Genomic DNA, 144,179 nt, shown 5'->3' on the forward strand with positions numbered 1-144,179 from the left:
ACACACCACATCCCCAGGGCAGGACCCCCCATTTACGCCAGTGCACGGCGGCTGGAACCCAGTAAACTTGCCTCAGCCAAGGCGGAGTTTCACACAATGGAACGCCTCGGCATCATCCAATGTTCAAGTAGCCCTTGGTCCTTGCCTTTGCACATAGTCCCTAATCCGGGCGGAGGTTGGAGACAGTGCGGCGATTACAGGTGCCTCAATGAGGCTACCACACCATACAGATACCCAATCCCCCACATTCAGGACTTCTCGTCTCACCTAGCGGGGAATTGTTTCTTCTCAAAAGTGGACCTCGTGCGCGGTTATCATCAGGTGCCGGTGAATCCTCAAGACATCCACCAAACCGCCATCATAATGCCCTTCGGCCTTTTTGAATTTCTCCGTATGCCATTTGGCCTCAAAAATGCGGCGCAAGCATTCCAACGCCTTATGGATTCCGTCCTGCGAGACCTAACATTCGTCTTCGTTTACTTGGATGACATCCTCATTGCCAGCACCAGTCACTCAGAGCACGTCTCTCATGTACAGTCCCTGTTCTCCAATCTTAGCCAACATGGCCTCATTATCAACCCGGCCAAATGCCAGTTCGGTTTGCACACTATCGACTTACTGGGCCACAGAATCACCTCAGAAGGTGCCGTTCCTCTGAGCTCAAAAGTGGAAGCCGTCGCATCTTTTCCCCTGCCGCACACCGTGAAGTCCCTCCAGGAGTACCTCGGAATGGTTAACTTTTATCACAGATTCGTTCCCAAGGCGGCCTTGCTGATGCAACCATTATATGAAGCTACCAGAGGAAAGTGGGCAAGGACCCAATAGAGTGAACACCCCTGATGCACAAAGCCTTTGGCGACACCAAGAACACCCTGGCTACAGCAACCATGTTGGCCCACCCACTCCCAGGTACAACCATTGCCCTCACCACTGACGCCTCCAACTACGCCATCGGGGCTGTACAAGAACAGTGGGTCAACGGGGCTTGGCAACCACTGGCTTTCTTCAGCTGACAGTTGAGAAAGAACGAACGGCAGTATAGTACTTTCGACAGGGAACTGTTGGCTCTTTCCCTCGCTATACGCCATATCCGTTTCCTCCTGGAAGGAAGGCCATTTATGGCCTTTGCTGATCACAAACCGCTTACCTTCGGGATGGCTAAAACAGCGGAACCATGGTCGGCGCGGCAACAATGCCATCTCACGTACATCTCGGAATTTACGACTGACATCCGGCAGGTCTCCAGAAAGGATAATCTGGTGGCGGACTGCCTCTCCCGCGCCCAATGCCACGCAGTACACCTGGGTGTCGACTACGTCAGATTGGCCAAAGATCAACAGACGGGTCCTGAAGTGCAAGCATACCGCACTACACCTTCAAGCTTGCAGGTGGTGGACGTTCAGTTTCAGTCCACCGGGGCTACTCTCCTGTGTGACATTTCCATGGGCGTTCCACGTCCAATAGTCCCAGGCGTATGGTGCAAGAAAATTTTCGACACTATTCACAGGTTGTCCCATCCTGGCATGAGAGCATCCTAGCGGCTCATGGCGAGAAAATTCGTCTGGAAGGGCATTCATCTTGACGTCTGTGACTGGACGAATTCCTGCATGACTTGCCTGAATGCCAAGATACACCATCATGTCAAGGCGCCTCTCTCCACTTTCCCAGTTCTGGAGCGCCGTTTCGACCATGTGCATGTGGACCTTGTCGGCCCTCTACCTTCCTCCCGAGGCCACACTCATCTTCTCACCATAATTGATCGTGCTACTAGGTGGCCAGAGGCGATTCCTTTGGTTGCAACCACAGCAGCGGATATCTCCCGGGCTTTCATTTCAACATGGATCACATGGTTTGGGGTACCGGCTGATATCTCATCCGACAGGGGACCTCAGTTCACCTCCGAACTTTAAAATGCCGTTGCTCAAAGTTTAGGTACCAAGCTTCATCATACAACCGCATATCATCCGCAGCCAAACGGCCTCTGTGAGAGGTTTCACAGGTCTCGCAAAGCAGCACTGCACGCCAGCCTTACTGGGCCTGGTTGGACAGGTAGACTTCCGTGGGTGTTATTCGGCCTCTCGCGCAGCGCCAAAGGATGACCTGCTGTCCTCGTCGGCGGAGCTGGTTTTCGGCCAGCCACTCAGGGTTCAAGGTGATTTCCTGCCTCCCGACACTGAACCTTGGTTTCCGGAGCAGCAGCTCGCCAGCCATCAGGAGACAGCCAGGAACTTCGTCCCAGTGCCTACTTCACACCACGACCGGCAGCATTCCCATGTACCAGATGATCTCAAGACTGCGGAGTACTTGTTCATTCGACATGATGCACCCCAAAGCCCACTCAAGCCGCCTTACACAGGTCCTTTTCCTGTAATCTCTCCAGGCGAGAAGTCTTTCATTATCGACATCAGCAGTAAACATGATCACATCTCTATAGACCGGTTGAAACCTGCTCATTTGAACCTCAGCGCGCCAATTGTCATGGCACAGCCGCCCCGTCGTGGTCGCCCTCCTTCAGCTGCGGCTATGCCACTACCACAGTCGGTCTCCGAAGTAACCTGCTCCACTACACCATGTCGGCTGTGATCGTCTTCTTCTCCTCCTTCGGCACCGTAATCTCCGCTGCGCACATTGGCTGATTCGTCTTCTATTGTCCCGCATCCACCATCAGAGTACTGCAGTCATTTGGACAGGCTCGTCAGACCTCCTGCTCATCTTACCTTCGCCGTTAAAAGCAATTCCGGGGGGGGTGCATGTGGCGGTGCCAGAATAAGACTATGGACAATTGTATATAATTCCTTTTTACAGCTTTGTTGGATAGTCTAACGATGTGCCTTTAAATGTATCTGTTACTGCACTCAGGCTTCTCTCCTGTACTCTGCGTGATGACGTCACGTCCTCCATCACGTGACGCCTCAATGGCGGGAACAACGTGATGACGTAATGTCGTCAGAGCCTGGAATCTTCTGGCAGTTGGGAGAGGCTTCCAAGCAGAGCAGACCTATTTGTGCTTTATCCTATAGTTGTTCACCAGCTTCGTTTGTTCATTAAAATTTATTGTTTTGATTCACTGAGTCAAAGTCAATCTTTTGGTTAGGAACAGCGGTTCCTGCAATCTATTGCTAAAACATACTGGCTGCTGTATATTGGTGTCTTGTCCAAGAAATCTGAGGGATCATTTAAGATTTACAGATTGGCTCCCTTCAGCTGGGACTAGACAAAACGGCCATTATTGTTTAATAGATCGGACCTCGAAAGTAACTTCCTGATCAGCTGCTGCTCTTGAGGAGGGATTAACCCCTCATGGGGAGTGCCGTGAATTGCGCGCCAATAGTTATTGATGATAGAGGTCTGTTAAGATAATCGCAAAACGGCTAGTAAGAGTTTCATTAATGCATATAAGAGTAAATTAGATAGAGGTGCCTGTGAGGAGGAAGTACAGGTTTTATTGACGGAATGTTTAACCAAAGCAGACCGAGCGCCATTTGAAGAAGTGATCAACTTTATTCAGGAACGTGTGAAGCTAAAACAATGAAAAGTGAAAAGGCGACTAGGCTACTCGGCTATGCAGTATTTTACTGTGCTCAAAGAGCTGATGAGTAATATAAGAAACAAAGTAAAGAGATAGAAGAGCTAAGAGCACAACACAACGAGGTAATAGAAAAACGTAGTCGGGAAGTAAAGGACTTAAAAAAGCAGCAAGAGCTGGACGTGGAACACATAAAAGGAAAGCATGTTTAGGAATTGGGAGATTTGAAAAAGCGAATTACTGACTTAGAGTGCCAGACCTCGGAAACTGCGGAGTCCTGCAGCAAGAGAGCGAGTGCAGGGTCCAGGCAGGAAGTGCTATGGGGAGCCAGACCTCTCAAGCTGCAGGAGTTCTGCAGCAACAGAGCGAGTGCACGGTCCAGGCAGGAAGCGCTATGGGGAGCCAGACCTCTGAAACTGCGGGAGTTCTGCAGCAAAAGAGCGAGTGCACGGTCCAGGCAGGAAGCGCTATGGGGAGCCAGACCTCTGAAACTGCGGGAGTTCTGCAGCAACAGAGCGAGTGCACGGTCCAGGCAGGAAGCGCTATGGGGAGCCAGACCTCTCAAGCTGCGAGAGTTCTGCAGCAACAGAGCGAGTGCACGGTCCAGGCAGGAAGCGCTATGGGGAGCCAGACCTCTGAAACTGCGGGAGTTCTGCAGCAACAGAGCGAGTGCACGGTCCAGGCAGGAAGCGCTATGGGGAGCCAGACCTCTGAAACTGCGGGAGTTCTGCAGCAAAAGAGCGAGTGCACGGTCCAGGCAGGAAGCGCTATGGGGAGCCAGACCTCTGAAACTGCGGGAGTTCTGCAGCAACAGAGCGAGTGCACGGTCCAGGCAGGAAGCGCTATGGGGAGCCAGACCTCTCAAGCTGCAGGAGTTCTGCAGCAACAGAGCGAGTGCAGGGTCCAGGCAGGAAGCGCTATGGGGAGCCAGACCTCTCAAGCTGCAGGAGTTCTGCAGCAACAGAGCGAGTGCACGGCCCAGGCAGGAAGCGCTATGGGGAGCCAGACCGCTCAAGCTGCGGGAGTTCTGCAGCACCAGAGCGACTGCACGGTCCAGGCAGGAAGCGCTATGGGGAGCCAGACCTCTCAAGCTGCAGGAGTTCTGTAGCAACAGAGCGAGTGCACGGTGCAGGCAGGAAGCGCTATGGTGAGCCAGACCTCTGAAGCTGCGGGAGTTCTGCAGCAACAGAGCGAGTGCACGGTCCAGGCAGGAAGCGCTTTGGGGAGCCAGACCGCTGATAGCTGTGGGAGTTCTGCAGCAAAAGAGCGAGTGCGCGGTCCAGGCAGGAAGTGCTATGGGGAGCCAGACCTCTGAAACTACGGGAGTTCTGCAGCAACAGAGCATGTGTGTGGTCAAGGCAGGAAGCGCTATGGGGAGCCAGACCTCTGAAACTGCGGGAGTTCTGCAGCAAAAGAGCGAGTGTGTGGTCAAGGCAGGAAGTGCTATGGGGAGCCAGACCTCTGAAACTGCGGGAGTTCTGCAGCAACAGAGCATGTGTGTGGTCAAGGCAGGAAGCGCTATGGGGAGCCAGACCTCTGAAACTGCGGGAGTTCTGCAGCAAAAGAGCGAGTGCACGGTCCAGGCAGGAAGCGCTATGGGGAGCCAGACCTCTGAAACTGCGGGAGTTCTGCAGCAAAAGAGCGAGTGCACGGTCCAGGCAGGAAGCGCTATGGGGAGCCAGACCTCTCAGGCTGCGGGAGTTCTGCAGCAACAGAGCATGTGTGTGGTCAAGGCAGGAAGCGCTATGGGGAGCCAGACCTCTGAAACTGCGGGAGTTCTGCAGCAACAGAGCATGTGTTTGGTCAAGGCAGGAAGCGCTATGGGGAGCCAGACCTCTGAAACTGCGGGAGTTCTGCAGCAACAGAGCATGTGTTTGGTCAAGGCAGGAAGCGCTATGCGTTAACCAGAAGAAACCAAACAGGCGTTGCAATCTTCTGAGATAGAGAGCGAGAATTTTACGTGCAATTTATATGATGCCAGATGTGCCTTGAGGGAAGCTCCCCAGCGCTCTTATAGAGAGACGGATCACACTCAGTGTAGGTTTAAGATATACGAACTAGAGGGAAAGCTGGGAAAACGGGAGGCTGTTGTGGCTGCTGTTACTGCCAGATCGTATGATTCACCACTGGGATCAGCGGAGGGAGGAGTGGTGATAAACTGGGAGGTACTGGAAGAAAAAGACATATCATCACGGTGGACAAGATGGTTGCAGAGACCCCGGGGTTGTCCGCCAGCTACGAGGAGAGGCATTCGGCCCCTATGCGCGTCATAGTTAGAACCCAGAACGATGATGACAAGGGGAGGAAACCACCTCCCAGAAGCGCGCCGTTCCCCTCAATGCTGCCGAAGTATATGCTTGTGATAATGAGTTCGGCCCCATAACACGATCCGAGTGCCCCATCGATATTAAAGTTCGATCGAATGCATGGAACGGGGACACAGCAAGTTAGAGGACTTCGATTTGAAACGCGTCATCCTCGCTGCCACCAACTCCAAGATATGGTAAAATCTTCCATTCCTGGTTTATAATATCCCCTAAACCTCGGAAGTAGTCATGGAGTCCATTCAGGAACATTTAGGCATTAACAGCATTGATATGGATAGGAACTGTTATCAAACGACACAGCCACCAGTAGAATCGCCCTCTGTATACAGTGACAGGATCTAGACGGTTTATGGTGGAACCCAAGGGGTTGCCCCTGACTCCAATGACGAAGGGAAGGACCAGGAACCATTCAATAAACATTACTTGAATGGTTTGAAAAGCTCACTGAGGCGCGCTCTAGGACACATGGTCTCGCCTGAGAATGGTGGTCTGAGCTACTCCAGACCACCAATCTGGCATGGACTTTTGCAACGGAGCAGTGCAGACCAACAAAACATGTTAGTGTGGTAGAAGGGCCAGTTATGGCCACTGCACCCCGCTACACACGTCGATTCGAAGGAAATTCTTACAACTGTGGGAAACCTGGACACTATTCTACATTTGTAAGAAGCCTCGAAAACAGGGTCAACGGTACTCTCTCTTTCAAGGAAATCTACCCCCACCACTCGCGATAATATCCGCTGATCCCTTGGAGACCAAAGTAGATCAACTGGCCAGAGAAATTAGTAAACTAACAGCCACACTGAGCATTCACATTATTAAAAGAGCTAATCCGTTGGCAGCCGGCTCGGATCCGGCTGGACAACTACCACAGGGATCCCAGGCAATGGCGCAATGAAGGGGACAGGCCACCTGTTTGTTCCGACATGATGTTAACGGGCGATCGGAAATTTCGGTTGTTCTATCGGGGGGCCGAAAACAAATCATGCTTATTGACACTGGTTCATCTGTTTCCATCATCCATACCCCACACCATGACCGGCATATTGCAGTGGGCAAGGGTTGCTTGATGTTACAAGGCTTTGGTGGGAGGTCAACCTCTGCTTTTAAGGGAGAAATGTTAACTTTGTGCACAAACAGGATTGATTTGACTGTTCATGACATCGTCATGATGACACGGAAGGAGCATATTGGAAAGTGATGTTTTGGAATGTTACGGGACAATTATTGATTACAACCAGTGGTGTATTTGGATTCAGACAGGAGGTAGTGAATTGGTCAAAATATCGGATGCCCACTCCGTATTTGCGATTAAGAGGACTTGCCTGTACGAGGCATCAGGTCACCCAGATAAGCGAGTCAAATTATTAATTCAAATGCACTCACCTGCATTCGCCACTATTGAGCATGACTGCGGTTGAATGGAGGGTAAGGAGATGATTAACGGACCGGCCCATTTCTTTGTTAAACAGTACCCAATTCCCAAACAATTTCATCCCTATATTCGCGATGTCATCGAATCCCTCTTAAAAAAGGGCATTCTGGGAACTGGCACTTTCACGACCAATTCAACAGCTTGGAAGACAGACAACAGCTGGAGGCTCACTATTGATTACCAAAGTCTTAACAAGGTTATGCCCAAGAGCGCCACTATCATTAAGGATGTGCCGACCTAATTATCAAAACTCCCAAAAGACTCTAAATAATACTCCACCCTAGACATTGCAAATGGCTTTTGGATTATTCCGTCAGAACAGAGGATCAGTATCAACTTGCCTTCACCTTTGAGGACCAGAGTTACACGTGGACGTGCCTATCGCAATGCTTCCACAACGCCCCGATCATCTTCTATACCAGAATCGTACGGCTCCTGAAAGCTTCTTCTAAGCCCCAGTGCCTGCTTCAGTGTGTTGAACACTTATGACTGGCGACTAGTACAATCGAGGAGCACCTTGAACTGTTAGATGAATTTCTAACACTGTTAAGCAGGGCAGGCTTGAAAATTAACCCTCAAAAAGCTCAGCTTCTGCAGCAACAGGTCCCCTATTTGGGAGTGACGATCCCTCCGTGGGGTAAGAACTTTTACATAAAAAGGGAGAGGGTAGCTAAAGTAAACGTTGGCCCATTAGAGGATGAGACTGGGGAATTAATATTGGGGAATTGGGAAATGGCAGAGATTCTGAACAAATATTTTGTATCTCGCTTCACGGCAGAAGAAACTAACAACATCCAAATACTGGATAATCAAGGGGCCAAAGGGAGGGGGGACTAAAGAAAAGAACTATCACTAAGGAAATAGTACTTGGTAAAATAATGGGACTAAAAGGTGACAAGTCCACTGGACCAGATGGGCTGCATCCCAGGGTCTTAAAAGAAGTGGCTGCAGAGATAGTGTATACATTGGTTGCAATATAGCAACATTCCCTGGATTCTGAAACGTTCCAGAGGTTTGGAAAGCCGCAAATGTAAAACCCCTATTTTAGAAAGGAGGGTGACAGAAAGCAGTAAACTATTGACCAGTTAGCCTAACATCTGTCGTTGGGAAAATGCTGGATTCTTTCATTGAGAAAGCAGTAGCAGGGCATTTGGAAAGGCAAAATGCAGTCAAGCAGAGTCAGCATTGTTTTATTAAAGGGAAATCATGTTTACCACATTTGCTGGCGTTCTTTGAGGAGGTAACGAGCAGGGTGGACAAAGGGTGAGCCAGTGGATGTGGTGTATTTGGATTTCCAGAAGGCATTCGATAAGATGCCACATAAAAGGTTATTGCATAAGATAAGAGCTAACGACATAGGTAGGAAGGGGGATGAGGTCCTGCATCAAGAATTTAGGGAGCTAGGTAACAGATTAAAGAGCAGGACCTCAAAGGTTGTAATCTCTGGATTACTCCCAGAGCCACGTGCTAGTGAGTATAGGAATGGGAGGATAGAGCAGATGAATGCGTGGCTAAAGAGTTGGTGTAGGGGGGAGGGTTTTACTTTCCTGGATCACTGGGCCTGCTTCTGGGAAAGGTGGGACTTGTACAAGTCGGACGGGTTGCACCTGAACCAGAGCGGCACAAATATCCTTGCGGGGAGGTTTGCTAGCACTGTTGGGGGGGGGGGGGTTTAAACTAACTTGGCAGGGGGATGGGATACAGAGGGGAGCTGAAATAGGGGGTGATGTGCTGCCAATTATAGAGAAAAAAACAAGTCAGCTTGGTAGACAGGGCAAATATATAAGGGCAAGGCTGGATGGCACCTATTTTAATGCAAGGAGTCTTGCAAGTAAGGTGGATGAACTGAAGGTGTTGATAAACATATGGGAGTATGATATTGTTGCTATCACGGAGTCATGGTTGAGGGAGGGGCAAGACTGGCAGCTCAATATTCCGGGGTACAGAATCTTCAGGCGAGACAGAGGGGGAGGTATAAAAGGAGGGGATGTCACAATATTAATTAAGGAGTCAATTACTGCAGTAAGGAGGGATGATATATTAGCAGGTTCCTCTAATGAGGCCATATGGGTGGAGCTTAAAAACAAAAAGGGGGCAAGCACTTTGCTGGGAGTGTACTATAGGCCTCCAAACAGTCAGGGGGAGATAGAGGAACAGATATGTAGGCAAATCTCAGAGGAATGTGCAAATAATAGGCTAATAATAATGGGGGATTTCAACTTCCCCAATATTAACTGGGATAGTCAGAGTGTGAAAGGCTCAGAGGGTGTAGAATTCTTAAAGTGCATCCAGGAGAGCTTTTTGAGCCAGCATGTAGAAAGTCCTACAAGAGAGGGGGTGGTACTGGACCTAATTCTAGGGAATGTGGCCGGCCAAGTGGAAAAAGTGCTAGTAGGTGAGCACTTTGGTGACAGTGACCATAATATGGTAAGATTTAGGGTGGTCATGGAAAAGGACAGGGATGGGCTGGAAATAAAGGTTCTAAATTGGGGGAAGGCCGATTTTAATAGGATAAGGCAGGATCTGGCCAAAATGGACTGGGATCAGCTACTTGTAGGAAAATCCGCATCAGAGCAATGGGAGGCTTTCAGAAGGGAGATTGGGATCATACAATGGCAACATGTTCCCGTAAAGGTCAAGGGTAGTTCCAAAAACCACAGGGAACCTTGGATGTCAGGGGATATACGAGAATGGATTAGGAAAAAAAGGAGGGCTTTTGGCAGATACAAAAGGCTAAAGACGGAGGAAGCCCTGGAGGAGTACAAAAAGTGCAGGGGGATACTTAAAAAAGAAATTAGGAGATCAAGGAGGGGCCATGAAATAACACTGGCGAGCAAAATAAAGGAAAATCCTAAGATGTTTTATAAGTATATTAAGGGTAAGAGGATAACTAGGGAAAAAATAGGGCCCATTAGGGACAAAAGTGGCAATCTGTGTGTGGAGCCGGAAGATGTAGGAGGGGTTCTAAATGAATTTTTTGCATCTGTTTTCACTATGGAGAAGGACGATGTAGACATAGAAATAGGGCGGGGGGACTGTGATATGCTCGAACATATTCACATCGAGAGGGAGGAGGTATTGGCGGTTTTAGCTGGCCTAAAAATGGATAAATCCCCAGGCCCGGATGAAATGTATCCCAGGCTGCTGTGTGAGGCAAAGGAAGAGATTGCGGGGGCTCTAACACATATATTCAGGACCTCTCTGGCCACAGGGGATGTGCCAGAGGACTGGAGAACCGCTAATGTAGTACCATTATTCAAGAAGGGAAGTAGGGAAAAAACGGGGAACTACAGGGCAGTGAGCCTAACATCAGTGGTAGGAAAATTATTGGAAAAAATTCTGAGGGACAAAATTTGTCTCCACTTGGAGAGGCAAGGATTAATCAGGGATAGTCAACATGGCTTTGTCAAGGGAAGATCATGTCTGACTAATTTGATTGAATTTTTTCAGGGGGTGACTAGGTGTGTGGATGAGGGTAACGCAGTGGATGTGGTATATATGGATTTCAGTAAGGCCTTCGATAAAGTCCCGCACAGGAGACTGGTCAAGAAGGTAAGAGCCCATGGAATCCAGGGTGCCTTGGCAGATTGGATACAAAACTGGCTTAGTGACAGAAGGCAGAGGGTGATGGTCGAAGGTTGTTTTTGTGACTGGAAGCCTGTGGCCAGTGGGGTACCACAGGGATCGGTGCTGGGTCCCTTGCTGTTTGTGGTCTACATTAATGACTTGGATATGAATGTAAAAGGTATGATCAGTAAGTTTGCGGATGATACAAAAATTGATAGGGTGGTAAATAGCGAGGAGGGTAGCCTCAGTCTGCAGAACGATATAGATGGGTTGGTCAGATGGGCGGAACAGTGGCAAATGGAATTTAACCCGGAAAAGTGCGAGGTGATGCACTTTGGGGGGACTAACAAGGCAAGGGAATACACAATGAATGGTAAGACCCTAGGCAAGACGGAGTGTCAGAGGGATCTGGGTGTGCAAGTACACAGATCCCTGAAGGCGGCGGAACAGGTGGATAAGGTGGTAAAAAAGGCATATGGGATACTTGCCTTCATTAGCCGAGGCATTGAATATAAGAGCAAGGAGGTTATGATGGAACTGTATAAAACATTGGTTAGGCCACAGCTGGAATACTGTGTGCAGTTCTGGTCGCCACACTACAGGAAGGATGTGATCGCGTTGGAGAGGGTGCACCAGGATGTTACCGGGGCTGGAGTGCTTCAGCTGTGAAGAGAGACTGGGCAGATTGGGTTTGTTTTCCTTGGAGCAGAGGAGGCTGAGGGGGGACATGATTGAGGTGTACAAAATTATGAGGGGCATAGATAGGATGGATGCTGAGGAGCTTTTTCCCTTAGTAGAGGGGTCAATAACTAGGGGGCATAGATTCAAGGTAAAGGGCGGGAGGTTTAGAGGGGATTTGAGGAAGAACTTTTTCACCCAGAGGGTGGTTGGAGTCTGGAACTCACTGCCTGAAAGGGTTGTGGAGGCAGGAACCCTCACAACATTTAAGAAGCATTTGGATGAGCACTTGAAATGCCATAGCATACAAGGCTACAGACCAAATGCTGGAATCACAGAATCACACAGAATCTACAGTGCAGATAGAGGCCATTTCGGCCCATTGAGCCTGCCACCGACACATATCCCACCCTACCCCCGTAACCCCACGTATTTAATCCCCTAACACTAAGGGTCAATTTATCATAGCCAAATCAACCTAACCTGCACATCTTTGGACTGTGGGAGGAAACCGGAGCACCCAGAGGAAACCCACACAGACACAGGGAGAATGTGCAAACTCCACACAGACAGTCGCCCGAGGCCAGATTTGAACCCGGGTCCCTGGCGCTGTGAGGCAACAGCACTAACCACTATGCCACCGCGCATATGGGATTAGATCAGACAGGGCTTGATGGCCGGCGCGGACACGATGGGCCGAAGGGCCTCTATCCGTGCTGTATAACTCTATGACTCTATGACTCTATTAGCATGGATAGAGAATTGGCTAACTAACAGAAAACAGAGAGTCGGGATAAATGGGTCATTTTCTGGTTGGCAAACGTTAACTAGTGGTGTTCCACAGGGATCGGTGCTGGGGCCTCAACTCCTTACAATCTACATTAATGACTTAGATGAAGGGACTGCGTGTAATGTAGCTAATGTTGTGGATGATACAACGATGGGTGGGAAAGCAGGTTGTGCAGAGGATGCACATAACCTGCAAAGGGATATCGACAGGCTAAGTGAAAGGGCAAACATTTGGCAGAGGGAGTATAATTTGGGAAAGTGCGAGGTTATAAACTTTGGCAGGAAAAATAAACAAGCCAATTAATCTTTAAATGGAGAGAGATTACAAAATGCTACAGTTCTGAGGGACCTGGGGTTCCCTGTGCATGAAACACAAAATGTTAGCCTGCAGTTACAGCAAGTAATCAAAAAGGCAAAAACATTGCTGGCCTTTATTTCAAAGGGGTTGGAGTATAAAAGCAGGAAAGTCCTGCTACAACTTTGCAGGTAATTTGTGGGACTACACCTTGAGGACTATACTTGCATTGGAGGAAGTTCAGAGACCATTCACTAGATTAATTCCTGAGATGAGGGGTTTGACCGATGAGGAAATGTTGAGCAGGCTGGGCCTATACTCATTGGAATTTAGAAAAATGAGCGGTGATCGTATTGAAACATATTAGATACTGAGGGAGCTCGACAACATAGATACAGAGAGGATGTTTCCCTTCGTGGAGAGATCTAGAACTCGGGGTCACCGTTTCACAATAAAGGATCGCCCTTTTAGAACTTAGATGAGGAGGAATTTCTTCTCTCAGAGTGTCGTAAATCTGTGGACTTCTCTGCCCCAGAGAGCTGCAGAGGCTGGGTCATTAGGTACATTTAAGGTGGAGTTAGACAGATTTTTGCAAGACAAGGGAGTGAAGAGTTATGGGGAGCGGGCAGGGAAGTGACTTTGAGCCCAAGATCAGCCATGATCTTATTGAATGGCGGAGCAGGCTCGAGGTGTCAAGAAGCCTATCCTGCTCCTATTTCTTATGTTCTTGTGTCTCAGTCCCGTCGAGCACAAGATAAAGGTCATTCAAACAGTCCCGTTTCCTATATCCAGGACAGTGCTCCGATTGTTTTTGGGTCTAGTTGGATACCAGCATCGTTTTATTCCTGGATTTGCAGAACATTCAAAATCACTCTATGAACTGTTTAATGAAAAGAGGGTCAAATTTAGTCCCTATGGGGGCCAGATCACACCGCTGCAGTTGAGACATTGAAATTGCCTGTTTGATATCACCCGACCCGACACAGCCATTCCATATCCAGATCGCATCCACCGACTGTGGTCTGATATCAAGAACGACTGGACCGGTTACAACCGATCGCATATGCCTCACGGGATTTGCAGGGGGCAGAACGGAAGTTTTCAGCGTGTGAGCGCCACCTACTGGCGACGTTCTGGTCCAGTCAACACTTTACCGACATTACGGGTTTGCAGAGGATCATCTTGCATTCCCCTCACACCCCATTGAATCTCCCTATCAAACCAAGCAATTATTTGATCTCATCCCAAAGCATCAGTAAATGGACTTTAGAACTAATACAGTGGGACATTGACATAGACTCCATACAGACGACTCTTTTACCACTGATGCTTGCGTACGAGGGACACACTCACAAGTGTCCACTGCCATTAATAGACTTTCAGTACCAACCTGTTTTGCGATCACCAATATAAGGAGCCTCTGAAGTATACGTGGATGGCTCCTCCTACCACATTCAGTGCTCACCTCATACCGGATGTGCTGTGGTCCTACCTGAGAAGACTCTCAAGTTTAAAAGTAACAAACAGTCAAGCCAATATGCAGATTTTGGCCCTTTTCATCGCCGATCAAGACACTTCTGGCTACCCGACAAACATTTGGTCTGACAGTGCCTATGCCATCAAAGCCATGCTTTCCCTTCCCCTCTACCAAAAGAATTCCTACTTCTCGTCAGATGGTAAAGCCCTAACTCATGGGCCATGTTTACGTCTCATATGGCAGGCCCTAAAGGCACGACAAAAGCCTTGCCACATTGGTAAGGTTACTCCCCACAAGAGAGACCAGCCTGCTCACGCCCTGAGAAATAATGCGGCAGATGTAGCTGTTAAAAAAGCAGCCCTGACCAGCTATCCTCTCCCTCTATAACTTGATAAGGTAATCCCAGTTGCTGCAGTTAGCAAAGCTCTCAATTTGGCTTCGCTTCAAACAGAGTGATGTGCTATCGATTCTAATAAAAGGCCGAGTAGAGTTCAGAACAACAGGCTTTTATTAACTACTGAATGCAACTACAAACAGATCAGGACTATGCCTCTAGTGGACGACCGAATGGCAGAGAGCTGCCGTGCAGCCGTCCTTATACCAGGTAGCCAAGGGCGGAGTCAGCTGAGGCATAGTCAGGTATAACAGTGAAACAAGAGTGAACGACAACAACAACAACAACAATAGTGAACACAGTGAACGACAGTGGTTTACCACACAGAGTATATCCCGTATCAGATGAACAAGTTAAACCCTTACCAGCACTCACCGCATGTGCCCCCAAGACTCTTCTTACTACAAAGGTTTCACAACCATTCCTTATGTATCAAAATGCCCCAGAAAAGTACCCGATTGTCTGTATTCCCCCACACCTGGCAAAAGAGCTCTTGTTCCTATTACACTCCCACCCTGTAGGAGGTCATTACTCGGCAGAAGTCACTTTTACAAAGATTGCCTCTACAGCTTGGTGGCCTAATATGAAGGAAACTGTAAATTTATATGTTTCCCGATGCATACCTTGTTTACAGCAGAACACCTTCACTTGCTGCAACCCTGCCCTCCTTCGAAGTCAGCCAGGCCCTGATGGGCCCTGGACTCATGTTCAATTGATTTTATTGGTTCTCTCCCACCTTCGCAGGTCAGTTATAAATATGCCCTCATTGTTATCGACCAGTTCACTAAATGGATTGAGGCTTTCCCGCCGCCCCCCCCCGCCAATCCAACACTGCGCTTACTGCGGCCAGATTGTTATTGAGTGAGATGTTCTGTAGCGGGCGACTGCCACTTCAAGATGATAGTGATCAGGGCACCCAATTCACTGGTGAAGTGTTTTTCTAAATTACACGATATTATGGCAATTAAACATAAGCTACATATAGCTCATCATTCCCAATCAGTTGGGATAGTGGAAAGCGGGAATTGTACACTGAAATCCATGTTGGGAAAATTATGTACAGACCACCCCACACAATGGGTCAATATGCTACCCATGTCTTTAAAGTCAATTTGGTCCACGCCACTTAGGACCAAGTGGATATCACCTTACCAGGCAATGACCGGGAGGCTGATGAGGACTCCAGGTCATCTAACTTTGACTGGCACCACTCCACTCATGAAAAAATCATGTAACCACTTCTGGTTTGAGCGCACACTGGAGTATATTGATGAAGTTAACCGACACATAGCAAAGAATTTAGGGAAATCTAAAAACCAATTCAAGAAATACATTGACCAGAAGGTTCGACCTTTTGAATATCAGATAGGTGATAAAGTCATGGTACTAAATTATGGGGGAAAGGAAAATGCATTTGACCCCAAATGCAAGGGATACTACTCGATAGTGTATACATTGAATCCAGCCATGTATCTGATTTAGTACCCTAAAGGGAGAGTGGTAAATGCAAAATTAAATAAATGGTCCCATATCAATCAGTTAAAGACTGTGAAATAATAAATACTGCACTCTTTGTTCCTCCAGGTGGCCACACTGGCAGGACTCAGATGCATAGTGGGACTTCAGATGCGCAGTTGGTATCGAACAGACTTCAAATTATAGCATCAACCAGAAAGGAGTCAAGATGCCAACAAACGATACGCCATCGTTAGAATGGGCTTCAGGAGACGGATGCGATATGACTGTGTACTCTAATTATTGTTAAACCGATAATACGACCAATGGGACTCCGTGTTTAGGGGCCAGGGAGGGCGAAGCGATTAAAACAGAGTGTCTCTTTACTAACGACCATGTTCAAGTAACCCCAAAATTCCAAATAGGAAAAGGAAATTTTGTAGATCTAGGGTTCGGACTCGACGAGGTGGATGAGATTACTCCAAAAAGTGTGGGGATCCCATATCTGTGACAGAGTTTGAATACACTGAATTGGCCCAAAATAGGTAAAAGCCATAGTGGAATGATAGGATGTTTCAATGTGGAGCACAAAGAGAGACCCAGGCAAGGACAAGCACTACAGAAGGGAATCAGAGGAACAACAGAGGAGATGAGGTTACAAAGGAAAAGCGACAAACATAAAAATAAGTGATGCCCATTAATAATAAAAGGACCATCAATCAGATTGGTTGTCACCGTACCTATATACAGTTGTGTAGTGATGCTCGGTGCAAAATTATCCCAGTAATCTTAAATTTTACAGGTATTCCCTTTCCTGGAAAATTATCTCCTACAGGACACCATGGATATTATGACCACTTGGTGCGGAAAATGGAAAAGGATTTTTTAGATAAGAACCATGCTCAAGACAGATGGCGTTCGAGGGATGTAAAACAGACTTTTGCAATGGTCAACATTTCAGGTCATAATATTAGCCACTTGAGAAAAATAGATGCCTGGGGAAATGGCTAGGGATAGGAGCCACCGCAGGAACCGCTGCCTCGAACAGGGTAGATATAGAAACTATGTGGGAACATGACGAGGTAATGAGGAGACAGGTGAAAGGCCTTCTATCAAACATGAATAAGGGAGATTCAGACACCAAACAGGAAGTGGAGTATATGCTGATAACCACACGAGATGAAACATAAATATACCGACAAATTCAGCACCATTTTAACAAGAGGGATTAGTAAAACAGAACAAGACATCTCAAGTGCTATGGTATGTTTAATTTATGGGAGTTACATGATGGACCATGTGACGGCACGGTTAAGTGAAATAGAACGTAACCGAGTCCCCTCATTTATCAAAGATATCATGATTAGGACGTGGCTCCATTATGATAAGGACTATAATGTAAAGGAGGCAAGAAAACAGGGATTAGCATATTTAGTGAGAGGAAAAGGGGATTATGACAGTCAGCCAATCGTTCCTGTCGTACTGTGGCTGCCGCAGGTGCACACAATGTGTCCTTGGGTAGTATTTACGGTGGAATCGACAGGGATGCTGGAAGAAAGGTTCCATAAGTCTTTTGCATCACCGCCCCCCCCACCCTGATTAATAATACCTGGGACAGTCCAAATATGGGGTGTTGCACCGAATATAGTGGGGTTTACATGTGCAGGTGCGATGTGAGGAAAACAAGTCGGCCAGCCTGTGGGTTCACAGCAGACTCAGACTCACCCCTCTGTAGTATGAATGAGCAGAGGTCAGGACACCAAGTCTGTGGGTTCATGCTAGACTGAGACTCACCCCTCTGTAGTATGAATGAGCAGAGGTCAGGACACCAAGTCTGTGGGTTCACACTAGACTGAGACTCACCCCTCTGTAGTATGAATGAGCAGAGATGGGGATTAGACCAGGTAAATTATGTTTATCTACAAATGGGCAACTATTGCGTCACCACTCGTGCTAAATCATACCGACATGGGCAGGATGAAAGTCCAATAGACTAACCTACCTTTTGCTTTAACCCCACACAAACGGTGTGAATAGGCAGCCAAACCCACCGACCTGTAATAATTCACAATATTACCGAACTGAGAGTGAACTTTTCAATGCAAGCAGAAGCCCTGAGAGCAGTGGTTATCTTTGGACATCCAATTCCACCCCTATCCTTAAATCGTAAAGCCATTATAGAGAGAACTTCAACTTCACAAAGACACTTAGTCCAGATGCAACAAAGCAATGATAGAACCCAGAGTGTGATTATAGACCTTGGGAGTAGCAGTTGGTGGTAAACCACATATAAGGTGGGACAACACCCACTGTACAGAATGATTTATATGGCAGTCTTACCTATCCAAATGATATTAAAGTTTATTGTATTGATTATGATATGTTATCTGTGTATGATAACCCATAGTTTCTAGGCGTGCAATGACTATTCATAACTTAGACTTACAGAAATGCTTGGCAGAAAGTAGATTGAGGTAGTCGAGGAATCAATGTTTAAAACATTTCATCCTCGAGGCAGGCCGATATTTACTGATATTTAGTAGATGAGAATCATTTATGTATAACTTCAAGTGGAGCCATTGACCAATTAATATTACCCATAATTACACCTGAGTAACTAAAAAGTTAAGACTTGTTCAGAATGCAGCTGGGAGGAGAGCCAAAAGCAATTTTGACTAAGCTTTGATAAGAAGCAGCTATAGATTGCGAGCGAAGGTCAGCTCATTAAATTACTAAGAAAACCATGTTATAATGCTGAATAGAAGTTAGAATTCGCTTAACAAAACTATTTACAACAATATTTAAAGGATAATTGGTGTAAATTCCAATAAAATCAGAGAGATCATGGATGTTAAGGTATTTATCTGGTAGATTAAAGTGAGATAGTCTGGATAACTCGAGACAAGTGAGACAGCAGAATGATATGGGCCCTTGGTATAAAGGCCTTGTACCAGAGAGGCAATGAAATGAAAGCATAAAGTAAATTCCAATGGGGTGAAAAGCTATAAACAAGATAACACGACAGCAGAACAGGGTTAATGGATATATACTGGAAAAGGAGAGGCCAGGTTACTATCCTTAACCTGAGTGACAATGGTATTTTGACCATTAGAAACAATTGAAAAAGGTAATTTTGTTAAAGACCATATATGGACAATGGCCAAAGGAACTGTTGATAAGGAATGGGTTAAAACCTCAATACTCAAAGAACAAGTTCACACAGACATTTGCTGTGAAGAAAAGGAACAGACTTACGACGATGTTGCCTGTGTACAAAGGACACCAGAGGCTAAAGGCTGCGAGCTATTCGTTTTGCTATCGCCTAATGTTAAGTATTAATTACGCTGTAACCTTAATAAATCTAATCTATTGCTCAAACATACCTGCTGCTGCCTTTTTGTGTATTGTCCAAGAACTCTGAGTGGTCACTTGACTGACTCACAACGACTTCACCCTTGCGAATATGTAAATTAATTTGCCACAGTTTTGCCCATTCACTGAATCTATTAGTATCTGTTCAAATGACTTGCTTCCATCTAAATGTCTTATAATGCCGCCTATCTTTTTTGTCATCGTCAAACTTGGATGTGTGGCTCTCAATCCCATCAAGTAAGTCGTTAATAAAATCGGTGAATAGTTGAAGCCCCAAAAGTAATCCCCCAGAGACACCACTCGTCATATCCTGCCAATTAATGAACCTGATCATCATCCGTAAATTAGTCTCCTGTCGTCCAAACAATTTCCTAACCAGGTCAATAATTTGCCTTCACTTACATGCGTTTCAACTTTAGCCAAAAGTCCCTTATGCGGAACTTTATCAAATGTCTTTTGCTCCATATCTACTGGCTAATAATGATTTGTGAACTGGGACTCATAAACCTCATTGCTCCTCAACAGTTAATAGCTTCCCATTATTTAGAAAATACTCAGAACTTTCTTACTTTGTTCCAAAGTGGGCGGCGTCACACTTGCGCACAGTGAACTGGATTTGCCTTTGCTTTGCCGGCTTACTTCGGCTGTCTCTGTCCCTTTGGTTAGCTCCATTTCCCAACTGCACTACGAGCGGACCATCTAACATAGTGCGATCTTCAAAATACGATCTACAGCGATCTATTGCTCTATCCAAGTCAATCATAAATACGGTGAAAAGTTGAAGATCTAATGCAGATATCTGGGGGACGGCACTTGTCATATCTGACGCCGCTGCCAAAGAGCATGTCGTTTGTGGGTGGGTTAATATTTCTGAAGTGATGGCGGTCTGAAGCAGTCTGTCTGGATTTGTGGGAGAAATGCGCTGTACAGGCTGGATTATGGACAAGAAAATTGAATTCGTAGGAGGTGCAATGATGCACTGCAGCCAATGAAAGTATTTCTGTGAGGTTTAGTTCGCAAGAGCCCGGATAGTTCAGTCGATAGAGCATGCAGACTTTTAATATGAGGGGGCCAGGGTTCAAGTCCCTGTTCGAGCGCTGCTTTTAAATCGCGATAGTCATCTCTACATTCGCGCTTTGATTCTTTAACAAACAGAATAACAACAGGAGTAGGCCTTGAGCCTTTCTGCCATTCAATTAAATCTGTGATCGATATCAGTTTGCACCCCTTCTCTCCAGATCCCTTAATACCTCTGGTTAACAAACATCTCTCAATATCAAGTTTAAAATTGACAATTGACCCAGCTTTAATTGCTGTTTGCGGAAGTGTGTTGCACATTTCTGCCACACAAACTCTCTCTCCTGAAAGGCTTGGATCTAATGTTGAGGCTATGTCCCCTATTCCTAGACGGGTCAATCATCAGAAATACCTTCTCGCTATCGACACTATCAGTTCAACTTAATATCGTGAAGACTTCAATCAAATCCCCACTTAAGCTTCTAAATTCCAGGGAATATAACCCGAGTTTGTGCAATATTCCACTGTAATTTGTCCCTTGGACTCTATGTATCCTTCTGGTAAATCGACACTTCACTTTTTAATCCTACTACCTTCCTAAGCTGTTTTGCCCAGAACTGAACACAGTGCCGCAGGTGTGGACAAACCAGTGCTTTGTATAGCTGTGGCATAATTTCTCCCTCTTGTATTGTAATCCTACAGATATAAGTGTCATTTTCAATTAGCCTTTTTGAATCTTTTCTGTACCTGTCCATGACCATTTAATGAGATATGTACAGGGACACTTACGTCTATTTGGATCTCAACTCTTTCCAGCTTAACATTATAAGGAGTGTATTCTAAATGCCCCTATTTAGATCGGTAGTGGATCACGTCAAACTTGCTAATATTTAAATCAATTTGCCAAAAATTTGCCCATTCACTTAATCTATGAATATCTGGTCAAATGAATTGCTTCCATCTAAACTGCTTATAATGCCGCCTATCCTTTTTGGCATCATCAAACTTGGATGTGTGGCTCTCAATCCCATCAAGTAAGTCGTTAATAAAATCGGTGAATAGTTGAAGCCCCAAAAGTGATCCCTCAGAGACACCACTCGTCATATCCTGCCAATTAATGTACCTGATCAGCATCCGTAAACTTAGTCTCCTGTCGTGCAACCAATTTCCTAACCAGGTCAATAATTTACCTTCACTGTCATGCGTTTCAACTTTAGCCTAAAGTCCCTTATGCAGAACATTATCGAGTGTCTTTTGCTCCATATCTACTGGCTAATAATGATTTGTAAACTGGGACTCATAAACCTCTTTGCTCCTCAACAGTTAATAACTTCACATTATTTAGAAAATACTCAGAACTATCTTACTTTGTTCCAAAGTGGATGGTGTCACACTTGTGCACAGTGAACTGGATTTGCCTTTGTTTTGCCGGCTTACTGTGTCTGTCTCTGTCCATTTGGTTAGCTGCAATTCGCAACTGCTCTACGAGCGGACCGTCTAACATAGTGCGATCTTCAAAACACGATCTACAGCGATCTATTGCTCCATCCAAGTCAATCATAAATACGGTGTAAAGTTGAAGATCTAATAGAGATATCTGGGGGGCGGCACTTGTAACATCTGACGCCGCTGCCAAAGAGCATGCCGTTTGTGGGTGGGATAATAATTCTGTAGTGATGGCGGTCTGAAGCAGTCTGTCTGGATTTGTGGGAGAAATGCGCTGTACAGGCTGGATTATGGACAAGAAAATTGAATTTGTAGGAGGTGCAATGATGCACTGCTGCCAACGAAAGTACTTCTGTGAGGTTTGGTTCACAAAAGCCCGGATAGCTCAGTCGGTAGAGCATCAGACTTTTAATCTGAGGGTTTAGAGTTCAAGTTCCTGTTTGGGCGGTGCTTTTAAATCACGATACTCATCTCTACATTCGTGCTTTGATCCTTTAACAAAGAGAATAACAACAGGAGTAGGCTCGAGCCTTTCTGCCATTCAATTAAATCTGTGTTCGATATCAGTTTGCACCTCTTCTCTCCAGATCCCTTAATACCTTTGGTTAACAAACATCTCTCAATATCAAGTTTAAAATTGACAATTGACCCAGCTTTAATTGCTGTTTGCGGACGTGTGTTACACATTTCTGCCACACAAACTCTCTCCTGAAAGGCTTGGATCTAATGTTGAGGCTATGTCCCCTATTCCTAGACGGGTCAATCATCAGAAATAGCTTCTCGCTATCGACACTATCAGTTCCAATTAATATCGTGAATACTTCAATCAAATCCCCACTTAAGCTTCTAAATTCCAGGTAATATAACCCGAGTTGGTGCAATATCCCACTGTAATTTGTCCCTTGGACTCTATGTATCCTTCTGGTAAATTGACACTTCACTTTTTAATCCTAATACTACCTTCCTAAGCTGTGATGCCCAGAACTGAACACAGTGCCGCAGGTTTGGTCTAACCAGTGCTTTGTATAGCTGTGGCATAATTCTCCCTCTTATATTGTAACCCTACTGATAAAAGTATCATTTTCAATTAGCCTTTTTGAATCTTTTCTGTACCTGTCCATGACCATTTAATGATATATGTATAGGGACACTTACGTCTATTTGGATCTCAACTTTTTCCAGCTTAACATTATAAGGAGTGTGTTCTAAATGCCCCTATTTAGATCGGTAGTGGATCACGTCAAACTTGCTAATATTTAAATCAATTTTCCAAAAATTTGTCCATTCACTTAATCTATGAATATCTGGTCAAATGACTTGCTTCCATCTAAACTGCTTATAATGCGGCCTATCCTTTTTGTCATCGTCAAACTTGGATGTGTGGCTCTCAATCCCATCAAGTTAGTCGTTAATATAATCGGTGAATAGTTGAAGCCCCAAAAGTGATCCCTCAGAGACACCACTCGTCATATCCTGCCAATTAATGTACCTGATCATATTCCGTAAACTTAGTCTCCTGTTGTGCAACCAATTTCCTAACCAGTTCAATAATTTGCCTTCACTTACATGCGTTTCAACTGTAGCCAAAAGTCCCTTATGCGGAACATTATCGAATGTCTTTTGCTCCATGTCTACTGGCTAATAATGATTTGTGAACTGGGGCTCATAAACCTCTTTGCTCCTCAACAGTTAATAGCTTCACATTATTTAGAAAATGCTCAGAACTATCTTACTTGTTCCAAAGTGGATGGTGTCACACTTGCGTACAGTGAACTGGATTTGCCTTTGTTTTGCCGGCTTACTGTGTCTGTCTCTGTCCATTTGGTTAGCTCCATTTCCCAACTGCACTACGAGCGGACCGTCTAACATAGTGCGATCTTCAAAACACGATATACAGCGATCTATTGCTCCATCCAAGTCAATCATAAATACGGTGAAAAGTTGAAGATCTAATACAGATATCTGGGGGATGGCACTGGTCACATCTGATGCCGCTGCTAAAGAGCATGTCGTTTGTGGGTGGGATAATAATTCTGTAGTGATGGCGGTCTGAAGCAGTCTGTCTGGATTTGTGGGAGAAATGCGCTCTACAGGCTGGATTATGAAAAAGAAAATTGAATTTGTAGGAGGTGCATTGATGCACTGCAGCCAATGAAAGTACTTCTGTGAGCTTTGGTTAGCAAAAGCCTGGGTAGCTCAGTCGATAGAGCATCAGACTTTTAATTTGAGGGTCCAGGGTTCAAGTCCCTGTTCTAGCGTTGCTTTTAAATCGCGATACTCATCTCTACATTCGCGCTTTGATCTTTTAACAAAGAGAATAACAACAGGAGTAGGCTCGAGCCTTTCTGCCATTCAATTAAATCTGTGATCGATATCAGTTTGCATCCCTTCTCTCCAGATTCCTTAATACCTTTGGTTAACAAACATCTCTCTATATCAAGTTTAAATTTGACAATTGACCCAGCTTTTATTGCTGTTTGCGGAAGTGTGTTACACATTTCTGCCACACAAACTCTCTCCTGAAAGGCTTGGATCTAATGTTGAGTCTATGTCCCCTATTCCTAGACGGGTCAATCATCAGAAATAGCTTCTCGCTATCAACACTATCAGTTCCACTTAATATCGTGAATACTTCAATCAAATTACCACTTAAGCTTCTAAATTCCAGGGAATATAACCCGAGTTTGTGCAATATCCCACTGTAATTTGTCCCTTGGACTCTATGTATCCTTCTGGTAAATCGACACTTCACTTTTTAATCCTTATACTACCTTCCTAAGCTGTGATGCCCAGAACTGAACACAGTGCCGCAGGTGTGGTCTAACCAGTGCTTTGTATAGCTGTGGCATAATTTCTCCCTCTTATATTGTAATCCTACTGTTAAAAGTATCATTTTCAATTAGCCTTTTTGAATCTTTTCTGTACCTGTCCATGACAATTTAATGATAAATGTACAGGGACACTTACGTCTATTTGGATCTCAACTGTTTCAGCTTAACATTATAAGGAGTGTATTCTAAATGCCCCTATTTAGATCGGCAGTGGTAAACGTCAAACTTGCTAATATTTAAATCAATTTGCCAAAAATTTGCCCATTCACTTAATCTATGAATATCTGGTGAAATGACTTGCTTCCATCTAAACTGCTTATAATGCCGCCTAACTTTTTTGTCATCATCAAACTTGGATGTGTGGCTCTCAATCCCATCAAGTTAGTCGTTAATAAAATCGGTGAATAGTTGAAGCCCCAAAAGTGATCCCTCAGAGACACCACTCGTCATATCCTGCCAATTAATGTACCTGATCATCATCCGTAAACTTAGTCTCCTGTCGTCCAAACAATTTCCTAACCAGGTCAATAATTTGCCTTCACTTACATGCGTTTCAACTGTAGCCAAAAGTCCCTTATGCGGAACATTATCGAATGTCTTTTGCTCCATGTCTACTAGCTAATAACGATTTGTGAACTGGGACTCATAAACCTCTTTGCTCCTCAACAGTTAATAGCTTCACATTATTTAGGAAATACTCAGAACTATCTTACTTTGTTCCAAAGTGGGCGGTGTCACACTTGCGTACAGTGAACTGGATTTGCCTTTGTTTTGCCGGTTTACTTCGGCTGTCTCTGTCCCTTTGGTTAGCTCCTTTTCCCAACTGCACTACGAGCGGACCGTCTAACATAGTGCGATCTTCAAAACACGATATACAGCGATCTATTGCTCCATCCAAGTCAATCATAAATACGGTGAAAAGTTGAAGATCTAATACAGATATCTGGGGGACGGCACTGGTCACATCTGATGCCGCTGCTAAAGAGCATGTCGTTTGTGGGTGGGATAATAATTCTGTAGTGATGGCGGTCTGAAGCAGTCTGTCTGGATTTATGGGAGAAATGCGCTGTACAGGCTGGATTATGAAAAAGAAAATTGAATTTGTAGGCGGTGCAATGATGCACTGCAGCCAATGAAAGTACTTCTGTGAGCTTTGGTTCGCAAGAGCCCGGATAGCTAAGTTGGTAGAGCATCAGACTTTTACTTTGCCGGTCTAGGGTTCAAGTCCCTGTTCAGGCGCTGCTTTTAAATCACGATACTTATCTCTACATTCGCGCTTTGATCCTTTAACAAGGAGAATAACAACAGGAGTAGGACTCGAGCCTTTCTGCCAATCAATTAAATCTGTGATCGATATCAGTTTGCACGCCTTCTCTCCAGATTCCTTAATACCTTTGGTTAACAAACATCTCGCAATATCAAGTTTAAAATTTACAAATGACCCAGCTTTAATTGCTGTTTGCAGAAGTGTGTTACACATTTCTGCCACACAAACTCTCTCCTGAAAGGCTTGGATCTAATGTTGAGGATATGGCCCCTGCTCCCAGATGGGTCAATCATCAGAAATAGCTTCTCGCTATCGGCACTATCAGTTCCACTTAATATCGTGAATACTTCAATCAAATCACCACTTAAGTCTCTAAATTCCAGGGAATATAACCCGAGTTTGTGCAATGTCCCATTTTTGTTTGTCCCTTGAACTCTATGTATCCTTGTGGTAAATCAACACTTAACTTTTTCAGCATAATACTATTTGGATCTCAACTCTTTCCAGCTTTACATTATATAGTGTATTCTAAACGCCACCTTTTAGATCCGAAGTGGATGACCCCATACTTGCTAATATTTAAATCAATTTGCCACAGCTTTGTCTGGATTTGTGAGAGAAATGCGTCGTAGTAGCAGGATTATGGACATGAAAATTGAATTTCCAGATTGTGAAATGATGCACTGCAGCCAATGAAAGTCTTTTTCTGGGCTTTGGCCAAACAGATCGCGGATGCCTCTGTCGGTAAAGTATTCAACTTTTAATCTGACGGTCCAGGGCTCAAGTCCCTGTTAATGCAGTGCTTTTAAATTGCGAAACTGATCTCTACATGCGTGCGCTTATCCTTCAAAAATAAGTATAACAACAGCAGTAGGCCAGTTAGCCCCTTGAGCCTTTCTGCCATTCTGTGACCGAACTCTGTTTGCATTCCTTTGCTCCATAGAAACGTAGGAGCAGGTGTAGGCCATTGGGCCCTTCGATCCTGCTCCACCATCAATATGATAATGGCTGATCCTCTCTCTCAGTACTATATTACCACTCCCTCCCCATACCCCTTGGTGCCTTTTGTGTCTAGAAATCTATCTATCTCCTCCTTAATTATATTCAGTGACCTGGCCTGCAAAGCCTTCTATGGTAGAGAATTCCACAGATTCACCACCCTCTGAATTAAGTAATTTTCCTCATCTCAGTCCTAAATATTCTGCCCCGTATCCTGAGACTGTGACACCTCTTTCTAGAACCCTGAGCCAGCGGAAACACCCTCTCTGCATCCAGTCTGTCTACCACTGCCAGAATTGTATACGTTTCAATGAGATCCCATCTCATTCTTCTAAACCCTATTGCATAAAGACCTAGTCGACCCAATCTCTACTCATACGACTGTCCAGCCATTCGAGGAATCCATCTGGTGAACGTTCGCTGCACTCCCTCTCTGGGAAGTACATCCTTTCTTAGGTAAGTTGAACAAAATTGCACACAGTACTCCAGGTGTGGTCTCACCAACGCCCTGTTCAACTATATTAAGACATCCTTGCTCCTGTACTCAAAAGCTTTTGCAATGTAGGCCAACATACCTTTTGCCTTCCTTGCTGCTTGTGGCACCTGCATGTTTTGCTTTCAGTGACCGGTGTACAAGGACAGCCAAGTCCATTTGTAGAACAAAATTTCAAGTCTATCACCATTTAAATAATATTATGCCTTTCTGTTTTTCCTACCGAAGTGGATAACTTCACAATAATACACGTTATACTGCATCTGCTATGTATTTGATCACTCACTCAACTTGTCTAAGTCGCCTGGAAGCCTCTTTGCATCCTTCTCACAAATCACAACCCCACCGATTTCCATGTTGTCAGCAAACTTGGAAATATACATTTGGTTTCCTCAACAAATCATTTATATATGTTGTGAATAGCTGGGGCCAAACACTGATCCCTTTGATACCACACTAGTCTCCGCCTGCCACCCTGAAAAAGAACCATTTATCCCTACTCTCCGTTTCCTGTCTGTTAACCAATTTTCAATCAATGCCATTATATTACCCCCAATACCATGTGCTTTAATTTTGCATACTAACCTCTAACGTGGGAATTTTTCAAAAGCCTTCTGAAAATCTAAATACAGCACATCCACTGGTTCTCCCTCATCTATTCTACGAGTTACATCCTCAAAAAACTCCAATAGGTTTGTCAAACACGATTTCCCTGTCATAAATCCATGCTGGCTTTGTCTAATCACGCTAAGATTTTCTATGTGTCCTGTTATCACATCCTTTATAATAGACACTAGCATGTTTTCTACTACTGATATGAGGCTATCAGGTCTGTAGCTCCCTGTTTCCTCTCTCCCTCCTTTTTTAAATGGTTGGGTTACAATTGCCACACTGCAAAGTGCAGGAACTGTTCCATAATCTATAGAATTTTGGAAGATGACAACCAATGCATCCACTATTTCCATGGCTACCTCTTTTACTACGCTGGGATGCAGATTATCAGGCCCTGGGGATTTACCGGCTTTCAGTCCCATTCATTTCTCCAGCACTAGTTTTTTACTAATACTAATTTCCTTTAATTCCTCCTTCTCACAAGACCCTTGGTTCCCTAGCATTTCTGGGAATTTATTTGTGTCCTTTTCTGTGAAGACAGAACCAAAGTATTTGTTTAATTGCTCAGTCATTTCCTTGCTCCCCAATATAAATTCTCCCGTTTCTGACTGTAAGGTACCTACGTTTGTCTTCACTAATCTTTTTCTTTTTACATACTTGTAGAAGATTTTACAATCCGCTTTTATGTTCCTTGCAGGTTTACTCTTTTTATACCATCTGCCAACTCAGTTCCCTCGCACTTAAGCTATCTATATCCCTTTGCAGATTCTTTTTGTTCTCCTCACAGCTTACTGTCCCCGCTAGCATTGCATCATCAGCAAACTTCCATACATTACTCTCAGCCCCTTCATCTAGTTCATTAATATAGATTGCAAATGACTGTGGTCCCAACACTGATCCTTGTGGCACCCCACTAGTTACAGCCTGTCAACCTGAAACAGATCCTTTTATCCCTACTCTATTTTCTCTCCGTTATCCATACCTCTATCCATGCTACTGCATTACCCTCAATCCTATGAGCACTAATCTTGTGCAATAGACTTTTATGTGGCACCTTAACTCGTGACTTTTTGAAATCCAACTAAACTACATCCACTGGTTCCCCTTTATCTACCATACTACTTACATCCTCAAAAACTATAATAAATTTGTCAAACACGATTTCCCTTTCAAAAAACCATGTTGACTCTGCCTAATTTTGTTATGATTTTCGACGTGCCTCCTACTACTGCCTTCACAATCAATTCCAGCATTTTTCCGATGACTGATATCATGCTAACTGGGCAGTAGTTCTCTGTTTTCTCTCTCCCTCCATTCTTGAATAGCGGTGTTACATTTGCAACCTTCTAATCTGCTGGGAGAATTCTAGAATCTAGGGAATTTTGGAAGATCAAAACCAGAGCATCAACTATCTCTTCAGCCACCTCTTTTAGAACCCTAGGATGTAGGATGGCATGTCCAGGGGATTTGTCAGATTTGAGTCCCATTAGTTTCTCTAGTACCTTTTCTCTACTTATATTAATTACATTAAGTTCCTCATCCTCATTTGACCCTTGGTTCCCCACCACATTTGGTATGCTTTTTGTGACTTCTACTGTGAAGACAGATACAAGATATTTCATTAACGTTTCCGCCATTGCCTTATTCCTGATAATAATGTATCCCATCTCAGCCTCTAAGGGACCAACGTTTACTTTAGCTACTCTTTTCCTTTTTACATACTTGTAGAAGCTCTTACAATCTGCTTTTATATTTCTTGTAGTTTTCTCTTAAGTTCTATTTTTCCCCCTTTTATCAATTTTTGGTCAACATTTGCTGGTTTCTGAAACTCTCCTAATCCTCAGGCTTACTATTACTCTTTGCAACATTATAAGCTTCATCGTTCAATCTAATGCTATCCTTAACTTCTTTAGTTAGCCAAGGTTGGATCACTTTTCCCGAGGAGTTTTAGTTTCTCAACGGAATGTATTATTGTTGAGAATTATGAAATATTTCTTTAAATGCTAGCCACTGCTTATCTAATGCCATATCCTTTAATCTATTGTTCCAATCTACCTCAGCCACCTCGCCCCTCAAACCTATGTAATAGGTTTTATTTACGTTTAAGACTCTAGTTTCGGACTTAGCTAAATCACTCTTAAAATGTATGTGAAATTCTATCATATTATGATCACTCTGCCCCAGAAGATCCTTGTCTATGAATTTGCAAATTAAACCCATCTCATTACACAGTAGAGGATATACAATAGCCTGTTCCCTGTTTGTTTCCATGAAATATTGTATTTGGAAACTGTGTTGAACGCATTCCATGAACTCGTCATCCAGACTACCTTTGCCAATTTGATTTGTCCAGTCTATATGAAGATTGAAGTCCCCCAAGATTATTGCATTATCTTTCTTGTAAGCTATTACAATTTTTGATTAATATTCTGTCCAACGGCACAGCTACTGTAAGGGGGCCTATATACTCCTCCTACCTGTGTTTCTGCCACTTGTTTATCGTTATTCTCACCCATACTGATTCTACTTCCTAACCTGCCGAGCAGAGATGCTTTCTCACAACTGTCCTTTTGTCATCCTTTATTATCAGGGCTACTCCGCCTGCCTTTCCATTCTGCCTGTCTTTTTGAAACGTCAAGTCCCCTAGGACCTATAGTTCCAACCTTGGCCAACTTGCTACCATGAATCTGTAATGGTTATTAGATCAAACCATTTATCTCTATTTGTGCCATGAGGTCGTCGTTCTTGTTACAAATGCTTCATGCATTTAGATAATGTGCCATTTTTTTGCATTTTTTTTACCATTATTCCATGCTTTGACCTAATTCTCTGCTGCACTGCTACCGATAAGGTCTCTGTCCATTCTTATCACACTATGCTTATTGTTTACCATTATCACTACACTGCTCTATTGCCTTGACCTTTCTCTTTAGATTTCTAAATTTATCCTCACCTGACCTCTGCCCTCTTTTTAATTAACTCAAACTAATATCTAACCCAGCTCCTTCCTTCCTTCGTTCATTACTTCTTTCGTTCCTTCAAAACATCTCCCTTCCTTCCTTCCTTCCTTCCTTCCTTCCTTCCTTCCTTCCTTCCTTCCATCCTTCCTTCCTTCCCTCCTTCCTTCCTTCCTTCCTTCCTTCCTTCCTTCCTTCTTTCCTTCCTTCCTTCCTTCCTACCTTCCTTCCTATCTACCTTCCTTCCCTCCTTCCTTCCTTCACTCCTTTCTTCCTTCCTTCCTTCCTTCCTTCTTTCCCTCCTTCCTTCCTACCTTCCATATTATCTACCTTTCTTCCCTCCTTCCTTCCTTCCTTCCTACCTTCCTTCCTTCCTTTCTTCCTTCCTACCTTCCTTCCTTCCTTCCTACCTTCCTTCCTTCCTTCCTTCCTTTCTTCCTACCTACATACATTCCTTCCCTCCTTCCTTGGATGTGTCTTTCAAAGGTACATGTGTAAATAGCCGCTCGTAAGCCCATTGACTTATGATGGACAGAGCTGATCCTGTATCTTGCTCCATTTTAACTGGGGACCCCGCTATCGTGAGGGTAACCCAAATGGTCTGGTAATCTTCTTTGGCAATTACATTATGTAATTTGAGACAGCTTAGTCTCTTGTTTCCGGAGTCGCTATTGCTCTTCTGGTCTTCGGAGCTACTGTCCATCATCATTTGTACCTTTCTGTACTTTTCCTTATTGATTTTTTTTCTGTCAGTGGATTTTTTGTTTCCCGATCGGCATACATGTGCAATGTGTCCCATCTTTCCACATTGCCTGCATGCTTTGTCCTTGAACCAGCAGTCTCTCTGGTCATGGGTGGATCTGCCGCAGCGATAACATTTCTCGAAACCCTGTGTCATTTCATGGGTGCCGAAGTCCTATGGCTTTTGCTGTATCTCTGCAGCTCCTCTTGCTGCTGCTTCGTATGATACAGCCACACTGAAAGCCTTGTCCAGTGTTAAATCTTTCTCAGAAAGTAGCCTTTTCTGTGTTCCTTCACTTAGGAGACCGCAGACGAATTTGTCTCGAAGAGAATCTGCCAGTCCTGCCCCGAATTGACAGTGCTTTGACAGTTTTCTTAATTCGGTGAGGTAATCAGCGTTACTTTCATTCTTGTGCTGATTCCTCCTGAAGAATTTGAATTGTTCCGCTATCAGCAGCAGTGTTGGGTTTAAGTGCTCCTGTAGGGTATCAACAATCTCTTTAAAATTCTTGTCCATTGGTTTGGCTGGAGTGATTAAGTTTTGTAACAGCCTGTATGTCCTTGCGCCCATTAGATTTAGAAGTACCGATGCCTTTTTATCATCCTCTATTTCATTCGCTGTGCAATATACCTCCACTCTTTCCACATATGTGGTCCAATCCTCTACATTACTATCGAAAGCAGTAATATTGCCAGTCTTAGGCACCCTGAAAAAAAAAATGGCGCCTACCGCGCTTTCCTTTCTTCCATGCCGAGAAAAAATGTCACCTCCCGCGCTTTCCCGCCACTGCCGCTGCTGACAACACTGTTCTCCACAGTTTTTATTTATACAGATATTTTTAATAGTTGGAGACTCGTTCCCGCCGGACTCTCTGGGACTTTTCCCTCCCTCTGCTTGGTCCAAACGCCGACCTGCTTTGCAGCGCTGGCTGTCTCCTGAGTGCTCCACCCTCCGTCTCTGTTTGCCTCCGCCTTCGCTGCTCAGCCCCGCTGCAGAGCCAGCCGATCTAGCCCCAGCCCGCCACCCAGGAAGGATTATTGCAGTACCTGCCACCAGCCTGGCTAGCTGGTGAAACCCGAGTTTTTTCTTTTTTTTTTTCTTCGACCTTCGTCTGAGGAATCGATCTCCTTGAGGTGCTGCCGAATTTCAGGTAAGTCCGTTTCCAATTCGTCGCAACTGTTGTATCCATTTGTTAATGGAGACACGGAATGCAGGAGCTGGTTTAACACTGAATCACTGAAATCAAGGATTCACTGTAACACTCAATGAATGAACGATTGATTGAATCTCTGAATCACTGACAACAAGGATTCACTGAAGCACTGGATGAATGAAAAATTGGTTGAAGCTCTGAATCACTGAAAACAAGGATTAACTGATACGCTCGATGAATGAAAATTTCATTGTGTCGCTGAATCACTGAAAACAAGGATTCACTGAAATGCTCAATGAATGAACGATTCATTGAATCTCTGAATCACTGCAAACAAGGATTTACTGAAACATTCGATGAATAAAAGATTCATTGTTTCTCTGAAACACTGGAATCAGGTATTCAGTGAAATATTCGATGAATGAAAATTTAATTGAATCTCTGAATCACTGAATACAAGGATTCACTGAAACACCCGATGAATGAAAGATTCATTGAATTTCTGAATCACTGAAAACAAGAATTCACTGAAACACTCGATGAATGAACAAAGCATTGAATCTCAGATTCACTGAAAAGAAAGATTCAGAGAACGACTCGATGAATGAACGATTCATTCAAAGTCTAATGCACTGAAAACAAGGTTTCACTGAAATACTCGATGAATGAAAGATTCATTGCACATCTGAATCACTGAAAGCAAGTATTCACTGAAACACTCGATGAATGAAGACTTCAATGTACCTCTGAATCACTGAAAACAAGGTTTTACTGAAACACTCGCTGAATGCAAGTTTCATTGAATCTCTGAATCACTAAAAATAGGTATCCACTGAAACACTCGGTGAATGAACAATTGATTGAATCTCTGAATGCCTGAAAACAATTATTCACTGAAACACTCGATGAATGCAAGATTCATTGAATCTCTGAATCACTAAAAATAGGTATCCACTGAAACACTCGGTGAATGAACAATTGATTGAATCTCTGAATGCCTGAAAACAATTATTCACTGAAACACTCGATGAATGCAAGATTCATTGAATATCTGAATTACTGAAAGCAAGGATTCACTGTAACACTCGATGAATGAACAATTCATTGAATCACTGAATCACTGAAAACAAGAATTCACTGAAACACTCCATGAATGCAAGATTCATTGTATCTCTGAATCAATGAAAACAAGGATTCACTGAAACACTTGATGAAAGAACATTTGATTTAATCTCTGAATCACTGAAAACATGGTTTCACTGAAACACTCGATGAATGAACATTTCACTTAATCTCCGAATCACTGAAAACAAGGTGTCACTGAAACACTCGATGAATGAAAGTTTCATTGAATCTCTAAATCACTGAAAACAGGTATTCAGTGAAACAATCGATGAATGAACAATTCATTGATTTTCTGCATCACTGAAAACAAGGATTCACTGAGGCACTGGATGAATGAAAGAATAATTGCATCTCTGCATCACTGTAAACAAGGATTCACTGAAAGGCTCGATCGATGAAAGATTAATTGAATCTCTGCATCACTGAAAACATGGATTCACTGAAAGGCTCGATCGATGAAAGATTAATTGAATCTCTGAATCACTGAAAACAGGATTCACAGTAACACTTGATCAATGAACGATTCATTGAATCTCAGATACACTGAAATAAAGGATTCACTGAAACAAGCGATGAATGAACATTTCATTGAATCGTCAGTGAAACAATCGATGAAAGAACAATTTATTGATTCTCTGTATCAGTGAAAACAAGGACTCACTGAGATATTCGATGAATGATCAATACATTGAATCTCTGTATCAGTTAAAACAAGGCTTCACTGAAACACTGGAAGAATGAAAGAATCATTGAATCTCTGCATCACTGAAAACAAGGATTCACTGAAAGACTCGATCAATGAAAGAATAATTGAATCTCTGAATCACTGAAAACAGGGTTCACTGAAACACTTGATCAATGAACGATTCATTGAATCTCAGATACAGCGAAATAAAGGATTCACTGAAACAAGCGATGAATGAACATTTCATTGACTCTTCAGTGAAACAATCGATGAAAGAACAATTTATTGATTCTCTGTATCACTGAAAACAAGGATTCACTGAGACATTCGATGAATGAACAATACATTGAATCTCTGTATCAGTGAAAACAAGAATTCACTGAAACACTCGATGAATGAAAGAATAATTGAATCTCTGCATCACTGGAAACAAGGATTCACTGAAACACTCGATCAATGAAAGATTAATTGAATCTCTGAATCACTGAAAACAAGGATTCACAGAAACACTCGATGAACGAAAGATTCCTTGAATCTCTGAATCACTGAAGACAAGGCTTCACTGAAACACTCGAAGAATGCAAGGTTCATTGCATCTCTGAATCACAAAAACAGGTATTCACTGAAACACTCGATGAATGAACAATTCATTGAATCTCTGAATGACTGAAAACAATGATTCAAAGAAACACTCGATGAATGAAAGGTTCATTGAATATCTGAATCACTGAAAACAAGGATTCACTGAAACACTCGATGAATGAAAGATTCACTGAATATCTGAATCACTGAAAACAAGGATTCACTGAAAAGCTCGATGAATGAAGGATGCATTGAACCTGTGAAGCACTGAAAGAAAAATTCACTGAAACACTCGATGAATGAACAATGCATTGAGTCTCTGAATCACTGAAATCAAGGATTCACTGAAAGACGCGATGATTGAAAGTTTCATTGTATTGCTGAATCTTTGAAAACAAGGATTCACTGAAACACTCGATGAATGAAGAATTCAATGAATCTCTGTATCACTGAAAACAAGGTTTTACTGAAACACTCTGTGAATGAAAGCTTCATTGTATTTCTGAATCACTGAAAACAAGGATTCACTGAAGCACTCAATGAATGAACGATTAATTGAATCTCTGAATCACTGAAACCAAGTACTCACTGAAACACTCGATGAATGAACAATTCATTGAATCTCTGATTCACTGAAAACAAGGATTCAATGAAACACTCGATGAATGCAAGATTCATTGAATCTCTGAATGAATTAAAACAATGATTCACTGAAACATTCGATGAATGAAAGTTTCATTGATGTTCTGAGTCTGATAACAAGGATTCCCTGAAACACTCGATGAATGAAAGATTCTTTAAATCTCTGAATCACTGCAGACCAGGTAAAGATGACAGATTTCCTTGAGTAAAATAAATTAGTGAACCAGCTTGGTTATTAACGACAACTCGATAGTTTCATGGTCACCATTACTGATACTAGCTTTTTATTCAAGATTTATTTAATTAACTGTATTTAGATTCCCCAGCTGCCGTGGTGGCATTTGAACTCCCGTCTCTCGATCATTAATCCATGCCTCTGGTTTACTAGTCCAATGATATTATGACAATGCTTCCCTATACATCTGGGAATGGAGGAGGCCATTCAGCCTCTCCAGTTTGTTACATTAGTAACAAGTGGAGGCCATTCAGCCCTTTGAGCCTCTTACACAGGAACAAGAGGAGGCCATTCAGCTCCTCGAGTCTGCATTAGCAACAGCAGGAGCCCATTCATCCCGTCGAGCATATTACACAGGAACAGGAAAAGGCCATTCAGTCCGTTGAGCATGTTATATTGGGAAAACTAATGGACAGGAAGCAACAAATAATGTTTATATCTTACACGGCTAGCCCTTAAGTCAAGGGGTTGGAGTATAAATGGAGGAAAATTATACTAAAGCTGTGTATATTTCGGTTTAGGCCGCATCTGGATACTGCATTAATTCCTGGGCTCTGCACCTCAGCAGGGATATACTGGCCTCGGAGAGGGTACAGCACAGATTCACCAGAATGATACCTGGGCTGAAAGGGTTAAATTATGAGGACAGGTTGCACAGACTGGGCTTGTATTCCCTCAAAGATAGAAGATTAAGTTGCAATATAATTGAGGTGTTTGAGATGATTAAAAGATTTGATATGGTAGATAGAGAGAAACTATTTCCTCTGGTGGGGGGAGTCCAGAACAAGGGGGCATAACCTTGAAATTAGAGTCGGGTCGTTCAGGGATGATGCCAGGAAACACTTCTTCACACAAAGCGTAGTGGAAATCTGGAACTCTCTCTCACAAAATGCTGTTGAAGCTGGGGGTCAATTGAAAATTTCAGGCCTGAGATTTATCGATTTTTTCTGGGTAAGCGTATTAAGGGATACGGGAACAAGGTGGGTAGTTGGAGTTAAGGTACAGATCAGCCATGATCTAATTTAATGGTGGAGCAGGCTCGTGGGGCTGAATGGCCTCCTCCTGTTCTCATGTTCTTAAGAGCTCTTTGTCGCCTCGCTCTTGTTTGCATATGTTGCTCAATGTGCACCTGTGACCTTTCAGAAATCTTATCTGTGCCATTATATGAATAGTCCATTGTTTACTGTCTGTGAGCATCAAACAACAACAACATGTTTTTATATAGAGCCTTTAATGCAGTAAAACGTCACAAGGCGATTCACAGGTGGAAACAACATGGACACCGAGCTATATAAGGAAATATCAGGGCAGGTGAACAAAGGGTTGGTCAAAGTGATAGATTTTAATGAGCGTCTTATAGGTGGAGAGAGAGTTAGCGAGGCAGAAAGGTTTAGGCAGGGAATTCCGGTGCTTAGGGCCCAGGCAACAGAAGGCATGGCCACCAATGGTGGAGCGATTATAATCAGGGATGCTCAGGAAGCCAGAATTAGAGGAGTGCAGATATCTCAGGGTGTTGTGGGGCTGAAGGAGATTACAGTGATTGGGAGGGCCGAGGCCATGGAGGGTTTTGGGAAAAAGGATAGAAAATTTTGAAATCGAGGCATTGCTTAACTGGGAACTAATGTAGGTCAGCAAGCACAGGTTTGCTGGGTATTCAGGACATGGTGCGATTAAAGACACGGGAAGCCGAGTTTTGGATGAACTCAAGTTTATGGAGTTTAAAACATGGTACACCAGCCAGGAGTGGGGGAACCCGTGGATGTGGTGTATTTGGATTTTCAGAAGGCATTCGATAAGGTGCCACGCAAGAGGTTATTAAACAAAGTTAGTGCTCATGGGATTGCGGTTAATATACTAGCATGGATTGAGGATTGGTTAACGGACAGAAAACAGAGTGTAGGAATAAACGGGTCATTTTCGGTTTGGCAGGCTGTAACTAGAGGCGTACCACAATGATCAGTGATTAGGACTCAGCTATTCACAATCTACATCAATGATTTGAATGAGGGGACCATATCCAAGATTGCAGATGATACAAAACTGGGTGGGAACGTAAATTGTGATGAGGATGCAAGGAGGCTTCACGGGGATATGGACAAGCAAAGTGAGTGAGCACAAACATAGCAAATGGAATATAACGTGGAGAAATGTGAAGTTACCAACTTTGATGGGAAAAATAGAAGAGCAGAGCAGTTGTTAAATGGTGAGAGATTGGGAAATGTTATTGTTCAGAGGGACCTGGGTGTCCTTGTACATGAATCACTGAAAGTTAAGTAGCAGGTACAGCAAGCAATTAGAGAAGTGATATTTCGGCCTTTGTTACAAGAGGATTTGAGTATAAGATTAAAGACGACTTACTGCAATTATATAGGGCCCTGGTGAGACCAAACCTGCAGTCAGAATCGGGGGAATTTATAATGGGGAACAAAGAAATGGCAGACCAACTAAATACATATTTTGGTTCTGTCTTCACAAAGGAGGACACAAATAACCTCCCAGAGATGTTGGGGAACATAGGGTCTGATGAAAGGGTGGAACTGAAAGAAATCAGTATTTGTAGGGAAATGGTGTTAGGAAATTTGATGGGACTGAAGGCCGATAAATCCCCAGGGCCTGATAATCTACATCCCAGGGTACTTAAGGAAGTGGCCCTAGAAATAGTAGATGCATTGCTGGTCATCTTCCAGAACTCGATAGACTCTGGAACGGTACCCATGGATTGGCGGGTAGCTAATGTTACCCCACTATTCAAAAAAGGTGGTAGAGAAAAGGCGGGGAAATATAGACCGGTAAGCTTGACATCGGTAGTGGGGAAAATGCTAGAGTCCATTATAAAAGATGTAATAGCAGAGCACTTGGAAAGCAGTGACTGGATCGGACAAAGTCAACATGGATTTACAAAAGGTAAATCATGCTTGACTAATCTACTGGAATTTTTTGAGGATGTAGCTGGTAAAATAGATAAGGGAGAACCAGTGGATGTGGTGTATTTGGACTTTCAGAAGGCTTTCGATAAGGTCCCGCATAAGAGATTAGCGTGCAAAATTAAGGCACATGGGATTGGGGGCAAGGTATTGACTTGGATAGAGAACTGGTTGGCAGTCAGAAAGCAAAGAGTTGGAAGAAACGGGTCATTTTCTGAGTGGCAGGCAGTGACTAGTGGGGTACCGCAAGGATCGGTCCTAGGTCCCCAGCTGTTCACAATATATATTAATGATCTGGACGAGGGAATTGGATGTATTATCTCCAAATTTGCAGACGACACAAAGCTGGGGGGGAGGATATGCTGTGAGGAGGATGTCATGAAACTCCAGCACGATTTGGACAGGTTGGGTGATTGGGCAGAAACATGGCAAATGCACTATAATGTGGATAAATGTGAGGTTATCCACTTTGGAGGCAAAAACAGGAAGGCTGATTATTGTTTGAATGGTAATAGATTGGGAGAAGGGGAAGTGCAAAGAGACCTGGGTGTTCTTGTACACCAGTCGCTGAAGGTAAGCATGCAGGTGCAGCAGGCGGTTAAGAAGGCAAATGGTATGTTGGCCTTTGTAGCAAGAAGGTTTGAGTACAAGAACAAGGATGTCTTGCTGCAGTTGTACAGGGCCTTGGTGAGACCACACCTTGAGTATTGTGTGCAGTTTTGGTCGCCTTACCTGAGGAAGGACGTTCTTGCCATGGAAGGAGTGCAGCGAAGATTCACCAGGCTGATACCTGGGATGGCAGGAATGTCGTATGAGGAGAGATTGTGTCGATTGGGCTTATACTCACTGGAGTTTAGAAGATTGAGAGGGGATCTCATCGAAACCTATAAAATTCTGTCAGGCCTGGACAGACTAGATGCAGGAAGGAAGTTTCTGATGGCCGGGGAGTCCAGAACCAGGGGTCATAGTCTAAGGATAAGGGGTAATCCATTTAGGACTGAAATGAGGAGGAATTTCTTCACCCAGAGAGTGGTGAACCTGTGGAATTCTCTGCCACAGAGGGCGGTGGAGGCCAGTTCATTAAGTATATTCAAGAAAGAGTTGGATATATTTCTTAAGGCTAAAGGGATCAAGGGATATGGGGAGAAGGCAGGGAACGGGTACTGAATTTGGATGATCAGCCATGATCTCATTGAATGGTGCAGCAGGCTCGAAGGGCCGAATGGCCTACTCCTGCTCCTATCTTCTATGTATCTATGTATTGTGTACAGTTTTGGTCTCCTTACCTATGAAGGATATTCTTGCCATAGAGGGAATGCAACAAATATTCACCAGACTGATTCCTGGGATGGAGGATTATCCTATGAGGAGAGATTTAGTAGACTAGGACTATATTAATTAAAGCTTAGAAGAATGAGATGTGATTTCATTGAAACACACATTATTCTTACAGGGCTTGACAGGTGGTTCCACAGGCTACGGTGACCAGGGGTCACAGTATTAGAATAAGGGGTCGACCATTTAGGGCTGAAATGAGGAGAACTTTCTTCACTCAGAGGGTGGTGAATTTTTGGAATTCGGGCTGTGGAGGCTTAGTCGTTGAGTATATTCAGCATAGAGATTGATAGATGTTTGGATATTAAGGGAATCAAGTGATATGGGATAGTGCAGGAAAATGGAGATGAGGCAGAAGTTCAGCCATGATCTGATTGAATGGCGGAGCAGAGTCGAAGGGCCAAATGGCCGACTCCTGCTCCTATTTCTTATGTTCTTATGAGTGCATTGGAATAGTCAGGTCTAGAGGTAACAAGGGCATGGATGAGCTTTTAGCAGTAGATGAGCTGAAGCAGGGGCAGAATTAGGCGATGTTACAAAGGTGGAAATATACGGTTTTAATGATGGAGTCATAGAGTCATCGAGTCACAATGGCACAGATGGAGGCCATTCAGCACATCGCGTTCTTGCCGGCTCTCTGTAGAGCAATCCATTGAGTCCCATTCCACCGCTCTATCCCCGTAGACTTGCAAGTTTATTTCGCTGAATTGACTATCCAGTTGCTCCTTGAAAACAATGAGTGTCTCCACTTCCAACACTTCTGTCGGCAGCGAGTTCCAGGTCCTCTAAATCGCTGCATAAAACGGTTTTTCCTCACATCCCCAAAACCTTAAATCTGTGTCTGCCAGTCCTTGTACTATCAGCTAGTGGGAACAGCCTTTCACCGACTAGCCTATCCAAACCCGGCATAATCTTGTACACTTCTATCAAAACAACCCTCAACCTCCTTTGTTCTCATGAAAACAATTCAACTTTTCCATCATATCCTTGCTGCAAAGCGCCCCCATCCCCGGAACCATTCTGTTAAATCTCCACTATATCCTCCCAATGACGTTCGCATCCTTCCTAAGGTGTGCTAACCAGAACTGGATGCAATACTCCAGTTGTGGCCTAACCAGAGCTTTATAAAATTCAGCATAACTTCTCTACTTTTATACTCAATGACTCTATTTATGAAGCCCAAGATCCCATATGCTTTGCTAACCACTCTCTCAAAATGCCCTGCCACCTTCAGGGACATATGCTCTTTAACTCCCAGGTCCATCTGTCCCTGTACTCTCTTTAAAAGTGTGCCATTAAAAGTATATTGCTTCTCCCTATTTCCTTCTGCCAAAATGCATCACTTCAAAATTCTCTTTATTAAATTCCATCTGCCACTTTTCTGCCCATTCTGCTAGCATTTCGATGCCCTGCTGCAGTCGATTGGTTTCATCATCACTGTTTGCCATGTCCCCAAGATTGGTGTCATCGGCAAATTTAGAGATTCACTCGCTATTCCAATATCCAGGTCATTTATATATATCAAGGAGAAAGCAATGGCCCCAGAACTGACCGTTGGGGAACACCACTGTCTGCCATTCCCCAGTCTGAAAAACAGCCACATACCAAACACTCGGTTTTCCAGCCTTAAGCAAATTCCTTATCCAAGCTGCCACTGAACCATCTATTCCATGAGCCTCAAACTTGTTAATCATCGTAGAATCATAGAATTTTCCAGCATGGAATGAGGCCATTTCATCCCATCATGTCCACGCCGGCCAACAAAGACCTGTCCAGTCTAATCCCACTTCCCAGCTCTGGGTCCATAGCCCTGCAGGTTAGGGCATTCCAAGTGCACATCCAAGTACTTTTTAAATGTGGTTAAGGTTCCTGCCTCTACTCACCCTTTCAGGCAGTGAGTTCGATTCCCTCACAACCCTTTGGGTGAAGAAATTTCCCCTCAAATCGCCTCTAAACCTTCCACCAATTACTTTAAATTTGAGCCCCCTGGTTTTTGACCTCACTACTAAGGGAAATATGTCCTTTCTATCCACTTTATCTAGGCCACTCATAATTTTAAACACCTCAATATGTTCTCCCCTCAGCCTCCTCTGTTCCAAGGAAAACAAACCCAGCCTATCAAGTCTTTCCTCATAGCTAAGATTATCTGCTCCCGGCAACATCCTTGTAAATCTCCTTTGTACCCTCTCTAGTGCAATCACATCTTTCCTGTAATGTGGTGAACAGAACTGCACGCAGTACTCTAGCTGATGCCTGATTAGTGTTTCATACAGTTGAAGCATAACCCCCCCTGCTCTTGTATTCTATGCCACGGCTAATAAAGTCATGCATTCCGTATGCCTTCTTAACCACCTTATCTACCTGGCCTGCTACCTTCAGGGATCTGTGGACATGCACTCCAAGGTCCCTTTGTTCCTCTACACTACTCAGTGTCCTACCATTTAATGTGTATTCCCTTTCCCTGATAGACCTCCCAAAATGCATTACCTCACACTTCTCTGGATTGAATTCCATTTGCCACAGTCCTGCCCACGTGACCAATTTATTGATATCTTCCTGCAGTCTACAGCTTCCTTCTTCAGTCTCAACCGCACAGCCGATTTTATTATCAACAGCAAACTTCTTAATCATACCCCATATATTCAAATCTAGATCATTGATTTATACCACAAAAGGCAAGGAACCTACTACTGAGCCCTGCAGAGCCCCACTGGAAACAGCTTTCCAGTCACAAAAATAACCATCAATCATTACCCTTTGCTTCCTGCCTCCGAGCCAGTTTTGAAACCAACATGATACTTTGCACAGGATCCCATGGGCTTTCAACTTCGTGATCAGTCTGCAATGTGGAAATCATCAAAAGCCTTACTAATGTCCATATACACTATATCAAATGCACTACCCTCCTTGTTACCTCCTCAAAAAATGTAATCAAGTTTGTCAGACATGACCTTCCCTTAAGAAATCCGTGCTGAATATCCTTGATTAATCCGTGTCTTTCTAAATGAAGATTTATCCTGTCCTTCGGAATTCCTTCCTATAATTTTCCCACCACCGAGGTTAAGCTGACTGGCCTGTAATTACTCGGTCTATCATTTTCTCACTTTTTAAACAAGGGTACCACATTAGCAGTCCTCCAGTCCTCCGGCACCACTCCTGAAGCCGGAGAGGATTGAAAAATGATGGTCAGGGCCTTTGCTATTTCCTCTTTTGTTTCGCTTAACAGCCTGGGATACATTTCATCCGGGCCTGGGGATGTATCCACTTTTAAAGCTGCTAAACCTTTAATACTTCCTCTCTCACTATGTTTATTTCATCTAATATTTCTCACTCCACCGCCCCCCCAATAGCAATGCCTGCTTCACCCCTCTCCTTTGTGAAGGCAGACGCAAAGTATTTATTAAGAACCCGACCGACGTCTCCCACCTCCACTCACACATTACCCTCATCAACTCTAATAGGCCCTACACTTTCTTTAGTTATCCTCTTAATCTTAACATATTCATAAAACATCTTTGGGTTTTCCTTTATTTTACTTGCCATCAATTTTACATGCTCTCTCTTTGCTTTCCTAATATCCTTTTTAATTGATGCCCTGCACTTTCTGTACTCCTCTAAAGATTCTGGAGTATTTAGCCCTCGGTATCTATCATACGCCTCCCTTTTTTTCTTTCTCCTACACTTTATGTCTCTAGACATCAGGGGGCTCTAGATTTGTTAGTGCCACCATTATTCTTTAAGGGCACATATATGGTGTGAACCCTCCGGATCTCCTCCTTGAATGCCTTCCACTGCTCTGACACTGATTTACCTTCGAGTAGCTGCTTCCAGACTACTATGGTTAAATCCCCTCTGAGCCTAGACGAATTTGCTTTTCCCCAATTTAGAATTTTTATTCCTGGTCTATTCTTGTCCTTTTCTACAACTGCCTTAAATCTAACAGAATTATGGTCACTAGCACCAAAATGCTCCCACATTGATACCTGTCCAGCTTCAGTCCATTTCCAAAACTCACTGGACTCAGCAAAGGTCCCGGCAGATTGGAAAACTGCTAATGTAACACCATTATTTAAAAAGGGTAGTAGGCAGAAGGCTGGAAACTATAGACCTGTTAGCCTAACATCCGTGGTTGGTAAAATGTTAGAGTCCATTATTAAGGAGACAGTAACGGGACATTTGGATAAACATAATTTAATAGGGCAAACTCAGCATGGTTTCATGAAGGGGAAGTCATGTTTAACAAATTTGCTTGAGTTTTTTGAGGAAGTAACATACAGGGTGGATAAAGGGGAACCAGTGGACGTAGTGTATTTAGACTTCCAAAAGGCATTTGACAAGGTGCCACACAAAAGATTATTGCTCAAGATAAAAAATCACGGGATTGGGGGTAATATTCTGGCATGGGTGGAGGATTGGCTCTCTAACAGAAAGCAGAGAGTTGGGATAAATGGTTCGTTCTCAGATTGGCAACCAGTAACTAGTGGTGTTCCGCAGGGGTCAGTGCTGGGTCCCCAACTCTTTACAATCTACATTAACGATTTGGAGGAGGGGACCGAGTGTAACATATCAACGTTTGCAGATGATACAAAGATGGGACGGAAAGTAGTGAGTGAGGAGGACATAAAAAACCTGCAAAGGGACATACACAGGCTAAGTAAGTGGGCAGAGATTTGGCAGATGGAATACAATACTGGAAAGTGTGAGGTTATGCACTTTGGCAGGAAAAATCATAGAGCAAGTTATTATCTTAATGGCAAGAAACTGGAAAGTACTGTAGTACAAAGGGATCTGGGGGTCCTGGTGCACGAAACTCAAAAAGTTAGTATGCAGGTGCAGCAAGTGATCAAGAAGGCCAATGGAATGTTGGCTTTTATTGCTAGGGGGTTGGAATATAAAAACAGGGAGGTATTGCTGCAGTTGTACAAGGTATTGGTGAGGCCGCACCTGGAATACTGCATACAGTTTTGGTGTCCATACTTAAGAAAAGACATACTTGCTCTCGAGTCAGTACAAAGAAGGTTCACTCGGTTAATCCCGGGGATGAGGGGGTGGTCATATGAGGAGAGGTTGAGTAGATTGGGACTCTACTCATTGGAGTTCAGAAGAATGAGAGGCGATCTTATTGAAACATATAAGATTGTGAAGGGGCTTGATCGGGTGGATGCGGTGAGGATGTTCCCAATGATGGGTGAAACTAGAACTAGGGGGCATAATCTTAAAATAAGGGGCTGCTCATTCAAAACTGAGATGAGGAGAAACTTCTTCACTCAGAGGGTGGTAGGTTTGTGGAATTTGCTGCCCCAGAAAGCTGTGGAAGCTACATCATTAAATAAATTTAAAACAGAAATAGATAGTTTCCTAGAAGTAAAGGGAATAAAGGGTTACGGGGAGCGGGCAGGAAATTGGACATGAGTCTGGGTTCGGAATGGTCATGGCCCTGTGGGTAGTGGAGCGGGCCCAGGGGCCGTGTAGCCTTGTTCTGCTCCTACTGTGTTCTAATTCTGTTAGATTTCAGGAGATGGTTTTATTCCTGTTCCTGGCTGGGGTGGAGATCGCCTTTACAGAAGGTAAGTACTGTAGAAAATATAGGGACAGAGTGATCTCCTGGAAGAATTTCGATCGCCTAGATGGGTCGGAGAGGAATTTCCCAGATTTTTTTCTCCCAAATTGGCCATTGGGTCTTTATCTGGTTTTTCGCCTCTCCCGGGAGATCACATGGGTTCGGGTGGATGCAGAGTGATAGAAGATTTGAGGTTAGGATCAGATCAGCCATGATCTTATTGAATGGTGGAGCAGGCTCGAGGGGCCGATTGGCCTACTCCTGCTCCTATTTCTTATGTTCTTATGTTCTTATTCCCTAAAACGAAGTCCAGAACCGCGTCCTCCCTTGTTGGGCTTGCTACATACTGGCTAAAAACGTTCTTCTGGATGCATATTAGGAACTTCGCACCTTCTATACCATTCACAATAATTTTATCCCAGTTATTATTGGGGTAGTTGAAATCCCCTATTATTGCCCTATATTTTTTCTACTTCTCAGAAATTTTCCACATATTAATTCTTTTATCTCCCTCTCACTGTTAAGGGGGTCTGTAGTACACTCTCAGCAGTGTGATCGCCCCTTTTTTGTTCTTCAATTCGACCCAAATGGCCTCGTTTGATGATGCCTCCAACATAACATCCCTCCTCATGGATGTAATAGTTTATTTAATCAATATAATCTGAAAATGTTGAGCTGACATACCTGCCCCTCTTTCAGCCGCGTCTCTGTAATAGCTATAATATCATAGTCCCAAATATCTACATGTGCCCTCAGCTCATCTGCCTTGTTCGCTATACTCCTTGCATTGATGTATATACCATTATTATTATTACAGGCAAACCTCCTTGTTGACTACTACCTAGTCCTTGATTCCTCTGTCCTTCCAATTAATTTTCTACGTTTTTGTTTTCCAATTCCAGTTTTTCTTCCCTCCCTACTGACTCTATACTTAGGTTCCCATCCCCCTGCCAAGCTTGTTTAAACACTCTCCAACAGATCTAACAAAGCCTCCCGCGAGAATATTGGTCCTGTTCCCGGTGAGGTTCAAACAATCTGGCTTGTAAAGGTCCCACCTCCCCCAGAAACGGTTCTAGTTCCCCAGGAATCTAAAGCCCTCCGTCCGACACCATCTCTCCAGCCACACATTCATAAGAACATAAGAAATAGGAGCAGGAGTAGGCCAATCGGCCCCTCGAGCCTGCTCCACCATTCAATAAGATCATGGCTGATCTGATCCTAACCTCAAATCTTCTATCACTCTGCATCCACCCGAACCCATGTGATCTCCCGGGAGAGGCGAAAAACCAGATAAAGACCCAATGGTCGATTTGGGAGAAAAAAATCTGGGAAATTCCTCTCCGACCCATCTAGGCGATCGAAATTCTTCCAGGAGATCACTCTGTCCCTATATTTTCTACAGTACTTACCTTCTGTAAAGGCACTCTCCACCCCAGCCAGGAACAGGAATAAAACCATCTCCTGAAATCTAACAGAATTAGAACGCAGTAGGAGCAGAACCAGGCTTCACAGCCCCTGGGCCCACTCCACTAACCACAGGGCCATGACCATTCCGAACCTAGACTCATGTCCATTTTCCTGCCCACTCCCCGTAACCCTTAATTCCCTTTACTTCTGCTCGATCTTCCTATTTCTGAACTCACTAGCACGTGACACTGGTAGTATTCCAGAGATTATTACCTTTGAGCTCCTGCTTTTTAACCACTTTCCTAGCTCCCTAAACTCTAACTGCAGGACGGGCTTCAATTCCACTCTCTACTTATCACAGACCCCGTGGAGAAAGCAGTTCAGTCCCAATGTGTCTGTATCACAGAACCCAGGTGAGAGCAGACTGGCCCAGATGTTGGAAAGCCTCCAGTTTTTTTCATCATTTCATGCATTTTACGATTAGAGTAAATGGATATTTCACCATATTCTTCAACTCCTCTCTGAACTTAGACTGAGTCACAGCATAAATACAGGTGTTTGTGCAGCAACTCAGCAGTTGGAGCATGAATCCGATTTCTACAACAAAAAAAGACGGATAAAAAGAGCTGAGCCCCAACAACGACATTCGTTTACCTATTAAACAAACTGTAAATATTGACCATAACAGGATGAAATTCCCCGAGATAACAAAGAGTAAAATGATGGATTTCCTGCGGCTCTCCATCTCTGGGTCTCTGGGACTCTCCCCACTGCTGTGATCCCGGAGTCTCCTGCGGGCTCTGCTGGCCACTAAAATGTGTCTGACGGTTAAAGCATTGAGCAGCAGAATCAGAACAAATGGGACACACGGGGTTAGAATATAGTGAAGGAGTTCGATTGCTCCCCATAACTGTGAAAGTGTAACTCTAATATCTGTACCACAAAACGCGGGGAAATTGACAAGAGCATACACATCCATCTGTATAAAATACCAGGTGATGTCCTTTAAACCGCTCAGCACAGCCACTGTTTCCAGAACCACAGCCGCAGTTTTCTCGGTGCAATATTTAGTTTTCAGCTTCTGACAACAAATGGCCACAAATCGATCAAAGGTGAAAGTGACGGTGAACCAGACAGAACAGTCTGTGGCTGCGAACAGCAGGACAGCGTGGATATTACAGATGCGGATGGACTCCAGGAAAAGGAACTGTTCCCGATAAACAATTGGAATGTGTCTCAGTATCAGGTCCAATGTAATGACCAGTAGATCCGCCGTTGCCATGGCCACCAGGTAGCAAGTGACACATTTGGAGAGACCGCACGCTCCCCTAGACAGGATCACAATTGTCACTAAGTTAACTGTGAGGAAGGGAAAAAACAGGCAAATTATACATCTGGCTGTGAGCAAAAGCAGCAGTTTGACGGAAATGTGTGTGAAATCTGCAAATCATTAGCGAAATTCAATGAAACAGTCTAATTCTATCACCTCTAATACATTGCAGAATCAATAAGTGAAATGCGAATAAATACAACATGAAAGTAACAGATATTTAATCAATGAGAGATGAACTGAAAGATCTACCTTTAGCACAGCAGACAAAAGCACCACTCGAGGTACCAGGGACACAAAGGACCAGAACCTCTCAGGATTTCGCTTCTGTGCCCCTGTGTTTGGGAGTGGGAAATCCAGCTTGGATTCCTGCTCCTGGTTAGAATATTCATTATATTCAGAAATGAAAATGAATGCAACGGCAAAATACAGAAACTACAAGCTTAACATGCAATAGTAGCAGGCAATTGTATTCCAAATGCTCTAATGTACCATGTAAATACTAAGGTAATATCCAAGTGCACTGCAGTTATAAAGATAACTGGTGCATAAGAAGTGTTTGGAAGATTGTGCTTTCTGCATTCTTGCTGAAACACTTAAATTGTAGCTCATCTAAGGGAAGATTTTCCAAATAATATTACAAATAACATCAGAAAGTAGGGTCCCTGAATTAAAATAATTAGTTATCTTTGACCAGGTAATGTCCCACTAAATGCGTTCATTATCATCGAAATCAGGTGACTTATCCAACAGGCAAAGTGCCGCTGAATACTTTTGTAAAGTGTCTAAAAGCAAATGGAAGATTATCCTTGTAACTTTTCAGCAGTTGGTTTCCAACTTGTGCATAGAATATTAGATGGGAAAATATTAATGAATTTTCTTATCCTCAGTACTTCAGTTGCAATCAGCTGGGAAAGTTTATCCAGAAGTAGAGCAGGAGGCAATAGAGAATCACTCTTGGTTTCACTGAGTGACCTACTGTAGTGTGCCTGACGGGCATGGGATCCCATTATAAATTCAAAACAAAGATGGGAAATAAAAGTATTGAAATCTGACTGAATGAACTTTTTGTGAGAATGTAAATTATCCTGTAATCATTTTCTAACCGGCAGAAGCAATGACATTTATGCAGACCTGGAGATGGTGGAAAAAGAGACACTGACTTGAACTGAATGATTAGCGGCTATTTCAGAAATTGAAGGATGTGTTTGTAATCTCCCAGAATTATTGCTGTGACTCTGTGTCAGGAACCACAACGCTCAGAAGGTGAAAAGTCTGCTAATCCATTAAAACAATCGTCTGATCGGTTACAAATGTTCAGTGTGGAGAGCAGCATGAAATTCGTTAAAGTATCTCGTCCAATATATTTTCTTGAGTTAATGTAGAACACTAACATTTTGTTAACACCGTATCTCGTTCAGAATCATTAGCCAAAAGCAGCAGGGAAAGGATGGGGAATGAAAATGAGACAAAGGCAGTTAAACAAGATTTACAGAACTAATAGCTGGAAACAGAGACATACCAGCAGCTGCAACAGTAACGAGGAGGTTCCAGTAATTTTAAACAACAAACCATGCATAACAAAGTTGCATCAACTTGAAAAATAGATTATATTAATAACTCAATATCCCACCATAAAGAGCAAGAAAAATATTACAGATTAACATAGTTTATAGAATTACTAACTGGTCATAGATACTTACTAGGAACTCCAATGAGAGCGAGGCTGGGATAATACATCTTTTGTATATCCTGAAATATAAGTTTTATCCGTATAGCTTCAAAAACATTTTCAAAAGAGATAATCAATACCATGCCTTCCCTTCTGTGAGTGGCTGCTGGTATTTCTGCTGGAGGCAACACGCTGAATGTGTGATGTGACACAGTGAAGGGAGCTCCTTAAATAAAGCAGAGAGAAATCCCCGAGCGACATCATTGTAACTGAGAATAATTAGTCAGTGAACAAACAGACACATTAAACCATTGTCACCACAACACTTTAGTGAAAAACAATCTAGCTCACCTTAATGTACACAGCTTTAAATTAAAACTGAACAAATGTGCAATATTTCACCAGGCCGTAAAATACCGAGGACAGAACAGGCAGAACGGAGTTTGTCTTCCTGCATTGAACTAAAAGTCAGAGCAAATGACGAGAAAGTGAAAGATAAACGGAAGGAATAAAAGAAGAACAAAATGGATTGACTTCACGTTGTTGAGAGGAGAAGTGAAGATGGATATTAGTGATGGAAGGTGCCATCGACAGTACTATCAAGCTGCACTTACTGACCAATAACCTGCTCACTGATGCCCAGTTTGGGTTCCGCCAAGATCACTTGGCTCCTGACCTCATTACAGCCTTGGTCCAAACATGGACACAGGAGCTGAATTCCAGATGTGAGGTGAGAGGGACTGCCCTTGACATCAAGGCAGCATTTGACCGAGCGTGGCATCAAGGAGCCCCAGTAAAACTGAAGTCAATGGGAATCAGGGGGAAATTCTCCACTGGCTGGAGCCAGATCTAGCACTAAGGAAGATGGTTATGGTGGTTGAAGGCCAATCATCACAGCCCCAGGACATCGCTGCAGGATTTCCTCAGGACAGTGTCCTAGGCCCAACCATCTTCAGCTGCTTCATCAATGACTTTCCCGCCAAAATAAGGTCAAAAATGGTGATGTTCCATGATGACTGCACAGTGTTCAGTGCCATTCACAACTACTCAGATAATGAAACAGACCATGTCCGCATGCAACAACACCTGGACAGCGTTGAAGCTTGGGCTGATAATTGGCAGGTAATATTTGCACCACAGGTGTGCCAGGCAATGACTATCTCCAACAAGCGAGAGTCTAACCACCACCCCTTGACATTCAAGGGGAGTACCATCGCTGAATCCCCCACCATCAACATCATGGGGGTCAAAATTGATGAGAAAATAACTGGGCCAGCCGCATAAATACTATGGGTACAAAAGCATTTCAGAGGCTAGGTATTCTGTGGCGAGTGTCCCACCTCCTGAATCCCCAAAGCCTTTCCACCATCTACAAGGCACAAGTCAGGAGTGTGATGGATTACGCTCCAATTGCCTGGATGAGTGCAGCTCCAACAACACTCAAGAAGTTGGACACCATCCAGGACAAAACAGCCCGCTTGATTGGCACCCTACCCACCACATTAAACATTCACTCGCTCCACAACCGGTGTACCGTGGCTGCAGTGTGTACTACTACAAGATGCACTGCAGCAACTCGCCAAGGCTTCTTCGGCAGCACCTCCCAAACCCGCAACCTCTTCCACCTAGAATAACAAGGGCAGCAGGCGTGTGGGAACACTACCACCTCCAAACTTCCCTCCAAGTCACACACCATCCTGATTTAGAATTATCTCACCTATCCTTCATCTTTGCTTGGTCAAAATCCTGTTACTCCCTCCCTAACAGCACTGTGTGAGCATCTTCCAAAGATTGACTGCAGCGGTTCAAGAAGGCGGCTCACCACCACCTTCTCAAGGGCAATTAGGGATGGGCAATAAATTAAGAAAAAAACATGATGTCTTATCTGTCCAAATATACCTTTGGGGTAGGATATTTGGGATGCATAGAAAGATGTCTTTGTACCAGAGTGCTGAACAGCTTAATGGCGCTAGATCTCAGAAGCTACTCTTTGTGATCTTTGTATGGTTACAAGTTGTAAGACGTTAGAATTCACCCAGGTCTTTTAAGAACATAAGAACATAAGGACATAAGAAATAGGAGCAGGAGTAGGTCATTTGGCCCTTTGAGCCTGCTCCGCCATTCAGTTAGTTAATGGCTGACCTTCTGCCTCAATTGCATTCACCGGCCTTATCGCCATATCCCTTGATGCCCTTACTAGTCAGAAATCTATCGGCTTCTGTTTTGAATATATCCAATGACTGAGCCTCCACTGCCCTCTCAGGTAGAGAATTCCAAAGATTCTCCACCTCTGTGTGATGAAATTTCTTCTCATCTCAGTCCTGAATGCCCAACCCTTTATCCTGAGGCTGTGCTCCCAGGTTCTAGACACCCGAGCCAAGGAAAACATTCTCCCAGCATCCACCCTATCAAGCCCTGTAATAATTTTGTATGCTTCAATGAGATCTCCTCTCATTTTTCTGAATTCAAGAGAACACAGGCCTAGTTTACTCAATCTCTTCTCATACGACAGTCCCGCTGCTCTCCCAGGAATCAATCTCGTGAACCTTCGTTGCATTCCCTCTATGGCAATTATATCCTTCCTTTGGTAAAGAGAACACAATTGTACACAGTACCCCAGGTGTGGTCTCAGCAAGGCCCTATATAATTGGTGTAAGACTTCTTTACACCTGTACTCAAATCCTCTTGTAATGAAGGCTATCATACCATTTGACTTCCTAATGGCTTGCTGCACCTTCACATTCACTTTCAGAGATTCATTTACAAGGACACCCAGGTCGCTTTGATCATCTGCATTCCCCAATCTTTCAACATATAGGAAATACTCTGCCTTTCTGTTTGTTCTACTGAAGTGGATAACTTCACATTTATCCACATTATAAGCCATCTGCCATGTTCTCGCCCGCTCACTGAGTCTGTCGCGATCCCCTTGAAGCCTTTTCACATACATATTGCAACTGACACTGCCACCTAGCTTTGTGTCATCAGCAAATTTGGAAATTTACTCCCCTCATCCAAATCATTGGTATAGATTGTGAATAGCTGGGGCCAAAGCACCGATCCTTGCGTGCCCCACGAGTCAAAGCCTGCCATCCTGAAAAAGACCCGTTTATCCCGACACTTTGTTTTCTGTCTGTTAACCAATTCTCAATCCATGCTAGTATATTACCCCCAATTCCATGTGCCCTAATTTTGTTCACCAACATCTTATGTGGGACCTTATCGAAGGGCTTCTGAAAATCTAAATACACCACATCTAATGATTCCCCTTTGTCTACTCCACTAGTTACATCCTCAAAGATCTCCAATAGGTTTTTCAAACAGGACTTCCCTTTCTTAAATCCATGTTGACTCTGCCCAATCTTACTATTAGTTTCTAAGTGCCCAGTTATTGCATTCTTTATAATAGATTCCAGCATTTTCCCAACTACTGATGTGAGGCTAACAGATCTGTAGTTCACCGTTTCCTCTCTCACTCCCTTCTTAAATAGTGGGGTTACATTTGCTATCCTCCAATCTGCAGGTACCATTCCAGAATCTATAGAATTCTGGAAGTTGACAACCAATGCGTTCAATATCCCAATGGCCACCTCTTTCAAAACCCTAGGATAAACGTCATCCGGTCCTTGAGATTTATCGACATTTAGTCCCATTAATTTTGCTAGTAATGTTTTTTTAATAATAATAATTTCTTTAAGTTCCTCATTCTCGCCAGACCCTTTATTTTCTCCTTATTTCTGGGAGCTTTTTTGGGTCTTCCTCCATGAAGACAGAAACAATGTATTTATTTAATTTCACTGCCATTTCCTCATTCCCCATTATAAATTCTCCCATCTCTGACTGTAAAGGGCCTACATTTACCTTCGCCAGTCTTTACCTTTTAACATACCTATAGAAGTTTTTACAATCCGTTTTTATATTTTTCGCTATTTTTGCTGTTATTCCATTTTCCCTTACTTTATCAATTTCTTGGTCTCCCTTTGCTGATTTCTAAAAAGATCCCAATCCTCAGGCTGACCGCTTTTTCTGCCAACTTGATAAGCTTCCTCCTTTGACTTAATACAAGCTTTAATTTCTTTTGTTAGCCATGGTTGGATCACTTTTCCTTTCGGGTTCTTATGCCCTAGAGGTATATATGTTTGCAACAAATTATGCATTATTTCCTTGAATGTTAGCCATTGTATGTCCACCTTCATACATTTTAGTGTAGTCTACCAATCTACCATGGCCAAATTGTCTCTCATACCCTTGTAGATACCTCTGTTTAGATTGAAGACCTTAGTTTCAGATTGGACTACATCACTGTCAAAATAGTATAAAATTCAATCATATTATGGTCATTGTCGCTAAATGACCCTTTACCACAAGATTATTGATTAGCCCTTTCTCACTACACAGTACCAGATCCAGAATAGCCTGTTCCCTGGTTGGTTCCTCCACATACTGATCCAGGAAACCATCTCACATGCATTCCAAGAATTCATCCTCCACACCATTAGTGGTAATCTGATTTGCCCAGTCAATATTTAGATTAAATTCCCCCATGATTACTGCATTGCCCTTGTTAAATGGACTTCTAATCTATTTATTGATACTGTGCCCTACATTACCACTACTGTTTGGTGGCATATACACAACTCCCACCAACGTTTGCTGTTTCTTAGCTCCACCCAAACTGATTCCAGTTCTACAGCACCATCTGCCAGGCCAAGATCTTTTATCTCTACCGTACCGATCTCATCCCTTATTAACAGCGCTACACCACCTCCTTTTCCTTCTTGTCTGGCCTTCCTAAATGTTGATTACCCTGGAACATTCAGTTCCCAGCTTTGGTTGCCCTGCTTGAATCGCATGTTAACATGGCAGATTTGGGTCAACAGATATAAACCAATCACCAATTGAATAATGATCAAAACGTGGGAAATAATCCTTATCGAAGGATGAACCTCGATATTCATACCGATATCCCACCAGGACGAATCTTCCCGACCTTAAGGATTGCTTTACGTAGTTCATGGTTTTCCTGTACCAAGGTATAAAAGTACTTTTGGGACTGACTAACACTTCTCATTAACTCCAGCAAATGTTCCGGCAGAGGTGGAATGTCATATCCGAACTGAGTCATGTACCTGTTGTAGTTGATCCCTTACCTCTGCTTTTACATCAACATCTGCTTACCTATGCAAATAAATACTTAACAAAACCCCAAGTCTCACAGGTTGAATTGCGGTAAAGCAAAAAGTTCCTGCCACAATAGGACAAGTCAAGACTGTACTGGTACTCCCGGTGCATTGCAGTGACACAATATTCACCCTTCCCTCGATAAGCAGATTGTACGGGGAAATGCTGTCCCGCCATCAATTTCAAGGTGCCGCTCCATGCTATGCCATGCCAATCAAACCCGCACACAGTGGCTGCATGTTCCACCACATCATAGTTAGTAATAAGTTTGAAAGGCAGAAGAAACAGAGGCTAAAAAAATAGACAACAAAGGGGTTTGGCAGTGTTTAATAATACATTCTTCAATGCAAGGAGTCTAGTGAATAAGGCAGATGAGCTGAGGGCACAGATAGACAAGTGGAAGTATGACATTATAGCTGGTAATGAAACATGACATAAAGAAGGGCAGGAATGGCATCTCAAAATCCATAATTACTTGGATCTCAGACGAAATAGAGAAGTGCATAAAAAGGGTGTCACAATATTGGTTAAAGTATCAATTACAGCTGTGAGTAGGAATGATATGTTAGACGGATCAACAAATGACACCATATAGGTTGAACTGAGGAACATTAAAAGGGGCAATTACACTGCTGGAAGTGTACTATAGACCCCACATAGTCAGAGGGAGATAGAAGAGCAAATATGTAGGCAAATTCTGAGAAGTGCAAAAACAAGAGGGCAGTAATAGGACAGGGATTAAAGTACCCAAACATTAACAGTGATAGAATCAGTGTAAAATGTATAGAGGGCGCAAAATTCTTAAAACACATTCAGGGGATGCTTTTTTAGCCAGAACGTAACAAGCCCAACAAGAGAGGGGGCGGTTCCAGATTTAGTCATAGGGATTGAAGCTGGGCAGTTAGAAGGGGTAGCAGTGGGAGAGCATCTTTGTGGTAGTAATCATAATTCAATTAGTTTTAGTTTAGTTATGGAAATCGATAGACCAGGAGTAAAATCTCTCACTTGGGGAAAGGCCAATTTAAAAATGTTACTGAGATGTGATTTAGCAAAAGTAGACTGGAAACAGCTACTTGAAGGTAAATCATTTTCAAAGCAGTGGGAGGCATTCCAGGAGACAGTGATGGCCGCGACCAATTTTGTTCCCCCAGAGAAAAAGTGCGGGACTCTCAAATCTAGCGCCCCCTTGCTGTCTACTGTCATAGAGGGTAGACTAAAGCAAAAAAGGAAAGCTTATGTCAGATGCCGGGAGCTAAATGATGCAGAAAGCTTAGACTACAGAAAGTGCAGGGGTGAAATTAAAAAGGAAATTAGGAAAGCAAAGAGAGGGCATGAAAATATTGGCAAGTAAATTTCAGGAAAACCCGAAGATATTTTATAAATACATTACAGAGAGAACAGGGACTATTAGCGACCGAAAAGGTAAACTGTGTGTGGAAGTAGAAGACGTGCGTATAGTTCTTACTGAATAATTTGCATCTGTCTTCACAAAAGAGAAGAACGATGCAGATATTATTGTTAACGAAGAGGGTTGTGAATTATTACATCAGATAGACATAGTGAGAGAGGAAATATTAAGGCGTTTACCATCTTTGAAAGTAGATAAATCGCCATGCGCTAATGACATTTATCCCAAACTGTTAAGCAAAGCAAGGGAGGAAGTAGCAAAGGCTCTGACCATTATTTTCCAATCCTGTCTGGCTACAGGTGTGTTGGCAGAGGAGCACCAATGCTCTTCCGTTGACTTAGACGGGACAAAGCGAGAAACTCAGTAAATACATGTCAGTCAGCCTGTCGGTTTCCATATCGGTACCAACGACATAGCCAGAAAGAGGGATGAGGTCCTGCAGGCAGAGTTTAGGGAGCTAGGAGATTAAAAAGCAGGGTCTCAAAGGTAGTAATCTCCAGATTGCTACCAGTGCCACATGCTGGTGAGTACAGGAATAGTAGGATAGAACAGATGAATGTGTGGCTGGAGAGATGGTGCAGGAGGGAGGGCTTTACATTCATGAGGCATTGGGACCATTTCTAGGGAAGGTGGGACCTGTACAAGCCGGATGGGTTACACCTCAATGGAGCTGAGACCAATATTCTCACGGAGAGGTTTGTTAGGGCTGTTGGTGTGAGTTTCAACTAGCTTTGCAGAGGGATGGACACCAGCATATAGGAGTAGAAAAGAGGAATAATGTGCATAAAAGAGTGAGCGTGTTCGATAGTACTGGAGAAGATAGAACTAGAGGAGGTACTAGTACCTTATTAGATAGGAGCAGACAAAGAAAGACAACAAAAAATTCAAAAATGTGTTTAGAATGCATGTACGTATACGGACAAACTGTGCTGAATAAGGTTGGTGAGCTACAAGCAAAATTAGCCATTTGGCAATATGATGTGGCAATTACAGAAACGTGGCTTCAAAACGGGGAGGAGTGGGTACATAATATTCAAGGGTACAAGGTGGTCAGGAAAGATAGGGAAGGAAAAAAGGGAGGTGGAGTGGCAGTGCTGATTATGGAAGACATTGTAGTGTTGGAAAGGGTGGATGTTCTTGAGGGGACAAGGAGAAAATCCATTAGGTTAGAGTTGAAGAGCTAAAAGGGTATGATCACAACATTCGGGGTATTCTATAGGCCTCCAAATAGTGAGAGGGAGGTAGAGGAGCAAATCTGCAGGGAAATCGCAGAGATATGCAAGAGCTATAGATTGGTGATATTGGAGAACTTTAGTTACCCAGATATCGATTGGGATAATGCTACGGTAAAGGGAAAAGAGGGGGATGAATTTCTGAAATGTATTCAGGAGAATTTCTTTGAACAGTGTGTTCTTGGCACAACTAGGAAGGAGGAATTGCTGGATCTGGTGCTGGGGAATTGGGTGGGCAAACGTCAACCAAGTGTCTGTGTGAGGAGACTTTGGTAAGAGTGATCATCATAACATAAGATTTAGATTAGCAATGGAGAGGAGCAAGGAAAAATCTAGAGTGGAACTTCTAAACGTGAATAGGGCTAACTTCAATGGGATGTGAAAGGATATAGCCAGAGTAAAATGGAACCAAAGACTGACAGGAAAATCTGTAACGGAATAATGGGTGATCGTTAAGGAGGAGATGTTCCAAGTACAGGCTATGTACATTCCAACATCAGGGAAGGGTAAGGGAACCAAAGCAAGGGCTCCTTGGATGACGAGGGAGATTGAGAAGATGATGAAACATAAAAAGATGGTGTATGATGAATGACAGGTGAATTCATCAAATGAGAGCCAGACCAAATACAATAAGTTGACACGGGAAGTGAAGATGAAAATAAGTTTGGCAAAGAGAGAATATGAGAGCGGGATCCCAAAGATCTTCTACGGGCATGTAAACAGTAAGTTGGTAGTAAGAGGAGGGGTTGGGCCTATTAGGGACAAAGAAGATGATATATGCTTAGAGACACAGGGTAAGGCTAATATGCTCAATGAGTACTTTGTATCGCTGTTTACTGAAGAGGTGGATGCTGACAAAATATCGGTAGAAGTGGAAAAGTTAGAAGCAATGGAAGGGGTGAAAATTGATAGACAGAATGTACTACAAAGACTGGGTAATGCGTAGCGTGGATAAGTCGCCTGGTCCAGATCGCTTGCATCACAGGTGGCTAAGGGAATTTGGGGAGGAGACAGTGGAAGGGCTTGCCATTATTTTCCAATCTTCCCTAGATGCAGGGAAGGTGCCTCAGTATTGGAATGTGGCAAATGTGACATCATTGTTCAAGGAAGGGTGTAAGGACAATCCTACTAACTACTGGCTGGTCAGATTAACATTAGTGATGGATAAAGTTTTAGAAACAATAATCAAGATAAAATTTAACGGGCAAGTGGAGAGGTTTAAGCTAATTAAGGAGATCCAACACGGATTCTTAAAAGGCTGATCAAGTTTGACTAATCTACTTTATTTTTTTGATGAAGTAACAGGGAGGTTTGATGAAGGGAATGCAATGGATGCTGTCTACATGGATTGGAGAATCTACGGTTGTTCTCCTTGGAGCAGAGAAGTTTCAGAAAAGATTTGACAGAGGTCTTTAAAATCATGAGGGCTCTAAACTGATTGGATAGGGAGAAGCGTTTCCCATTGGCGGAAGAGTTGAGAACCAGCGGACACCGATTGAAGGTAATTGGCAGAAGAACCAAAGGCAACGTTGGGACAAAACTTTTTGAGGCAGTGATTTGTTAGGCTCTGGAATGCACTGCCTGAATAGGGTGATGGAGGCTGATTAAATCAAGCCTTTCAACAGGGAATTACAATGGTGCCTGAAGGAAAATAAATGCAGGGCTACGGGGAGAGGGCGGGTGCAGTGGGACTAGCTGAAGTGCACTTGCAGAGAGCCGGCACAGGCTCGACGGGCCGAATGGCCTCCTACTTTGCTGCAACTATGGTTCTATGAGTCTATAATCTAATTCTATTACTTGTGAATCGGAATGCAGGTTTTATTGTAAGAATAATCGGGAATACATTGTGCAAAACATTTACGGGCACTTGGAGAGGCTTAAGGTAATTAAAGAGAGTCAACACGGGTTTGGAAAAGGCAGAACATGTTTGACTAATCCAAATGAATATTTTGATGAAGAAGCAGGGAGGATTGATGAAGGGAATGGGATGGATGTTGTCTACATGGATTTTTGGAAGGCGTTTGACAAAGTATCACATAGAAGGCAGGTTAACGAAATTGAGGCAAATGGAATAGGTGGGTCGGTCGCAGCTTGGATAAGGAATTGGCTTAATGACAGAAAGCAGCTTGATGTTGTAAATGGCTGTTTTTCTGACTGGAGGATGGTAGACAGTGGTGTTCCCCAATGGTCAGTGCTGGGGCCACTGCTTTTGTTTGATATATATATATAAATGTCCTGGATATTGGAGTACAGAGTAGAATTTCTAATTTTCCCATGACACCAAACTTGGGGGCATGTCAAACTGTGTGGTTGATACCAATCGACTGCAACAGGACAAAGAAAGGCTAGCAGAATGGGCAAACAATAGGCATATGGAATTTAATACTGAGAAGTGTGAGGTGATGCATTTTGGCAGAGGGAACAGCGAGAGGCAATATAGGCTTAATGGCAGAGTTTGAAAGAGAGTGCAGGGACAGAGGGACCTGGGGTTAATGTACATAGATCCCTGAAGGCGGAGGGAGATAATGAGAGAGTGGTTAACAAGGCATATGTGATCTTGGGATTCATAAATAGAGTTATTGAGTACAAAAGTAGAGAGGTTATGCTGAATCTTTAGAAAGCGCTGGTTCAGGCCACAACTTGAGTATTGCGTCCAGTTCTGGTCACCACACTTTTAGAAAGATGTGAATGCACTTTAAACGGTGCAGAGGAGATTTACCAGAATGGTTCCGGGGATGGGTATCTTAGCTACAGGGACAGGTTGGAGAAGCTGGATTTGTTTTCACTAGAGCAAAGGAGGTTGCAGGATGATTTGATAGAGGGGTACAAGACTAGAACCTATTTGGATAGGCTAGATGGGGAAAGGCTCTTGTAGGGGGCTTCTCTTGCTCGTTCTGGTCTCCTACCAGGCTTCGTGCAATAATTACCCTTGAGTGGTTCGACCCACTCTCCCCTATGGTTCTAGACCTTGGACTTAGGTGCAGGGAACTGTAGTGCAGAGAAAAACTCAATAGACCAGGTTGAATAGCACGAAATGGATGCTTTTATTATTAAACAGTTTGCAGCATTATAAAATACATGTCATAAGCACAAATCAAAGCAACTACAAGCATGCACATATCTATAAACTTAATTCCATGGAAATGGGAAACACACGGCACATCAAAAAAGGGGAAACACATTACGATTACCCTTACCCCCTCCCCTAGACCTAGACTAAGTTTCGACCTGAGGAACTCGGAATCATGCTCACCACTTTCAGATTCGCAAAAGAGGGGGTTCGCAGCCCCTTTGGCACAGCTTTCCGTCGTCACGTGGATTTGGAAACTTCTGGCGCAGCTTGTTTTCTCTCTCTCAGGCGATGAGGCAGCGGACACAGCCTTGATGAGCGCTCGTCATGACTGAATCCGTTATCGACACGAAGTTGAAGAACTGGCACATAGGAGACTCTGCCACCGATGTGATGTTGTAGAGATGGATGCACATTTACCGAATGGGATGTTGAGGCACTGGAGTGCTAGGCCCGGAATGTCCCTTTTCTCCAGCCTGGATCGTCGGTTTTCCTGAGGGTGTCTTCTTCTTCGGCCTGGGTCATCGATGATCTCCCGACAAAAGTACCCGGGCCACCCTTGTCGTCTTCTCGTCGTGGCCGAGCCTTGTCTGGCCGAACACCGACCACGTTCCGAAACCGAAGTGCTTAACCGAAGAGTCCGTCCCGAAGTTTTGAATCGCAATTGCTGAATCATGAAGTGAAGCGTCCCGATGGACTTTTCAATCCATAGTTATACCCTTTTGGGGCAGTCTTATCTCCCGCCAGATCATAGTCCAGTCTTTGTAATATTTTTGGCGGGCAGAAATCTCTGCAGGGGCGCTTTGTCTTGTAACGGGAGCCAGTGATAGCCTAACTGGCCTTCCTGGCTGATAATGTCTTTTACTTTGTCACCGTAACTCGGTTCGCATATTGATCGGTCTGGAGATTGCCCTTGATGGCTGTTAAACGGTCTTTCCTTTGTACAGTAAATGGGTTTAAGTGTTCATTCAATTGTCCGCCCATTTCTTGATGGGCCCCATCCTGTTACCTGAAACTGTCTTGTACTTAGAATCCAATTAATATGTATGCTCAGTTCCCTGAGTTTCGGTTTTCCCGATACTGGCTTTCGCGGGCTTACTGTCCTCAATCCACAAGCCTGTCTGGCTTGCAGTAACAGAAATCAAATGGTCCCAGAAACTGATCACGAGGTCCAGTGGCCATTTTGTATGCCCCTTTTTATCAAAGGTTTTCTGTATAAGCTTATTTTGGTCAATAAAGCTGTATTATTAATCCTGTTTTCTTGCGTGATTAGTTAATGAAAATTTTCAAATCTTACACTCTTCCCATTAGTTGATGGTATAAGGACTAGGGGCCGCAGATTTAAGCTTTTGGGCAAGAGATACGGGGGATATAAAGAGGAACTTTTTTACGCAGCAATGATGAGGACATGGAACTCGCTGTCGATGGAAGTGGTAGAAGCAGAGACACTCAATGTTTTCAAGGGGAAACTCGATAGGCACTTGAGGGAAATAAACTTGCAAGGCTACGGAGATAGAGCGGGGGAATGGGACTGATTGGGCTGCTCTACAGAGAGCTGGCATGGACTCGATAGACCGAATTTGTGCCGTTATGACTCTATGCCTCTCACACTCCTGTATCTGGGGAGGTCTTGCTAACACTTTGTGCAAAATCCTCTATCTGGTGTGATCCCTCTAACCCCTCTCTCACATTGCTGTATCTGGGGAATTTTCCCTAATCCCTCTCTCAAACTCCAGTATCTGCAGTGTTTCCATAACATATCTCATATACTCCTGTATTGCGGATGGTCCCTCTAACAACTCACTCACACTTCTGTATCTGGCAGAACTCTCTAACCCCTCTCGCACAATTCTATATCTGGGGAGGTCCCTCTCTTAACCTTCTCTAGCACTCTTGTATCCGGGGCATTCCCTCTAACACCTCTCTCACAGCCCTCTATTTGGTGAGGTCCCTATAACTACTCACACTCCTTTATCTGAGCAGTCCACTCAAAATCCTCTCTCACATGCCTGTATCTGGGGAGGTCCCGTGACCACTCTCTCACACTTCTGTGTCTGCAGAGGGCCCTTACATAGGATCGTATATATGGCACAGCAACAGGTTATTCGCCCCAACCAGTCAATGCTGGCGTTTATGCTCCACTCGAGCCTCCTTCCATCTTTCCTCATCTAAATCTATCAGCGTAACCCTCTATTCCCTTCTCCCTCATATGCTTATCCAGTCTCCCCTTAAATGCATCTATACTATTCGCTTCATCCACTCCCTGTGGTAGCGAGTTCCACATTCGCACCACTCTCTGGGTAAAGAAGTTTCTTCTGAATTGCCTATTTGATTTTTTGTTGACTATCTAATATTGATGGCCTCTAGTTATGCTCTTCCCCACAAGTGCAAACATTCTCTCTGTGTCCACTCTATCAAAACCTTTCATAATTTTAAAGGCCTCTATTAGGACTCCCCTCAGTCTTGCTTTTTCAAGCAAGAGAGACCCAGCTTGTCCATCCTTTCCTGATATGTATACCCCGCATTTCTGTTATCATCCTCGGAAATTTTCTCTGAACCCTCTCCAGTGCCTCTGTATTTCATAATCCTGCGACGAGCATTGTACAGAGTAAGCCAAGTGTGCTCTAACCAAGGTTTGATACAAGTTTAGCATAACTTCAGTGCTTTTCAATTCTATCCCTCTAGAAATAACCCCTAGTGATTGGTTTGCCTTTGATGGCCTTGTTATCCTGGGTTGTTACTTTTATTAATTTGTGATTTTGTTCCTCTACCCCACCTGGACTCGCACCAACCAAATAATAATTGACCTCCCTAATCTTCCTAACAAAATGTAATGCCTCACATTTATCTGTTTTGAAATTCATTTGCCAATTATATGCCCATTCTGCAAGTTTATTAATGTCTTCCTGTAATTTGTTGCAGTTCTTCTCAGTACTGGCTTTCCCCCCAAATTTGGCGTCAACCACAAAAGTAGAAATTGTGTTTTTGATTCGAAAACCTAAATCATTAATACAAATATTGAACAGCAGTGGTCCCAGCATTGATCCTTGTAGAGCACCACTTCCCACCTTCTGCCCCGCTGAATAGCTATCCTTTACCCCTATTCTCTGCTTTCTGTCATTATGCCAGCTAGCTATCCATTCTGCTACTTGTTCCACGACTGCATATTCTGACCTTGCTCATCAGTCTATTATGTAGTACTTTATCGAAGGCCTTTTGAAAATCTAGATAAATTACATCTACTGCAATACCCTTGTCTACTCTCTCTGTTACCTCTTCAAAAAATTCAATGAGGCTGGTCAAGCAAGACTTTTCCTTTTGAAATCGATGCTTGCTATTCATTATTATAATTTTGGCTTCCAGATGATCTTCCCTCAGTAACCTCGCTCACATTCCTATATCTATGGTGGCCCCTCTATCCCACTCTCACACAGCTGTATCTGAGTATGTCCCTCTAACCCAACTATCACGCTCCTGTACTTCGGTTGGTCCCGCTAACACAACCCTCACACTACTGGTTCTGGGGAAGTCCCTTGCTCACACTACTGTATCTGGGGAGGTCCCTCTTACCCTTTTCTCAAAATATCCAGCCTGGTTTATACAAAATTATATATAACTGAAGCGTCACTAACCCCCTTTGTATTCCAGCCCTCTTGAAAGAAAGGGCAACATTCCATTCGCCTTTTAATTATTCTTGTAACTTTCCACTACTTGTTATTGATTTCTATACTTGGATTCCTAAAGCTCACTGGCCATCCACATTTCCTACATTTTCGCCATTTAGTGAAGTGTAGGTGTGCAGGTGTATGCATGTGTCTGTGTGATTGAATTTCTGTGTGTGTGTATATGAGTGCATCTGAGTCTGTCTTTATATGTGCGTGTCTATGTCCAACCTTCGACTTGTTCCGTTCCTTTCTAAATAATGTTCAGTATCAATGTGTCTCGGCCATTCCCTTGCCCTGAAAGCACTGAATATTCTGTCTAAAAAGGTGCATCCTTATTAATTTGATTTTGGATTTTTAGCAACGGCAAATAACTCCTGCAAACCCTCTGCAAATTAATCTCCATTTGGAATAGTTCACCAATAAAGATGACAGCTCCAACTCACCCTACTTGTGAAGACTGAGTGGAGCTACATTTAAACTTTCAGGCCAAGTCATTTTTGCTGGTTCGTGACTTCCCCTTTAACTGCCCAAAGTGTAGCCAGATACCCTGTGTGTAATCTGTAGAATACTCTCCGAGTTTAGATGCAGATCTATTTTACTCCAGCCGTATGAGAAACTCAGTGGACGATGATGAAAGCGCTACTCTCGGTACTTGGAGTCCTGTTGCTGACTCAGGCAGTCACTGCTCTTGGTACTTGGAGTCCTCGGGCTGAATCAGCCACTAATTACTCACAGTACCTGTCGCCCTGATGCTGTCTCAGTCCATCTTTGCTCTCGGTACTTGGAGTCCTCGGGCTGACTCAGCCACTAACTACACCCGGTACCTGTAGCCCTGGTGCTGTCTCAGTCCATCTTTGCTCTCGGTACTTGGAGTCCTCGGGCTGACTCAGCCAATCACTGCTCTCGGTACTTCGAGTCCTCGGGCTGACTCAGCCACTAACTACTCCCGGTACCTGTAGCCCTGGTGCTGTCTCAGTCCATCTTTGCTCTCGGTACTTGGAGTCCTCGGGCTGACTCAGCCAATCACTGCTCTCGGTACTTGGAGTCCTCGGGCTGACTCAGCCACTAACTACACCCGGTACCTGTAGCCCTGGTGCTGTCTCAGTCCATCTTTGCTCTCGGTACTTGGAGTCCTCGGGCTGACTCAGCCAATCACTGCTCTCGGTACTTGGAGTCCTCGGGCTGACTCAGCCAATCACTGCTCTCGGTACTTGGAGTCCTCGGGCTGACTCAGCCACTAACTACACCCGGTACCTGTAGCCCTGGTGCTGACTCAGCCAATCACTGCTCTCGGTACTTGGAGTCCTCGGGCTGACTCAGCCACTAACTACTCCCGGTACCTGTAGCCCTGATGCTGTCTCAGTCCATCTTTGCTCTCGGTACTTGGAGTCCTCGGGCTGACTCAGCCAATCACTGCTCTCGGTACTTGGAGTCCTCGGGCTGACTCAGCCACTAACTACTCCCGGTACCTGTAGCCCTGATGCTGGCTCAGTCCATCTTTGCTCTCGGTACTTGGAGTTCAGTTGCTGAATCAGCCAATCACTGCTCTCTCCCGTATGCCCCATTTGTTCTCATTCCACTGCTCAATTCTTTAACTGACAGACACATTAAACTGGCCAGCAGATCCCGCAGGAGACTCCGAGGTCCCAGCAGTCGGGAGAATGTCAGAGACCCAGAGATGGAGAGTCGAGGGAATCCTTCAACTTATTATTTGTTATCGGGTGAAATTCTATATGTTCTGGAAAATGTGAATGGTATTTCTATATAGATCCGAATGTGGTTTTATGAATAATATTCTGCATTTTAGCCTCTTTATGTACAAGCAAAGGGGTTCAGGCTAGAGTTCTTGAGTTTCTGCACAAACACTTGCATTTTTGCCATGAACTAGAAAGTTCGGGAAGTAATTAAAAATCAGATCAAATATCTGTTTACTCTAATTGTAAAAATCATTACACGAAGAGAATAATTGCAGAATTTCCAGCATCAGAACTCAATCACGTCTCATAATCACATGAAACTGCTCTCCCACGTGGCACGGGTCTGCTATACACCGGGGTCTGCGATACAGACACAGTGGGGGCAGTCTGCCCTCCCCGGGGTCTGTTATACACAGAGTGGGGCTGGTCTAAGAGCGTTAAAAGAACAAGCCTGAAGGCTTTGTGTCTTAATGCGAGGAGCATTTGTAATAAGGTGGATGAATTGGCTGCGCAAATAGAGGTAAACAAATATGATTTGGTTGGGATTATGGAAACGTGGCTCAAGGATGGCCAAGACTGGGAACTCAACATTCAGGGGTATTCAATATTCAGGAAAGATAGGCAAAAAGGAAAGGGAGGTGGGGTAGCATTACTGGTTAAAGAAGGGATTAATACAATTGTAATGAAGGGTATTAGCTCTGATGATGTGGAATCTGTATGGGTAGAATTGAGGAATACTAAGGGGAAAAAAAAGTTAGTGGGAGAGGTATATAGACCTCCAAACAGTAAGGCGGAGGTTGGGGATGGCATTAAAAGGGAAATTAAAGAAGCGTGCAATAAGGGCACAGCAGTCATCATGGGTGACTTTAATCTACATATAGATTGGGCCAAGCAAATTAGTAACAATACTGTGGAGGAGGAATTCCTGGAGTGTTTACAGGATGGTTTCATGGACCAATATGTCGAGGAACCAACCAGAGATCAGGCGATCTTAGATTGGGTATTATGTAACGAGAAAGGATTAATTAGCAATCTTGTAGTACGAGGCCCCTTGGGTCGGAGCGATCATAATATGATCGAATTCTTCATTAAGATGGAGAATGAAGTAGTTGACTCAGAGACTAGGGTCCTCAATTTAAATAAAGAAAACTACGATGGTCGGAGGAGCGAGTTGGGTAGGGTTGATTGGGGAATGGCACTCAAAGGGTTGACTGTGGATAGGCAATGGCAAACATTCAAAGACCGAATGGATGAGCTACAGAATTTGTTCATCCCAGTTTGGCATAAAAATAAAACAAAAAAGGTGACTCAACGGTGGCTAACAAGGGAAATTAGGGATAGCATAAGATCCAAAGAGAGGACATATAAATTGGCCAGAAAAAGCAATAATCCTGAGGATTGGGGGCAGTTTAGGATTCAACAAAGGAGGACAAAGGGATTACTTAAGAAAGGGAAAATAGAATATGAGAGTAACCTGCAGGGAACATAAAAACTGACTGTAAAAGCTATTGTATCCATGTGTTAATGGAGACACGGAATGCAGGAGTTGGTTTAACAGGTGTTTACTGAACAAAGTCTGGAGGTGAACTAAAAGATACAAGATGCTATACAGGCTTATATACCCGAGTGGTTACTACCAGTATTACAGTACACAGGGGCTCTTAAAGGTACATACACTACAATTCCTCCCCTTTTAGATAATTAGTACATAACATTTTAATTAATCATTAATTAACATGTTTACAAGAACAATAATCTACACATTTGCTGCAGTTAATCAATTATAAGTCAGTCTCTCTGGAGGCTTCCTGACTCGGTCCGGATAACGCCTCGGTGGTGTAGTAGGTTCTTTTGGCAAGGTCGATTCGGCTTGAATGCCAGTGTCGGGTTCATCTGGTTCCAGTATCACTGGATCGGAGGTAGATACTATGGGTATCTCTGCTTCATCATTAGGCGTATAGAGTTGTGTTGTAGGTTGTCCCTTTTCAGATGACTCTATGATCTGGTCAGTATGGCGCCTTATTATGCTTTCTCCAATGTCCACGGTATACATCAGCGGTCCGAGTTGTGTGCAAATAGTTCCAGGTTGCCATTTCTCGGTACGGTAGTCCCGGGCCAGAACATGTTGACCTATCTGGAAGGTTCTAGTTGGCCTTTCATTCATGCCTTGAAATTGCCGGTTCTCTACGTCCCTTCTGATGTTTGGCTTGATCAAATCCAGCCGGCATCTTAGTCTTCTATTGAAAAACATCATGGCGGGAGTTTGGTTTGTAACCACATGTGTTGTATTCCTGTACGCAAACAAGAAGTTGTCTACCTTATGTTGTAGATTTATGTCTTCATTACCCATGGCCTTTATGGCCTTCTTGAAGGTCTGGACAAACCTTTCAGCTAATCCATTGGTGGCGGGATGGTATGGGGCGGACATGTAGTGCTTAACCCCATTGTTTTTTTAAGAACTTCCTGAATTCTTCGGACACAAATTGTGGTCCAATATCAGAACAGATCTGTTCAGGCAGCCCATTCCTGGCAAATATGGTCCTTAATACTGTGATGGTTTTTTCCGTGGTGGTGGAGGACATCTTTATTACCTCCAGCCACTTGGAATGTGCATCCACCGCGATTAAGAACATTGAGTCCATAAATGGACCAGCAAAGTCGATATGTACCCTTTGCCATGGAGATGAGGGCCTCTCCCATGGATGTAGAGGGGCTTGTGGTGGGGCGTTTTGGACCTTCTGGCATCCTAGACAGCTCTTGGTCATTTCTTCGATGTCTCCATCGATACCTGGCCACCACACAAACGCTCTGGCTAGGTTCTTCATTTTCACTCCACCCAGATGCCCCTCGTGAAGCTCCTATCGCACTTTATCCTGGAGTTTGGGTGGAATAACCACTCTGGATCCACACATCAAGGTTCCTCGGCACACTGACAGCTGTTCTCTTCTTTGCGAGAATGCTGGCAACAATGGTTCGCCATGTGCTGGCCATCCCTTCACCGTTAAATTGTAGACTCGTGAGAGAGTCGGGTCATTTCTCGTTTCCTTTTCAATGGTAGAATTTGTTACTGGTAGACATTCCACTATGGTTGAGTGGAACATCTCCACTGGGTCCACTGTAGGTGCCTCTTCTACCGTTGGCAATGGTAGATGCGATAAACCATCAGCATTCCCATGCTGTTTTGATCCTTTGTATTCTATGTCATATTGGTGTGCCCCTAGGAAAAGGGACCACCTCTGTAGCCTTTGCGCTGTCATAATGGGAACGCCCTTTTTAGGGTTGAATATGGAGATGAGGGGTTGATGGTCAGTCAACAAGGTAAATTTTTGTCCGTGTAGATAATGGTTGAATTTCTTCACTCCCCACACCAGGCTGAGTGCTTCCCTATCGATCTGGGCATAGTTACGCTCAGCTGAGTTCAATGAGCATGACGCAAAAGCTATCGGCCGCTCTGAGCCATCAGGGAATCTATGCGATAATACCGCTCCTACGCCGTAAGGGGATGTATCGCACGCCAGTCTGATTGGCAGTGATGGGTTGTAATGAGCCAACACTTCCTTGGTCGTGATCAAGCCTTTGCATTTATGGAAGGCTCGTTTACAGTCTTCGCTCCATTTCCAAATTACTCCCGTTTGTAGCAGTGCATTAAGAGGGTGCAGAACAGTTGAAAAGTTCGGTAAAAATTTATGATAGTAATTTATCAATCCCAGGAACGACCTTAATTGTGAGACATTTTCAGGTGCTGGGGCTTTTTTGACCGCTTCAATTTTTTCAGGTGACTTATGCAACACTTCTTCGTTAATTATATGGCCACAATATGATATTTGTTTCTGGAAAAATTCGCACTTGGGGTGATCTGCTCGTAGGCCCCGTTCTCTCAGCCTAGTGAGCACCTGCTCCAAATTGGCAAGGTGCTCGTTGTCGTTTTCTCCTGTTACAGGGATGTCGTCTAAGTAGCATTGAGTCCCCGGAATCCCTTGCAGGACTTGCTCCATAGCTCTTTGCCAGATAGCTGGAGCTGATGCTACTCCGAAAACCAGTCGATTGTACTGGTACAGGCCTTTGTGTGTGTTTATCGTGAGATACTTTTTAGAGGCCTCCTCAACCTTCATCTGTAGATATGCCTGTGCCAAGTCAATTTTGGTGAAACGTTTCCCTCTGGATAGTGAGGCAAAAATATCTTCTGTCCTTGGAAGAGGATACTGTACCGTGTGAAGGACCGGGTTTACAGTCACCTTGAAGTCCCCACAGATGCGAATTTTTCTCTGTTCTTCAGATTTATCATTATTCAACGTTTTCTTCATGACCGGGACGATGGGTGTTGCCCACTCGCTCCAATCTACCTTGGATAACACGCCTGCCTTTTCCAAATTCTCCAGCTCTGCCTCGACTGCTGGACGAATTGCGTATGGCACCGGCCTTGCCTTAAAAAACTTGGGAATTGCCGTATCTTCCACTTTTATTGAGGCGGTGACGCCTTTCAAGGTTCCTAGTTCCTGTTGAAACACTTCTTTGGCGTTGGCCAAGATGTCTTTTAATCATTCAGGTATGACGTCATCATCATTTTTTTTCATACTAGTCACCGTCAGTGCCTAAATGGAGTGCCAGTCTAAACGTATCTTCCTGATCCATTCATGTCCCAACAGCGGTGGACCACCATCTTGCAGAACGTATAAATACAACTTCTGTATTTCCTTGCCGTTGTATACAACAGGCACCCTTATTTTCCCTCTGCGGTATACTTTCTGCCCCGTATATGTCTTCAAGATAATGGATGTGTCTTTCAAAGGTATATGCGGAAATAGCCGCTCGTAATCCCGTCGACTTATGACAGTCAGAGCTGACCCTGTATCTAGCTCCATTTTAACTGGGGACCCCGCTATCGTGAGGGTAACCCAAATGGTCTGGTAATCTTCTTTGGCAATTACATTATGTAATTTGAGACAGCTTAGTCTCTTGTTTCAGGAGTCGCTATTGCTCTTCTGGTCTTCGGAGCTACTGTCCGTCATCATTTGTACCTTTCTGTACTTTTCCTTATTGATTTTGTTTCTGTCAGTGGATTTTTTGTTTCCAGATCGGCATACACGTGCAATGTGTCCCATCTTTCCACATTGCCTGCATGCTTTGTCCTTGAACCAGCAGTCCCTCTGGTCATGGGTGGATCTGCTGCAGCGATAACATCTCTCGAAACCCCGTGTCATTTCATGGGTGCCGAAGTCCTGTGGCTTTTGCTGTATCTCTGCAGCTCCTCTTGCTGCTGCTTCGTATGATACAGCCACACTGAAAGCCTTGTCCAGTGTCAAATCTTTCTCAGAAAGTAGCCTTTCTGTGTTCCTTCACTTAGGAGACCGCAGACGAATTTGTCTCGTAGAGAATCTGCCAGTCCTGCCCCGAATTTGCAGTGCTTTGACAGCTTTCTTAATTCGATGAGGTAATCAGCGTTACTTTTATTCTTGTGCTGATTCCTCCTGAAGAATTTGAATTGTTCCGCTATCAGCAGCGGTGTTGGGTTTAAGTGCTCCTGTAGGGTATCAACAACCTCCTTAAAATTCTTGTCCTTTGGTTTGGCTGGAGTGATTAAGTTTCGTAACAGCCCGTATGTCCTTGTGCCCATCAGATTTAGAAGTACCGATGCCTTTTTATCATCCTCTACTTCATTCGCTGTGCAATATACCTCCACTCTTTCCACATATGTGATCCAATCCTCTATATCACTATCGAAAGCAGTAATATTGCCAATCTTAGGCATCCTGAAAATCAAAAATGGCGCATCCCGCGCTTTCCTTTCTTCCCTGCCGAGAAAAAAATGGCGCCTCCCGTGCTTTCCCGCCGCTGCCGACAATGCTGTTCTCCACGGTTTTTATTTAAAAAAGATATTTTTAATAGTTGGAGACTCATTCCCGCCGGACTCTCTGGGACTTTTCCCTCCCTCTGCTTGGTCCAAACGCCGACCTGCTTTGCAGCGCCGGCCGTCTCTCGAGTACTCCACCCTACGTCTCTGTTTGCCTCCGCCTTCCGACTCGCTGCTCGGCCCCGCTGCAGAGCCACCCGAGCGAGCCCCAGCCCACCGCCCAGGAAGGATTAGTGCAGAACCTGCCACCAGCCCGGCTAGCTGGTGAAACCTCAGTTTTTTTTTCTTTTTTTTTCTTCGACCTTCGTCTGAGGAATCGATCTCCTTGAAGTGCTGTCGAATTGCAGGTAAGTCCGTTTCCAATTCGTCGCCACTGTTGTATCCGTGTGTTAATGGAGACACGGAATGCAGGAGTTGGTTTAACAGGTGTTTACTGAACAAAGTCTGGAGGTGAACTAAAAGATACAAGACGCTATTCAGGCTTATATACCCGAGTGGTCACTACCGGTATTACAGTACACAGAGGCTCTTAAAGTTACATACACTACAAAGCTTTTATAGATATGTGAAGAGAAAAAGTTTGGTGAAGTCAAACGTAGGTCCCTTGCAGTCAGAATCAGGGGAATTTACAATGGGGAACAAAGAAATGGCAAACCAACAAATACATATTTTGGTTCTGTCTTCACAAAGGAGGACACAATAACCTCGCAGAGATGCCAGGGAACATAGGGTCTGATCAAAGGGTGGGACTGAAAGAAATCAGTATTTGTAGGGAAATGGTGTTAGGAAAATTGATGGGACTGAAGGCCGATAAATCCCCAGGGCCTGAAAATCTACATCCCAGAGTACTTAAGGAAGTGGCCCTAGAAATAGTAGATGCATTGCTGCTCATCTTCCAGAACTCGATAGACTCTGGAACAGTACCCATGGATTGGAGGGTAGCTAATGTTACCCCACTATTCAAAAAAGGTGGTAGAGAAAAAGTGGGGAATTATAGACCGGTAAGCCTGACATCGGTAGTGGGGAAAATGCTGGTGTCTATTATAAAAGATGTAATAGCAGAGCACTTGGAAAGCAGTGACAGGATCAGACAAAGTCAACATGGATTTACAAAATTAAATCATGCTTGACTAATCTACTGGAATTTTTTGAGGATGTAACAGGCAAAATAGATAAGGGAGAACCAGTGGATGTGGTGTATTTGGACTTTCAGAAGGCTTTCAATAAGGTCCCACATAAGAGATTAGCGTGCAAAATTAAAGGCACATGGGATTGGGGGCAAGGTATTGACTTGGAAAGAGAACTGGTTGGCAGACAGAAAGCAATGACTTTGAATAAACGGGTCATTTTACGAGTGACAGGCAGTGACTAGTGGGGTACCGCAAGGATCGGTCCTAGGACCCCAGCAGTTCACAATATGTATTGATGATCTGGACGAGGGATTTGGATGTAATATCTCCAAATTTGCAGATGAAACAAAGCTGGGTGGGAGGGTATGCTGTGAGGAGGATGTCGTGAAACTCCAGTACGATTTGGACAGGTTGGGTGATTGGGCATAAACATGGCAAATCCACTATAATGTGGATAAATGTGAGGTTATCCACTTTGGTGGCAAAAATAGGAAGGCCGATTATTATTTGAATGGCAATAGATTGGGAGAAGGGGAAGTGCAAAGAGATCTGGGTGTTCTTGTGCAACAGTCGCTGAAGGTAAGCTTGCAGGTGCAGCAGGCGGTTAAGAAGGCAAATGGTATGTTGGCCTTCGTAGCAAGAGGGTTCGAGTACAGGAACAAGGATGTCTTGCTACAGTTGTACAGGGCCTTGGTGAGACCGCACCTTGAGAATTGTGTGCAGTTTTCGTCGCCTTATCTGAGGAAGGACGTTCTTGCCATGGAAGGAGTGCAGCGAAGATTCACCAGGCTGATACCTGGGATGGTAGGAATGACGTATGAGGAGAGATTGTGTCGATTGGGCTTATACTCACTGGAATTTAGAAGATTGAGAGGGGATCTCATCGAAACCTATAAAATTCTGTCAGGCCTGGACAGACTAGATGCAGGAAGGATGTTTCTGATGGCGTGGAGTCCAGAACCAGGGGTCATATTCTAAGGATAAGGGGTAAGCCATTTAGGACTGAAATGAGGAGGAATTTCTTCACCCAGAGAGTAATGAACCTGTGGAAATCTCTGCCACAAAGGGCGGTGCAGGCCAGTTCATTAAATATATTCAAGAAAGAGTTGGATATATTTCTTAAGGCTAAAGGGATCAAGGGATATGGGGAGAAGGCAGGGAAAGGGTACTGAACTTGGATGATCAGCCATGATCTCATTGAATGGCGGAGCAGGCTCGAAAGGTGGAACGGCCTACTCCTGCTCCTATCTTCTATGTTTCTATCTCTGCTCTCCCCGTGGTCTGTGATACAGACACAGTGGGGCCGGTGTGCTCTCCCCGGGGTCTGTGATACACGCACAGTGGGACGAGTCTGCACTCCACGGGGTCTGTTATACAGGCACAGTGGGGCCAGTCTGCTTCCCCGTGGTCTGTGATACAGACACAGTGGGGCCGGTGTGCTCTCCCCGGGGTCTGTGATACAGGCACAGTGGGGCCAGTCTGCTTCCCCGTGGTCTGTGATACAGACACAGTGGGGCCGGTCTGCTCTCCCCGGGGTCTGTGATAAAGACACAATGGGGCATGTCCACTCTCCACGGGGTCTATGATACAGACACAGTGGGGCCAGTCTGCTCTCCCCGGGGTCTGTGATAAAGACACAATGAGGCATGTCCACTCTCCACGGGGTCTGTGATACAGACACAGTGGGGCCGGTCTGCTCTCCCCGGGGTCTGTGATACAGACACAGTGGTGCCAGTATGCTCTACCCGGGTCTGTGATACAGACACAGTGGGGCCGGTCTGCTCTCCCCGGGGTCTGTGATACAGGCACAGTGGGGCCGGTCTGCTCTCCCCCGGGGTCTCTGATACAGACACAGTGGGGGCGGTCTGCTCTCCCCTGGGGTCTGTGATACAGACACAGTGGGCCCGGTCTGCTCTCCCTGGGGTCTGTGATACAGACACAGTGGGGCCGCTCTGCTATCCCCGGGGTCTGTGATGCAGACACAGTGGGGCCGGTCTGCTCTCCCCGGGGTCTGTGATACAGACACAGTGGGGCCGGTCTGCTCTCCCGGGGTCTGTGACACAGACACAGTGGGGCCGGTCTGCTCTCCCCGGGGTCTGTGATACAGACACAGTGGGGCCGGTCTGCTCTCCCCGATGTCTGTGATACACATCACAGTGGGGCCGGACTGCTCTCCCCCGGGATCTGTGGTACAGACACAGTGGGGCCGGTCTGCGCACCCCATGGTCAGTGATACAGACACAGTGAGAGCAGTCTGAACTCCCTGGGGTCTGTGCTACAGACACATTGGGGCTGTTTTGCTCTCCACTGGTGTATGTGATACACTTACAGTGGGACCGGTCTGCTCTCCCCGGGGTCTGTGATACAGACACAGTGGGGCCGGTCTGCTCTACCCGGGGTCTGTGATGCACAGACACTGGGGCCAGTCTGCTCTCGCCGGGGTCTGTGCTACAGGCACAGTGGTGCCGGTCTCCTCTCCCCCGGGGTCTGTGATAGAGACACAGTAGGGCCGGTCTGCTCTCCACGGGGTCTGTGATGCAGACACAGTGCGGCCGGACTGCTCTCCCTGGGGTCAGTGATAGACACACAGTGGGGCTGGTCTGCACTCCCCGTGGTCTGTGATACAGACACAGTGGGGCGGTCTGCTCTCCCCGGGGTTTGTGATACAGACACAGTGGGGCCGGTCTGCTCTCCCTGGGGTCTGTGATACAGACGCAGTGGGGCTGGTCTGCACTCCCCGTGGTCTGTGATACAGACACAGTGGGGCGGTCTGCTCTCCCCGGGGTCTGTGATACAGACAGTGTGGCCGGTCTGCTCTCCCCCGGTTCTGTGATAATGACAGAGTGGGGCCGGTCTGCTCTCCCCGGGGTCTGTGTTACAGACACAGTGGGGCTGGTCTGCTCTCCCCGGGGTTTGTGATACAGCCACAGTGGCGCCAGTCTGCTCTCCCCGGTGTCTATGATACAGACACATTGTGGCCGGTCTTCTCTCCCCCGGGGTTTGTGACACAGACACAGTGGGGCCGGTCTGCTCTCCCCGGGTTCTGTGATTCACAGACACTGGGGCCAGTCTGCTCTCGCCGGGGTCTGTGCTACAGGCACAGTGGTGCCGGTCTTCTCTCCCCGGTGTCTGTGACACATGCACAGTGGTGCCGGTCTGCTCTCCACGGGGTCTGTGATGCAGACACAGTGGGGCCGGTCTGCTCTCCCTGGGGTCAGTGATAGACACACAGTGGGGCCGGTCTGCCCTCCCTGGGGTCTATGATAAAGACACAGTGGGGCAGTTCTGCTCTCCTCGGGGTTTGTGATACAGACACAGTGGGGCCGGTCTGCTCTCCCTGGGGTCTGTGATACAGACAGTGGGGCCGGTCTGCTCTCCCCGGGGTCTGTGATACAGACACAGTGGGGCCGGTCTGCTCTACCCCGGGTCTGTGATAAAGACACAGTGGGGCCAGACTGCTCTCCCCAGGGTCTGTGATACAGACACAGTGGGGCCGGACTGCTCTCCCCGGAGTCTGTGATACAGACAGAGTGGGGCCGGTGTGCTCTCCCCAGGGTCTGTGATACAGACACAGTGGGGCCGGTGTGCTCTCCCCCGGGGTCTGTGATAAAGACAGAGTGGGGCCGGTCTGCGCTCCCTGGGGTCAGTGATACAGACAGAGTGGGGCCAGTCTGCTCTCCCCGGGGTCTGTGATACAGACACAGTGGGGCCGGTATTCGCTCCCCCGGGGTCTGTCATAGACACACAGTGGGGCCGGTCTGCTCTCCCCGGTGTCTGTGATACAGACACAGTGGGGCCGGTCTGCTCTCCCCGGGGTCTGTGATACACACCCAGTGGGGCCGGTCTGCTCTCCCCCGGGTCTGTGATACAGACACAGTGGGGCCGGTCTGCTCTCCCCGGGGTCTGTGTTACAGACACAGTGGGGCCGGTCTGCTCTCCCCGGGGTTTGTGATACAGATACAGTGGTGCCAGTCTGCTCTCCCCGGTGTCTGTGATACAGACACATTGGGGCCGGTCTTCTCTCCCCCGGGGTTTGTGATACAGACACAGTGGGGCCGGTCTGCTCTCCCCGGGGTCTGTGATGCACAGACACTGGGGCCGGTCTGCTCTCGCCGGTGTCTGTGCTACAGGCGCAGTGGTGCTGGTCTTCTCTCCCCGGTGTCTGTGACACATGCACAGTGGTGCCGGTCTGCTCTCCACGGGGTCTGTGATGCAGACACAGTGGGGCCGGTCTGCTCTCCCTGGGGTCAGTGATAGACACACAGTGGGGCCGGTCTGCCCTCCCTGGGGTCTATGATAAAGACACAGTGGGGCCGGTCTGCTCTCCCCGGGGTCTGTGATACAGACACATTGGCGCCGGTCTGCTCTCCTTGGGGTCTGTGATACAGACACAGTGGGGCCGGTCTGCTCTCCTCCGCGGTCTGTGATACAGACAGTGGGGCCGGTCTGCTCTCCCCGGGGTCTGTGATACAGACACAGTGGGGCCGGTCTGCTCTCCCCGGGGTCTGTGATACAGACACATTGGGGCCGGTCTGCTCTCCCCGGGGTCTGTGATACAGACACATTGGGGCCGGTCTGCTCTCCCTGGGATCTGTGATACAGACACAGTGGGACCGGTCTGCTCTCCCCGGAGTCTGTGATACACACACAGTGGGGCCGGACTGCTCTCCCCCGGGATCTGTGGTAGAGACACAGTGGGGCCAGTCTGCTCCCCCGCGGCGCCCATGAGATACAGACAGTGGGGCCGGTCTGCTCACCGCATGGTCAGTGATACAGACACAGTGAGACCAGTCTGATCTCCCTGGGGTCTGTGCTATAGACACATTGGGGCTGTTTTGCTCTCCACTGGTGTATGTGATACACTGACAGTGGGACCGGTCTGCTCTCCCCGGGGTCTGTGATGCAGAGACACTGGGGCTGGTCTGCTCTCGCCGGGGTCTGTGCTACAGACACAGTGATGCCGGTCTTCTCTCCCCGGTGTCTGTGACACATGCACAGTGGTGCCGCTCTGCTTTCCCCAGGGTCTGCGATACAGACACAGTGGGGCCGGCCTGCTCTCCCCCGGGGACTGTGATACAGACACAGTGGGGCCAGTGTGCTCTCCCCGGGGTCAGTCATGCAGACACAATGGGGCCGGTCTACTCTCCCTGGGGTCAGTGATACACATGCAGTGGGGACAGTCTGCTCTCCACGGGGTCTGTGATGCAGACACAGTAGGGCCGGTATGCGCTCCCCCGGGGTCTGTGATAGACACACAGTGGGGCCGGTCTGCTCTCCCCGGGGTCTGTAATACAGATGCTGAGGGGCCGGTCTGCTCTCCCCGGGGTTTGTGATACAGACACAGTGGTGCCAGTCTGCTCTCCCCGGTGTCTGTGATACAGACACATTGGAGCCGGTCTTCTCTCCCTCGGGGTTTGTGATACAGACACAGTGGGGCCGGCCTGCTCTCTCCGTGGTCTGTGATACAGAAACAGTGGGGCCGGTCTGCTCTCCCCTGGTTCTGTGATACAGACGCAGTGGGGCCGGTCTGCTCTCCCCGGGGTCTGTGATACAGACACAGTGGGGCCGGTCTGCTCTCCCTGGGGTCTGTGATACAGACACAGTGGGGCCGGGGTGCTCTCTCCGGGGTCTGTGATACAGACACAGTGGGGCCGGTCTGCTCTCCCCGGGGTCTGTGATACAGACACAGTGGGGCCGGTCTGCTCTCCCCGATGTCTGTGATACACATCACAGTGGGGCCGGACTGCTCTCCCCCGGGATCTGTGGTACAGACACAGTGGGGCCGGTCTGCGCACCCCATGGTCAGTGATACAGACACAGTGACAGCAGTCTGAACTCCCTGGGGTCTGTGCTACAGACACATTGGGGCTGTTTTGCTCTCCACTGGTGTATGTGATACACTTACAGTGGGACCGGTCTGCTCTCCCCGGGGTCTGTGATACAGACACAGTGGGGCCGGTCTGCTCTACCCGGGGTCTGTGATGCACAGACACTGGGGCCAGTCTGCTCTCGCCGGGGTCTGTGCTACAGGCACAGTGGTGCCGGTCTGCTCTCCCACGGGGTCTGTGATAGAGACACAGTAGGGCCGGTCTGCTCTCCACGGGGTCTGTGATGCAGACACAGTGCGGCCGGACTGCTCTCCCTGGGGTCAGTGATAGACACACAGTGGGGCCGGTCTGCCCTCCCTGGGGTCTATCATAAAGACACAGTGGGGCCGGTCTGCTCTCCCCGGGGTTTGTGATACAGACACAGTGGGGCCGGTCTGCTCTCCCTGGGGTCTGTGATACAGACACAGTGGGGCGGTCTGCTCTCCCCGGGGTCTGTGATACAGACAGTGTGGCCGGTCTGCTCTCCCCCGGTTCTGTGATAATGACAGAGTGGGGCCGGTCTGCTCTCCCCGGGGTCTGTGTTACAGACACAGTGGGGCTGGTCTGCTCTCCCCGGGGTTTGTGATACAGCCACAGTGGTGCCAGTCTGCTCTCCCCGGTGTCTGTGATACAGACACATTGTGGCCGGTCTTCTCTCCCCCGGGGTTTGTGACACAGACACAGTGGGGCCGGTCTGCTCTCCCCGGGTTCTGTGATGCACAGACACTGGGGCCGGTCTGCTCTCGCCGGGGTCTGTGCTACAGGCACAGTGGTGCCGGTCTTCTCTCCCCGGTGTCTGTGACACATGCACAGTGGTGCCGGTCTGCTCTCCACGGGGTCTGTGATGCAGACACAGTGGGGCCGGTCTGCTCTCCCTGGGGTCAGTGATAGACACACAGTGGGGCTGGTCTGCCCTCCCTGGGGTCTATGATAAAGACACAGTGGGGCAGTTCTGCTCTCCTCGGGGTTTGTGATACAGACACAGTGGGGCCGGTCTGCTCTCCCTGGGGTCTGTGATACAGACAGTGGGGCCGGTCTGCTCTCCCCGGGGTCTGTGATACAGACACAGTGGGGCCAGTCTGCTCTACCCCGGGTCTGTGATAAAGACACAGTGGGGCCAGACTGCTCTCCCCAGGGTCTGTGATACAGACACAGTGGGGCCGGACTGCTCTCCCCGGAGTCTGTGATACAGACAAAGTGGGGCCGGTGTGCTCTCCCCGGGGTCTGTGATACAGACACAGTGGGGCCGGTGTGCTCTCCCCCGGGGTCTGTGATAAAGACAGAGTGGGGCCGGTCTGCGCTCCCTGGGGTCAGTGATACAGACAGAGTGGGGCCGGTCTGCTCTCCCCGGGTTCTGTGATACAGACACAGTGGGGCCGGTATGCGCTCCCCCGGGGTCTGTCATGCTGCCCAGGAGGGGAGGGAAAAGAGTGGGAGAGCAATAGTGGTAGGGGATTCTATAGTAAGGGGAACGGATAGGCGTTTCTGTGGCCGTAGACGTGAATCCAGGATGGTTTGTTGCCTCCCTGGTGCCAGGGTCAAGGATGTCACTGAGCGGCTGCAGGGCATTCTGGAGGGGGAGGGTGAACAGCCGGAGGTCGTGGTCCACATTGGTACCAACGACATAGGTAAAAAGAGGGATGAGGTGCTGCAGCAAGAATTTAGGGAGCTAGGGGCAGGGTTAAGGAGCAGGACCTCAAAGGTTGTAATCTCTGGATTACTCCCAGTGCCACGTGCTAGTGAGTATAGGAATAGGAGGATAGAACAGATGAATGCGTGGCTGAAGGGATGGTGCAGGAGGGAGGGCTTTAGTTTCCTGGATCACTGGGACTGCTTCTGGGGCAGGTGGGACTTGTACAAGTCGGACGGTTTACACCTGAACCAGAGGGGAACCAATATCCTTGCGGGGAGGTTTGCTAGCACTGCTGGGGGGGGTTTAAACTAACTCGGCAGGGGGATGGGATACAGAGTGGAGCTATAGTAGGGGGTGAGGTACAGCCAAATACGGAGGAAAAAACAAGTCAGCAGGGAAGGCAGAGCAAAGATGTGAAGGCAAAAGGGAATATGGCAGGGCTGGAATGCATTTATTTTAATGCAAGGAGTCTTGCAAATAAGGTGGATGAACTGAAGTTGTTGATGAACACATGGGAGTACGATATTGTGGCTATCACGGAGACATGGTTGAGGGAGGGTCAGGACTGGCAGCTGAATATTCCGGGGTATAGAATCTTCAGGCGAGACAGAGGGGGGGGGTAAAAGGGGAGGGGGTGTTGCAATATTAATTAAGGAGTCTATTACTGCTGTAAGGAGGGATGATATATTAGCGGGTTCCTCTAATGAGGCCATATGGGTAGAACTTAAAAACAAAAAGGGGGCAAGCACCTTGCTGGGAGTGTACTATAGGCCCCCAAACAGCCAGGGGGAGATAGAGGAACAGATATGCAGGCAAATCTCAGAGAAGTGCGAAAATAATAGGGTAATAATAGTGGGGGATTTCAACTTCCCCAATATAAATTGGGATAGTCAGAGTGTGAAAGGCTTGGAGGGTGAAAAATTCTTAAAGTGCATTCAGGAAAGCTTTTTGAGCCAACATGTAGAAGGTCCTACAAGAGAGGGAGCGGTGCTGGACCTAATTCTAGGGAATGGAGACGGGCAGGTGGTGGACGTGTCTGTAGGAGAGCATTTTGGCGATAGTGACCACAATTCGGTGAGATTTAAGGTGGTCATGGAAAAAGACAAAGACGGCCCGGAAATAAGGGTTCTAAATTGGGGGAAGGCAGATTTTAATAAGATAAGACAGGATCTGGCCAAAGTGGACTGGGAGCAGCTACTTATAGGAAAATCCACATCAAAACAGTGGGAGGCTTTCAGAAGGGAAATAGAGAGAGTACAACACCAACATGTTCCTGTAAGGGTCAAGGGTGGGACCAACAAGCAAAGGGAACCTTGGATGACAAAGGACATACAAAAATGCATTAGGAAAAAAAGGGGGGCTTTTGGCAGTTACAAAAGACAAAAGATGGTGGAAGCCCTAGAGGAGTATAAGAGGTGCAGGGGCATACTTAAAAAGGAAATTAGGAGGGCGAGGAGGGGCCATGAAATAACACTGGCGAGCAAGATAAAGGAAAATCCTAAGATGTTTTATAATTATATTAAGGGCAATAGGATAACCAGGGAAAGGGTAGGGCCCATTAGGGACCAAAGTGGCAAGCTGTGTGTAGAGCCAGAAGAAGTAGGTGGGGTTTTAAATGAATTTTTTGCCTCCGTGTTCACTGTGGAGAAAGATGATGTAGGCATAGAAATCGGGCAAGGGGACTGTGACATACTTGAACATATTAGCATCGAGAGGGAGGAGGTACTAGCGGTTTTAGCAGGCCAAAAAGTGGATAAATCCCCAGGCCCGGACGAGATGTATCCCAGGCTGTTGTGTGAGGCAAGGGAGGAGATTGCGGGGGCTCTGACACAAATTTTCAGAACCTCTCTGGCCACAGGGGATGTACCAGAGGACCGGAGAACAGCTAACGTAGTACCATTATTCAAGAAGGGTAGCAGGGATAAACCAGGGAATTACAGGCCAGTGAGCCTAACATCTGTGGTAGGGAAATTATTGGAAAAAATTCTGAGGGACAGAATTAGTCTCCACTTGGAGAGGCAAGGATTAATCGGGGATAGTCAGCATGGCTTTGTCAAGGGTAAATCATGTCTGACCAATCTGATTGAATTTTTCGAGGGGGTGACTAGCTGTGTAGATGAGGGAAATGCTGTGGATGTGGTTTACATGGACTTCAGTAAAGCTTTTGACAAAGTCCCACATAGGAGACTGGTCAAGAAGGTAAGAGCCCATGGGATCCAGGGGGCCTTGGCGCGTTGGATCCTAAACTGGCTGAGTGGCAGGAGGCAGAGGGTGATGGTCGAAGGTTGCTTTTGTGACTGGAAGCCTGTGTCCAGTGGGGTACCTCAGGGATCGGTGCTGGGTCCCTTGCTGTTTGTGATCTACATTAACGATTTGGATGAGAATGTAAAGGGTATGATCAGTAAGTTCGCAGATGACACGAAAATTGGTGGGGTGGTAAATTGCGAGGAGGAAAGTCTCAGGCTACAGGACGATATTAACGGGTTGGTCAGATGGGCGGAAAAGTGGCAAATGGAATTTAACCCGGAAAAATGCGAGGTGATGCATTTTGGACGGTCAAATAAGGCAAGGGAATACACAATGGGTGGTAGGGCCCTAGGAAGTACAGAGGGTCAGAGGGACCTTGGTGTACATGTACATAGATCCCTGAAGGCAGCGGAGCAGGTAGATAAGGTGGTTAAAAAGGCATATGGGATACTTGCCTTCATTAGCAGAGGCATAGAATATAAGAGTAGGGAGGTTATGATGGAGCTGTACAAAATGCTGGTGAGGCCACAGCTGGAGTACTGTGTGCAGTTCTGGTCGCCTCACTATAGGAAGGATGTGATTGCTCTGGAGAGGGTGCAGAGAAGATTCACCAGGATGTTACCTGGGATGGAGCGCCTTAGCTATGAAGAGAGACTCTACAGGCTGGGGTTGTTTTCCTTGGAGCAAAGGAGGCTGAGGGGGGACCTGATTGAGGTGTACAAAATGATGAGGGGCATAGATAGGGTAGATAAAGAGGAACTTTTCCCCTTAGTAGGGGGGTCAATAACAAGGGGGCACAGATTCAGGGTAAGGGGCAGGAGATTTAGGGGGGATTTGAGGAGGAACTTTTTCACCCAGAGGGTGGTTGGAAGCTGGAAATCACTGCCTGAAAGGGTGGTAGAGGCAGGAACCCTCACAACATTCAAGAAGCATTTGGATGAGCACTTGAAATGCCATTGCATACAAGGCTATGGACCAAATGCTGGAAAATGGGATTAGACTGGACAGGGATGGATGGGCGGCGCAGACACGATGGGCCGAAGGGCCTCTTTCAGTGCTGTAAAACTCTATGACACAGTGGGGCCGGTCTGCTCTCCCCGGTGTCTGTGATACAGACACAGTGGGGCCGGTCTGCTCTCCCCGGGGTCTGTGATACACACCCAGTGGGGCCGGTCTGCTCTCCCCCGGGTCTGTGATACAGACACAGTGGGGCCGGTCTGCTCTCCCCGGGGTCTGTGTTACAGACACAGTGGGGCCGGTCTGCTCTCCCCGGGGTTTGTGATACAGATACAGTGGTGCCAGTCTGCTCTCCCCGGTGTCTGTGATACAGACACATTGGGGCCGGTCTTCTCTCCCCCGGGGTTTGTGATACAGACACAGTGGGGCCGGTCTGCTCTCCCCGGGGTCTGTGATGCACAGACACTGGGGCCGGTCTGCTCTCGCCGGTGTCTGTGCTACAGGCGTAGTGGTGTTGGTCTTCTCTCCCCGGTGTCTGTGACACATGCACAGTGGTGCCGGTCTGCTCTCCACGGGGTCTGTGATGCAGACACAGTGGGGCCGGTCTGCTCTCCCTGGGGTCAGTGATAGACACACAGTGGGGCCGGTCTGCCCTCCCTGGGTTCTATGATAAAGACACAGTGGGGCCGGTCTGCTCTCCCCGGGGTCTGTGATACAGACATATTGGCGCCGGTCTGCTCTCCTTGGGGTCTGTGATACAGACACAGTGGGGCCGGTCTGCTCTCCTCCGTGGTCTGTGATACAGACAGTGGGGCCGGTCTGCTCTCCCCGGGGTCTGTGATACAGACACAGTGGGGCCGGTCTGCTCTCCCCGGGGTCTGTGATACAGACACATTGGGGCCGGTCTGCTCTCCCCGGGGTCTGTGATACAGACTCATTGGGGCCGGTCTGCTCTCCCTGGGATCTGTGATACAGACACAGTGGGACCGGTCTGCTCTCCCCGGAGTCTGTGATTCACACACAGTGGGGCCGGACTGCTCTCCCCCGGGATCTGTGGTAGAGACACAGTGGGGCCAGTCTGCTCCCCCGCGGCGCCCATGAGATACAGACAGTGGGGCCGGTCTGCTCACCGCATGGTCAGTGATACAGACACAGTGAGACCAGTCTGATCTCCCTGGGGTCTGTGCTATAGACACATTGGGGCTGTTTTGCTCTCCACTGGTGTATGTGATACACTGACAGTGGGACCGGTCTGCTCTCCCCGGGGTCTGTGATGCACAGACACTGGGGCCGGTCTGCTCTCGCCGGGGTCTGTGCTACAGACACAGTGATGCTGGTCTTCTCTCCCCGGTGTCTGTGACACATGCACAGTGGTGCCGCTCTGCTTTCCCCAGGGTCTGCGATACAGACACAGTGGGGCCGGCCTGCTCTCCCCCGGGGACTGTGATACAGACACAGTGGGGCCAGTGTGCTCTCCCCGGGGTCAGTCATGCAGACACAATGGGGCCGGTCTACTCTCCCTGGGGTCAGTGATACACATGCAGTGGGGACAGTCTGCTCTCCACGGGGTCTGTGATGCAGACACAGTGGGGCCGGTATGCGCTCCCCCGGGGTCTGTGATAGACACACAGTGGGGCCGGTCTGCTCTCCCCGGGGTCTGTAATACAGATGCTGAGGGGCCGGTCTGCTCTCCCCGGGGTTTGTGATACAGACACAGTGGTGCCAGTCTGCTCTCCCCGGTGTCTGTGATACAGACACATTGGAGCCGGTCTTCTCTCCCTCGGGGTTTGTGATACAGACACAGTGGGGCCGGTCTGCTCTCTCCGTGGTCTGTAATACAGAAACAGTGGGGCCGGTCTGCTTTCCCCTGGTTCTGTGATACAGACGCAGTGGGGCCGGTCTGCTCTCCCCGGGGTCTGTGATACAGACACAGTGGGGCCGGTCTGCTCTCCCTGGGGTCTGTGATACAGACACAGTGGGGCCGGGGTGCTCTCTCCGGGGTCTGTGATACAGACACAGTGGGGCCGGTCTGCTCTCCCCGGGGTCTGTGATACAGACACAGTGGGGCCGGTCTGCTCTCCCTGATGTCTGTGATACACATCACAGTGGGGCCGGACTGCTCTCCCCCGGGATCTGTGGTACAGACACAGTGGGGCCGGTCTGCGCACCCCATGGTCAGTGATACAGACACAGTGAGAGCAGTCTGAACTACCTGGGGTCTGTGCTACAGACACATTGGGGCTGTTTTGCTCTCCACTGGTGTATGTGATACACTTACAGTGGGACCGGTCTGCTCTCCCCGGGGTCTGTGATACAGACACAGTGGGGCCGGTCTGCTCTACCCGGGGTCTGTGATGCACAGACACTGGGGCCAGTCTGCTCTCGCCGGGGTCTGTGCTACAGGCACAGTGGTGCCGGTCTGCTCTCCCCCGGGGTCTGTGATAGAGACACAGTAGGGCCGGTCTGCTCTCCACGGGGTCTGTGATGCAGACACAGTGCGGCCGGACTGCTCTCCCTGGGGTCAGTGATAGACACACAGTGGGGCCGGTCTGCCCTCCCTGGGGTCTATCATAAAGACACAGTGGGGCCGGTCTGCTCTCCCCGGGGTTTGTGATACAGACACAGTGAGGCCAGTCTGCTCTCCCTGGGGTCTGTGATACAGACACAGTGGGGCGGTCTGCTCTCCCCGGGGTCTGTGATACAGACAGTGTGGCCGGTCTGCTCTCCCCCGGTTCTGTGATAATGACAGAGTGGGGCCGGTCTGCTCTCCCCGGGGTCTGTGTTACAGACACAGTGGGGCTGGTCTGCTCTCCCCGGGGTTTGTGATACAGCCACAGTGGTGCCAGTCTGCTCTCCCCGGTGTCTGTGATACAGACACATTGTGGCCGGTCTTCTCTCCCCCGGGGTTTGTGACACAGACACAGTGGGGCCGGTCTGCTCTCCCCGGGGTCTGTGATGCACAGACACTGGGGCCGGTCTGCTCTCGCCGGGGTCTGTGCTACAGGCACAGTGGTGCCGGTCTTCTCTCCCCGGTGTCTGTGACACATGCACAGTGGTGCCGGTCTGCTCTCCACGGGGTCTGTGATGCAGACACAGTGGGGCCGGTCTGCTCTCCCTGGGGTCAGTGATAGACACACAGTGGGGCCGGTCTGCCCTCCCTGGGGCCTATGATAAAGACACAGTGGGGCAGTTCTGCTCTCCTCGGGGTTTGTGATACAGACACAGTGGGGCCGGTCTGCTCTCCCTGGGGTCTGTAATACAGACAGTGGGGCCGGTCTGCTCTCCCCGGGGTCTGTGATACAGACACAGTGGGGCCGGTCTGCTCTACCCCGGGTCTGTGATAAAGACACAGTGGGGCCAGACTGCTCTCCCCAGGGTCTGTGATACAGACACAGTGGGGCCGGACTGCTCTCCCCGGAGTCTGTGATACAGACAGAGTGGGGCCGGTGTGCTCTCCCCGGGGTCTGTGATACAGACACAGTGGGGCCGGTGTGCTCTCCCCCGGGGTCTGTGATAAAGACAGAGTGGGGCCGGTCTGCGCTCCCTGGGGTCAGTGATACAGACAGAGTGGGGCCGGTCTGCTCTCCCCGGGGTCTGTGATACAGACACAGTGGGGCCGGTATGCGCTCCCCCGGGGTCTGTCATAGACACACAGTGGGGCCGGTCTGCTCTCCCCGGTGTCTGTGATACAGACACAGTGGGGCCGGTCTGCTCTCCCCGGGGTCTGTGATACACACCCAGTGGGGCCGGTCTGCTCTCCCCCGGGTCTGTGATACAGACACAGTGGGGCCGGTCTGCTCTCCCCGGGGTCTGTGTTACAGACACAGTGGGGCCGGTCTGCTCTCCCCGGGGTTTGTGATACAGATACAGTGGTGCCAGTCTGCTCTCCCCGGTGTCTGTGATACAGACACATTGGGGCCGGTCTTCTCTCCCCCGGGGTTTGTGATACAGACATAGTGGGGCCGGTCTGCTCTCCCCGGGGTCTGTGATGCACAGACACTGGGGCCGGTCTGCTCTCGCCGGTGTCTGTGCTACAGGCGCAGTGGTGCTGGTCTTCTCTCCCCGGTGTCTGTGACACATGCACAGTGGTGCCGGTCTGCTCTCCACGGGGTCTGTGATGCAGACGCAGTGGGGCCGGTCTGCTCTCCCTGGGGTCAGTGATAGACACACAGAGGGGCCGGTCTGCCCTCCCTGGGGTCTATGATAAAGACACAGTGGGGCCGGTCTGCTCTCCCCGGGGTCTGTGATACAGACACATTGGCGCCGGTCTGCTCTCCTTGGGGTCTGTGATACAGACACAGTGGGGCCGGTCTGCTCTCCTCCGCGGTCTGTGATACAGACAGTGGGGCCGGTCTGCTCTCCCCGGGGTCTGTGATACAGACACAGTGGGGCCGGTCTGCTCTCCCCGGGGTCTGTGATACAGACACATTGGGGCCGGTCTGCTCTCCCCGGGGTCTGTGATACAGACACATTGGGGCCGGTCTGCTCTCCCTGGGATCTGTGATACAGACACAGTGGGACCGGTCTGCTCTCCCCAGAGTCTGTGATACACACACAGTGGGGCCGGACTGCTCTCCCCCGGGATCTGTGGTAGAGACACAGTGGGGCCAGTCTGTTCCCCCGCGGCGCCCATGAGATACAGACAGTGGGGCCGGTCTGCTCACCGCATGGTCAGTGATACAGACACAGTGAGACCAGTCTGATCTCCCTGGGGTCTGTGCTATAGACACATTGGGGCTGTTTTGCTCTCCACTGGTGTATGTGATACACTGACAGTGGGACCGGTCTGCTCTCCCCGGGGTCTGTGATGCACAGACACTGGGGCCGGTCTTCTCTCCCCGGTGTCTGTGACACATGCACAGTGGTGCCGCTCTGCTTTCCCCAGGATCTGCGATACAGACACAGTGGGGCCGGCCTGCTCTCCCCCGGGGACTGTGATACAGACACAGTGGGGCCAGTGTGCTCTCCCCGGGGTCAGTCATGCAGACACAATGGGGCCGGTCTACTCTCCCTGGGGACAGTGATACACATGCAGTGGGGACAGTCTGCTCTCAACGGGGTCTGTGATGCAGACACAGTGGGGCCGGTATGCGCTCCCCCGGGGTCTGTGATAGACACACAGTGGGGCCGGTCTGCTCTCCCCGGGGTCTGTAATACAGATGCTGAGGGGCCGGTCTGCTCTCCCCGGGGTTTGTGATACAGACACAGTGGTGCCAGTCTGCTCTCCCCGGTGTCTGTGATACAGACACATTGGAGCCGGTCTTCTCTCCCTCGGGTTTTGTGATACAGACACAGAGGGGCCAGTCTGCTCTCTCCGTGGTCTGTGATACAGAAACAGTGGGGCCGGTCTGCTCTCCCCTGGTTCTGTGATACAGACGCAGTGGGGCCGGTCTGCTCTCCCCGGGGTCTGTGATACAGACACAGTGGGGCCGGTCTGCTCTCCCTGGGGTCTGTGATACAGACACAGTGGGGCCGGGGTGCTCTCTCCGGGGTCTGTGATACAGACACAGTGGGGCCGGTCTGCTCTCCCCGGGGTCTGTGATACAGACACAGTGGGGCCGGTCTGCTCTCCCCGATGTCTGTGATACACATCACAGTGGGGCCGGACTGCTCTCCCCCGGGATCTGTGGTACAGACACAGTGGGGCCGGTCTGCGCACCCCATGGTCAGTGATACAGACACAGTGAGAGCAGTCTGAACTCCCTGGGGTCTGTGCTACAGACACATTGGGGCTGTTTTGCTCTCCACTGGTGTATGTGATACACTTACAGTGGGACCGGTCTGCTCTCCCCGGGGTCTGTGATGCAGACACAGTGGGGCCGGTCTGCTCTACCCGGGGTCTGTGATGCACAGACACTGGGGCCAGTCTGCTCTCGCCGGGGTCTGTGCTACAGGCACACTGGTGCCGGTCTGCTCTCCCCCGGGGTCTGTGATAGAGACACAGTAGGGCCGGTCTGCTCTCCACGGGGTCTGTGATGCAGACACAGTGCGGCCGGACTGCTCTCCCTGGGGTCAGTGATAGACACACAGTGGGGCCGGTCTGCCCTCCCTGGGGTCTATCATAAAGACACAGTGGGGCTGGTCTGCTCTCCCCGGGGTTTGTGATACAGACACAGTGGGGCCGGTCTGCTCTCCCTGGGGTCTGTGATACAGACACAGTGGGGCGGTCTGCTCTCCCCGGGGTCTGTGATACAGACAGTGTGGCCGGTCTGCTCTCCCCCGGTTCTGTGATAATGACAGAGTGGGGCCGGTCTGCTCTCCCCGGGGTCTGTGTTACAGACACAGTGGGGCTGGTCTGCTCTCCCCGGGGTTTGTGATACAGCCACAGTGGTGCCAGTCTGCTCTCCCCGGTGTCTGTGATACAGACACATTGTGGCCGGTCTTCTCTCCCCCGGGGTTTGTGACACAGACACAGTGGGGCCGGTCTGCTCTCCCCGGGGTCTGTGATGCACAGACACTGGGGCCGGTCTGCTCTCGCCGGGGTCTGTGCTACAGGCACAGTGGTGCCGGTCTTCTCTCCCCGGTGTCTGTGACACATGCACAGTGGTGCCGGTCTGCTCTCCACGGGGTCTGTGATGCAGACACAGTGGGGCCGGTCTGCTCTCCCTGGGGTCAGTGATAGACACACAGTGGGGCCGGTCTGCTCTCCCCCGGGTCTGTGATACAGACACAGTGGGGCCGGTCTGCTCTCCCCGGGGTCTGTGTTACAGACACAGTGGGGCCGGTCTGCTCTCCCCGGGGTTTGTGATACAGATACAGTGGTGCCAGTCTGCTCTCCCCGGTGTCTGTGATACAGACACATTGGGGCCGGTCTTCTCTCCCCCGGGGTTTGTGATACAGACACAGTGGGGCCGGTCTGCTCTCCCCGGGGTCTGTGATGCACAGACACTGGGGCCGGTCTGCTCTCGCCGGTGTCTGTGCTACAGGCGCAGTGGTGCTGGTCTTCTCTCCCCGGTGTCTGTGACACATGCACAGTGGTGCCGGTCTGCTCTCCACGGGGTCTGTGATGCAGACACAATGGGGCCGGTCTGCTCTCCCTGGGGTCAGTGATAGACACACAGTGGGGCCGGTCTGCCCTCCCTGGGGTCTATGATAAAGACACAGTGGGGCCGGTCTGCTCTCCCTGGGGTCTGTGATACAGACACATTGGTGCCGGTCTGCTCTCCTTGGGGTCTGTGATACAGACACAGTGGGGCCAGTGTGCTCTCCCCGGGGTCAGTCATGCAGACACAATGGGGCCGGTCTACTCTCCCTGGGGTCAGTGATACACATGCAGTGGGGACAGTCTGCTCTCCACGGGGTCTGTGATGCAGACACAGTGGGGCCGGTATGCGCTCCCCCGGGGTCTGTGATAGACACACAGTGGGGCCGGTCTGCCCTCCCCGGGGTCTGTAATACAGATGCTGAGGGGCCGGTCTGCTCTCCCCGGGGTTTGTGATACAGACACAGTGGTGCCAGTCTGCTCTCCCCGGTGTCTGTGATACAGACACATTGGAGCCGGTCTTCTCTCCCTCGGGGTTTGTGATACAGACACAGTGGGGCCGGTCTGCTCTCTCCGTGGTCTGTGATACAGAAACAGTGGGGCCGGTCTGCTTTCCCCTGGTTCTGTGATACAGACGCAGTGGGGCCGGTCTGCTCTCCCCGGGGTCTGTGATACAGACACAGTGGGGCCGGTCTGCTCTCCCTGGGGTCTGTGATACAGACACAGTGGGGCCGGGGTGCTCTCTCCGGGGTCTGTGATACAGACACAGTGGGGCCGGTCTGCTCTCCCCGGGGTCTGTGATACAGACACAGTGGGGCCGGTCTGCTCTCCCCGATGTCTGTGATACACATCACAGTGGGGCCGGACTGCTCTCCCCCGGGATCTGTGGTACAGACACAGTGGGGCCGGTCTGCGCACCCCATGGTCAGTGATACAGACACAGTGAGAGCAGTCTGAACTCCCTGGGGTCTGTGCTACAGACACATTGGGGCTGTTTTGCTCTCCACTGGTGTATGTGATACACTTACAGTGGGACCGGTCTGCTCTCCCCGGGGTCTGTGATACAGACACAGTGGGGCCGGTCTGCTCTACCCGGGGTCTGTGATGCACAGACACTGGGGCCAGTCTGCTCTCGCCGGGGTCTGTGCTACAGGCACAGTGGTGCCGGTCTGCTCTCCCCCGGGGTCTGTGATAGAGACACAGTAGGGCCGGTCTGCTCTCCACGGGGTCTGTGATGCAGACACAGTGCGGCCGGACTGCTCTCCCTGGGGTCAGTGATAGACACACAGTGGGGCCGGTCTGCCCTCCCTGGGGTCTATCATAAAGACACAGTGGGGCCGGTCTGCTCTCCCCGGGGTTTGTGATACAGACACAGTGGGGCCAGTCTGCTCTCCCTGGGGTCTGTGATACAGACACAGTGGGGCGGTCTGCTCTCCCCGGGGTCTGTGATACAGACAGTGTGGCCGGTCTGCTCTCCCCCGGTTCTGTGATAATGACAGAGTGGGGCCGGTCTGCTCTCCCCGGGGTCTGTGTTACAGACACAGTGGGGCTGGTCTGCTCTCCCCGGGGTTTGTGATACAGCCACAGTGGTGCCAGTCTGCTCTCCCCGGTGTCTGTGATACAGACACATTGTGGCCGGTCTTCTCTCCCCCGGGGTTTGTGACACAGACACAGTGGGGCCGGGCTGCTCTCCCCGGGGTCTGTGATGCACAGACACTGGGGCCGGTCTGCTCTCGCCGGGGTCTGTGCTACAGGCACAGTGGTGCTGGTCTTCTCTCCCCGGTGTCTGTGACACATGCACAGTGGTGCCGGTCTGCTCTCCACGGGGTCTGTGATGCAGACACAGTGGGGCCGGTCTGCTCTCCCTGGGGTCAGTGATAGACACACAGTGGGGCCGGTCTGCCCTCCCTGGGGCCTATGATAAAGACACAGTGGGGCAGTTCTGCTCTCCTCGGGGTTTGTGATACAGACACAGTGGGGCCGGTCTGCTCTCCCTGGGGTCTGTGATACAGACAGTGGGGCCGGTCTGCTCTCCCCGGGGTCTGTGATACAGACACAGTGGGGCCGGTCTGCTCTACCCCGGGTCTGTGATAAAGACACAGTGGGGCCAGACTGCTCTCCCCAGGGTCTGTGATACAGACACAGTGGGGCCGGACTGCTCTCCCCGGAGTCTGTGATACAGACAGAGTGGGGCCGGTGTGCTCTCCCCGGGGTCTGTGATACAGACACAGTGGGGCCGGTGTGCTCTCCCCCGGGGTCTGTGATAAAGACAGAGTGGGGCCGGTCTGCGCTCCCTGGGGTCAGTGATACAGACAGAGTGGGGCCGGTCTGCTCTCCCCGGGGTCTGTGATACAGACACAGTGGGGCCGGTATGCGCTCCCCCGGGGTCTGTCATAGACACACAGTGGGGCCGGTCTGCTCTCCCCGGTGTCTGTGATACAGACACAGTGGGGCCGGTCTGCTCTCCCCGGGGTCTGTGATACACACCCAGTGGGGCCGGTCTGCTCTCCCCCGGGTCTGTGATACAGACACAGTGGGGCCGGTCTGCTCTCCCCGGGGTCTGTGTTACAGACACAGTGGGGCCGGTCTGCTCTCCCCGGGGTTTGTGATACAGATACAGTGGTGCCAGTCTGCTCTCCCCGGTGTCTGTGATACAGACACATTGGGGCCGGTCTTCTCTCCCCCGGGGTTTGTGATACAGACATAGTGGGGCCGGTCTGCTCTCCCCGGGGTCTGTGATGCACAGACACTGGGGCCGGTCTGCTCTCGCCGGTGTCTGTGCTACAGGCGCAGTGGTGCTGGTCTTCTCTCCCCGGTGTCTGTGACACATGCACAGTGGTGCCGGTCTGCTCTCCACGGGGTCTGTGATGCAGACACAGTGGGGCCGGTCTGCTCTCCCTGGGGTCAGTGATAGACACACAGTGGGGCCGGTCTGCCCTCCCTGGGGTCTATGATAAAGACACAGTGGGGCCGGTCTGCTCTCCCCGGGGTCTGTGATACAGACACATTGGCGCCGGTCTGCTCTCCTTGGGGTCTGTGATACAGACACAGTGGGGCCGGTCTGCTCTCCTCCGCGGTCTGTGATACAGACAGTGGGGCCGGTCTGCTCTCCCCGGGGTCTGTGATACAGACACAGTGGGGCCGGTCTGCTCTCCCCGGGGTCTGTGATACAGACACATTGGTGCCGGTCTGCTCTCCCCGGGGTCTGTGATACAGACACATTGGGGCCGGTCTGCTCTCCCTGGGATCTGTGATACAGACACAGTGGGACCGGTCTGCTCTCCCCAGAGTCTGTGATACACACACAGTGGGGCCGGACTGCTCTCCCCCGGGATCTGTGGTAGAGACACAGTGGGGCCAGTCTGTTGCCCCGCGGCGCCCATGAGATACAGACAGTGGGGCCGGTCTGCTCACCGCATGGTCAGTGATACAGACACAGTGAGACCAGTCTGATCTCCCTGGGGTCTGTGCTATAGACACATTGGGGCTGTTTTGCTCTCCACTGGTGTATGTGATACACTGACAGTGGGACCGGTCTGCTCTCCCCGGGGTCTGTGATGCACAGACACTGGGGCCGGTCTGCTCTCGCCGGGGTCTGTGCTACAGACACAGTGATGCCGGTCTTCTCTCCCCGGTGTCTGTGACACATGCACAGTGGTGCCGCTCTGCTTTCCCCAGGGTCTGCGATACAGACACAGTGGGGCCGGCCTGCTCTCCCCCGGGGACTGTGATACAGACACAGTGGGGCCAGTGTGCTCTCCCCGGGGTCAGTCATGCAGACACAATGGGGCCGGTCTACTCTCCCTGGGGTCAGTGATACACATGCAGTGGGGACAGTCTGCTCTCCACGGGGTCTGTGATGCAGACACAGTGGGGCCGGTATGCGCCCCCCCGGGGTCTGTGATAGACACACAGTGGGGCCGGTCTGCTCTCCCCGGGGTCTGTAATACAGATGCTGAGGGGCCGGTCTGCTCTCCCCGGGGTTTGTGATACAGACACAGTGGTGCCAGTCTGCTCTCCCCGGTGTCTGTGATACAGACACATTGGAGCCGGTCTTCTCTCCCTCGGGGTTTGTGATACAGACACAGTGGGGCCAGTCTGCTCTCTCCGTGGTCTGTGATACAGAAACAGTGGGGCCGGTCTGCTCTCCCCTGGTTCTGTGATACAGACGCAGTGGGGCCGGTCTGCTCTCCCCGGGGTCTGTGATACAGACACAGTGGGGCCGGTCTGCTCTCCCTGGGGTCTGTGATACAGACACAGTGGGGCCGGGGTGCTCTCTCCGGGGTCTGTGATACAGACACAGTGGGGCCGGTCTGCTCTCCCCGGGGTCTGTGATACAGACACAGTGGGGCCGGTCTGCTCTCCCCGATGTCTGTGATACACATCACAGTGGGGCCGGACTGCTCTCCCCCGGGATCTGTGGTACAGACACAGTGGGGCCGGTCTGCGCACCCCATGGTCAGTGATACAGACACAGTGAGAGCAGTCTGAACTCCCTGGGGTCTGTGCTACAGACACATTGGGGCTGTTTTGCTCTCCACTGGTGTATGTGATACACTTACAGTGGGACCGGTCTGCTCTCCCCGGGGTCTGTGATGCAGACACAGTGGGGCCGGTCTGCTCTACCCGGGGTCTGTGATGCACAGACACTGGGGCCAGTCTGCTCTCGCCGGGGTCTGTGCTACAGGCACAGTGGTGCCGGTCTGCTCTCCCCCGGGGTCTGTGATAGAGACACAGTAGGGCCGGTCTGCTCTCCACGGGGTCTGTGATGCAGACACAGTGCGGCCGGACTGCTCTCCCTGGGGTCAGTGATAGACACACAGTGGGGCCGGTCTGCCCTCCCTGGGGTCTATCATAAAGACACAGTGGGGCTGGTCTGCTCTCCCCGGGGTTTGTGATACAGACACAGTGGGGCCGGTCTGCTCTCCCTGGGGTCTGTGATACAGACACAGTGGGGCGGTCTGCTCTCCCCGGGGTCTGTGATACAGACAGTGTGGCCGGTCTGCTCTCCCCCGGTTCCGTGATAATGACAGAGTGGGGCCGGTCTGCTCTCCCCGGGGTCTGTGTTACAGACACAGTGGGGCTGGTCTGCTCTCCCCGGGGTTTGTGATACAGCCACAGTGCTGCCAGTCTGCTCTCCCCGGTGTCTGTGATACAGACACATTGTGGCCGGTCTTCTCTCCCCCGGGGTTTGTGATGCACAGACACTGGGGCCGGTCTGCTCTCGCCGGGGTCTGTGCTACAGGCACAGTGGTGCCGCTCTTCTCTCCCCGGTGTCTGTGACACATGCACAGTGGTGCCGGTCTGCTCTCCACGGGGTCTGTGATGCAGACACAGTGGGGCCGGTCTGCTCTCCCTGGGGTCAGTGATAGACACACAGTGGGGCCGGTCTGCTCTCCCCCGGGTCTGTGATACAGACACAGTGGGGCCGGTCTGCTCTCCCCGGGGTCTGTGTTACAGACACAGTGGGGCCGGTCTGCTCTCCCCGGGGTTTGTGATACAGATACAGTGGTGCCAGTCTGCTCTCCCCGGTGTCTGTGATACAGACACATTGGGGCCGGTCTTCTCTCCCCCGGGGTTTGTGATACAGACACAGTGGGGCCGGTCTGCTCTCCCCGGGGTCTGTGATGCACAGACACTGGGGCCGGTCTGCTCTCGCCGGTGTCTGTGCTACAGGCGCAGTGGTGCTGGTCTTCTCTCCCCGGTGTCTGTGACACATGCACAGTGGTGCCGGTCTGCTCTCCACGGGGTCTGTGATGCAGACACAGTGGGGCCGGTCTGCTCTCCCTGGGGTCAGTGATAGACACACAGTGGGGCCGGTCTGCCCTCCCTGGGGTCTATGATAAAGACACAGTGGGGCCGGTCTGCTCTCCCTGGGGTCTGTGATACAGACACATTGGTGCCGGTCTGCTCTCCTTGGGGTCTGTGATACAGACACAGTGGGGCCGGTCTGCTCTCCTCCGCGGTCTGTGATACAGACAGTGGGGCCGGTCTGCTCTCCCCGGGGTCTGTGATACAGACACAGTGGGGCCGGTTTGCTCTCCCCGGGGTCTGTGATACAGACACATTGGGGCCGGTCTGCTCTCCCCGGGGTCTGTGATACAGACACATTGGGGCCGGTCTGCTCTCCCTGGGATCTGTGATACAGACACAGTGGGACCGGTCTGCTCTCCCCGGAGTCTGTGATACACACACAGTGGGGCCGGACTGCTCTCCCCCGGGATCTGTGGTAGAGACACAGTGGGGCCAGTCTGCTCCCCCGCGGCGCCCATGAGATACAGACAGTGGGGCCGGTCTGCTCACCGCATGGTCAGTGATACAGACACAGTGAGACCAGTCTGATCTCCCTGGGGTCTGTGCTATAGACACATTGGGGCTGTTTTGCTCTCCACTGGTGTATGTGATACACTGACAGTGGGACCGGTCTGCTCTCCCCGGGGTCTGTGATGCACAGACACTGGGGCCGGTCTGCTCTCGCCGGGGTCTGTGCTACAGACACAGTGATGCCGGTCTTCTCTCCCCGGTGTCTGTGACACATGCACAGTGGTGCCGCTCTGCTTTCCCCAGGGTCTGCGATACAGACACAGTGGGGCCGGCCTGCTCTCCCCCGGGGACTGTGATACAGGCACAGTGGGGCCAGTGTGCTCTCCCCGGGGTCAGTCATGCAGACACAATGGGGCCGGTCTACTCTCCCTGGGGTCAGTGATACACATGCAGTGGGGACAGTCTGCTCTCCACGGGGTCTGTGATGCAGACACAGTGGGGCCGGTATGCGCTCCCCCGGGGTCTGTGATAGACACACAGTGGGGCCGGTCTGCTCTCCCCGGGGTCTGTAATACAGATGCTGAGGGGCCGGTCTGCTCCCCCCGGGGTTTGTGATACAGACACAGTGGTGCCAGTCTGCTCTCCCCGGTGTCTCTGATACAGACACATTGGAGCCGGTCTTCTCTCCCTCGGGGTTTGTGATACAGACACAGTGGGGCCGGTCTGCTCTCTCCGTGGTCTGTGATACAGAAACAGTGGGGCCAGTCTGCTCTCCCCTGGTTCTGTGATACAGACGCAGTGGGGCCGGTCTGCTCTCCCCGGGGTCTGTGATACAGACACAGTGGGGCCGGTCTGCTCTCCCTGGGGTCTGTGATACAGACACAGTGGGGCCGGGGTGCTCTCTCCGGGGTCTGTGATACAGACACAGTGGGGCCGGTCTGCTCTCACCGGGGTCTGTGATACACACACAGTGGGGCCGGTCTGCTCTCCCCAGGGTCTGTGATACACACACAGTGAGGCTGGTCTGCTCTCCCCCGGGCCTGTGATACAGACACAGTGGGGCCAGTCTGCTCTCCCCGGGGTCTGTGATACAGACAATGTGGGGACGGTCTGCTCTCCCTGGGGTCTGTGATACAGACACAGTGGGGCCGGTCTGCTCTCCCCGGGATCTGTGATACAGACACAGTGGGGTCGGTCTGCACTCCCTGGGGTCTGTGATACAGACACAGTGGGGCCAGTCTGCTCTCCCCGGGGTCTGTGATACACACACAGTTGGGCCGGTCTGCTCTCCCCGGGGTCTGTGATACAGACACAGTGGGGCCGCTCTGCTATCCCCGGGGTCTGTGGTACAGACACAGTGGGGCCGGCCTGCTCTCCCCGGGGCCTTTGATACAGACACCGTGGGGCCGGTCTGCTCTCCCTGAGGTCTGTGATACAGACACAGTGGGGCCGGTCTGCTGTCCCCGGGGTCTGTGATACAGACACAGTGGGGCCGGTCTGCTTTCCCCGGGGTCTGTGATACAGACACAGTGGGGCCGGTCTGCTCTCCCCCGGGATCTGTGGTACAGATACAGTGGGGCCGGTCTGCTCTCGCTGCGGACTGTGATACAGACACAGTGGTGCCGGTCTTCTCTCCCCGGTGTCTGTGATACAGACACAGTGGGGCCGGTCTGCTCTCGCTGGGGACTGTGCTCCAGACACAGTGGTGCCGGTCTTCTCTCCCCGGTGTCTGTGACACATGCACAGTGGGGCCGGTCTGCTCTCCCCGGGGTCTGTGATCCAGACACAGTGGGGCCGGTCTGCCCTCCCTGGGGTCTGTGATAAAGGCACATTGGGCCTGTCTGCTCTCCCCGGGATCTGTGATACACACAAAGTGGGGCCGGACCGCTCTCCCCCGGGATCTGTGGTACAGACACAGTGGGGCCGGTCTGCTCTCCCACGGGGCCTATGAGACACACCAAGCGGGGCCGGTCTGCTCAGCATGGTCAGTGATACAGAGACAGTGAGACCAGTCTGCTCTCCCCCGGGGTCTGTGATACAGACACAGTAGGGCCAGTCTGCTCTCCCCGGGGTCAGTGATGCAGACACAGTGGGGCCGGTCTGCTCTCCCTGGGGTCAGTGATACACACACAGTGGGGCCGGTCTGCTCTCCCCGGGTCTGTGATACAGACATAGTGGGGCCGGTCTGCTCTCCCCGGGGTCTGTGATACAGACACAGTGCGGGCCGGTCTGCTCTCCCCCGGAGTCTGTGATACAGACACAGCGGGGCCAGTCTGCTCTCCTTGTGGTCTGTGATACAGACACAGTGGGGCTGGTCTGCTCTCCCTGGGATCTGTGATACAGACACAGTGGGGCCGGTCTGCTCTCCCCGGGGTCTGTGATACAGACACAGTGGGGCGGGACTGCTCTCCCCCGGGATCTGTGGTACAGACACAGTGGGGCCGGTCTGCTCCCCCGCGGGGCCTATGAGACACACACAGTGGGGCCGGTCTGCTCACCCAATAGTCAGTGATACAGACACAGTGAGACCAGTCTGTGCATCACAGACCCCAGGGAGATCAGACAGTGGGGCCGGTCTGCTCTCGCCGGGGTCTGTGCTGCAGACACAGTGGTGCCGGTCTTCTCTCCCCGGTGTCTGTGACACATGCACAGTGGGTCCGGTCTGCTCTCCCCGGGGTCTGTGATACAGAAACAATGGGGCCGGTCTACTCTCCCCTGGTTCTGTGATAAAGACACAGTGGGGCCGGTCTGCTCTCCCCGGGCTCTGTGATACAGACACAGTGGGGCCGGTCTGCTCTCCCCGGGGTCTGTGATACACACACAGTGGGACCGGTCTGCTCTCCCCGGGGTCTCTGATACAGACACAGTGGGGCCGGTCAGCTCTCCCCGGGGTCTGTGATACACACACAGTGGGGCCGGCCTGGTCTCCCCAGGGTCTGTGATACAGACACAGTGGGACCGGCCTGCTCTCCCCGGGGTCTGTGATGAAGACAGAGTGGGGCTGGTATGCTCTCCCCGGGGTCTGTGATACAGACACAGTGGGGCCGGTCTGCTCTCCCCGGGGTCTGTGATACAGACACAGTGGGGCCGGTCTGCTCTCCCCGGGGTCTGTGATACACACACAGTGGGGCCGGTCTGCTCTCCCCAGGGTCTGTGATACACACACAGTGAGGCTGGTCTGCTCTCCCCCGGGCCTGTGATACAGACACAGTGGGGCCAGTCTGCTCTCCCCGGGGTCTGTGATACAGACAATGTGGGGACGGTCTGCTCTCCCTGGGGTCTGTGATACAGACACAGTGGGGCCGGTCTGCTCTCCCCGGGATCTGTGATGCAGACACAGTGGGGACGGTCTGCACTCCCTGGGGTCTGTGATACAGACACAGTGGGGCCAGTCTGCTCTCCCCGGGGTCTGTGATACACACACAGTTGGGCCGGTCTGCTCTCCCCGGGGTCTGTGATACAGACACAGTGGGGCCGCTCTGCTATCCCCGGGGTCTGTGGTACAGACACAGTGGGGCCGGTCTGCTCTCCCCGGGGCCTGTGATACAGACACCGTGGGGCCGGTCTGCTCTCCCTGAGGTCTGTGATACAGACACAGTGGGGCCGGTCTGCTGTCCCCGGGGTCTGTGATACAGACACAGTGGGGCCGGTCTGCTTTCCCCGGGGTCTGTGATACAGACACAGTGGGGCCGGTCTGCTCTCCCCCGGGATCTGTGGTACAGATACAGTGGGGCCGGTCTGCTCTCGCTGGGGACTGTGCTACAGACACAGTGGTGCCGGTCTTCTCTCCCCGGTGTCTGTGACACATGCACAGTGGGGCCGGTCTGCTCTCCCCGGGGTCTGTGATCCAGACACAGTGGGGCCGGTCTGCCCTCCCTGGGGTCTGTGATAAAGGCACATTGGGCCTGTCTGCTCTCCCCGGGATCTGTGATACACACAAAGTGGGGCCGGACCGCTCTCCCCCGGGATCTGTGGTACAGACACAGTGGGGCCGGTCTGCTCTCCCGCGGGGCCTATGAGACACACCCAGCGGGGCCGGTCTGCTCAGCATGGTCAGTGATACAGACACAGTGAGACCAGTCAGCTCTCCCCCGGGGTCTGTGATACAGACACAGTAGGGCCAGTCTGCTCTCCCCGGGGTCAGTGATGCAGACACAGTGGGGCCGGTCTGCTCTCCCTGGGGTCAGTGATACACACACAGTGGGGCCGGTCTGCTCTCCCCGGGTCTGTGATACAGACATAGTGGGGCCGGTCTGCTCTCCCCGGGTCTGTGATACAGACATAGTGGGGCCGGTCTGCTCTCCCTGGGGTCTGTGATACAGACACAGTGGGGCCGGTCTGCTCTCCCCGGGGTCTGTGATACAGACACAGTGCGGGCCGGTCTGCTCTCCCCCGGAGTCTGTGATACAGACACAGCGGGGCCAGTCTGCTCTCCTTGTGGTCTGTGATACAGACACAGTGGGGCCGGTCTGCTCTCCCTGGGATCTGTGATACAGACACAGTGGGGCCGGTCTGCTCTCCCCGGGGTCTGTGATACAGACACAGTGGGGCCGGACTGCTCTCCCCCGGGATCTGTGGTACAGACACAGTGGGGCCGGTCTGCTCCCCCGCGGGGCCTATGAGACACACACAGTGGGGCCGGTCTGCTCACCCAATAGTCAGTGATACAGACACAGTGAGACCAGTCTGTGCATCACAGACCCCAGGGAGATCAGACAGTGGGGCCGGTCTGCTCTCGCCGGGGTCTGTGCTGCAGACACAGTGGTGCCGGTCTTCTCTCCCCGGTGTCTGTGACACATGCACAGTGGGTCCGGTCTGCTCTCCCCGGGGTCTGTGATACAGAAACAATGGGGCCGGTCTACTCTCCCCTAGTTCTGTGATAAAGACACTGTGGGGCCGGTCTGCTCTCCCCGGGGTCTGTGATACAGACACAGTGGGGCCGGTCTGCTCTCCCCGGGGTCTGTGATACACACACAGTGGGGCCGGTCTGCTCTCCCCGGGGTCTGTGATACACACACAGTGGGGCCGGCCTGGTCTCCCCGGGGTCTGTGATACAGACACAGTGGGACCAGCCTGCTCTCCCCGGGGTCTGTGATGAAGACAGAGTGGGGCTGGTATGCTCTCCCCGGGGTCTGTGATACAGACACAGTGGGGCCGGTCTGCTCTCCCCGGGGTCTGTGATACAGACACAGTGGGGCCGGTCTGCTCTCCCCGGGGTCTGTGATACAGACACAGTGGGGCCGCTCTGCTATTCCCGGGGTCTGTGATACAGACACAGTGGGGCCGGTCTGCTCTCCCCGGGATCTGTGATGAAGACAGAGTGGGGCCGGTATGCTCTCCCCGGGGTCTGTGATACAGACACAGTGGGGCCGGTCTGCTCTCCCTGGGGTCTGTGGTACAGACACAGTGGGGCCGGTATGCTCTCCCCGGGGTCTGTGATACAGACAACAGTGGGGCCGGTCTTCTCTCCCCCGGGGTCTGTTATAAAGACAGAGTGGGGCCGGTCTGCAATCCCTGGGGTCAGTGATACAGACACATTGGTGCTGGTCCACTATCCCCGGGGTCTGTGATACAGACACAGTGGGGTTGGTCTGCTCTCCACCGGGTCTGTGATACAGACAGTGGGCCTGGTCTGCTCTCCCCGGGGTCTGTGATTCAGACACAGTGGGGCTGGTCTGCTTTCCCCGGGGTCTGTGATACAGACACAGTGGGGCCGGTCTGCTCTCCCCGAGGTCTGTGATACACACACAGTGGGGCCGGTCTGCTCTCCCCGGGTCTGTGATACAGACACAGTGGGGCCGGTCTGCTCTCCCCAGGGTCTGTGATACACACAGAGTGGGGCCGGTCTGCTCTCCCGGGGTCTGTGATACAGACACAGTGGGGCCGGTCTGCTCTCCCCGGGTCTGTGATACAGACACAGTGGGGCCGGTCTGCTCTCCCCAGGGTCTGTGATACACACACAGTGGGGCCGGTCTGCTCTCCCGGGGTCTGTGATACAGACACAGTGGGGCCGGTCTGCTCTCCCCCGGGGTCTGTGATACAGACACAGTGGGACCGGTCTGCTCTCCCCGGGGTCTGTGATACAAACACAGTGGGGCCGGTCTGCTCCCCCGTGGGGCCCATGATACACAGACAGTGGGGCCGGTCTGCTCACCGCATGGTCAGTGATACAGACACAGTGAGACCAGTCTGATCTCCCTGGGGTCTGTGCTATAGACACATTGGGGCTGTTTTGCTCTCCACTGGTGTATGTGATACACTGACATTGGGACCGGTCTGCCCTCCCCGGGTCTGTAATACAGACACAGTGGGGCCAGTCTGCTCTCCCTGGGGTCTGTGATACAGACACAGTGGGGCCGGACTGCTCTCCCCGTGGTCTGTGATACACACACAGTTGGGCCGGTCTGCTATCCCCGGGGTTTGTGGTACAGACACAGTGGGGCCGGTCTGCTCTCCCCGGGGTCTGTGATACAGACACCGTGGGGCCGGTCTGCTCTCCCTGAGGTCTGTGATACAGACACAGTGGGGCCGGTCTGCTGTCCCCGGGGTCTGTGATACAGACACAGTGGGGCCGGTCTGCTTTCCCCGGGGTCTGTGATACAGACACAGTGGGGCCGGTCTGCTCTCCCCCGGGATCTGTGGTACAGATACAGTGGGGCCGGTCTGCTCTCGCTGGGGACTGTGCTACAGACACAGTGGTGCCGGTCTTCTCTCCCCGGTGTCTGTGACACATGCACAGTGGGGCCGGTCTGCTCTCCCCGGGGTCTGTGATCCAGACACAGTGGGGCCGGTCTGCCCTCCCTGGGGTCTGTGATAAAGACACATTGGGCCTGTCTGCTCTCCCCGGGATCTGTGGTACACACAAAGTGGGGCCGGACCGCTCTCCCCCGGGATCTGTGGTACAGACACAGTGGGGCCGGTCTGCTCTCCCGCGGGGCCTATGAGACACACCCAGCGGGGCCGGTCTGCTCAGCATGGTCAGTGATACAGACACAGTGAGACCAGTCTGCTCTCCCCCGGGGTCTGTGATACAGACACATTAGGGCCAGTCTGCTCTCCCCGGGGTCAGTGATGCAGACACAGTGGGGCCGGTCTGCTCTCCCTGGGGTCAGTGATACACACACAGTGGGGCCGGTCTGCTCTCCCTGGGGCCAGTGATGCAAACACAGTGGGGCCGGTCTGCTCTCCCCGGGGTCTGTGATACAGACACAGTGGGGCCGGTCTGCTCTCCCCGGGGTATGTGATACAGACACAGTGGGGCCGCTCTGCACTCCCCGGGTCTGTGATACAGACATAGTGGGGCCGGTCTGCTCTCCCCGGGGTCTGTGATACAGACACATTGCGGGCCGGTCTGCTCTCCCCCGGAGTCTGTGATACAGACACAGTGGGGCCAGTCTGCTCTCCTTGGGGTCTGTGATACAGACACAGTGGGGCCGGTCTGCCCTCCCTGGGATCTGTGATCCAGACACAGTGGGGCCGGTCTGCTCTCCCCGGGGTCTGTGATTCAGACACAGTGGGGCCGGACTGCTCTCCCCCGGGATCTGTGGTACAGACACAGTGGGGCCGGTCTTCTCCCACGCGGGGCCTATGAGACACACACAGTGGGGCCGGTCTGCTCACCCCATAGTCAGTGATACAGACATAGTGAGACCAGTCTGTGCATCACAGACCCCAGGGAGATCAGACACTGGGGCCGGTCTGCTCTCGCCGGGGTCTCTGCTGCAGACACAGTGGTGCCGGTCTTCTCTCCCCGGTGTCTGTGACACATGCACAGTGGGGCCGGTCTTCTCTCCCCCGGGGTCTGTGATACAGACACAGTGGGGCCGGTCTGCTCTCCACCGGGTCTGTGATACAGACACAGTGGGGCCGGTCTGCTCTCCCCCGGGGTCTGTGATACAGACACAGTGGGGCCGGTCTGCTCTCCCCGGGATCTGTGATGAAGACAGAGTGGGGCCGGTATGCTCTCCCCGGGGTCTGTGATACAGACACAGTGGGGCCGGTCTGCTCTCCCTGGGGTCTGTGGTACAGACACAGTGGGGCCGGTATGCTCTCCCCGGGGTCTGTGATACAGACAACAGTGGGGCCGGTCTTCTCTCCCCCGGGGTCTGTTATAAAGACAGAGTGGGGCCGGTCTGCAATCCCTGGGGTCAGTGATACAGACACATTGGTGCTGGTCCACTATCCCCGGGGTCTGTGATACAGACACAGTGGGGTTGGTCTGCTCTCCACCGGGTCTGTGATACAGACAGTGGGCCCGGTCTGCTCTCCCCGGGGTCTGTGATTCAGACACAGTGGGGCTGGTCTGCTTTCCCCGGGGTCTGTGATACAGACACAGTGGGGCCGGACTGCCCTCCCCGGGTCTGTAATACAGACACAGTGGGGCCAGTCTGCTCTCCCTGGGGTCTGTGATACAGACACAGTGGGGCCGGACTGCTCTCCCCGTGGTCTGTGATACACACACAGTTGGGCCGGTCTGCTATCCCCGGGGTTTGTGGTACAGACACAGTGGGGCCGGTCTGCTCTCCCCGGGGTCTGTGATACAGACACCGTGGGGCCGGTCTGCTCTCCCTGAGGTCTGTGATACAGACACAGTGGGGCCGGTCTGCTGTCCCCGGGGTCTGTGATACAGACACAGTGGGGCCGGTCTGCTTTCCCCGGGGTCTGTGATACAGACACAGTGGGGCCGGTCTGCTCTCCCCCGGGATCTGTGGTACAGATACAGTGGGGCCGGTCTGCTCTCGCTGGGGACTGTGCTACAGACACAGTGGTGCCGGTCTTCTCTCCCCGGTGTCTGTGACACATGCACAGTGGGGCCGGTCTGCTCTCCCCGGGGTCTGTGATCCAGACACAGTGGGGCCGGTCTGCCCTCCCTGGGGTCTGTGATAAAGACACATTGGGCCTGTCTGCTCTCCCCGGGATCTGTGATACACACAAAGTGGGGCCGGACCGCTCTCCCCCGGGATCTGTGGTACAGACACAGTGGGGCCGGTCTGCTCTCCCGCGGGGCCTATGAGACACACCCAGCGGGGCCGGTCTGCTCAGCATGGTCAGTGATACAGACACAGTGAGACCAGTCTGCTCTCCCCCGGGGTCTGTGATACAGACACATTAGGGCCAGTCTGCTCTCCCCGGGGTCAGTGATGCAGACACAGTGGGGCCGGTCTGCTCTCCCTGGGGTCAGTGATACACACACAGTGGGGCCGGTCTGCTCTCCCTGGGGCCAGTGATGCAAACACAGTGGGGCCGGTCTGCTCTCCCCGGGGTCTGTGATACAGACACAGTGGGGCCGGTCTGCTCTCCCCGGGGTATGTGATACAGACACAGTGGGGCCGCTCTGCACTCCCCGGGTCTGTGATACAGACATAGTGGGGCCGGTCTGCTCTCCCCGGGGTCTGTGATACAGACACATTGCGGGCCGGTCTGCTCTCCCCCGGAGTCTGTGATACAGACACAGTGGGGCCAGTCTGCTCTCCTTGGGGTCTGTGATACAGACACAGTGGGGCCGGTCTGCTCTCCCTGGGATCTGTGATCCAGACACAGTGGGGCCGGTCTGCTCTCCCCGGGGTCTGTGATTCAGACACAGTGGGGCCGGACTGCTCTCCCCCGGGATCTGTGGTACAGACACAGTGGGGCCGGTCTTCTCCCACGCGGGGCCTATGAGACACACACAGTGGGGCCGGTCTGCTCACCCCATAGTCAGTGATACAGACATAGTGAGACCAGTCTGTGCATCACAGACCCCAGGGAGATCAGACACTGGGGCCGGTCTGCTCTCGCCGGGGTCTCTGCTGCAGACACAGTGGTGCCGGTCTTCTCTCCCCGGTGTCTGTGACACATGCACAGTGGGGCCGGTCTTCTCTCCCCCGGGGTCTGTGATACAGACACAGTGGGGCCGGTCTGCTCTCCACCGGGTCTGTGATACAGACACAGTGGGGCCGGTCTGCTCTCCCCCGGGGTCTGTGATACAGACACAGTGGGGCCGGTCTGCTCTCCCCGGGATCTGTGATGAAGACAGAGTGGGGCCGGTATGCTCTCCCCGGGGTCTGTGATACAGACACAGTGGGGCCGGTCTGCTCTCCCTGGGGTCTGTGGTACAGACACAGTGGGGCCGGTATGCTCTCCCCGGGGTCTGTGATACAGACAACAGTGGGGCCGGTCTTCTCTCCCCCGGGGTCTGTTATAAAGACAGAGTGGGGCCGGTCTGCAATCCCTGGGGTCAGTGATACAGACACATTGGTGCTGGTCCACTATCCCCGGGGTCTGTGATACAGACACAGTGGGGTTGGTCTGCTCTCCACCGGGTCTGTGATACAGACAGTGGGCCCGGTCTGCTCTCCCCGGGGTCTGTGATTCAGACACAGTGGGGCTGGTCTGCTTTCCCCGGGGTCTGTGATACAGACACAGTGGGGCCGGTCTGCTCTCCCCGAGGTCTGTGATACACACACAGTGGGGCCGGTCTGCTCTCCCCGGGTCTGTGATACAGACACAGTGGGGCCGGTCTGCTCTCCCCAGGGTCTGTGATACACACAGAGTGGGGCCGGTCTGCTCTCCCGGGGTCTGTGATACAGACACAGTGGGGCCGGTCTGCTCTCCCCGGGTCTGTGATACAGACACAGTGGGGCCGGTCTGCTCTCCCCAGGGTCTGTGATACACACACAGTGGGGCCGGTCTGCTCTCCCGGGGTCTGTGATACAGACACAGTGGGGCCGGTCTGCTCTCTCCCGGGGTCTGTGATACAGACACAGTGGGACCGGTCTGCTCTCCCCGGGGTCTGTGATACAAACACAGTGGGGCCGGTCTGCTCCCCCGCGGGGCCCATGATACACAGACAGTGGGGCCGGTCTGCTCACCGCATGGTCAGTGATACAGACACAGTGAGACCAGTCTGATCTCCCTGGGGTCTGTGCTATAGACACATTGGGGCTGTTTTGCTCTCCACTGGTGTATGTGATACACTGACATTGGGACCGGTCTGCCCTCCCCGGGTCTGTAATACAGACACAGTGGGGCCAGTCTGCTCTCCCTGGGGTCTGTGATACAGACACAGTGGGGCCGGACTGCTCTCCCCGTGGTCTGTGATACACACACAGTTGGGCCGGTCTGCTATCCCCGGGGTTTGTGCTACAGACACAGTGGGGCCGGTCTGCTCTCCCCGGGGTCTGTGATACAGACACCGTGGGGCCGGTCTGCTCTCCCTGAGGTCTGTGATACAGACACAGTGGGGCCGGTCTGCTGTCCCCGGGGTCTGTGATACAGACACAGTGGGGCCGGTCTGCTTTCCCCGGGGTCTGTGATACAGACACAGTGGGGCCGGTCTGCTCTCCCCCGGGATCTGTGGTACAGATACAGTGGGGCCGGTCTGCTCTCGCTGGGGACTGTGCTACAGACACAGTGGTGCCGGTCTTCTCTCCCCGGTGTCTGTGACACATGCACAGTGGGGCCGGTCTGCTCTCCCCGGGGTCTGTGATCCAGACACAGTGGGGCCGGTCTGCCCTCCCTGGGGTCTGTGATAAAGACACAGTGGGGCCGGTCTGCTCTCCCCGGGGTCTGTGATTCAGACACAGTGGGGCCGGACTGCTCTCCCCCGGGATCTGTGGTACAGACACAGTGGGGCCGGTCTTCTCCCACGCGGGGCCTATGAGACACACACAGTGGGGCCGGTCTGCTCACCCCATAGTCAGTGATACAGACATAGTGAGACCAGTCTGTGCATCACAGACCCCAGGGAGATCAGACACTGGGGCCAGTCTGCTCTCGCCGGGGTCTCTGCTGCAGACACAGTGGTGCCGGTCTTCTCTCCCCGGTGTCTGTGACACATGCACAGTGGGGCCGGTCTTCTCTCCCCCGGGGTCTGTGATACAGACACAGTGGGGCCGGTCTGCTCTCCACCGGGTCTGTGATACAGACACAGTGGGGCCGGTCTGCTCTCCCCCGGGGTCTGTGATACAGACACAGTGGGGCCGGTCTGCTCTCCCGCGGGATCTGTGATACAGACACAGTGGGTCCGGTCTGCTCTCCCCAGGGTCTGTGATACAGAAACAGTGGGGCCGGTCAGCTCTCCCCTGGTTCTGTGATAAAGAGACAGTGGGGCCGGTCTGCTCTCCCCGGGGTCTGTGATACAGACACAGTGGGGCCGGTCTGCTCTCCCCGGGGTCTGTGATACACACACAGTGGGGCCGGTCTGCTCTCCCCGGGGTCTCTGATACAGACACAGTGGGGTCGGTCAGCTCTCCCCGGGGTCTGTGATACACACACAGTGGGGCCGACCTGCTCTCCCCGGGGTCTGTGATACAGACACAGTGGGACCGGCCTGCTCTCCCCGGGGTCTGTGATGAAGACAGAGTGGGGCCGGTATGCTCTCCCCGGGGTCTGTGATACAGACACAGTGGGGCCGGTCTGCTCTCCCCGGGGTCTGTGAGAGAGACACAGTGGGGCCGCTCTGCTATCCCCGGGGTCTGTGATACAGACACAGTGGGGCAGGTCTGCTCTCCCCGGGGTCTGTGATGAAGACAGAGTGGGGCCGGTATGCTCTCCCCGGGGTCTGTGATACAGACACAGTGGGGCCGGTCTGCTCTCCCTGGGGTCTGTGGTACAGACACAGTGGGGCCGGTATGCTCTCCCCGGGGTCTGTGATACAGACAACAGTGGGGCCGGTCTTCTCTCCCCCGGGGTCTGTTATAAAGACAGAGTGGGGCCGGTCTGCAATCCCTGGGGTCAATGATACAGACACATTGGTGCTGGTCCACTATCCCCGGGGTCTGTGATACAGACGCAGTGGGGTTGGTCTGCTCTCCACCGGGTCTGTGATACAGACAGTGGGCCCGGTCTGCTCTCCCCGGGGTCTGTGATTCAGACACAGTGGGGCTGGTCTGCTTTCCCCGGGGTCTGTGATACAGACACAGTGGGGCCGGTCTGCTCTCCCCGGGGTCTTTGATACGGACACAGTGGGGCCGGTCTGCTCTCCCCGAGGTCTGTGATACACACACAGTGGGGCCGGTCTGCTCTCCCCGGGGTCTGTGATACAGACACAATGGGGCCAGTCTGCTCTGCCCGATGTCTGTGATGAAGACAGAGTGGGGCCAGTCTGCTCTCCCCGGGGTCTGTGATACAGACACAGTGGGGCCGGTCTGCTCTCCCCGGGGTCTGTGATACAAACACAGTGGGGCCGTTCTGCTCTCCCCGGGTCTGTGATACAGACACAGTGGGGCTGGTCTGCTCTCCCCAGGGTCTGTGATACACACACAGTGGGGCCGGTCTGCTCTCCCGGGGTCTGTGATACAGACACGGTGGGGCCGGTCTGCTCTCCCCGGGGTCTGTGATACAGACAGTGGGACCGGTCTGCTCTCCCCGGGGTCTGTGATACAAACACAGTGGGGCCGGTCTGCTCCCCCGCGGGACCCATGATACACAGACAGTGGGGTCGGTCTGCTCACCGCATGGTCAGTGATACAGACACAGTGAGACCAGTCTGATCTCCCTGGGGTCTGTGCTATAGACACATTGGGGCTGTTTTGCTCTCCACTGGTGTATGTGATACACTGACATTGGGACCGGTCTGCTCTCCCCGGGGTCTGTGATGCACAGACACAGGGGCCGGTCTGCTCTCGCCAGGGTCTGTGCTACAGACACAGTGATGCCGGTCTTCTCTCCCTGGTGTCTGTGACACATGCACAGTGGTGCCGCTCTGCTTTCCCCAGGGTCTGCGATACAGACAGAGTGGGGCCGGCCTGCTCTCCCCCGGGGACTGTGATACAGACACAGTGGGGCCGGTCTGCCCTCCCTGGGGTCTGTGATAAAGACACAGTGGGGCCGGTCGGCTCTCCCCGGGGTTTGTGATACAGACACAGTGGTGCCAGTCTGCTCTCCCCGGTGTCTGTAATACAGACACATTGGGGCTGGTCTTCTCTCCCCCGGGGTTTGTGATACAGACACAGTGGGGCCGGTCTGCTCTCCCTGGGATCTGTGATCCAGACACAGTGGGGCCGGTCTGCTCTCCCCGGGGTCTGTGATACAGACACAGTGGGGCCGGACTGCTCTCCCCCGGGATCTGTGGTACAGACACAGTGGGGCCGGTCTGCTCCCCCGCGGGGCCTATGAGACACACACAGTGGGGCCGGTCTGCTCACCCCATATTCAGTGATACAGACACAGTGAGACCAGTCTGTGCATCACAGACCCCAGGGAGATCAGACACTGGGGCCGGTCTGCTCTCGCCGGGGTCTCTGCTGCAGACACAGTGGTGCCGGTCTTCTCTCCCCGGTGTCTGTGACACATGCACAGTGGGGCCGGTCTTCTCTCCCCCGTGGTCTGTGATACAGACACAGTGGGGCCGGTCTGCTCTCCACCGGGTCTGTGATACAGACACAGTGGGGCCGGTCTGCTCACCCCCGGGGTCTGTTATACAGACACAGTGGGGCCGGTCTGCTCTCCCGCGGGATCTGTGATACAGACACAGTGGGTCCGGTCTGCTCTCCCCAGGGTCTGTGATACAGAAACAGTGGGGCCGGTCTGCTCTCCCCTGGTTCTGTGATAAAGACACAGTGGGGCCGGTCTGCTCTCCCCGGGGTCTGTGATACAGACACAGTGGGGCCGGTCTGCTCTCCCCGGGGTCTGTGATACACACACAGTGGGGCCGGTCTGCTCTCCCCGGGGTCTCTGATACAGACACAGTGGGGTCGGTCAGCTCTCCCCGGCGTCTGAGATACACACACAGTGGGGCCGGCCTGCTCTCCCCGGGGTCTGTGATACAGACACAGTGGGACCGGCCTGCTCTCCCCGGGGTCTGTGATGAAGACAGAGTGGGGCCGGTATGCTCTCCCCGGGGTCTGTGATACAGACACAGTGGGGCCGGTCTGCTCTCCCCGGGGTCTGTGATAGAGACACAGTGGGGCCGCTCTGCTATCCCTGGGGTCTGTGATACAGACACAGTGGGGCAGGTCTGCTCTCCCCGGGGTCTGTGATGAAGACAGAGTGGGGCCGGTATGCTCTCCCCGGGGTCTGTGATACAGACACAGTGGGGCCGGTCTGCTCTCCCTGGGGTCTGTGGTACAGACACAGTGGGGCCGGTATGCTCTCCCCGGGGTCTGTGATACAGACAACAGTGGGGCCGGTCTTCTCTCCCCCGGGGTCTGTTATAAAGACAGAGTGGGGCCGGTCTGCAATCCCTGGGGTCAATGATACAGACACATTGGTGCTGGTCCACTATCCCCGGGGTCTGTGATACAGACACAGTGGGGTTGGTCTGCTCTCCACCGGGTCTGTGATACAGACAGTGGGCCCAGTCTGCTCTCCCCGGGGTCTGTGATTCAGACACAGTGGGGCTGGTCTGCTTTCCCCGGGGTCTGTGATACAGACACAGTGGGGCCGGTCTGCTCTCCCCGGGGTCTTTGATACAGACACAGTGGGGCCGGTCTCCTCTCCCCGAGGTCTGTGATACACACACAGTGGGGCCGGTCTGCTCTCCCCGGGTCTGTGATACAGACACAATGGGGCCAGTCTGCTCTGCCCGAGGTCTGTGATACAGACACAGTGGGACCGGTCTGCTCTCCCCGGGGTCTGTGATACAGACAGTGGGACCGGTCTGCTCTCCCCGGGGTCTGTGATACAAACACAGTGGGGCCGGTCTGCTCCCCCGCGGGGCCCATGATACACAGACAGTGGGGCCGGTCTGCTCACCGCATGGTCAGTGATACAGACACAGTGAGACCAGTCTGATCTCCCTGGGGTCTGTGCTATAGACACATTGGGGCTGTTTTGCTCCCCACTGGTGTATGTGATACACTGACATTGGGACCGGTCTGCTCTCCCCGGGGTCTGTGATGCACAGACACAGGGGCCGGTCTGCTCTCGCCAGGGTCTGTGCTACAGACACAGTGATGCCGGTCTTCTCTCCCTGGTGTCTGTGACACATGCACAGTGGTGCCGCTCTGCTTTCCCCAGGGTCTGCGATACAGACACAGTGGGGCCGGGCTGCTCTCCCCCGGGGACTGTGATACAGACACAGTGGGGCCGGTCTGCCCTCCCTGGGGTCTGTGATAAAGACACAGTGGGGCCGGTCGGCTCTCCCCGGGGTTTGTGATACAGACACAGTGGTGCCAGTCTGCTCTCCCCGGTGTCTGTGATACAGACACATTGGGGCTGGTCTTCTCTCCCCCGGGGCTTGTGATACAGACACAGTGGGGCCGGTCTGCGATACCTGGGGTCAGTGATACAGACACAGTGGGGCCGGTCTGCTCTCCCCGGAGTCTTTGATACAGACAGAGTGGGGCCGGTCTGCTCTCTCCGGGGTCTGTGATACAGACACAGTGGGGCCGGTGTGCTCTCCCCGGGGTCTGTGATACAGACACAGTGGGGCCAGTCTGCTCTCCCCGGAGTCTTTGATACAGACACAGTGGGTCCGGTCTGCTCTCTCCGGGGTCTGTGATACAGAAACATTGGGGCCGGTCTGCTCTCCCCCGGTTCTGTGATAAAGACACAGTGGGGCCGGTCTGCTCTCCCCGGGGTCTGTGATACAGACACAGTGGGGCCGGTCTGCTCTCCCCCGGGGTCTGTGATACAGACAGAGTGGGGCTGGTCTGCTCTCCCTGGGGTCTGTGATACAGACACAGTGGGGCCGGTCTGCTCTCCTTGGGGTCTGTGATACAGACACAGTGGGGCCGGTCTGCTCTCCCTGGGGTCTGTGATACAGAAACAGTGGGGCCGGTCTGCTCTCCCCCGGGTCTGTGATACAGACACAGTGGGGCCGGTCTGCTCTCCCCCGGGGTCTGTGATACAGACACAGTGGGGCCGGTCTGCTCCCCCGCGGGGCCTATGAGACACACACAGTGGGGCCGGTCTGCTCACCCCATATTCAGTGATACAGACACAGTGAGACCAGTCTGTGCATCACAGACCCCAGGGAGATCAGACACTGGGGCCGGTCTGCTCTCGCCGGGGTCTCTGCTGCAGACACAGTGGTGCCGGTCTTCTCTCCCCGGTGTCTGTGACACATGCACAGTGGGGCCGGTCTTCTCTCCCCCGTGGTCTGTGATACAGACACAGTGGGGCTGGTCTGCTCTCCACCGGGTCTGTGATACAGACACAGTGGGGCCGGTCTGCTCACCCCCGGGGTCTGTTATACAGACACAGTGGGGCCGGTCTGCTCTCCCGCGGGATCTGTGATACAGACACAGTGGGTCCGGTCTGCTCTCCCCAGGGTCTGTGATACAGAAACAGTGGGGCCGGTCTGCTCTCCCCTGGTTCTGTGATAAAGACACAGTGGGGCCGGTCTGCTCTCCCCGGGGTCTGTGATACAGACACAGTGGGGCCGGTCTGCTCTCCCCGGGGTCTGTGATACACACACAGTGGGGCCGGTCTGCTCTCCCCGGGGTCTCTGATACAGACACAGTGGGGTCGGTCAGCTCTCCCCGGCGTCTGAGATACACACACAGTGGGGCCGGCCTGCTCTCCCCGGGGTCTGTGATACAGACACAGTGGGACCGGCCTGCTCTCCCCGGGGTCTGTGATGAAGACAGAGTGGGGCCGGTATGCTCTCCCCGGGGTCTGTGATACAGACACAGTGGGGCCGGTCTGCTCTCCCCGGGGTCTGTGATAGAGACACAGTGGGGCCGCTCTGCTATCCCTGGGGTCTGTGATACAGACACAGTGGGGCAGGTCTGCTCTCCCCAGGGTCTGTGATGAAGACAGAGTGGGGCCGGTATGCTCTCCCCGGGGTCTGTGATACAGACACAGTGGGGCCGGTCTGCTCTCCCTGGGGTCTGTGGTACAGACACAGTGGGGCCGGTATGCTCTCCCCGGGGTCTGTGATACAGACAACAGTGGGGCCGGTCTTCTCTCCCCCGGGGTCTGTTATAAAGACAGAGTGGGGCCGGTCTGCAATCCCTGGGGTCAATGATACAGACACATTGGTGCTGGTCCACTATCCCCGGGGTCTGTGATACAGACACAGTGGGGTTGGTCTGCTCTCCACCGGGTCTGTGATACAGACAGTGGGCCCAGTCTGCTCTCCCCGGGGTCTGTGATTCAGACACAGTGGGGCTGGTCTGCTTTCCCCGGGGTCTGTGATACAGACACAGTGGGGCCGGTCTGCTCTCCCCGGGGTCTTTGATACAGACACAGTGGGGCCGGTCTCCTCTCCCCGAGGTCTGTGATACACACACAGTGGGGCCGGTCTGCTCTCCCCGGGTCTGTGATACAGACACAATGGGGCCAGTCTGCTCTGCCCGAGGTCTGTGATACAGACACAGTGGGACCGGTCTGCTCTCCCCGGGGTCTGTGATACAGACAGTGGGACCGGTCTGCTCTCCCCGGGGTCTGTGATACAAACACAGTGGGGCCGGTCTGCTCCCCCGCGGGGCCCATGATACACAGACAGTGGGGCCGGTCTGCTCACCGCATGGTCAGTGATACAGACACAGTGAGACCAGTCTGATCTCCCTGGGGTCTGTGCTATAGACACATTGGGGCTGTTTTGCTCTCCACTGGTGTATGTGATACACTGACATTGGGACCGGTCTGCTCTCCCCGGGGTCTGTGATGCACAGACACAGGGGCCGGTCTGCTCTCGCCAGGGTCTGTGCTACAGACACAGTGATGCCGGTCTTCTCTCCCTGGTGTCTGTGACACATGCACAGTGGTGCCGCTCTGCTTTCCCCAGGGTCTGCGATACAGACACAGTGGGGCCGGGCTGCTCTCCCCCGGGGACTGTGATACAGACACAGTGGGGCCGGTCTGCCCTCCCTGGGGTCTGTGATAAAGACACAGTGGGGCCGGTCGGCTCTCCCCGGGGTTTGTGATACAGACACAGTGGTGCCAGTCTGCTCTCCCCGGTGTCTGTGATACAGACACATTGGGGCTGGTCTTCTCTCCCCCGGGGCTTGTGATACAGACACAGTGGGGCCGGTCTGCGATACCTGGGGTCAGTGATACAGACACAGTGGGGCCGGTCTGCTCTCCCCGGAGTCTTTGATACAGACAGAGTGGGGCCGGTCTGCTCTCTCCGGGGTCTGTGATACAGACACAGTGGGGCCGGTGTGCTCTCCCCGGGGTCTGTGATACAGACACAGTGGGGCCAGTCTGCTCTCCCCGGAGTCTTTGATACAGACACAGTGGGTCCGGTCTGCTCTCTCCGGGGTCTGTGATACAGAAACATTGGGGCCGGTCTGCTCTCCCCCGGTTCTGTGATAAAGACACAGTGGGGCCGGTCTGCTCTCCCCGGGGTCTGTGATACAGACACAGTGGGGCCGGTCTGCTCTCCCCCGGGGTCTGTGATACAGACAGAGTGGGGCTGGTCTGCTCTCCCTGGGGTCTGTGATACAGACACAGTGGGGCCGGTCTGCTCTCCTTGGGGTCTGTGATACAGACACAGTGGGGCCGGTCTGCTCTCCCTGGGGTCTGTGATACAGAAACAGTGGGGCCGGTCTGCTCTCCCCCGGGTCTGTGATACAGACACAGTGGGGCCGGTCTGCTCTCCCCCGGGGTCTGTGATACAGACACAGTGGGGCCGGTCTGCTCTCCCCGGGGTCTGTGATACAGACACAGTGGGGCCTGTCTGCTCTCCCCAGGGTCTGTGATACAGAAACAGTGGGGCCGGTCTGCTCTCCCCTGGTTCTGTGATAAAGAGACAGTGGGGCCGGTCTGCTCTCCCCGGGGTCTGTGATACAGACACAGTGGGGCCGGTCTGCTCTCCCCGGGGTCTGTGATACACACACAGTGGGGCCGGTCTGCTCTCCCCGGGGTCTCTGATACAGACACAGTGGGGCCGGTCAGCTCTCCCCGGGGTCTGTGATACACACACAGTGGGGCCGCTCTGCTATCCCCGGGGTCTGTGATACAGACACAGTGGGGCAGGTCTGCTCTCCCCGCGGTCTGTGATACAGACACAGTGGGACCGGCCTGCTCTCCCCGGGGTCTGTGATGAAGACAGAGTGGGGCCGGTATGCTCTCCCCGGGGTCTGTGATACAGACACAATGGGGCCGGTCTGCCCTCCCCGGGGTCTGTGATACAGACACAGTGGGGCCGCTCTGCTATCCCCGGGGTCTGTGATACAGACACAGTGGGGCAGGTCTGCTCTCCCCGAGGTCTGTGATGAAGACAGAGTGGGGCCGGTATGCTCTCCCCGGGGTCTGTGATACAGACACAGTGGGGCCGGTCTGCTCTCCCTGGGGTCTGTGGTACAGACACAGTGGGGCCGGTATGCTCTCCCCGGGGTCTGTGATACAGACAACAGTGGGGCCGCTCTGCTATCCCCGGGGTCTGTGATACAGACACAGTGGGGCCGGTCTGCTCTCCCTGGGGTCTGTGGTACAGACACATTGGTGCTGGTCCACTATCCCCGGGGTCTGTGATACAGACACAGTGGGGTTGGTCTGCTCTCCACCGGGTCTGTGATACAGACAGTGGGCCCGGTCTGCTCTCCTCGGGGTCTGTGATTCAGACACAGTGGGGCTGGTCTGCTTTCCCCGGGGTCTGTGATACAGACACAGTGGGACCAGCCTGCTCTCCCCGGGGTCTTTGATACAGACACAGTTGGGCCGGTCTGCTCTCCCCGAGGTCTGTGATACACACACAGTGGGGCCGGTCTGCTCTCCCCGGGGTCTGTGGTACAGATACAATGGGGCCAGTCTGCTCTGCTCGAGGTCTGTGATGAAGACAGAGTGGGGCCAGTCTGCTCTCCCCGGGGTCTGTGATACAGACACAGTGGGGCCGGTCTGCTCTCCCCGGGGTCTGTGATACAGACACAGTGGGGCCGGTCTGCTCTCCCCGGGTCTGTGATACAGACACAGTGGGGCCGGTCTGCTCTCCCCAGGGTCTGTGATACACACACAGTGGGGCCGGTCTGCTCTCCCGGGGTCTGTGATACAGACACTGTGGGGCCGGTCTGCTCTCCCCCGGGGTCTGTGATACAGACACAGTGGGACCGGTCTGCTCTCCCCGGGGTCTGTGATACAGACAGTGGAACCGGTCTGCTCTCCCCGGTGTCTGTGATACAAACACAGTGGAACCGGTCTGCTGCCCCGCGGGGCCCATGATACACAGACAGTGGGGCCGGTCTGCTCACCGCATGGTCAGTGATACAGACACAGTGAGACCAGTCTGATCTCCCTGGGGTCTGTGCTATAGACACATTGGGGCTGTTTTGCTCTCCACTGGTTATATGTGATACACTGACATTGGGACCGGTCTGCTCTCCCCGGGGTCTGTGATGCACAGACACTGGGGCCGGTCTGCTCTCGCCAGGGTCTGTGCTACAGACACAGTGATGCCGGTCTTCTCTCCCTGGTGTCTGTGACACATGCACAGTGGTGCCGCTCTGCTTTCCCCAGGGTCTGCGATACAGACACAGTGGGGCCGGCCTGCTCTCCCCCGGGGACTGTGATACAGACACAGTGGGGCCGGTCTGCCCTCCCTGGGGTCTGTGATAAAGACACAGTGGGGCCGGTCAGCTCTCCCCGGGGTTTGTGATACAGACACAGTGGTGCCAGTCTGCTCTCCCCGGTGTCTGTGATACAGACACATTGGGGCTGGTCTTCTCTCCCCCGGGGTTTGTGATACAGACACAGTGGGGCCGGTCTGCAATACCTGGGGTCAGTGATACAGACACAGTGGGGCCGGTCTGCTCTCCCCGGAGTCTTTGATACAGACACAGTGGGGCCGGTCTGCTCTCTCCGGGGTCTGTGATACAGACACAGTGGGGCCGGTGTGCTCTCCCCGGGGTCTGTGATACAGACACAGTGGGGCCAGTCTGCTCTCCCCGGAGTCTTTGATACAGACACAGTGGGTCCGGTCTGCTCTCTCCGGGGTCTGTGATACAGAAACAGTGGGGCCGGTCTGCTCTCCCCCGGTTCTGTGATAAAGACACAGTGGGGCCGGTCTGCTCTCCCCGGGGTCTGTGATACAGACACTGTGGGGCCGGTCTGCTCTCCCCCGGGGTCTGTGATACAGACAGAGTGGGGCTGGTCTGCTCTCCCTGGGGTCTGTGATACAGACACAGTGGGGCCGGTCTGCTCTCCTTGGGGTCTGTGATACAGACACAGTGGGGCCGGTCTGCTCTCCCTGGTGTCTGTGATACAGAAACAGTGGGGCCGGTCTGCTCTCCCCCGGGTCTGTGATACAGACACAGTGGGGCCGGTCTGCTCTCCCCCGGGGTCTGTGATACAGACACAGTGGGGCCGGTCTGCTCTCCCCGGGGTCTGTGATACAGACACAGTGGGGCCGGTCTGCTCTCCCTGGGATCTGTGATACAGACACAGTGGGGCCTGTCTGCTCTCCCCGGGGTCTGTGATACAAACACAGTGGGGCCGGACTGCTCTCCTCCGGGATCTGTGGTACAGATACAGTGGGGCCGGTCTGCTCTCCCTGGGGACTGTGCTACAGACACATTGGTGCTGTTTTGCTCTCCACTGGTGTTTGTGATACACTTACAGTGGGACCGGTCTGCTCTCCCCGGGTCTGTGATACAGACACAGTGGGACCGGTCTGCTCTCCCCGGGGTCTGTGATACAGAGACAGCGGGACCGGTCTGCTCTCCCCGTGGTCTGTGATACAGACACAGTGGTGCCGGTCTGCTCGCCCGTGGGGCCTATGAGACACACACACTGGAGTCGGTCTGCTCACTCCATGGTCAGTGACACAGACACAGTGAGGCCAGTCTGCTCTCCCTGGGGTCTGTGTTACAGACACATTGGGGCTGGTCTGCTCTCCCCCAGGTCTGTGATACACACACACACTGGGGCCGGTCTGCTCTCGCCGGGGTCTGTGATACAGACAGAGTGGGGCGGGTCTGATCTCCCCCAGGGCCTGTGATACAGACACAGTGAGGCCAGCCTGCTCTCCCTGGGGTCAATGATGCACACACAGTGTGGCTGGTCTGCTCTCCCTGGTGTCAGTGATACACACACCGTGGGGCCACTCTACTCTCCCCGGGGTCTGTGATACAGACACAGTGGGACTGGTCTGCCCTCCCCCGGGGTCTGTGATAGACACACAGGGGGGCCGGTCTGCCCTCCCTGGGGTCTGTGATAAAGACACTTTGGGGCCGGTCTACTCTCCACGTGGTCTGTGATACAGGCACAGTGGTGCCAGTCTGCTCTCCCCGGTGTCTGTGGGGCCGTTCTGCTCTCCCCCGGGCTCTGTGATACAGAAACTGTGGGGCCGGTCTGCTCTCCCTGGGGTCAGTGATACACACAGAGTGTGGCCTGTCTACTGTCCCTGGGGTCTGTGATACAGACACAGTGGTCCGGTCTGCCCTCCTCCGTGGTCCCTATGATACACACACATTGGAGCCGGTCTGCTCACCCCATGGTGAGTGATACACACACAGTGGGGCCGGTCTACTCTCCCCGGGGTCTGTTATAAAGACACAGTGGTGCCGGTCTGCTCTCCCCGGGGTCTGTGATACAGACGCAGTGGGGCCAGTCTGCTATCCCCGGGGTCTGTGATGGAGACACTGTGGGGCCAGTCTGCTCTCCCTGGGGTCAGTGATACACACACAGTGGGGCCGGTCTGCTCACCCCATGGTGAGTGATACAGACACAGTGGGGCTGGTCTACTCTCCCCGGGGTCTGTTATAAAGACACAGTGGGGCCGGTCTGCTCTCGCCGGGGTCTGTGATACAGATGCAGTGGGGCCGGTCTGCTCTCCCCGGGGTCTGTGATGGAGACACTGTGGGGCCAGTCTGCTCTCCCTGGGGTCAGTGATACACACACAGTGGGGCCGGTCTGCCCTCCCTGGGGTCAGTGATACACACACAGTGGGGCCAGTCTGCTCTCCCCGGGGTCTGTGATACAGACACAGTGGGGCTGGTCTGCCCTCCCATGGGGTTTTTGATGGACACAGTGGGGCCGGTCTGCCCTCCCTGGGGTCTGTGATACAGACACAGTGGGGCCAGTCAGCTCTCCCCAGGATCTGTGATACAGACACAGTGGGGCCAGTCTGCCATCCCCGGGGTCTGTGATAGTGTCGCAGTGGGGCCGGTCTGCTCTCCCCGGATTCTGTGGTACAGAAACTGTGGGGCCAGTCCACTCTCCCCACAGGCCCCTCTACACCCATGGGAGTGGCCCTCATCTCCATGGCAAAGGGTACACATTGATTTTGCTGGTCCATTCATAGACTCAATGTTTTTAATCGCTGTAGATGCACATTCGAAATGGCCAGAGGTCATAAAAATGTCCTCCACCACCACAGAGAAAACCATTGCAGTCCTACGGACAATCTTCTCCAGGAATGGGTTGCCAGAACAGATTTGCTCCGACAATGGACCACAGTTTGTGTCCGAGGATTTCCGAATGTTTTTAAAGAATAATGGTGTAAAGCATTATACATCCGCCCCATATCATCCAGCCACCAACGGATTGGCTGAGAGGTTTGTTCAAACCTTTGAAAAAGCTATCAAAGCAATGTATAACGACGACATACCACTGCAACACAAGGAGGATAATTTCTTGTTTGCCAACCAGAATGCGACACATGCAGTCACCAACCAAGCTCCAGCCATGATGTTCTTCAACCGAAGATTAAGATGTCGCCTGGATTTGCTCAAACCAAACATCAGACGAGATGTGGAGAATAAGCAATTCCAGCACATAAATGAGAAGCCAACCAAGAGTTTCAAGATAGGTCAACCAGTCTTGGTCCGCGACTACTGAACATTGAACTGGCAGCCAGGAACGATCTGCACATGGCAGGGACCGCTAATGTGTACAGTGGACGTTGGAGAGAGCATCGTGAGACGCCATGCTGACCAGATTCTAGAGTCACAGGAACAAGTCAAACCCATGCCACGATCATACGCACCTGGTAATGAACCCGAAGTACCAATTGCATCTACCTCAGAATCAGTGGTATTGGAAGCAAATGAACCAACCAATGACAATGAGCCAGAATCGACTCCGCCGAAAGAACAGGATACTCAAGAAAGGCGCTATCCAGACAGGATCAGGAAGCCTCCTCAAAGACTGAATTTATAAATGATTAATTTCAGCTGATGTAAATAGTACAAAGGAAACTGTAATTGTAAATGAGTTATTTAATTGTTAAATGAATGTTATGTACTGTTTATCTAAAAGGGGAGGAATTGTAGTGTATGTACCTTTACGAGAGGAACTATCTTTTACAGCCCCTGTATACTGCAGTACCAGTAGTGACCACATCTTTATATAAACCAGTGCAGTAATTTGTACAACTAGTTCCAGCATATCCTCTATCCAGTAAACACCTGTTATTACCGTTCTTCTGCAGTTCGTGTATTATTTATACGTGGACCTTACAGTTAGCATGCCAGGGGATCACTGAGATGCCGTCATTTTGATCATCTTCAAGAAGAGTTACAAGTCCAACTGCGGTAATTACAGCGGATTTTCCCTGCTGTCTACCACAGGGAAAGTCATCACAAGAATCCTCCTCAATCACCTTCTCCCAGTAGCTGAAGAGCTCCTCCCAGAGACGCAATGCGGATTCTGCCCAGTATTGGGCACAAGGGACATGATCTTCACCGCACGTCAATCGCAAGTGAAATGTAGCGAATAGCACCAATCTCTGTACATGGCCTTCTTTGATCTCACAAATGCCTTTGACTCTGTCTACAGTGAGGGATTATGGAGTGTCCTCCTCAAATTCGGCTGCTCGCAAAAATTTGTCATTATCCTCCGCCTGCTTCACGACGACATGCAAGACGTGATCCTGACCAACAGTTCCAAAACAGACCCAATTCACGTAGTGGCCAGTGTCAAGCAAGGCTTTGTCATCGTACCAACGCTCTTCTCGATCTTCCTTGCTGCAATGCTCCATCTCACCCTCAGTAAGCTCTCCTTGGAGTGGAGCCAATTTACAGAACAAACGGGAAACTGTTCAACCTCCGTCTCCTCCAGTCCAGATCCAATGTCGGCCAACCCTCTGTCATCGAATTACAGTGTGCAGACGACGCCTGCATCTGCGCACACTCTGAGGTCAAAGTCCAAACCATTATCAACACCTTTACCGAAGCATATGACAGAATGGGCCATACACTAATCAACAGTAAGACAACATTCCTCCTCCACCCTGACCCACCACGCAGTACTGACCCAAGATTATCAAAATCCATGACAAGGCCTTGGACAACGTGGACCTCTTTCCATACCTCGGGAGCCTACTGTCAACAAGGGCAGACGTCGATGGCGAAGTCCAACACCGACTTCAGTGTACCAGTGCAGCCTTCGGTCGCCCGAGGAAGAGAGTGTTTGAAGACCAGGACCTCAAACCCGGCACCAAGCTCATGGTCTACAGAGGAGTAGTGATACCCGCCCTCCTGTATGCATCTGAGACATGGATCATGTACAGCAGATGCCTCAATACACCAGAGGTGTAACACCAATGCTGCCTCTGCATGATCCTGCAAATCCGTTGGCAGGATAGGTGCACCAATATCAGTGTTCTTGCACAGGCCAACATCCCCAGCATCGAAGCTTTGACCACGCTCAATCAGCTCCGATGGACGGGTCACATTGTCCGCATGCCCCTTACAAGACTTCCAAATCAAGCACTCTACTCGGAGCTCCAACACGGCAAGAGAGCCCCAGGTGTGCAGTGGAAACGCTTCAAAGACATCCCCAAAGCCTCCTTGAAATAATGCAACATCCCCATCAACACCTGGGAATCCCTGGCCCAAGACCGCACTAAGCATAGTAGAAGCATCCGGGAAGCAACCAAACACCTCGAGTCTCTTCATCAGGAGCAAGCGGAAGCGAAACACAAACAGCACAAAGAGCGCACGTCAACCCAAGCACCCAACCCGCCCCTTCAACCACCATCTGCCCCACATGTGACAGAGTCTGTAGGTGCCTCATTGGCCACATCAGTCACCTGAGAACACATTAATGTGGAAGCAAGTCATCCTCAGTTCCGAGGGACTGTCTAAGAATAAGAGAAGCTGCCAAGTGTCTTTTGTTGTATCCATGTGTTAATCGAGACACTGAAGACAGGAGTTGGTTTCACAGGTGTTTACTGAACCAAATCTGGAGGGGAACTAACTGATACAACACAATATACAGGCTTATATAGCCCGAGTGGCCATTACCGGCATTACAGTACACAGGGGCTCTTAAAGGCACATACACTACAATTCCTCCCCTTTTAGCCAACCAGTACATAATATTTTAAGTAATCATTAATTACATGTTACAAGAAAAATAATCTACATATTGCTGCAGTTAATTAATTATAAGTCAGTCTCTCTGGAGGCTTCCTGACACGGTCCGGATAACGCCTCGGTGGTGTAGTAGTTTCTGGTGGTGTAGTAGGTTAATTTGGCAAGGCTGATTCGGCTTGAATGCCAGTGTCGGGTTCATCGGGTTCCAGTATCACCGGATCGGAGGTAGATATGGGTATCTCTACTTCATCATTAGGCGTATAGAGTTGTGATGTAGGTTGTCCCTTTTCGGATGACTCTATGATTTGGTCAGCCTGGCGCTGTGGCATTGCTACATTGGGGAAACACTGTGGGTATGTAGATAAACCTGTATAATCCCCTTTTAACTGCTGTATTCCGCTCCCCCCGCAAGGCAGTTGCAAGCTGAGAGGAATAAGGCATGTTCAGACTTGCCTGCTGCTGAGAGAAGGAAAACCAATCAGGTTCCAGCAGGTGACCAATCTGTGAGTCATCACAGGTTCGCGGGCTTTACGAATTCAGCACTGTATTGTGAGAGTTGGAGTAAAGACCTATTTCTTGTAGCTCGCTGTGTTGCCTATTTCTTTACGCGGGAGACTGTCGTCTCCCACAGCGCCTTATTATGCTTTCTCCGATGTCCACGGTATACATCAGCGGTCCTAGTCGTGTGCAGATAGTTCCAGGCTGCCATTTCTCGGTACGGTAGTCCCGGGCCAAAACTTGTTGACCTATCTGGAAGGTTCTAGTTGGCCTTTCATTCATGCCATGAAATTGCCAGTTCTCCACGTCCCTTCTGATGTTTGGCTTGATCAAATCCAGCCGGCATCTTAGGCTTCTATTGAAGAATATCATGGCGGGAGTTTGGTTTGTAACCATATGTGTTGCATTCCTGTATGCAAATAAGAAGTTATCCACCTTGTGCTGAAGTTTTATGTCTTCATTACCCATGGCCTTTATGGCCTTCTTGAAGGTCTGGACAAACCTTTCAGCCAATCCATTGGTGGCGGGATGGTATGGGGCGGACGTGTAGTGCTTAACCCCATTGTTTTTTTTAAGGACTTCCTGAATTCTTCGGACACAAATTGCGGTCCATTATCAGAACAGGTCTGTTCAGGCAGCCCATTCCTGGCAAATATGGTCCTTAATTCTGTGATGGTTTTTTCCATGGTGGTGGAGGACATCTTTATTACCTCCGGCCACTTGGAGTGTGCATCAACCGCGATTAAGTACATTGAGTCCATAAATGGACCAGCAAAGTCGATGTGTACCCTTTGCCAGGGAGATGAGGGCCACACCCATGGATGTAGAGGGGCTTGTCGTGGAGCGTTTTGGACCTTCTGGCATCCTAGGCAGCTCTTGCTCATTTCTTCGATGTCTCCATCGATACCTGGCCACCATACAAACGCCCTAGCTAGGTTCTTCATTTGCACTCCACCCAGATGCCCCTCGTGAAGCTCCTTTAGAACTTTATCCTGGAGTTTGGGTGGAATCACCACTCTGGATCCACACATCAAGGTTCCTCGGCACACTGACAACTGTTCTCTTCTTTGCGAGAATGCTGGCAACAGTAGTTCGCCATGTGCTGGCCACCCCTTCACTGCTAAATCGTAGACTCGTGAGAGTCGGGTCATTTCTAGTTTCCCTTTCAATGGCAGAATTTGTTACTGGTAGACATTCGACTATGGTAGAGTGGAAAATCTCCACTGGGTCTACGGTAGGTGCTTCTTCTACCATTGGCAACGGTAGGCACGATAAACCATCAGCATTCCCATGCTGTTTTGATCCTTTGTATTCTATGTTATATTGGTGTGCCCCTAGAAAAAGGGATCACCTCTGTAGCCTTTGCGCTGTCATAATGGGAACACACTTTTTAGGGTTGAATATGGAGATGAGGGGTTGATGGTCAGTCAACAAGGTAAATTTTTGTCCGTGCAGGTAATGGTTGAATTTCTTCACTCCCCATACCAGGCTGAGTGCTTCCCTGTCGATTCAGGCATAGTTACGCTCAGCTGAGTTCAATGAGCGTGACGCAAAAGATATCGGCCATTCCGAGCCATCAGGGAATTTATGCGATAATACTGCTCCTATGCCGTAAGGGGATGCATCACACACCAGTCTGATTGGCAGTGATGGGTTGTAATGAGCCAAAACTTCTTTGGACATGATTAAGTCTTTGCATTTATGGAAGGCACGTTTACAGTCTTCGCTCCATTTCCAAATTACTCCTGTTTGTAGCAGTTCATTAAGAGGGTGCAGAAGAGTTGATAAGTTCAGTAAAAATTTATGATAGTAATTTCTTAATCCCAGGAACAACCTTAATTGTGAAACATTTTCAGGTGCTGGGGCTTTCATGACCGCTTCAATTTTTTCAGGCGACTTATGCAACCCTTCCTTATTAATTATGTGGCCACAATATGATATTTGATTCTGGAAAAATTCGCACTTGTGGCGATTTGCTCATAGGTCCCGTTCTCTCAGCCTAGTGAGCACCTGCTCCAAATTGGCAAGTTGCTCGTTGTCATTTTCTCCTGTTACAAGGATGTCGTCTCGGTAGCATTGAGTCCCCGGAGTCCCTTGGAGGACTTGCTCCATAGCTCTTTGCCAGATAGCTGGAGCGGATGCTACTCCGAAAACCAGTCGATTGTACTGGTACAGACCTTTGTGTGTATTTATCGTGAGATACTTTTTAAGAGGCCTCTTCAACCTCCATCTGTAGATATGCCTGTGCCAAGTCAATTTTGGTGAAACGTTTCCCTCCGGATAGTGAGATGAAAATATCTTCTATCCTCAGAAGAGGATACTGTACCATGTGAAGGACCGGGTTTACAGTCACCTTGAAGTCTCCACAGATGCGAATTTTTCTCTGTTCTTCAGATTTATCATTATTCAACGCTTTCTTCCTGACTGGGATGATGGGTGTTGCCCACTTGCTCCAATCTATTTTGGATAATGCGCCTACCTTTTCCAAATTCTCCAGCTCTGCCTCGACTGCTGGACGAATTGCGTATGGCACCGGTCTTGCCTTAAAAAACTTGGGAATTGCCGCATCTTCCACTTTTATTGAGGCGGTGATGCCTTTGAAGGTTCCTAGTTTCTCTTGAAACACTTCTTTGGCTTTGGCCAAGATGTGTTTTAATCATTCAGGTATGACGTCATCGGTTTTTTTCTTACTGTTCACCGTCAGTGCCTGAATGGAGTGCCAGTCTAAACGTATTTTCCTGATCCATTCACGTCCCAACAGCGGTGGACCACCATCTTGTAGAACGTATAAATACAACTTTTGTATTTCCTTGCCATTGTATACAACAGGCACCCTTATTTTTCCTTTGGGGTATACTTTCTGCCCTGTATATGTTTTCAAGATAATGGATGTGTCTTTTAAAGGTATATGCGGAAATAGCCGCTCGTAATCCCGTCGATTTATGACGGTCAGAGCTGATCCTGTATCTAGCTCCATTTTAACTGGGGACCCTGCTATCGTGAGGGTAACCCAAATGGTCGGGTAACCTTCTTTGGCAATTACATTATGTAATTTGAGACAGCTTTGTCTCTTGTTTTCGGAGTCGCTATCGCTCTTCTGGTCTTCGGAGCTACTGTCCATCATCATTTGTACCTTTCTGTACTTTTCTTTATTGATTTTTTTTTTCCTGTCCGTGGATTTTTTTTTTCCAGATTGGCATACCCGTGCAATGTGTCCAATCTTTCCGCATTGCCTGCATGCTTTGTCCTTGAACCAGCAGTCCCGCTGGTCATGGGTGGATCTGCCACAGCGATAACATCTCTCGAAACCCTGTGTCATTTCATGGGTGCCGAAGTCCTGTGGCTTTTGCTGTATCTCTGCAGCTCCTCTTGCTGCTGCTTCGTATGATACAGCCACACTGAAAGCCTTGTCCAGTGTTAAATCTTTTTCAGAAAGCAGCCTTTTCTGTGTTCCTTCACTTAGGAGACCGCAGACGAATTTGTCTCGAATATAATCTGCTAGTCCTGCCCCGAAGTGGCAGTGCTTTGATAGCTTCCTTAATTCGGTGAGGTAATCAGCATTACTTTCATTCTTGTGTTGATTCCTCTTGAAGAATTTGAATTGTTCCACTATCAGCAGCAGTGTTGGGTTTAAGTGCTCCTGTAGGGTATCAACAATTTCTTTAAAATTCTTGTCCTTTGGTTTGGCTGGAGTGATTAAGTTTCGTAACAGCCCGTATGTCTTTGCGCCCATTAGATTTAGCAGTACTGACGCTTTTTTTCATTTTCTATTCCATTTGCGGTGCAATATACCTCCACTCTTTCCACATGTGGTCCAATCCTCTATCTCGTTATCAAAAGCATCAATATTGCCAGACTTAGGCATCCTAGAAAAAAATGGCACTTCCCGCGCTTCCCCGCCGCTGCTGCCGATGACAACGCTGTTTCCTGCGGGTTTCCCTTTTTATTTAATTATTTACAGGTGGAGACTCATTCCCGCCGGACTCTCTCTGCTAGGTCTGAACGCCGACCTGCTTGAAGCGCCGGCCATCTCCCGAGTGCTCCCTCCCCGTCTGTTACTGCTTGCCTCCGCCTTCGCTGCTTGGCCTAGCTGCAGAGCCAGCCGCTGGAGCCCCAGCCCGATGCCCAGGAAGGATTATTGCAGTACCTGCCACCAGCTTGGCTAGCTGGTGAAACCACAGCTTCTTCTTTTTTTCTTGATTTTCTTCGACTTTGGACGCCAGAGGAATCGATGTCCTTGAGGTGCTGCCGAATTGCAGGTAAGTCCGTTTCCAATTCGTCGCCACTGTTGTATCCGTGTGTTAATAGAGACACTGAAGACAGGAGTTGGTTTCACAGGTATTTACTGAACCAAGTCTGGAGGGGAACTAACTGATACAACACAATATACAGGCTTATATAGCCCGAGTGGCCATTACCGGCATTACAGTACACAGGGGGCTCTTAAAGGCACATACACATCTTTCAACAGATATGGAAATTAAGATTTTTGAAGTTCTGTGGGAACAGAATATTGACCATGAAATCAGAGCAATAGCAAATTGGTGGGGTGGTAAATAGCGAGGAGGGTATCCTCAGTCTGCAGGACGATATAGATGGGTTGGTCAGATGGGCAGAACAGTGGCAAATGGAATTAAACCCTGAAAAGTGTGAGGTGATGCATTTTGGAGGGACTAACAAGGCAAGGCAATACACAATGAATGTTAAGACCCTAGGAAAGACAGAGGATCAGGGGGACCTTGGTGCGCATGTACATAGATCCCTGAAGGCAGCAGAGCAGGTGGATAAGTTTGTTAAAAAGGCATATGGGATACTTGCCTTCATTAGCCGACGCATAGACTATAAGAGCAGGGAGGTTATGATGGAGCTGTACAAAATGCTGGCTAGGCCGCAGCTGGAATATTGTGTGCAGTTCTGGTCGCCACACTATAGGAAGGATGTGATTGCTTTGGAGAGGGTGCAGAGGTGATTCACCAGGATGTTACCTGGGCTGGAGCGCTTCAGCTATGAAGAAAGACTGGACAGGCTGGGGTTGTTTTCCTTGGAGCAGAGAAGGCTGAGGGGGGACAGGATTGAGGTGTACAAAATTATGAGGGGCGTAGATAGGGTAGATAGAAAGGAACTTTTTCCCTTAATAGAGGGGTCAATAACAAGGGGGCATAGATTCAAGGTAAGGGGCAGTGGCCTAGAAATTCATTAAGGCGCTGCCAGCTTTGCGCCCAGTTAACGCCTAAAGAGTGAGTTTGCGCCAAAAATGAGTTTGCGCAGATATTCAGCGCAGCGGTATTGGCGGCGGTAGCCGTTAGCGCTGCACCGGCACCGATGACGTCATCAGTGTGCGCAGTGCCCCGGTACCGCACCGAAACCGGCCCGATCCCCATACTTAGTTGCGGCCGCCTCCTCCGAAGCGGCCGCAAACAGCGACCAGAAAACGGGGCCGTGCTGAATCCTTAGTGGGGCACTTTAAAGGGGAAGGTGCGGCCGGCCGCTTTTTCGGTGGCCGCCTGCCCGCACCTCATTCCCCGGCCTCCTCCACCCCCACCCCACGGCATTGCCGGCTGGCTTGCGGGAGCCCGGCACTTCTCCGTTGTGCCGGGCTCTTTTGCCGGCACTCGCGATCGGGGCTCCGGCTGTTGCAGGCACCTCCCCCTTAAGAGGAGGAGGAGGCCTGCAGTACCGCAGCCTGCCGCTCCGCAGCGGCTGCCGCAGCGGTGCCAAGAGCACTGATATTCAGTGTCAGCGCCCCAAGCGGAGGCGGGCACACCCTGGTATAGCGCCCGCTTCCGAATTGGGGCGCTAACAATGAATATCTGACGATCGCTATAGGCTTCCCTACCAGCGCTAACTTCTGGGCGCTAGCCAGCTGGCGGGGCCATAGTGAATTTCTAGGCCAGTAGGTTTAGAGGGAATTTGAGGAAGAACCTTTTCACCCAGAGGGTGGTTGGAATCTGGAACTCACTGCCTGAAATGGTGGTAGAGACAGGAACCCTCACAACATTCAAAAAGCATTTGGATGGGCACTTGAAATGCCATAGCATACAAGGTTATGGACCAAATGCTGGAAAATGGGATTAGATTAGACAGGGCCTGATGGCCGACGTGGATGCGATGGGCCGAATGGCCTCTTTCTGTGCTGTATAACCTATGACTCTATGAATCTATCCCTTGAAGCACTTACTAGTCAGAAATATATCAACTTCTGTTTTGAATATACCCAATGATTTAACCTCCACAGAATTCTGGGGTAGAGTATTCCAAAGTTTCATCACCATCTGTGTGAAGAAATGTTTTCTCATCCCAGTCTTATCTTGAGGCTGTGGCCCCTGGTTCTAGACTCCCCAGCTAAGTTAAACATTCTCCCAGTATCCATACTATCAAGCCCGGTAATAGTTTTGTATGCTTCAATGAGAACCCTCTCATTCTTAATAATTCAAGAGAATACAGGCTTAGTTTACACAATCTCTTCTCATACGACAGTCCCGCCATTCCAGGATTCAATCTCCTGAACCTTCGTTGCCCTCCCTGAATGGCACATATATATTTCGTTAGGTAAGGAGACCAAAGTCTTACAAGGTACTCCAGGTGTGGTCACACCAAGGCCCTATATAATTGGAGTAAGACTTCTGTATTCCTGTACTCAAACCCTCATTTAATGAAGGCCAACATAAAATCTGCCTTCCTAATGGCTTGCTGCACATGCACATTCACTTCATTGATTCATGTACAGGGACACCCAGGTCCTTTTGAGCATCTGCATTCCCCAATCTTTCACCATTTAGGAAATAAGCTGCCTTACTTTTTTTTCTATCAAAGTGGATAAATTCACATTTTTCTACGTTATAATCCATGTGCCATGTTCTCGCCCAATCACTGAGCCTGTCGAGATCCCCTTAAAGAATCTATGTCCTCTTCACAACTCGGAATTGTACCTGCCCTGGGAGCGCTCGATGCAGACACTTGGTATAAACTGTGGGTGCACTGTCAGGGTAATGTACGGGGAGCTCTGTAGTATACCTGTCCTGGGAGTGCCCGATGCTGACACTGGGTAAAAAGTGGGGTTACTCTGTCAGGGTAATATAGAGGGAAGCATAGAAAAATAGATGATAGGTGCAGGAGTAGGCCATTCGGCCCCTCAAGCCTGTTCCTCCATTCAATGAGATCATGGCTGATCATCCCAGTTCAGTACCCTGTCCCTGCCTTCTCCCCATATCCCTTGATCACTTTAGCCCTAAGAAATATATCTAACTCCTTCTTGAATATATTTAATGAATTGGCCTCAACTGCCTTCTGTTGTAAAGAATTCCACAGGTTCACCACTCTCTGGGTGAAGTAATTCCTCCTCATATCTGTCCTAAATGGTTAACCCTTATCCTTAGTGTGTGACCCTTGGTTCTGGACTCCCCGGCCATCGGGAACATCCTTCCTGCATCTAGTATGTCCAGTGATGTCAGAATTTTATATGTTTCGATGACATCCCCTCTCATTCTCCTAAACTCCAGCGAGTATAAGCCCAATCGACCCAATCGCTCCCCATACGTCATTCCTGCCATCCCAGATATCAGTCTGGTGAATCTTCGCTGCACTCCCTCCATGGCAAGAACATCCTTCCTCAGATAAGGCGACCAAAACTGCACACAATACTCAAGGTGTGGTCTCACCAAGGCACTGTACAACTGCAGCAAGACATCCTTGTTCCTTGATTCTTGATAGATGGATAAGTGCCCCGTGAAGAGCAAGTGCTTGATGCTTCGGGAGGTGGAAAAAGGGATCATCCGGAGCATTGTTCCCAGGTCATGATGAACAAATTGCGGTACCTCATTCATTGTGGCACTAATGGAGGCTACCAGATATACTACACCAAATAGATAGCAATAAAGAGCTCTACTGATCTAAGGAATCTTTGCTTTTATAAATATATAAATTTATATATAGCAGCATAGAGTACAAAAGCAAGAAAGTTATTCTGAAAATCTATAAAATACTGGGTGGACCCCAAATAGAATATTGTGTCCAATTCTTGGCCGCACACGTTAGGAACGATGTCAAGGAGGTTTCCCAGAATGTACCAGGGATGAAAGACTTCAGCTAAATGGAGAAACTGGGGTTGTTCACCTTAGAGCACAAAAGTTTAAGAGGAGATTTGGTGGAGCTGTTATAAATCATGAAATGTTTTGATAGAGTAAGTAAGGAGAAACTGTTACCAGTGCAGAAGAGTCGGTAACCAGAGAACACAGATTGAAGGTGATTAGCAAAAGAACCAGAGGTGAGAAGAGGAGATTTGTTTTCCGCAGGAAGAATGTAAGGTGCGAATTCGGTGCAGAGGGGGAAGGAGGTGCTCAGTAATTTAAACCAAGGAGCAACAGTAAATTGGTAAATCATCAGAATATTTAGTTAGATTTAAGAGGATAACTTAAAATTAACTAAATAGAGGATACCAACATTAAAAGCGCTCTGAATTGCATTAAATATAAATCTGGTACATATAAATGATTAAACAATATGTAGGAATACGGATATACACAATTAAAAACTTATTTATATCCCATAAGCAGATTGACTTTGAAGTAAAATGATGGGACAGCTGTGACCCGTTGCCTGAAATTCCTGTGCCATGTGGGAACGCCAGGACGCTTCCTCTGTCCTGGATAACCACGGGTGCAGGAAGTGCCTCCAGAGCTCGAGTTGGAGCTCAGGGTTTTTGAGCTTGAGCAGTGCCTGGAGTCACTGCAGGGCAGACAGGAGGCTGAGAATTCTTGGAAAAGAAGTTCTAGGAGCTGGTCACCCCGCAGCAATAGAGCGTTCAGGAGGATAGTAAATGGGTGGCCATCTGACAGGGTAGGACGAGCCAGACACCCTGGCACTCTCAAACAGGTTTCCAGTTCTGAGTACCAGTGAGGGTGACGGCACCTCGGGGGAATGCAGTCTAGAGCACATCCACAGCACAGTGAGTCACAAGACTGCACAGGGGGCAAAGCAAATTGCAGAAATGCAGTGGTCATTGGGGAGTCGATAATCAGTGGAACAAACAGTTGTTTCTGCAACTGCTGACTTGAGCCCTGCATGGTGTGTTTCCTTCCTGCTGCCAGGGTAAAGAAAGTCATTCAACAGCTGCCGAATACATTCAGAGGGGAAGGCAACATCCAGAATTGTTGGTCCATGTTGGGATCAATGAATGTAAGAAGTCACACAACACCAGGTTATAGTCCAACAGCTTTATTTGAAATCAAAAGCTTTCGGAGCGCTGCTCCTTCTTCAGGTGAAGTGGAGAAATACATAAAGACACAGCTTATATAGTCAGAGAATCATGTCAGATGTTTACAGGTAACCTTTCCAACTGCCATTTATCACACCTCGGCAGAGAGATAATCACAGCAGTCAAAGGTGTGAATGGTGTCCAAACAGGTCAGTCAGGGAAACACTACATCAAAGAACAATGAGGTGGGGTCACAAGGGGTCAAATATTGCAGATGCTGGGGTCTGTATGAAAAACAAAAAAACAGACAAAAAACATTTTTTTTTTTTTTTTGGCTGGAAATCACAGCAGGTCCGGCCGCATCTGTGTAGAGAGAACAAACCAATGTCGACTCGAGTCTGGATGACCCTGCATCAGGTGGGGTTACATGTAGCGTGACATGAACCCAAGATCTCGGTTGAGGCTGTCCTCATGGGTGCGGAACTTGGCTATCAGTTTCTGCTCGACGATTTTGCGTTGTCGTGTGTCTCAAAGGCCACCTTGGAGAATGCTTACCAGAAGATCGGAGGCTGAATGTCCTTGACTGCTGAAGTGTTCCCCGACTGGGAGGGAACACTCCTGCCTGGTGATTGTTGCGTGGTGTCCGTTCATCCGTTGTCGCAGTGTCTGCATGGTCTCGCCGATGTACCATGCGCCGGGGCATCCTTTCCTGCAACGTATGAGGTAGACAACATTGGCCGAGTCACATGAGTATGTACCATGTACCTGGTGGGTGGTGTCCTCACGTGTGATGATGGTATCTGTGTTGATGATCTGGCATGTCTTGCAGAGGTTGCTGTGGCAGGGTTGTGTGGTGTCGTGGTCGCTGTTCTCCTGAAAGCTGGGTAATTTGCTGCGAACGATGGTCTGTTTGAGGTTAGGCGGCTGTTTGAAAGCGAGTAGTGGAGGCGTGGGGATTGGCTTAGCAAGGTGTTCGTCGTCATTGATGACATGTTGAAGGCTGCGAAGAACATGGCGTAGTTTCTCCACTCCAGGGAAGTACTGGACGACGAAGGGTACTCTGTTGGTTGTGTCCCGTGTTTGTCTTCTGAGGAGGTCTATGCGATTTTTCGCTGTGGCCCATCGGTACTGTCGATCGATGAGTCGAGCATCATATCCCGTTCTTACAAGGGCGTCTTTCAGTGTCTGTAGGTGTCCATCGCGTTCCTCCTCGTCTGAGCAGATCATGTGTATTCGCAGGGCTTGTCCATAGGGGATGGCTTCTTTAACGTGGCTAGGGTGGAAGCTGGAGAAGTGAAGCATCGTGAGGTTGTCCGTGGGCTTGCGGTAGAGTGAAGTGCTGAGGTGTCCGTCTTTGATGGAGATTCGTGTGTCCCGGAATGAGACTGATTCTGAGGAGTAGTCCATGGTGAGTTTGATGGTGGGATGGAACTTGTTGATGTTGTCATGTAGTCTTTTCAGTGATTCTTCGCCGTGGGTCCATAGGAAGAAAATGTCATCGATGTATCTGGTACATCGACGACATTTTCTTCCTATGGACCCACGGCGAAGAATCGAGACATTCAGCCTCCGATCTTCGGGTAAGCATTCTCCAAGGTGGCCTTCGAGACACACGACAACGCAAAATCGTCGAGCAGAAACTGATAGCCAAGTTCCGCACCCATGAGGACGGCCTCAACCGAGATCTTGGGTTCATGTCACGCTACATGTAACCCCACCTGATGCAGGGTCATCCAGACTCGAGTCGACATTGGTTTGTTCTCTCTACACAGATGCGGCCGGACCTGCTGTGATTTCCAGCCAAAAAAAAAAAAAAAAATGTTTTTTGTCTGTTTTTTTGTTTTTCATACAGACCCCAGCATCTGCAATATTTGACCCCTTGTGACCCCACCTCATTGTTCTTTGATGTAATGTTTCCCTGACTGACCTGTTTGGACACCATTCACACCTTTGACTGCTGTGATTATCTCTCTGCCGAGGTGTGATAAATGGCAGTTGGAAAGGTTACCTGTAAACATCTGACATGATTCTCTGACTATATAAGCTGTGTCTTTATGCATTTCTCCACTTCACCTGAAGAAGGAGCAGCGCTCCGAAAGCTTGTGATTTCAAATAAAGCTGTTGGGCTATAACCTGGTGTTGTGTGACTTCTTACATTTGTCCACCCCAGTCCAACTCCGGCATCTCCACACCGGGGATCAATGAAGTAAGTAGAACAATGGTTGAGGTCCTTGAGGAGCTGAGGATGAAGTTAAGTAGCAGGACCTCAAAATAATTATCTCTGCCTTACACTGAGTACCATGTGCTGGTGAGTATAGGAGCAGTAAGATCAGAGATGTTAATATATGGCTAGAGAAATGGTGCAGGAAGGGGGGCTTCAGATTCCTGGGATAGTGGGACTGTCGTATTTTGTTTTATTTATTTTTTTCTTCATTGAAGGGATGTGGGCGTCGCTGGCTAGGCCTGCTTTTAGTGCCCATCCCTAATTGCCCTTGAGAAGATGGTGGTGAGCCACCTTCTTGAACCACTGCAGTCTATATGGTGTAGGTACACCCACAATGCTGTTAGGAAGGGAGTTCCAGGATTTTGGCCCAGCGACATTGAAGGAACAGCGATACAGGTCCAAGTCAGGATGGTGTGTGGCTTGGAGGGGAACTTGTAGGTGGTGATGTTCCCATGCGTCTGCTGCCCTTGTCCTTCTAAGTGGTAGAGGTCACGGGTTTGGAAGGTGCTGTTGAAGGAGCTTTGGTGAGTTGCTGCAGTGCATCTTGCAGATGGTACATACTGCAGCCACAGTTTACCAGTGGTGGAGGGAGTGAATATTAAAGGTGGTGGATGGAGTGCCAATCAAGCGGGCTGCTTTATCCTGAATGGTGTCGAGCTTCTTGAGTGTTGTTGGAGGTGCACTCATCCAGGCAAGTGGAGAGTATTCCATCACACTCCTGACTTGTGCCTTGTAGATGGTGGAAAGGCTTTGGGGAGTCAGGAGGTGAGACACTCGCCGCAGAATTCCCAGCCTCTGGCCTGCTCTGGCAGGTCCATTTCAGTTTCTGATCAATGTTAACCCCCAGGATGTTGATAGTGGGGGATTCAACGATGCTAATGCAATTGCATGTCAAGAGGAGATGGTTAGCGTCTCGCTTGTTGGAGATGGTCATTGCCTGGCACTTGTGTGGTGTGAATGTTACTTGCCACTTGTCAGTCCAAGTCTGAATGTTTTCCAGGTTTTGCTGCATATGGACAAGGACTGCGTCAGTATCTGACGATCTTGAATGGTGCTGAACAGTGTGCAATCATCAGCGAACATCCCCACTTCTGACCTTATGATGGAGGGAAGGTCATTGATGAAACAGCTGAAGATGGTTGGGCCTAGGACACTGCCCTGAGGAACTCCTGCAGTGATGTCATGTGATTGAGATGAATGACCTCCAACAACCACAGCCAACTTCCTTTGTGCTAGGTATGATTCCAACCAATGGGAAGAGATTAAGTAAATTATGCCTGCATTCTCTTGAATTCAGAAAAATGAGAGGGGATCTCATTGAAGCATACAAAATTAGTAGAGGCTTCATAATGTGGATGCTGGGAGAATATTCCCTTGGCTGGGGAGTCGAGAACCAGGGGCCACTGCCTCAGGATAAAGGGCAGGCCATTCATGTCTGAGATGAGAAGACATTTCTTCACACATAGAGTGGTGTATCTTTGGAATCCCCTACCCAACAGGGCTGCGGAGGTTTAGTCATTGGGTATATTCAAAACAGAAGTCGATATATTTCTCTCTAGTAAGAGCATCAAGGGATATGATGATAGGGCCGGTGAATGGAGTTGAGGCAGAAGACCAGCCTTGATCTCGTTGAATGGTGGAGCAGGCTCGAAGGGGCGCATGACCTACTCCTGCACTTATTTCTTATGTTCTTATGTTCTAAATACAGAGCTCCCTCTAAATTAACCTGACAGTGTACGTCCACTTTATAGCCAGTGTCAGCATTGAAATCTCCCAGGTGAGGTACAATGCATAGCTCCCTCTACATTACCCTGACAGTGTAACCCCACATTATACCCAATGTTGGCATGGAGCACTGCAAGTGAAGGTACAAAACAGAGCTCCCTCTACATTACCCTGACAGTGTAACTCCACTTTATACGCAGTGTCAGCATTGAGCACTCCCAGGGCAGGTACAATACAGAGTCATAGAGTCAAAGAGTTATACAGCACAGAAAGTGGCTCTCCAGCCCATTGTGTCTGCACCAGCCATCAAGCCCTGTCTAGCCGAATCCCATTTTCCAGCATTTGGTCCATAGCCTTGTATGCTATGGCATTTCAAGTGCTCAGCAAAATGCTACTTGAATGTTGTGAGGGCTCCTGCTTCTTCCACACTATCAGGCAATGAGTTCCAGATTCCAGTCACCCTCTGGGTGAAAAAGTTTTTTCTCAAATCCCCTCTAAGCCTCCTGCCCCTTATCTTGAACCTATGTCCCCTGGTTATTGACCCCTCTACTAAGGGGAAATGTTTCTTTATATCTACCCTATCTATGCCCCTCATAATTTTGTATACCGCAATCAGGTCCCCCCTCAGCCTTCTCTGCTCTAAGGAAAACAACCCCAGCCTGTCCTGTCTCTCTTCGTAGCAGAACCGCTCCAGCCCAGGTAATATCCTGGTGAATCACCTCTGCACCCTCTCCAATGCAATCACAACTTTTCTATAGTGTGGCGACCAGAACTGCACACAGTATTCCAGCTGTGGCCGAACTACCATTTTCTATAACTCCATCATAACCTCCCTGCTCTTATATTCTAGGCCTGGCTAATGAAGGCAAGTATCCCATATGCCTCTTTAACCACCTTATCTACCTCTCCTGCTGCCTTCAGGGATGTATGTACATGCACACCAAAGTCCCTCTGATCCTCTGTCCTTCCTAGGGTTATACAAATTCATTGTGTATTCCTTGCCTTGATGGTCCTCCCAAAATGCATCGCCTCACACTTTTCAGGGTTACAGTCCATTTGCCACTGCTCTGACCATCTGACCATCCCATCTATATCGTCCTGTAGAGCTACCTCTATATAAACCTGACAGTGTACCTGCACAGTATACCCAGTGTCAGCATCGAGCACTCACAGGGCAGGTACATTAGAGTGTTCCCTCCATATTACCCTGTCAGTTTACCCCTACTTTATACCCAGTGTCAGCATCGAGCACTCCAAGGGCAGGTACACAACAGAGCTCCCTTTCCATTACACTGACAGTGTACATCCACTAAATACACTGTTAGCTTCGAGCACTCCCAGGGAAGGTACAATACAGAGCTCCCTCTATATTACCCTGTCAGTTCACCCCTACTTTATACCCAGTGTCAGCATCGAGCACTCCCAGGGCAGGTACAATACAGAGCTCCCTTTCCATTACACTGACAGTGTACGTCCACTTAATACACAGTATTAGCTTCGAGCACTCCCAGGGAAGGTACAATACAGAGCTCCCTCTATGTTACCCTGACTGTGTAACCCCATGTTATAACCAGTGTCAGCATCGAGCACTCCCAGGGCAGGTACAATACAGAGCTCCTTCTACATTACCCTGACAGTTTACCTCCACGTTATAACCAGTGTCAGCATCGAGCACTCCTAGGGCAGGTACAATACAGAGCTCCATCTATGTTACCCTGACAGTTTACCCCCATGTTATAACCAGTGTCAGCATCGAGCACTCTCAGGGCAGGTACAATACAGAGCTCCCTCTACATTACCCTGACAGTTTACCCCCACGTTATAACCAGTGTCAGCATCGAGCACTCCCAGGGCAGGTACAGTACAGAGCTCCCTCTACATTACCCTGACAGTTTACCCCCACGTTATAACCAGTGTCAGCATCGAGCACTCCCAGGGCAGGTACAATACAGAGCTCCCTCTACATTACCCTGACAGTTTACCCCCACGATATAACCAGTGTCAGCATCGAGCACTCCCAGGGCAGGTACAAAATAGAGCTCCCTCTATATTACCCTGACAGTGTACCCCCACGTTATAACCAGTGTCAGCATCGAGCACTCCCAGGGCAGGTACAATACAGAGCTCCCTCTACATTACCTTGACAGTTTACCCCCACGTTATAACCAGTGTCAGCATCGAGCACTCCCAGGGCAGGTACAATACCCAGTTGTGAATGGGATGTGAAGAGATTTCCCTGGAATCTTGGCAGGCTCAGTGAATGGGCGAGAACATGTGTCATGGAATGTAATGTGGATTAATCTGAAGTTACCCACTATGGTAGAAAAAAGAGAAAGACTGAGTATTTCCTAAATGGTGAAAGATTGGGAAATGCAGATGCTCAAATGGAACTGTGACTCCTTGTCAATGAGTACTGAAAGTGAATGAGCAGGTACAGCAAGACATTAGGAAGGCAAATGGTATGCTGACCTTCATTACAAGAGGATTTGTGTACAGGAATAAAGAAGTCCTACACAAATTATATAGGGCCTTGATGAGACCACACCTGGAGTACTTTGTACAATTTTGGTCTCCTTACCTAAGGAAGGATATACTTGCCATAGAGTGAGTGCAACGAAGGTTCACGAGATTGATTGAGGACACAGATGAGAAGAAATCTCTTCACAGGGTGATGAATCTTTGGAATGATCTACCCCATAGGGCTGTGGAGGCTCAGTCATTGGGTATATTCAAAAGAGAAGTCGATAGATTTCTGACTAGTAAGGGCATCAGGGGATATGGCGATAGAGCTGTTGCATGGAGTTGAGAAAGAAGATCAGTCATGATCAAAATGAATGGCAGAACAGTCTCGAAGGGCCGAATTGACTACTCCTGCTCCAATTTCTTTTATACTTATGTTCTTAATATAGAGCTCCCTCTACATTACCCTGACAGTGTACCTCCACTTTATAGCGACTGTCAGCATCAAGCACGCCCAGGTCAGGTTCAATACAAAGCTCCTTCTTCATGACCCTGACATTGTGCCCCCACTTTATACCCAGTGTCAGCATCAAGCACTCCCAGGGCAGGTAGAATACAGATCTCCCTTTACATTACCCTGACAGTAAACCCCACTTCATACCCAGTGTCAGCATCGTACACTCCCAGGGCAGGTACTATACAGAGCTCCCTCTACATTACCCTAACAGTGTACCACCACGTTATAACCAGTGACAGCATCTAACAACCCAGGGAGGGTACCATACAGAGCTCACTCTAATATGCCCTGACAGTTTACCCCCACTTTATACCCAGTATCATCATCGAGCACTCCCAGAGCACGTACATTACAGAGCTCCCTCAACATTACCCTGAGAGTGTACCTCCACTGTCACAATCGAGCACTCATAGGGCAGGTCCAATACACAGCTCCATCTACTTTACCCTGACAGTGTACCTCCACTTTATACCCAGTGTCAGCATCGAGCACTCCAAGGGCATATACAACACAGAGCTCCCTCTACATTACCATTAGAGTCTAACCACACTTCATACCCAATGTCAGTATTGTGCACTCCCAGGGCAGGTACAATACCCAGTTGTGAATGAGATGTCAAGAGGCTTCAAAGGGATCTCGGCAGGCTCCATGAGTGGGCGAGAACATGGCACGTGGAATATATAGTGGATATATGTGAAGTTCCCCACTTTGGTAGAAAAAACAGAAAGACAGATTATCACCGAAATTGTGAAAGATTGCGGAATGCAGATGCTGAAAGGGACCTGTGACTCCTTGTACACGAGTCATGCAAAGTGAATGTGCAGGTCCTGCAAACTATTAGGATGGCAAATGGCACGATGGCCTTCATTACAAGAGGATTCGAGTACAGGAGTAACGAAGTCTTACTTCAATTATATAGGGCCTTGGTGAGACCACAACTGGAGTAATTTGTACAATTTTGGTCTCATTTCCTATGGAAGGATATCTAAAAGATTACTGCACAAGATAAAAAAATCACGGGATTGGGGGTAATATACTGGCATGGTGGAAAATTGGCTATCTAAAAGAAAACAGAGAGTTGGGATAAATGGTTCATTCTCGGGTTCGCAATCAGTAACTAGTGGTGTTCCGCAGGGGTCAGTACTGGGACCCCAACTCTTTACAATCTATATTAACGATTAGGAGGAAGGGACAAAGTGCAACATATCCAAGTTTGCCGACGATACAAAGATGGGAGGGAAAGCAGTGAGTGAGGAGGACATAAGAAACCTGCAAAAGGACATAGACAGGCTAATTGAGTGGGCAGAAATTTGGCAGATGGAATATAATTTTGGAAAGTGTGAGGCTATGCACTTCGGCAGAAAAAATCAAAGAGCAAGTTATTATCTAAATGGAGAGAAACTGCAAAGTGCTACAGTACAAAGGGATCTGGGGGTCCTGGTGCATGGTAAACAGAAGGTTAGTATGCAGGTACAGCAGGTGAGCAGGAAGGCCAATGGAATCTTGGCTTTTATTGCAAGGGGGATGGAGTATAAAAGCAAGGAAGTCTTGCTTCAGTTATACAGGGTACTGGTGAGGACACACCTGGAATACTGCGTACAGTTTTGGTTTCCATATTTAAGAAAAGATATACTTGCTCTCAAGGTAGTTCAGAGAAGGTTCACTCGGTTGATTCTGGAGATGAGGGGGTTGACTTATGAGGAAAGGTTGAGTAGGTTGGGCCTCTACTCATTGGAATTCAGAAAAATGAGAGGCGATCTTATCAAAAGATATAAGATTGTGAGGGGCTTGGTCGGGTGGGTGCGGGGAGGATGTTTCCACTGATGGGTGAGACTAGAACTAGGGGGCATAAACTTAGAATAAGGGGCTGCAATTTCAAAACTGAGATGAGGAGAAACTTCTTCACTCAGAGGGTAGTAATTCTATGGAATTTGCTACCTCAGAGAGCTGTGGAAGCTGCGACATTAAATAAATTTAAAACGGAGATAGACAGTTTCCTAGCTGATAAGGGAATTACGGGTTACAGGGAGCGGGCAGGGAAGTGGTCGTGAGTCTAGGTTCGGATCAGCCATGATCCTATTGAATGGCGGAGCAGGCCCGAGGGGCCGTATGGCCTACTCCTTCTCCTACTTCTTATGTTCTTATGATATACTTGCCATAGTGGAAGTGCAACGAAGGTTCACGGGATTGATTCCTGGGACGGCAGGAATGTCGGATTTGAAGAGATTGAGTAAACTAAGCCTGTATTCACTTGAATTCAGTAGACTGAGAGGGGATCTCATTGAAGCATACAAAATTATTACAGGGCTCGAGAGAGTGAATGCTGCGGGAATGTATCCCTTGGCTGGGGAGTCTAGAACCAGTAGCCACGGACTCAGGATAAAGTGTAAACCATTCAGGACTGAGCTGAGAAGACATTTTCTTCACATGATGTGGAGATGCCGGTGTTGGACTGGGGTGGACAAATGTGAGAAGTCACAAAACACTAGGTTATAGTCCAACAGCTTTATTTGAAATCACAAGCTTTCGGAGCACTGCTCCTTCGTCAGGTGAAGTGGAAAGATGCATATAGGCACAGCATATATAGTCAGAGAACACTGCCAGATGATTACAGGTAATCTTTCTAACTGCCCTTTATCACACCTCGGCCGAGAGATAATCACAGCAATCAAAAGTGTGAATGGTGTCCAAACAGGTCAGTAAGTAAAACATTGCATCAAAGAACAATGAGGTGGGGTCACAAGGATTCAAATGTTGCAGATGCTTGGGTCTGTATGAAAAACAAAAAACAAACAAAAAACAATCAAGAAAAAAATATATATATATTTTTGCTGGAAATCACAGCAGATCTGGCCGCATCTGTGTAGAGAGAACAAGCCAGAGAAGTCGATAGATTTCTGACTAGCTAGGGCATCAAGGGATAT

The sequence above is a fragment of the Somniosus microcephalus genome, unplaced genomic scaffold, assembly GCF_052327205.1.
Source record: "Somniosus microcephalus isolate GS21.2 unplaced genomic scaffold, FLI_Smic_1.0 unresolved_chr6, whole genome shotgun sequence".
Lineage (NCBI taxonomy): Eukaryota > Metazoa > Chordata > Chondrichthyes > Squaliformes > Somniosidae > Somniosus > Somniosus microcephalus.